Below are 144,179 nucleotides of genomic sequence, written 5' to 3' on the forward strand. Positions count from 1 at the left end.
TTTGGAGGGACACCTATGGTATTATTCACCCTCTGAATGGCACCCATACGCAATCCATGTCTCAAGGCTTAAAATTACTTTTTAACCTGTCTCCTTCCCTTCATCTATACTGATCGAAGTGGATTTAACAAGTGACATCAATAAGGGATCATAGCTTTCGCCTGAATTCACCTGGTCAATCTATGTCATGGAAAGAGAAGGTGTTCTTAATGTTTTGTATACTCAGTGTGAACAGAACAGGTGAAAGTTTAGGGTTGTTTTTCAGAAATTTTGGTTGGACAATTCTTGGAGCCAACCAGGGTTTTTGGAAAACCTGGGAATTTTCAGAAAGTTATTGGATATTCCTGATAGGCAGGAAAGTATTTTCTGATCACCTGATAGGCAGGAAAGTATTTTCTGATCACCTGATAGGCAGGAAAGTATTTTCTGATCACCTGATAGGCAGGAAAGTATTTTCTGATCACCTGATAGGCAGGAAAGTATTTTCTGATCACATGATAGGCAGGAAAGTATTTTCTGATCACCTGATAGGCAGGAAAGTATTTTCTGATCACCTGATAGGCAGGAAAGTATTTTCTGATCACCTGATAGGCAGGAAGGGATTTTCTGATCACCTGATAGGCAGGAAAGTATTTTCTGATCACCTGATAGGCAGGAAGGGATTTTCTGATCACCTGATAGGCAGGAAAGTATTTTCTGATCACCTGATAGGCAGGAAAGTATTTTCTGATCACCTGATAGGCAGGAAGGGATTTTCTGATCACCTGATCTGATCCAGATCAGCACATATGAAGAAAATCAGGTGAGTAGAGGAAGTCACCATTGAGATGCATCCATTGACCTCAGTCATATGTTCTGGAGAAATTATAGAATTTGTAGTTCAATCTTTTTTTGCTATTCTCAACTACGGTGATCTGTGATTATACAGTGTGTTGTAAAACGAGTTGTGAATTCATTATGTTTAATGATTGACCATCCCAAAGCAAGGGCAAACTGTATATATTTTGCTCTCTTAAGCTCTCTTATTTGACCCTCTTAGAGCTAAGCTACACAAGGTCAAGAAGACAGTCTGGCACCCTATTCCCTATGGTGATCTACTTATGTCTAGGGCCTGTAGGTCTCTTGTCAAAGTAGTGCACAATGGCTGCATTTACACAGGCAGAAGAATTCAGATATTTTTTTCTTCACTAATTGGTCTTTTGACCAATCAGAACATCTCTAAAAAAAGATCTGATGTTAAACAAGATCTGATGTGATTGGTCAAAAGACCAATTTGTGCAACAATAAAACATCTGAATTGGGCTGCAGTTGTAAACGCAGACAAAGTTGGAAATCAACATAGCCACAGTGATTGAAACTCTTTACCCGCTAATTCAATGGGTACTGGTAATTCCCTGAACATTGATAAATGTCACTGTTGCTAGAGAAACATTACCAGAAACCGTAGGACATGATCAGAGACCAGATAGGACATTTTAAAGGACTCTAGGGCTGCAAAAAAAGAGGAAGGGAAGCGCTGCTAAAGTACACAACAGTAGGTTTTGCATTCTGGGAAATGTAGTATTTTCCCCATATTGAACAACATTTTTATTTTCATATTAACTAAATATAATAACTTAGAATATTCACATACAAGTTTTGTTTTCCTTGATCATTTATTTTAAGAGTTTGTCCTCTAAATCAATTTCAACAATATTTTATATGCATGTATATAACGACATGTTTGATGTTTTATGTACAGGATGTATATTTGTATAGACCACACCTAATGTGGAACAGAAAAAGGCATCGAATTTAATTAAAATTCGAATTGCAATTCTGTATCCTTTTCACTACTTCAATTCAAATTAAATTCTAATGCAAGACCTGAATTGGAATTTATGAGGCATTCTCAATTCCATTCTGAATCGAGCCCAACCTTGGGTTAGAAGAAGAAGAAACCTTTATTGTCCATGATCTGTCAGAAAGTGTAAATATTATTTTCCTTTTTGACTCAACCCCCCAAAACACACACACACACACACACACCACTGAGGGGTTTGGAAGCTCATTGTCAGCAGCAGTGTGGCTCCCCGGCATAGAGTGCGTTTAGACAGGCAACCCACACCAGATCTGATTGGACAAAATACCAATTAGTGAAAAAAAATATCAGAACTAGGCTGCCTGCCTAACGCAGCCATGTAGAACAGTTAGGGGTGCCTTGCTCAAGGGCACAACGGCAAGGGCACAATAGCCCGGCTATTGTGAAACATTTGAGCGTTAGACAGTATATGGCATCTTCAATTCCTAGACAGTGGAATCAATACTTTCACCAAAGAAGTTCCTGTATACTCTGCTTCTTGTTTTCCAAGTTTGCTTCTACCCATACTTGTGTTTTTGAGGCTTTGGAGGAATTATGTCTCTTTTCCCGCCCCTTAGTGACGACATACAAATTACGTTTTTTGGTTATTGGGGTGTATTCATTACGACAATTGTGTTGCAAAACGTTTCTTAAACGGAAATACACTGAACGAAATGGGGGCGGGACCTACCTGAATTAGTCCAATAGAAACTCTCGTTTGCTCTGTTTGCTTACTTTTGGTTCTTAAACGGTAAACGGTTTCCGTATGAATTAGCCACCATGGAGTGGAGTTTAGTCCGCTAGTAATGAATACGCCCCTGGTATTTTGAGATTTTTAATGATAGCTGTGATAGCGCAAGATGCAAATCCCCATGCATAATTGGTAGAGTAAAACTGCAAAACACACTTGGAATAAGGTAGCTAAATCAGCATCCCTGCTAGTAACAGTGTCGGACAATGTTGGCTACAAACTAACAACAACCTTTTTCATTGCACACACATTCAGCAAGGTGTACTACTGTGTAGTTGGCAGGCTAGCTAGCTAAGCTGTCCGTGTTGTCAGAAGCCAAGCAGGACTAACTTACTTTGAAGGCATACAGACTCGACTAAGGGCGTTTCATATTAGATAAGGTAAGAGACATTTTTTACATTAAGTAAAAAAAAAAACATTTTACATTGAGTTCACTAAGCCTTACATAAGAAGGGGAGGCACGCGTGCCTGGCCAATGTTAACAAGTCGAAGCTAGACATTTGTCAGGAAGTAACGTTACAAGCTAACTGTGCTAGGTAGCTAACGCCGTTAGCCATGGACTAGGCTAACGTTAGCGAGGTGATGTTGCACCTGTCTGGATGGAGGAAGACCGATGAGTCATTCAATCATTTTATCTGATGAAAAGCTTTTTGAATTCCCCATTCAACTGAAAAATGCTAGCTAGCTAACCATAAGAAGATTTAGATAAGTATGTCATCCAACCCCAATGTTGATGTGATTTAGAACTATAAACGTCCTTTTCCGTTGCCCGAGTGAATGTTGATTGTAACGTCGTTAATATTATTTCACTGTCTGTGTCAGCTTGTCATCATTGCATGTTGTAGAAACTAGTTTACTAATGGGAAGTATCTATCCCAATGTTACTCTTATTATTCACAGACTAATAATCCTGAACAGAATACGTTTCCAGGACACAGTCAGAGAACTGGTTCACTATCAGAAGTCTATTCAATACATCTTCCTTGAACCCCATTGCAGTCTAGCCTAGTATATATGTGTGTGTGTGTGTGTGGTCCACACAGAAAGGAAAACAACATCAATCTGTAGCTACAATCCAACCTGGAGACCTTGCCCTTGCATTTCAAGGTTGCACTTGTTTTGGATTGGGCATCATCTGACTATCCTGGGCTGATTGTAGCATCCTGGTCGTGCTGTGACTGACAGTTTGTTCCCATGACAGATGTCCAGTCTGAGGGTGATGGAAGGTTGCATGGTGGTGTGTGTGTGCCCAGGCAGATAAACAGTGTGTCACAAATAGCCCTATACACTACTTCTGACCAAAGTCTGATGGCACTGTATAGGGAATAAGGTGCCATTTGGGACACAGCCAGTGTCATCCAGACCTGTTTGTCTGTTTATTGAACAGACTAGCAGGTGTGGGTGGAGCAACGACGAGATGAAGTAGTCACTGACATTTGAGTGGGATACTGTTATTTTATTGTTCCTCTTTTTAAATCTTTTTTTTCTTCTAAATTTTTAGTAAATACTTTATGAACACTTATTTTTCCTTTACTTGCATTGTTGGTTAAGGGCTTGTAAGTAAGTATTTCATATGTGACAAATACAATTTGATTTGATGTCAGCGAAACTGTGTGGTCTTATCTCTGTCAAAGCAAAGGAGTGAGAATGCTGCTCAATGCACATTTTCAGCAAAATGATCTATATTTGATCTTTCTAGCCTGTGTTCATTTGTGTTGAAAGTCACTGATAAAATGTAAGTCCTTTCTAGATGACAGTTCAGAGTAGACTACTTCCTAGTCAGGTGACAGGATGTCAGCTAGGCCTAATATCGATGTGGAAACATTCGGAAGAAAAACAGATATAATTGGTTGATGGTGCTAGAACAACATAATACACATTACTGTTATTGAACAAGGCTATTTTTGGCTAGTGTTTAACCTTTGGAAAGTGTATCCATACTCTCCTGTTATAAATCCTGCATGGACCCTTTCACTTCAGGTGAGTGGTGAGCCACTGCCGCATTAATCCTGGTTCACTTGTGTCCCAGTTCAGCTGTAGGCCTATGCAATTCACTATGTTGTCTTTCTATGCATTGTCTGTATTCAAATGAATTCAATTGTTATTGGTCACATACACATATTTAGCAGATGTTATTGTGGGCGTAGCGAAATGCTTGTGGTGCTAGCTCCAACAGTACAGTAATATCTAACAATACACACATCAAAAAAAAAATAATGGAATTAAGGAATATCTAAATATTAGGATGAGCAATGTCTGAGTGGCATTGAATAAAATACAGTAGAGTACAGTGTATAAATATGAAATGAGTAAAACAGATTGGAAACATTATTCAGGGTAAAATGAGCACGCTGTCTGTTGCACCCGTTCATAGTTAGCTACCTTTTAGTTCTTCAAAAGAGCAGATCTTGAAAGGGCATAGTTTTCCCAGAGCTGTCAACAGCCTGGAATATTTATGGTGGTTGAATTGGCTCAGTTCTTGTGGGCATTTGTAGAGCTACAACGACCCCAGGTGTATTTCACTCCAGAAATCCATTCGTTTTTTTTCATGAGGAATATAAAAGGCCTATGGCATGAATAGTGTATGATCATGTATTATACAGACAATTCTGCTGCTAACACGGATCTAGCTCCAGTGCCATTTAATTCGAGCTCCTTTTCCCTTGCCCTCCTCATCTCCCTCTCAATGTCTCTTCACTGAATTAGGTCTATTCATTTGTGCCATTCTGTCAGACAATGCCCTCCATTTTATTTTTTACATCAGTGGCATTCCTCCCTAGCCTTCCTCTCTGCTCGCTCAGACATGAGGATTACCCGGCTATAGCCGATAAGTACCCAGTGAAAAACTTCCAAAGTGTCTCTCATCCTGCACCGTTAAAGGGAGGTTCTTAGGACAGCACACGTAACGGTCTGACCTTCCCTGTAATCTGGGTTTCACGTTCAATGTCTCTGCAATGACGTGACCCCGTTTGATAGTCCGCTCTGCTTCTTAATCAGCGGGAACCGGGAGGACAGCCGTGTGCGTCATGTTTCATTGCCGTCTTCCACTGTGTGTGTGTGTGTGTGTGTGTGTGTGTGTGTTTGTGTGTGTGTGCGCGTGTGTGTGCTGTATTATGCTCACAATATGACTCATGTGGAGGATGGACAAGTTCAAATATCCTTATTGGCCTCCAAACATTTGGGGCCTTTGTGATAATTTATTTTGTGGTGGACAAATAAAGCACATAAATGTTTGTGTGTTTCAGGCAAGATAGTTAGAAGACAAAAACGACATGCTGGGCTGTAAGGAACAGGACGGAGGGAGCGTAGCACCAGCTCACTGGCTGTGACCCTCTAACGGAGTACGGTAACCCAGCACGCGGATAGTGCAAGTAGACATGCACCAGGGATAAACCCATTTCCTTCCCCATCAAGTTCTTTAAACTACCCCCACCTCTTTCTCAGGGGGTCTAGTGGACCAGTTTGGGTCCCAGACAGGCAGGCCCTGGCGTAGGGAAGAGAGGGTGAGGGATAAAGCCTAGTTCTTTGGGGGCTGGGAGGTGAGTAAGAGGTGTGGCATTTGGAGGAGGGAGTGCAGCAGGAGGCACAGGGCCAGCCACAGACAGGTCTGTGGTAGAGAGGGACAGGCTTCAGCCCCAGGACTCCCAGGGTCCCCAGCCACAAGACGGCCCAGCCATGTCTAAAGGAGGTGAGGCTCCAGACGGCGGGGAACACCCTCGCTTCTTCGTAGGCTGCGACGACAACGAGGGCGAGGAATTGCTGGACCCCGGGCGGGTCATGGGCTACGACTGCCTCTACGAGAATGAGGAGGACGAGGATGACGAGATGTATGATTCGGTGAGTTGATTTGCCCATAGAGATCGTCAGAGTGACTGAAGATAAAGCGTCCATCTTTATAAAGAGAAGATCCAATCATAACAAAATAGGCACAATTGAGACTGCAGTGGAGGCACTTGATTCTGCACTAAATGTAAATCTATGGCTTTTGATCGAAGTCCATTTTTAGGTGTAATATGCTCACGTATAAAGTTACTTTCCAGGTTCTGAATTGAGCAAAGTGTTCACACACAACAAAGTGAATCCTCAGTCTGTTCAAATCTTCACACAGACTGTTTCATAGTGTTTTTGGAGCATCTAATAGTGCAACATCATGGAAATTAGAGATTTATGTCACAGTACATGTTATAGGATTTGATCAGGATTTGTCTGAGATGTTGCAGTGGAAATTGGGAGTTGATCTCATATATTTGCATTGGGCATCTTTCTGAACATGCATATCATTTTTAATGAATATATGTGTGTAACTCCAAACACCTAAATGAATTGCCTTCCATTCTAAAGCTTATGATGGTTGAACGTTTGAATCCGCTTGAATCCGCTTTGCTGAATATTGTCAGTTGTTATATAACTGTCAATGCCGTTACATCTAATGTATGAAGAATTGATCGGCTTACATTCCCCCCCCCAAAAAAATATTCTGTAATGTTCCTTGAACAATCCTAAATAAAATGGTTGGTTTACATAACAAGTGTGTTGTACCATTGTCATGCACGGTAAAATACTGGTATGATGACATAGTTTTAAAAAAATGACCCAGCGTGGACAGTCAGTTGTCTAGAAAGAGGCTCATTAGGCAATCTACCAACTGACCTAAAGTAGACAGTCCGATAGCATCAAGTTCCTCTCCCCTCCCTAATCTGTAATGATCTCAAAACAAACCAAATGGTTGTCTCCTGTGAATTGGCTTTCACCTGTCCAGTTCTTGCCCACAAGTGGAAATTACTAAAAGAATACAAGGCGAGGAAAGCACTTGAGACTATTGAGATGCACCCATTGGTGCCTATTCCTCCATCTTCTCTCCCTAGCGAGGGAGGCACACAAGAGACTATTGCATTGCACCAAGGTTATAGGCTGTGTTCCAATACTCTATAGCATCCTGTCCTCATCTCCTTAACACCTATTCCTCCATCTCTTCTCCCCTAGCCTCCTGAGAGGCAGATCGTTGTGGGCATCTGTGCCATGTCCAAGAAGTCCAAGTCCAAGCCCATGAAGGAGATCCTGGAGCGCCTCTGTCTGTTCAAGTACATCACGGTGGTGACCATCGAGGAGGAGGTCATCCTCAACGAGCCTGTGGACAACTGGCCACTCTGTGACTGTCTCATCTCATTTCACTCCAAAGGTGAGCGCTGGGTTACCATGCACGTGCGCATGTGCGTATCAACAAACACACATGCGCATAAACACACGTACACATGAATAAACACACACATACACCCTGGGTTACCATGGACACGCTGGGTTACCATGGACATGTGCGGACACACAAACACAATTTATAAACAAACAAACACAGTAGGGATGTGACAAATGTACAATGTTTAAATGTTAATGGAAATTTTATTTTTTTTAAATGGCCATTTAAATTTTTTTTTTTTTCCATTAACACAGTAAGTAAAATTCCACGTGAATTCACAATGCAGATGGTCTACATCGTGCTGCCTGTGGAGAGAGAGAACATTTTATCATTTATGCTGCTCTTGCTTTTCACGAGAGTGGCGTGTGTAGGTTATTGTCGTCCAATCACAGGGCATCAAACCGGTTAGTTATCAGGAGGTATCTAGGCTAATAGGTTGGAAGGCTAGTAATCAGGAGATATCTAGGCTAATAGATTGGAAGGCTAGTAATCAGGAGATATCTAGGCTAATAGATTGGAAGGTTAGTTATCTGGAGATATCTAGGCTAGTAATCAGGAGATATCTAGGCTAATAGATTGGAAGGCTAGTTATCAGGAGATATCTAGGCTAATAGATTGGAAGGCTAGTAATCAGGAGATATCTAGGCTAATAGATTGGAAGGCTAGTAATCAGGAGATATCTAGGCTAATAGATTGGAAGGCTAGTTATCAGGAGATATCTAGGCTAATAGATTGGAAGGCTAGTTATCTGGAGATATCTAGGCTAGTAATCAGGAGATATCTAGGCTAATAGATTGGAAGGCTAGTAATCAGGAGATATCTAGGCTAATAGATTGGAAGGCTAGTAATCAGGAGATATCTAGGCTAGTAATCAGGAGATATCTAGGCTAATGGATGGAAAGCTAGTTATCAGGGATTTCATTTAACATTATCGATCCCAACTTTGTTGAAACGTTCACACCCCGAACACATGCACATACGTAAGCACATATTTGAACACACGCGCACACACACACACGCATATAAACAAACTCATACACACACATACTCACTTACCCACGCCCTCGCATACACAGCCCTCATTGTTTAGGTTGACACTGCTGTTCATTCATCACAAGACGGTTCAGTGTTTTGAAATGTGCAACGTTGCGTAACCGTGACTGGAAGAAGGCAAGGGGGTGTTTTTAAAGACAGAAGAAGCATGTGCTTCAGCACATACAGTATTTCCTTTAAGGGATACTTTACCCAAATTAGGATGATTTGCACACGAAGCGTGAAAAAGGATAAGGAAAACAATATGTAATTGAGTAAAGTATCTTACATTGAATGTGTAGCTCAATGTTACTTATAGATGATTTGGACATGAAGTGCAAAATACTAATATTGATAACATTGACTTGCATTGGATATGTGCCACAAATGCTAAAACGTTTGCATTTCGAAACAGTGGCCAGGTAAACAAAACAAAAGACTAGACAGCTTACAAGGTATGACAACAGGGTAAGGGAAACGACACACATTTATTTTATTTGGGTGAACTATCCCTTTTAAGGAGTTACAGCACTGGTGCTTCTGACTTCGTGTTGTAATTGACATGTAATGTGTACTCATTTTTTCCTGTGTCTGCACGTCCAAATTTACGTGGAGGGGTGGGGTGTCACCCTGCTTTTCTTAAACCATTGCTCCGTCCCAAATTAGGGCTGGGAATTGCCAGGGACCTCATGATATGATATTATCACGATATATCGTCAAAAATAATATCCTGATATATACCAATTAAACCCCCCCCCCCCCTTTTCCCTGCCTGCAATGCTTTGGACCAGGGCCCATATGTAAACAGACCTCTCTCCAGACAAGTGATTTATTTACTACGTAGTCCTCGTCTGGCTGGCGCACGACACCTATGTCAGCCAAGAAGCTGTGATGAGAATTGGTCAGCTGCCAAGCGGCCTGTAGTTAAGTTTGTTTACGGCTGGTGGTTTATTTCAGCTTGTTGTTTAGACTCGTCCCCTAGACCTCAACTCTAGCTGGTAACCTAAGAGGTTTAGTGTGTGTCCCAAAATACACCCTATTCCCTACATAGTGCACAACTTTAGACCAGCGCTCTATGGCACCCTATTCCCTACATAGTGCACTACTTTAGACCAGAGTTCTATGGCACCCTATTCCCTACATAGTGCACTACTTTAGACCAGAGCCCTGGTAGTGCACTGTGTAGGGAATATGATGCCATTTTGGACGCTCATTAGTCATTTTGTCATATTAGCTAAACAGTAAAGCAAACATGTTACCTCTCAATGTATTGTAGAGAGAGAGAGAGAGAAACGCATGCCTGTTTAGTTCACACAATCTCTGCTAGTAAGGCCTTTAAAGCAAGGGCTTTACAAGGAAATGCCTTCCTATGAAGTGGAAAAAGTTGCAAATGTTTTAGGAAATTAGCCGTTAGCAAATGTACTTTCCTCCGTCCTCCTGGCACAGAGGTCTTTTGAATGAGCTTGACTTCACATCTGTTCTCCTACAAACACATGTTGTTTTTATTGGTCTTATTTTTCAGGTTTTCCATTGGACAAAGCAGTAGCCTATGAGAAACTCAGAAACCCGTTTGTCATCAATGATCTGGATCTCCAGTACTACATCCAAGACAGGTAAGGTGATTGACAGTTGCTATGGGAATCATGACCATTTCTGGTCAACGGCATGTGTTGGACAATAGGTCCTGACATGCTGTTGCTCATTCTTCACATTATGGTTGCTAATAGTCATTGGTGGATAACTGAGCAATGCTGAAGTTTATTATCAAAGGGGGAATGATATGTGCCCCTCTGCTGATGTTTGATGCCTTGGCCTATGTCCCAATCAAGAGAATCTAGTGTTTTCATTTCTCATGAAACAAATACCACTGTTTCACTAAAGGCAAAGGTGTAGAACTCTTGTCAGAAGGCAGCAGTGTATGCTTCCTCAAATTAAACTTGGGTTGGGTAATTGATCATTAATTGATCAATCATGTTGAATGAAACACTAGAAAATACTCACTATAGACCATCCACAAAAATGTCCTTCGCCCGTTTCTAAACTTTTGCATTGTTCAATAATCCACTAGTCAAAAGGCATGTGTTGGACAATAGATCTTGACATGCTGTTGCCCATTCTTCACATTATGGTTGCTAATTAAAGGGTTCCTGAGTGGCGCAGTGGTCTAAAGCACTGCAGCTCAGTGCTAGAGGCGTCACTACAGACCCTGGTTCCATCCCGGGCTGTATCACAACTGGCTGTGATCGGGAGTGTCATAGAGCGGCGCACATTTGGCAGAGGCAGTGAAATTCCATATGACCGTTTAGTCACGGTAATTAGGATTCTCCAAGCTCTGATGCTGGTCATTAGTAGCCTACCAAACTTGCTAATAACTGCCTGGTACTCAGCACTCTCTTGTCCCTCTAATCACTTCGACATCAATGCAAATGTAATTGAAAATCGAATAAAACACTTCATGAGAGCCCATGAGCTCATGTTGCGCAACATTTCTATAGGCTATGTATTTGCATGAGAAAACAGAGCTGCTAATAGAAAGAGGAGGATCCCATCAGCTTTCTATAGGCTAGGCCTACTATATTTCTCAACTTTCCTAATATTAAGCACATTGCTTATATTTACAACAGGTGTATAGCCTACCTGGCTGGCATGAAAATAAACCACGGGGAAAAGCGTCCCCCATTCGCAATTTTTTTAAATGTAACCTTTATTTAACTAGGCAAGTCAGTTAAGAACAAATTCGTATTTACAATGACGGCCTACCCCGGCCAAACCCGGACAACGCTGGGCCAATTGTGCACTGCCCTATGGGACTCCCAATCACAGCCGGATGTGATGCAGCCTGGATTCGAACCACGTGCTGCAGTGACGTCTCTTGCACTGGGATGCAGTGTCTTATGTATAGATTACATATTTTTTTCCTGCTGCCCCTGTTTCGATACAGGTGCATGATAATTGTCCATTCTAAATATAAACAAATGTCACACATATATTGTTTAGTATATGTAAATACAAGTTTAAATCAAGAATAGTCTGATGGGTGACAATATTAGCCTATCACTTGTGAATGATATATTATCACTTGTGAATGATGCCCAACTTAAGAAACAATGCCTTTTTTGCGACTTGAGTCATAGTTGCACACCTCATGTAGCCTAGCCCATAGGCCTATATGTTTTAATAAGGTTTGTATCACAACTAAAGTGGCCCAAATAATAAAGCACATTAATCCGCTTCACAAGGGGTGTAGAGCCTAACTGGCATATATAAGCAGCGCGTGAGTTTCAAGTTTGGGAAAGATAATTTTCACCATAAAAAATACACCTTTTATAATAAAAGCATGACATGCATAATTGCATTTGCGGTCACTTTTGATAATGGTGTTTTCTGCTAATGGAACATTAGCACTTATAGCCTACTACCACGTGTGCATTGCTGCGCTTGTAATGTGAAGAAATAGCCTGATAGTTTCTAACATTTTAAGCTAAACGTTCTGATCTGTTGCGTCAGCCACATTGCATAAAAAAGGTTTTTTGATGCTAGTGGTTGTATTCATTTTGGGTCTATTGCATCCCACAACTGTCCCAGACTGTTTGGTATATTGAATGAATGTCTTGGAAGATAATGATTCATAACAGAAACGTGTGTATATATAATAGCGTATTATAAATTGGGTGGTTCGAGCCCTGAATGCTGATTGGCCTAAAGCCGTGGTATATCGGACCGTATACCACGGGTATGACAACATTCATTTTTACTGCTCTAATTACGTTGGTAACCAGTTTATAATAGCAATAAGGCACCTCGGGGGTTTGTGGTATATGGCCAATATACCACGGCTAAGGCCTGTATCCAGGCACTCTGCGTTGCGTCTTCTGTAAGAACTGCCCTTAGCCGTGGTATATTGGCCGTATACCACATCCCCTCGAGCGTTATTGTTACTGATACACCAAACACACCACCTAATTTCCGCTCGCGAATGTCAGTTACTAGACAGAATGAGCTTTTGATTGGAACAGCGTGTGAATGCAGGTTACTAGGTAGAATGGGCTTAGATTGAAACAGCGTGTGAATGCAGGTTACTAGGTAGAATGGGCTTAGATTGAAACAGTGTGTGAATGCAGGTTACTAGGCAGAATGAGCTTTGATTGAAACAAAATACAGGAAGGTTATATGAAAGTATTTCACTGTAAGGCCTACACCTGTTGTATTCGGCGCATGTGACAAATAAATTTTGATTTGAAAATTTGATTTATATAGTAAACACCATCTGCTCTAATTTGCTTACAAAACAGTTGCAAGAAGATCTACATGCATATTCCGGTCTAAATGCATGCATGTATGTAGGCTACGCTGGCCCATAAAACCATCCTGTTGTCCCGCATTTGGGTATTTTTAAATGTGGTCACCCTACCGGCATGAGTGAGAAAAAAGAACCTGCTGGAAAGTAGCCTCCATCTGCTATTGTAGTGTGTAGGATGACATGTCTTTATCCCCTGCCCCTGTTCCTGCCCATTTGCTAATGGTCCACTCTAAGTCAAAACTAATTTCACATATTAGTAAAGACGAGATTCAATTGAGAGTAGTCTGATGGGTGAAAATATGATCACTTGATGAGAGAACAGTTTGTGCAGCCTGAGGAGAGGAATAGAGCTCAAGCTTTTTTCCCCATGATTTTTCTCAAATCATCAATAGCTTATAGTCGCATCATACAGACCATATATCTTTTGATTTCTAAGACATTTTAAGGTTTGTATCATTCACAACTAAAGTTACCAAATAACTCTAAATCAAATGTATTTATATAGCCCTTCTTACATATATCAAAGTGCTGTACAGAAACCCAGCCTAGAACCCCAAACAGCAAGCAATGCAGGTGTAGAAGCACGGTGGCTAGGAAAAACTCCCTAGAAAGGCCAAAACCTAGGAAGAAACCTAGAGAGGAACCAGGCTATGAGGGGTGGCCAGTCCTCTTCTGGCTGTGCCGGGTGGAGATTATAACAGAACATGGCCAAGATGTTCAAATGTTCATAAATGACCAGCATGGTCAAATAATAGTAATCACAGCGAACAGGTCAGGGTTCCATAGCCGCAGGCAGAACAATTGAAACTGGAGCAGCAGCACGGCCAGGTGGACTGGGGACAACTAGTGATCATGCCAGGTAGTCCTGAGGCATGGTCCTAGGGCTCAGGTCCTCCGAGAGAAAGAAAGAGAGAATTAGAGAGCATACTTACATTCACACAGGACATCGGATAAGACAGGAGAAATACTCCAGATATAACAGACTGACCCTAGCCCCACTACACATAAACTACTGCAGCATAAATAGTGAAGGCTGAGACAGGAGGGGTCAGGAGACACTGTGGCCCCATCCGATGATACCCCCGGACCGGGCCAAACAGGCAGGATAGAACCCCACCCACTTTGCCAAAGCACAGCCCCCACACCACTAGAGGGATATCTTCAACCACCAACTTACCATCCTGAGATGAGGCTGAGTATAGCCCACAAAGATCTCCGCCACGGCACAACCCAAGGGGGGGTGCCAACCCGGACAGGAAGATCACGTCAGTGACTCAACCCACTCAAGTGATGCACCCCTCCTAGGGACGGCATGGAAGAGCATCAGTAAGCCAGTGACTCAGCCCCTGTAATAGGGTTAGAGGCAGAGAATCCCAGAATCTAAATCTAGCATATAGGACCTGTTTCAAATGATCACTTTTACACTCAACATCAACACTTTATATGCTTGCGCACTTGCTCTGGAATGGGAAAAATATCCTTTCCATTTTATTCAAGTAAATTTAGTAATATTATTCTTAATATAAGGGCATGGGACTTATAAGTGTTTATGTTAATTAACGGTCAATTACCGTGAGACCGGCAGTCTTCTGCATGACAATAACCGGCTGACAAAGTTCAATGACCACCGCAGCCCTAATAGAGTCAAAGACATTAACATGATGAACCATATTAAGTTTGGCATTGATATTGTAAAAAAATAAGGAAATTATTAACAATTAACTTTTTTGTCTAAAATGCTTAAAATAATCATTAAAAAAAACTTATTGTGGACTAAGTCAGATTCACTCCAAATGTACTCTTTGGACTCATCACAATAGTCCCTAAAGAGTTTGAGAAAGAAAAACGTTGAGGCATTCAAAGACGGACACACTATACCAGTAGATGCATATTAGCGAATACCCAGCTAAAAGCTGTGATTTATTGTTTTAATATAGTTAATACTGTGCTGATTTGGTCGCATCTCATTGCTGATTGGCTGTACAATGGGCATATCCTATATTTACAATATGATGAAACAAAACTTGACACCCACCACTTGATATAGTGTAAATGCAAAGTCAATAGATGCTAATGAAAGGCCAGTTCAATCAAGAAGCAGGGTGAAAAGGGATACTTCGGGATTTTGCCAATCTACTTCCAAAAAATAAATCAACTCGTGGATACTATTTTTATGTCTCTGTGTCCAGTATGAAAGAAGTTACAGGTAGTTTTGCGAGCCAATGCTAACTAGCGTTAGCACAATAACTGGAAGTCAGATACCCATAGACTTCGTCATTGCGCTAACGCTAGCTAGCAATTGCTCTGGCACTAGTTAGCAACTTCCATAAAACCACATGCAGAGACAGAAAATTGGAATCCATGAGTTCATGTAACTCCGGGGAAGTGGATAAAGGGTTAAAATCCTGAAGTATCCCTTTAAAAAAGTGGTCACATTCAGAAAGACTTGAAACGGCACACAGCTGTTTAAAGGTGAAGCCTTGCTGCAGGCTAATTGACTCCACACAGCTAATGAAAAGAGTGGTTTGATCCCTGTGTTGTTGATGCTCAGTCAGCTGATCTAGCATTTCTCTTCCTCCAGGAGGGAGGTGTATCGGATCCTGAAGAACCAGGGCATCCTGCTCCCACGTTACGCCGTTCTCAACAGAGACCCTGCGAGACCAGAGGGTTAGTACCCAGTACCTTAAAGGTCAAAGCACTGTTTCTCAATCCTGGTCCTGGCAGCCCAAAGTTGTTCACATTTTTCTTTGTTTTTCCCCTAGCACTAACACACCTGATTCCAATAATCAGAGGCTTGATGATGAGTTGATTGGTTGAATTAAGTTTTTGGATGCTAGGGAAAAATCTAAAATGTGCTTTCAGACTTCAAAAGTAATCTAATGTCAAGATGAGTACTTATCATGTACAGTGGGGAGAACAAGTATTTGATACACTGCCGATTTTGCAGGTTTTCCTACTTACAAAGCATGTAGAGGTCTGTAATTTTTATCATAGGTACACTTCAACTGTGAGAGACGGAATCTAAAACAAAAATCCAGAAAATCACATTGTATGATTTCTAAGTAATTCATTTGCATTTTATTGCATGACATAAGTATTTGATGCATCAGAAAAGCAGAACTTAATATTTGGTACAGAAACCTTTGTTTGCAATTACAGAGATCATACGTTTCCTGTAGTTCTTGACCAGGTTTGCACACACTGCAGCAGGGATTTTGGCCCACTCCTCCATACAGACCTTCTCCAGATCCTTCAGGTTTTGGGGCTGTCGCTGGGCAATAGGGACTTTCAGCTCCCTCCAAAGATTTTCTATTGGGTTCAGGTCTGGAGACTGGCTAGGCCACTCCAGGACCTTGAGATGATTCTTACGGAGCCACTCCTTAGTTGGCCTGGCTGTGTGTTTCGGGTCGTTGTCATGCTGGAAGACCCAACCACGACCCATCTTGAATGCTCTTACTGAGGGAAGGAGGTTGTTGGCCAAGATCTCGCGATACATGGCCCCATCCATCCTCCCCTTAATACGGTGCAGTCGTCCTGTCCCCTTTGCAGAAAAGCATCCCCAAAGAATGATGTTTCTACCTCCATGCTTCACGGTTGGGATGGTGTTCTACTCATCCTTCTTCTTCCTCCAAACACAGTGAGTGGAGTTTAGACCAAAAAGCTCTATTTTTGTCTCATCAGACCACACAACCTTCTCCCATTCCTCCTCTGGATCATCCAGATAGTCATTGGCAAACTTCAGACTGGCCTGGACATGCGCTGGTTTGAGCAGGGGGACCTTGCGTGCGCTGCAGGATTTTAATCCATGACGGCGTAGTGTGTTACTAATGGTTTTCTTTGAGACTGTGGTCCCAGCTCTCTTCAGGTCATTGACCAGGTCCTGCCGTGTAGTTCTGGGCTGATCCCTCACCTTCCTCATGATCATTGATGCCCCACGAGGTGAGATCTTGCATGGAGCCCCAGACCGAGGGTGATTGACCGTCATCTTGAACTTCTTACATTTTCTAATAATTGCGCCAACAGTTGTTGCCTTCTCACCAAGCTGCTTGCCTATTGTCCTGTAGCCCATCCCAGCCTTGTGCAGGTCTACAATTTTATCCCTGATGTCCTTACACAGCTCTCTGGTCTTGGCCATTGTGGAGAGGTTGTAGTCTGTTTGATTGAGTGTGTGGACAGGTGTCTTTTATACAGGTAATGAAAAAACTAACAGGTCTGTGAGAGCCGGAATTCTTACTTGTTGGTAGGTGATCAAATACTTATGTCATGCAATGAAATGCAAATTAATTACTTAAAAAATCATACAATGTGATTTTCTGGATTTTTGTTTTAGATTCCGTCTCTCACAGTTGAAGTGTACCTATGATAAAAATTACAGACCTCTACATGCTTTGTAAGTAGGAAAACCTGCAAAATCCGCAGTGTATCAAATACTTGTTCTCCCCCACTGTATATAGATCCAGCTATGCCTCAAACCCAAAGATTAATGGAAAAGATGAGCACAGCTAATCTTTACATCAAATGGTGCTTCTCTTTTCCATTCATCTTGGTATTGTGGCATATAGCTGGATCTACAAAAGGGATGGCCTGTAATGTGGACTTACCTCAACAGAAGAACAGGCTTGAGGTTTGCAAACATCAGACAAGCTTTGAAGTGTAATGTCCCTTTAAGTTTATTCATAGAATATGGGGCACGTTCTCAAATGCGCCTCTGTATACCTTAATGATGGTGACAAAAAAGTGTTTCAGTATAGGAATATAACATTATGAATCACTGTCAGATCAGTGTTTAGGCCATTGTGTTATTCTCCATTTGATTTCTGCCCAGCACCTCACGTTAGACTGTAAACATCTTGTTGCACTGCTTGTGCCATAGTTCTTTTGTTGTAGTTTATTCTTATGATAATCCAAACAGAAATTGTGTCCAAAGATTTCCTCACGAACCACGTTTCCATCCACAGTTGTTATGCAAGTAAAGTTCAACCGTGTGGAAAGGAAACTATGACAGCTGTGATAGAAAAAGGATGTTTCGGCACAATTCTATAAATGACAACAGATAAATTGTTTGTTCAAAATGGTTGGATCTTTTTGTGTCTGTAAATTGAATTATGTGAGAAATGGTGGCGGAAATGCCTTTATGCTCAAATATTGATAAAATAACCACTTATCCATAATAATCTCATCATGTAGACTAGCCTACCCACACATCCTACCGCACTATATCGGCAAGCTGTTGGCTAGAGTGCCAAGACCAGAGGAGGCACCTTTGCTATTCAACGCAACAGTTTTTTGTGACAAAACTATCAGTAGAGTTGAAAATGTGATGAAAACACATTGACCTATAGATTTTTATTCTGTATGTTAAAAGTTAAGCGAAAAAGTACATTTTCTGTGCACTACTTTCATCACGCACTAATTTCTATCCTCAACGAGTCCGTTTGGTGGAAACACCGCTGGTGGGGAAACGTGCATATTGTCTTTATGTAGAATTTAGAATATTTGCATGGAAAACCTAGCCAGTGATGTTATTTGTCTAGTCCAATATGTCCCCTTTTTTTCCTCCATGTCTACTGGCATGATTTTGACAGAGCTCAATATACAAACTAATTTTTTACATTTTCAAATCTGTTGTATCTGGAATGGAATCAATCAGGACTGCTTAAATTTCTCTCTCGTCCTTTAGATTGCTGCAAACACAAGATTACTGGCATGTAGAAAGGTTACAGGGATAAAACTCTTTTACATTTCAGTCTTAAAATGGCAACTAGCCATGACTGTGAAACAGATGGGGAAACAATACTGTTTTAGCGGAAACAATCCTGTTCTAAAGGACAATGCAGCCATTTGGCATCTGAAATGAACCCCCACCGTCATGTTCAAATCCAATAGGAATATGAGCTACGGCTGGGTAGACCTGTTCACACCACATCTGTTGCTGTTGGCAAATAAAGGCCATTCACCTACGGCTTAAATTTAGCTCATTCCTTTTGATGGTAGAGCCTTTCCAGAGTGTACGTCATCAACACAGACCATTGATCATTCAGGATGCCTCATTGTCTAGATTTGATGCCTCATTGTTGTTTGAATGGCTACCACACAATGTTTGAATGGGCATCAGGTCTAATCCAGTCCTGGTACACAGGGTTGTGTTCATTAAAATGAAAATGTTCAGATAGGCCTATAGGCTCAGCTGTGTAATGTAGCTGCAGTGAACCGTGTGTGTTAGCAGCTGTCTCGTTCCCATCCACCCCCTGCTCTAAGGAGTAAAACTGGAGCACCACTAGGCCTGGGAGACCTGCTTCCTGTCTCAGTCCTGTCTCAGCTCTGCACTGCTTAGTGATTATACACCCACTCACGCTGGTGTTTCAATCTCTCTCTGCCACGTTCCCTCTCTCCCACTTGCTCTCCCGCTCTCGCTCTCTCACACTCGCTCTTGCTCTCCCTTTTCCAGGATTATGTACTGTAGACTAGTCCTTCTGTCTCCTCTGTCTTTCTCGCTCTCCTCTCTTTCCCTGTTTTTCTCTACTGGTTCTCTAGTATGGGTGGCCAATATAAGGAGGCCATCTGTTGACATGACAGCTGTCTGCTTTGACCTCTCTGACTCTTGGCTTCCATTGTGATAAATGGGATATACTGTGGTGTTTCTTTTCCTTTCTATGGAATGGAATCTCTACTACAATTCCATGTTTCATCTCTACGTTCATATTTATTGAAATAAACTGTGTAGGATTCCATGTATTTACCAGAGGATGTTGAGAAGGCCTATTTAGAACGGCCAATGGGCATTCGTCAAGTGAACTTAAACACCCCGCCCATTGTGTCAGAACACTAAGGGGACTTTTCAGACCAGCATCCTGTTAATAGGCCTATTAGCCTGATACGAAACCTTACCATAACATCAACCAATTCGTAAATTAAATATCAGATTGCAAGTCTGCCACGTCCACTTAGTTTTTCCCGTTGGAACAGGCCTTTTCAGGCACGCAGCAGTAAAGTGGCTGTGAGTGACGACTGCTGTGGAATCTAGCAGATAAGCCTCTGTGCAAACGGAGAAACCTTCCCTCCCAAAGTCGGGTTGTGTCCTAGCCAGTGGGGTCACAGGTACTTTACTCATACATAGTCACTGCCATGGAGGATTTTATTAGGTGTATAGGTGAGAAACCATCTGGCCCCATTTTAATTTAGCAGTTAAGTGACTGTGCTGTTTTTGGGGGTTTTCAGTGAGGCACATGCAGATGGGCAACCCTATGCTTTAGCCGATGTATTTAAAGCCGCTATGCTGTGTCAGTTGGGCAACAGGTTATAATGCTTTTAAAGGGAGCATTATATTTCAGATGGTTGACAGCATAATTTAATTTTCATTCATTTTAAAGCAGAATGACCTTTTTAAAAAGTCACCAGAAGTGACCTTCTCAGTACCCCCCCCCCCCCCAACAAACACTTTGCCTCCGCTGCTAAACTAAAATCCTAATAGAAACACTGTCCTGGCATAAGAAGATTAGAGTTTCCCTTTTCTGTTGGATAAAGCCGGATTATATAGGGAGAAAAGCATCAATGTATGAAATTCTGCCGCACCGCAAGATGCCTATGAACTGTCAGGACATCCAAGAAAACTTCTGTTTTTGTCCATTTTCTATCTCTATCTGTTTCTCTCATCTCCGTTACTACGGTGTTTGCATCCCAGAATAGTGGTTACCATAGCCTGTTTTACCACCTGCCATTCAAATAACAATTGCATCATTCATCCACTCTCCGCTCAAATCGGGTGAAAGAATCCGTCTAAAATACTCTCATTGTCAGGGGTTATCAACCATTGTTTTAGATATTTACCGGATGTGCAGAATTTCTCGTCTCTTTCTGCTCTCTTCTGCTCTCTTTATTGTAATTCAATTTTTTTTAGACGGATTCTATCAAGTGATTTGAACAGAGAGTGGATGACAATGATACAATTGTTATTTGAATGACAGGTTGTAAAATTCTAATCAAATGTTATTTGTCACATGTGCCGAATACAGTGAAATGCTTACTTACAAGCGCCCTAAACCAACAATGCAGTTAAAAATATAAATACCTAAAAACTAAAAAATAAGAAGAAGAAATAAAAGTAACAAATAATTAAAGAGCAGCCGTAAAAGAGGCTATGGTAACAACTCTTCTGTGACGCAGACACCATAGAAACACTGTACTAACACCAGCACAAACAGATCTGGGACCAGGCTGCAGAATTGGTTGGTTTTGTGCTGGACTATTAAATGGCTGCACAGGGTATATCTCTTTGACCAGGGTTAGTGACCACTGTTGTATGTAAAGAGTTGCTGCTAAGGGTTCTGAATGAAGATCAAGACCTGCTCATCCCATAGATAACCAGCTGTATGTGCCGTCTCTGTCCAGAGTGTAACCTGGTGGAGGGGGAGGACCACGTGGAGGTGAACGGTGAAGTGTTCCAGAAGCCCTTTGTGGAGAAGCCTGTGAGCGCCGAGGACCACAATGTCTACATCTATTACCCCACGTCGGCAGGAGGGGGCAGCCAGAGGCTCTTCCGCAAGGTTAGGATGCACACAAAAGGTCATGACATCCATCCATACACTAATAGGCCCTATATATATATCGCACACACACACTATAAGTATGTGGACACCTCTTCAAATTAGTTGATTCGGCTATTTCAGCCACACCCGTTGCTGACAGGTGTATGAAATCGAGCACACAGCCATGCAATCTCCATAGACCACCATTGGCAGTAAAATGGCCTTACTGAAGAGCTCAGTGACTTTCAATGAGGCACAGTCAAAGGATGCCACCTTTCCAACAAGTCAGTTTGTCAAATTTCTGCCCTGCTAGAGCTGCCCCAGTCAACTGTAAGTGCTGCTATTGTGAAGTGAAAACGTCTAGGCGCAACAATGGCTCAGTCGCGAAGTGATAGGCCACACAAGCTTACAGAACGGGACCGAGTACTGAAGAATATATATATTTTTTTTTAAATCGTCTGTCTGTTGAATCAGTCATTACCAAGTTCCAAACTGCCTCTGGAAGCAACTTCAGCACAATAACTGTTCGTTGGGAGCTTCATGAAATGGGTTTCCATGGCCAAGCAGCCACACACAACCCTAAGATCACCATGCGCTAACTCAAGCGGAATGGTGTAAAGCTCAATGCTATTGGACTCTGGAGCAGTGAAAACTCGTTCTCTGGAGTGATGAATCACGCTTCACCATCTGGCAGTCTGACGGACGAATCTGCGTTTGGCAGATGCCAGGAGAACGCTACCTGCCCCAATGCATAGAGCCAACTAAAGTTTGGTGTTGGAGTAATAATGGTCTGGGGCTGTTTTTCGGGCTAAGCCCCTTAGCTCCAGGGAAGGGAAATCTTAACGCTACAGCATACAATGACATTCTAGATGATTCTGTGCTTCCAGCTTTGTGGCAACAGTTTGGGGAAGGCCCTTTCCTGTTTCAGCATGACAATGCCACCGTGCACAAAGCGAGGTCCATACAGAAATGGTTTGTCAAGATCAGTGTGGAAGAACTTGACTGCATTGACCTCAACCCCATCAAACACCTTTGGGATGAATTGGAACGCTGACTGCGAGCCAGGACTAATCGCCCAACAGCAGTGCCCGACCTCACTAATGCTCTTGTGGCTGAATGGAAGCAAGTCCCCACAGCAATGTTCAGACATCTAGTGGAAAGCCTTCCCAGAAGAGTGGAGGCTGTTATAGCAGCAAAGGGGGGACCAACTCCATATTAATGCCCATGATTTTGGAATGAGATGTTCGATGAGCAGGTGTCCACATACTCTTGGTCATGTAATACACACACACACACATACACACAATTAGCTGTCAACATTCCTAACTAAGGCCATAACTCAGTGCTCTAGCAACATTTCTACAGTGTTAACAAGCCCCTAATACCATGTAATACTAACTAGAGCCTGCTAGAGCCTGTACAAGCCACTAATACCATGCAAGGCTAGCTAGAGCCTCTAATACCATGCAAGGCTAGCTAGAGCCTCTAATACCATGCAAGGCTAGCTAGAGCCTCTAACACCATGCAAGGCTAGCTAGAGCCTCTAACACCATGCAAGGCTAGCTAGAGCCTCTAATACCATGCAATGCTAGCTAGAGCCTCTAATACCATGCAATGCTAGCTAGAGCCTCTAATACCATGCATGGCTAGCTAGAGCCTCTAATACCATGCAAGTCTAGCTGGAGACTGTATAAGCCACGGTACAGCATTCATGGCTTTCCATGTCATTTCTCTCCACCCGATCTTCCCTCTAGATTGGAAGCAGAAGTAGTGTTTATTCGCCCGAGAGCAATGTGCGAAAAACTGGATCCTACATTTATGAAGAGTTCATGCCAACGGATGGAACTGATGTGAAGGTACATCCCATTAGCCAACATCCGTTTGTGATAAACAAGTGTTAAACATGTTTACTTCAGTGTTTTCCATTCTGTCTAAAATGTATGGCATCCTCAGGGGTGAATTTAGAGTCAATATTTGCCTTAAAGAACAACATAATAGGATTTATGTGTTATGCCTCGTGGAAGACTGTCTCGGTTTCAAAAATGATGAGAGGAGAGTGACTGTGCAAGTCTAGACTGCGGAGTCCGCCGAAATAGGAGAGCTCCAATCCAGCAGTATATATATCATTCTGCTTATCTCATGGGCTCAGCTGAAAAGGGATCTAGCTAAAACCGCATATTATGTCTACGTTCCAAAAGGGCCCATAGGGTACCACTTGGGACAAGCTATATTTACTATCTGGGACCAGATGAAATAGGGCAGCTAAAAATGCTCATTTATATTTACTTTGCAGTATTTCAGTGTGTATGTCCATGGTCTTTGCTTTGAGCACCACAGTCAGGCTGTGTCCCGAATTGCACCCTATGCAGTGCACTACTTTTGACCAGAGCCCCTACTCTCAGAGAACAATGGAAGTGGAATAGAATTATTATTTTTTTAATGCTGGATAGGTAACCATAATTTTGTGGGTGTGTGTGGGGGGCGGTGTCTGTGTGTGGGGTGGGCTTGGTCCTTAGGTGTACACAGTGGGGCCGGACTATGCCCACGCGGAGGCTAGGAAGTCCCCGGCCCTGGACGGCAAGGTGGAGCGGGACAGTGAAGGCAAGGAGGTGCGCTACCCTGTCATCCTCAACGCCCGCGAGAAGCTCATCGCCTGGAAGGTCTGTCTGGCCTTCAAGGTAACCAGGGACAACACGCTAGCAACCGGTAACCAATGACAACACACTAGCAACCGGTAATCAGGGACAACACGCTAGCAACCATGACCTTAAGCTAGGCCAAGACTGTGGGTGTGTCCTAAATGGCACCTTATTCCCTACATAGTGCACTACTTTGGATCAGAGGGTCAGTGCTCTGGTACAAAGTGGTGTACTGTGTAAGGAATAAGGTACCATTTAGGACAAAGCCAGGGACTTGACTCATTATCCCTAGTCTGACTTGATTAAGTTGGACAGCCCTGTGGAATGGACCGAGCAAAGGTGATTGGGGTTGTCTAAAGAGAGACAAGTGGCCTAAATGCTAGGAAACACAAAGTAGAAGTGCCCTAAGTATCCAAGTTCTCTAGAGACTAAATAGAACGTAGTGCCCAAATTGTAACACATTATCAGAAATATCAAAGTATATCAAGACATTACGTCTGTTTTCAATTATGGCCCAATAATGTGCATTCCATCTGATTAATCAAATAATGTATTTTAATATTTTTTGATACTGTGTACAATAAACTGCTTTCAATGACGATAGGTTTCAGTTCCCGTATCTGCCTTACCAGTGAACCATAAAGGCATGCTTGCAACTTTAGATAGTGAGGTTTAAATGTCAGATCTCGGGAAGCTCGGATTCTCATTTTTCACTTCTCCTTTCTCTTGACAGCAAACTGTCTGTGGTTTCGACTTGCTACGTGCCAACGGCCAGTCGTACGTGTGCGACGTCAACGGCTTCAGCTTCGTGAAGAACTCCATGAAGTATTATGACGACTGTGCAAAAATACTGGGGTCAGAATCCACATTTTGGAGAAAGAAAATGACAAATTATTGTTGCTAAAATTGTTCATTTTACAGTTTGCAAATGATCATTTTGAAATGTGGTAAATAATTAGTTATGGGTATTCCTAAATGAATGAAATAGGTTATGTAATACTTTAGATGGAAAACGCTTCATATGTCATATGTTGCCTTATAAAAACACTGAAGTTGTTTTTTTTTTTAATGTTATTTTATATATATACACAGTTGAAGTCGGATGTTTACATACACCTTAGCCAAATACATTTAAACTCAGTTTTTCACAATTCCTGACATTTAATCGTAGTAAAAATTCCCTGTTTTAGGTCAGTTAGGATCACTACTTTATTTTAAGAATGTGAAATGTCAGAATAATAGTAGAGAGAATGATTTATTTCAGCTTTTATTTCTTTCATCACATTCCCAGTGGGTCAGAATTTTACAGTATTCGGTAGCATTGCTTTAAAAAGTGTTTAACTTTGGTCAAACATTTCGGGTAGCCTTCCACAAGCTTCCCACAATAAGTTGGGTGAATTTTGGCCCATTCCTCCTGACAGAGCTGGTGTAACCGAGTCAGGTTTGTAGGCCTCCTTGCTCGCACACGCTTTTTTAGTTCTGCCCACAAATGTTCTATAATTTGGAGGTCAGGACTTTGTGATGGCCACTCCAATACCTTGACTTTGCCATTTTGCCACAACTTTGGAAGTCTGCTTGGGGTCATTGTCCATTTGGAAGACCCATTTGCGACCAAGCTTAAACTTTCTGACTGATGTCTTGAGATGTTGCTTCAATATATCCACATAATAGTCCACCCTCATGATGCCATCTATTTTGTGAAGTGCACCAGTCCCTCCTGCAGCAAAGCACCCCCACAACATAATGCTGCCATCCCTGTGCTTCACGGTTGGGATGGTGTCCTTCGACTTGCAAGCCTCCCCTTTTTCCTCCAAACATAACGATGGTCATTATGGCCAAACGGTTCTATTTTTGTTTAATCAGACCAGAGGACATTTCTCCAAAAAGTACAATCTTTTTCCCCATGTGCAGTTGCAAACCGTAGTCTGGCTTTTTTTTGGCGGTTTTGGACCAGTGGTTTCTTCCTTGCTGAGCGGCCTTTCAGGTTGTGTCGATATAGGACTCGTTTTACTGTGGATATAGATACTTTTGCACCTGTTTCCTCCAATCAATCTGGGATTGATTTGCACTTTCGCACCAGAGTACATTCATCTCTAGGAGACAGAACGTGTCTCCTCAGAAGCTTCTAAAGCCATGACATAATTTCTTTGAATATTCCAAGCTGTTTAAAGGCACAGTCAACTTAGTGTATGTAAACTTCTGACCCACTGGAATTGTGATACATTGAATTATAAGTGAAATAATCTGTCTGTAAATAATTGTTGGGAAAATGACTTGTGTCATGCACAAAGTAGATGTCCTAACCGACTTGCCAAAACTATAGTTTGTTTACACAGACATTTGGGGAGTGGTTGAAAAATGAGTTTTAATGACTCCAACCTCAGTGTATGTAAACTTCAGACTTCAACTGTGTGTGTGTGTGTGTGTGTGTGTGTGTGTGTGTGTGTGTGTGTATGTATATATATATATATATATTGCCTAGTTATATACTTGCCTAGTTAAACAAAGATAAATATATATATATACTTTGTTTAACTAGGCAAGTCAGATAAAAACAAATTCTTATTTACAATGATAGCCTAGGAACAGTTGGGTTAAGTGTCTTGTTTAGGGGCAGAACAACAGATTTTTACCTTGTCAGCTCGGGGATTCGATCTAGCAACCTTTCGGTTACTGTCCCAAAGCTCTAACCACAAGGCTACCTGGACCGAACCGTTGGCTGTGAGATGCATTCAATAGTTTGTGGAGCATCTTAGATCACCAGTGTCATTGTTTTTATATTTATTTATTTATTTCACCTTTATTTAACCAGGTAGGCTAGTTGAGAACAAGTTCTCATTTACAACTGCAACCTGGCCAAGATAAAGCAAAGCAGTGCGACACAAACAACAACACAGAGTTACTCATGGAATAAACAAACATACAGTCAATAATACAATAGAAAAAGTCTATATACAGTGTGTGCAAATGAGGTAGGATAAGGGATGTAAGGCAATATATAGGCCATTGTGGTGAAATAATTACAATATAGCAATTAAACACTGGAGTGATAGATGAGTGCTTCTATTGCTTTATAGACAGGATGGAGAGAGAGTATTATGAAACTATGTAAGGAGAGATACTGTTCACTGTATATCACACACTCTTGTGCTTTATTATACAGCAGGATGTAACGATTCCCATCGGTTCCCGATTTCTAATGTTTCCGGGGACCCCAAACCGAACCAAATGTAGCATGCATCGGTCAGAAAAATCTAACGTTAATCAAACGTTACGAATCGCTGGTTTAATTATAAATATTTTTTGCTCATATTACTTAATTTCTACTGAAATTACCTAATATTTTGTAACAACTGATACACATCAGTGTCGAACTAAGCATGTAACTGTGTTGACAATCATTGATCTACAAGTCATTTTGTGTGCTGAAACCCAGGTAATATCAGTGGCCTAGTCAAACTGCTGCACTGTGCCCAGCTTCGTGCTGACCAGACTGAGGTAATATCAGTAGCCTAGTCAAACTGCTGCACTGTGTCCAGCTTCGTGCTGACCAGACTGAGGTAATATCAGTAGCCTAGTCAAACTGCTGCACTGTGCCCAGCTTCGTGCTGACCAGACTGAGGTAATATCAGTAGCCTAGTCAAACTGCTGCACTGTGCCCAGCTTCGTGCTGACCAGACTGAGGTAATATCAGTGGCCTAGTCAAACTGCTGCACTGTGCCCAGCTTCGTGCAGACCAGACTGAGGTAATATCAGTAGCCTAGTCAAACTGCTGCACTGTGCCCAGCTTCGTGCTGACCAGACTGAGGTAATATCAGTGGCCTAGTCAAACTGCTGCACTGTGCCCAGCTTCGTGCTGACCAGACTGAGGTAATATCAGTGGCCTAGTCAAACTGCTGCACTGTGCCCAGCTTCGTGCTGACCAGACTGAGGTAATATCAGTGGCCTAGTCAAACTGCTGCACTGTGCCCAGCTTTGTGCAGACCAGACTGAGGTAATATCAGTGGCCTAGTCAAACTGCTGCACTGTGCCCAGCTTCGTGCAGACCAGACTGAGGTAATATCAGTAGCCTAGTCAAACTGCTGCACTGTGCCCAGCTTCGTGCAGACCAGACTGAGGTAATATCAGTAGCCTAGTCAAACTGCTCCACTGTGCCCAGCTTCGTGCTGACCAGACTGAGGTAATATCAGTGGCGGCCTGTTCTGATCTTGAACTTCTGCACATTACCTTCAGCTTTCAAATGCTAAAATGGCTTGTTGGATATTAGGCTTTATTAGTTGAGTGACAACCTATGTAATTTGCTATAGGTTATTGTTATCTATGTGCTGTTAAATTGTTTTACCATAAAAGTACATTACCGGAGACCACTCATCTGGCTATTTCTGCTGAACGGGCTTACAGTAGATTTCATTTAGATTCTTCAGGTTCACCATCGGCAATAGTTTTGGTAGTTTTATTTTAAACAATCAGTGTATATAGTTATCTTTTGATATATAGTGTAAAGTTGATAATTTCATCACAATAACTGCATGGGCATATCAGGAGAAAATAAGCTATTTAAAAACTTCCAAACAGTCAATCCTTCCATTTTGCAGAATTTAATTTAGAATGGAATATGAATGTGTTTATGCAACAAATGTTAGTGCAACGATTCGTTCTCTAAACAAACCGGATTTCCCCCCCCTGAATCGTTTAAAACTAAAACGTATCAATCCTGTATCGTATCGGAGCCCATTCATCTGGATCCATGTACGTATTGAATCGTCTAGATAGGGAAATATGCCCATCGCTATTATACAGATTCATAATGGTCAGACATAGCACGTAATAAGAATGATCTTCAAGTAGTTACCAAAGTTTCTTTGTCCCTGAACATCATCTGTCCTCTCCTGTAGAAATATCATCATGAGAGAGCTGGCTCCCCAGTTTTCCATCCCGTGGTCCATTCCTCTGGAAGCTGAAGATATCCCCATTGTCCCCACCACCTCTGGAACCATGTGCGTATTTACACACATTTTGATGACGCGTTCGTAGTGAATATAGCTGTTAGGCCATAGCAAATGTAGCTTTAAATTGGTGCACTTTTAGGCCCCAACTTGACTTCCGTGTGCATAACTCAAATGTTCCTGCATATCCTCCATTGACATAATTGTATACATTTTAAATCAAGCAAAAAAGATTAGCGTATATCTCCAATAGGATTTAGCCAGCAATGAATAGAAAATGGCTAAACTCCACTCATATGGTAAGTTGATATTTTTAACTGTTGCTACTCTTAACTCAGGATGGAGCTACGGTGTGTTATCGCTGTGATTCGTCATGGCGACAGAACTCCCAAACAGAAAATGAAAATGGAGGTTCGGCACCAGAGGTACATGACACACTTGAACAACTGAAAACTTCCACACAGTCAATGTACAGGTCTACTGTCACACTACAGTACTGTTAACATGGTGATTCAGTATTGGTGAATGTTTTCACCACTGTAATGTATCGCCTCTTTATTTGTAATAATTTTCTTTTAGGTTTTTTGATCTATTTGAAAAATGTGGCGGGTATAAAAACAAAAAACTAAAGTTGAAAAAGCCAAAGCAATTACAGGTAAACAAAACCTATTTTTATTCTTTGCACGTTGTAGCTTCATCACATGTTGTACAGTACAACTTACCTGCATCTCATTTGTTTATTTCCAATCCAGGAAGTGCTAGATATCGCAAGACAACTCCTAGTCGAAATCGGACAGAACAACGATTCCGAAATCGAAGAATCCAAAGCAAAACTTGAACAACTGAAAACAGTCCTTGAAATGTATGTGTTACTGCACATTCCCAGATGTTTCTAACGATTGAATATTTGATTTAACAAACTGCTCTTACAACAAAATGTGTTTTGCTTCAGGTATGGTCATTTTTCTGGCATCAATCGCAAGGTTCAGATGACGTACCTTCCGCATGGGTGCCCCAAAACATCCAGTGAGGAGGAAGGTAGGATTTGTTCTGTCTTGTGGACTTTATATAACATTTTCTCTAGTCTGTGAACTGATTGTATGCGTTTGTGTGTGTGTCTGTGGTTCTCTGTGACTTACTGACTCATTATATGTGTGTTTCTCTGTGTTGTCTGTGCTTACTGTGCCCTTTAGATGTGCGTAGGGATGACCCCTCTCTGCTGCTGGTGTTGAAGTGGGGCGGGGAGCTGACCCCGGCAGGCAGGGTACAGGCTGAGGAGCTGGGGAGGGCCTTCCGCTGCATGTACCCTGGAGGACAAGGTAACAACCTCTATCCTCCACTCCCTCTTTATAGACGAGGTAACAACCTCTATCCTCCACTCCCTCTTTATAGACGAGGTAACAACCTCTGTCCTCCACTCCCTCTTTATAGACGAGGTAACAACCTCTATCCTCCACTCCCTCTTTATAGACGAGGTAACAACCTATCCACTCCCTCTTTATAGACGAGGTAACAACCTCTGTCCTCCACTCCCTCTTTATAGACGAGGTAACAACCTCTATCCTCCACTCCCTCTTTATAGACGAGGTAACAACCTCTGTCCTCCACTCCCTCTTTATAGACGAGGTAACAACCTCTGTCCTCCACTCCCTCTTTATAGACGAGGTAACAACCTCTGTCCTCCACTCCCTCTTTATAGACGAGGTAACAACCTCTGTCCTCCACTCCCTCTTTATAGACGAGGTAACAACCTCTGTCCTCCTCTCCCTCTTTATAGACGAGGTAACAACCTCTGTCCTCCACTCACTCTTTATAGACGAGGTAACAACCTCTGTCCTCCACTCACTCTTTATAGACGAGGTAACAACCTCTGTCCTCCACTCCCTCTTTATAGACGAGGTAACAACCTCTGTCCTCCACTCCCTCTTTATAGACGAGGTAACAACCTCTGTCCTCCACTCCCTCTTTATAGACGAGGTAACAACCTCTGTCCTCCACTCCCTCTTTATAGACGAGGTAACAACCTCTGTCCTCCACTCCCTCTTTATAGACGAGGTAACAACCTCTGTCCTCCACTCCCTCTTTATAGACGAGGTAACAACCTCTGTCCTCCACTCCCTCTTTATAGACGAGGTAACAACCTCTGTCCTCCACTCCCTCTTTATAGACGAGGTAACAACCTATCCACTCAGTCTTTTAAAGCGGCAATCAGCAGTTGAAACAATAACAAATCTTTTTCCCTGATACCCCAAATGACCCCAATCCTGACTTACAATCGATTTGTCAACCTAGATAAATACAATCCACTTCAATACCCATCTCATGTTCCATATTTAGGTTGCGATGGGAACCACCTTAATGTTAAATTAGTGGACGTCCTCACAGACTCTCACTGATGTGTAAAAGCTGATTTGGTATTTTCCAGGCGACTACGCAGGGTTCCCAGGGTGTGGCCTGCTGCGCCTCCACAGCACCTACAGACACGACCTGAAGATCTACGCCTCCGACGAGGGACGCGTTCAGATGACCGCCGCTGCCTTCGCTAAGGTCTGTCTGACAGTACAGGTTTTTAAAGAGACATTTCATGTTTTTAAACCCCCCCCCAAAAAACATTGTGTGAAGATAAATCCATGTCCCATGCCATTGGTTGAGACGATCCAGCTATTTGCCTCTTCCCAAATAAATGGAAAATACCATCTCACAATAACATCTGGAAATTGAATGGCGCTTACCTTTTTACCTTTTTTCCATTTAATTTTGGATTGAGGCGTATCTCGATCTACTCAACAGATCTGAAATGTGGATTTATCTCAATATTAGTCTACTTTTGACGTCTAAATAGAAACATCTGACACACTTTCTTTTTGGAGTGAAATGTACTTTTAAGAATGTTGTCTCGTTAGTCAGTCAAGTTATAATACATAGCCTAGTGGTTAAGAGCATTGGGCCAGTAACCAAAAGGTTGCTGGTTCGAATCCCAGAGCAGGCTATGTGAAACTGTCGTTGTGCCCTTGAGCAAGGCACTTTACCCTAATTGCTTCTGTAAGTCGCTCTGGATCATCTGCTGAATGACTAAAATGTAAATATATCTGGTGGCATCCATTCAGGGACTGCTGGCGCTGGAGGGTGAGCTGACACCAATCCTGGTGCAGATGGTGAAGAGTGCCAACATGAACGGGCTGCTGGACAGCGACAGCGACTCCCTCAGCAGCTGCCAGCAGCGCGTCAAGGCCCGTCTCCACGAGATCCTGCAGAGAGATAGGGACTTCACTGCCGAAGATTACGAGAAGGTTGGGACTAAAGGATGCAGTCTTAAGTTCTGTCCTGTCCGATCCATTTTGTCTGACAGTTGTGGCTCGTACGGGCTGTGGAGAAAGCCACTCGGAGATAAAATATACATTGCCGTTTGATTATTATAAGTACTACTGTTGTAAATAGGTTCTTGCTAAAATATTATTTTTGAAAATGTCCAATGACCCATTTTTTCTTGTCCTTATGAAATAGTCCAAGCAGGATACATAAGCTGACATGGCTCAGAGATGTATAAAACCCTGTCTCTGACTGTGGGCCGTTGTGACTTTTGTCTGCACCATCCCTAATATTTCCCCCCTTCCTAGTGCTCAAAGTATTTTGTCTTTCTGTTCCCAGCTGGCACCCACCACCAGCTCCTCCTTGATCAAGTCCATGCAGATGATCAAGAACCCGGTGAAGACGTGTGACAAGGTGTACGCTCTCATTCAGAGCCTCACTCTGCAGATCAGACAGAGGATGGAGGACCCCAAGTCAGCTGGTAAACACTCTGCTCATATCTCCAGCGAAGATCCCCATTTGAAACTAATGAACTCCAGGGATGGTTCCAAATGGTACCCTATTCCCTTCTTTAGTGCACTAGCTTTGACCAGGACACGTAAGGCACTGTCGGGAATAAGTTGCCATTTGGGATGCTCCCCAAAGTTTGCTCTGAAACCCCATTTTAAAATCCATAATTAAGTGGGATCATAGGTCCCTGTCATTATCGTGGGTCACTAAGTCAATGGCTTGAATTGAAAGTTAGAGCTCTGATTTGGAGCAACGGGCTTGAATGTGAGGTTAGTGAGGGATGAGGAAACGGAGACCTTGATTCTGGTTTGGATTCTATGACATATCCGACTTAATGAGTATGAATTAACCATAACACTCCCTCCATAGACAAATGGGTTGTTAGTCACTGTATTTTGACTAAATGTACAGTACCAGTCAAAAGTTCGCACACCTACTCATTATTGTGTTTTTCTTCATTTTTTTTATTTTCTACATTGTAGAATAATTGTGAAGACATCAAAACTATGAAATAACACATATGGAATCATGTAGTAACCAAAAAAGTGTTAAACAAATCAAAATATATTTTATATTTGAGAATCTTCAAAGTAGCCACCTTTTGCCTTGATGACAGCTTTGCACACTCTTGGCATTCTCTCAACCAGCATGGAGGTGTGTTGGGTCATTGTCCTGTTGAAAAACAAATGATAGTCCCCACTAAGCGCAAACCAGTTGAGATGGCGTATCGCTGCAGAATGCTGTGGTAGCCATGCTCGTTAAGTGTGCCTTGAATTCTAAATAAATCAGTGTCACTAGCAAAGCACCCCCAAACCATTTTATAAAGGAAAACCCTGGAATGAGTAGGTGTGTCCAAACTTTTAACTGGTACTGTATATGTCACTCGACCTTGATGAAATTAAAAGACAACAATGTATTGACCAACGATATGTATATTTTTGTTATTTTAAATTGAACCTTTATTTAAAACCTCTTAAGGATCTGCCCCTTTTTTTCAATTTTTGCCTGAAATGACATACCCAAATCTAACTGCCTGTAGCTCAGGCCCTGAAGCAAGGATATGCATATTCTTTGTACCATTTGAAAGGAAACACTTTGAAGTTTGTGGCAATGTGAAAGGAATGTAGGAGAATATAACACAATAGATCTGGTAAAAGATAATACAAAGAAAAAAACAACCGTTCAATTGTATTTTTTTCTGTACCATCATCTTTGAAATGCAAGAGAAAGGCCATAATGTATTATTCCAGCCCAGGTGCAATATATATTTTGGCCACTAGATGGCAGCAGTGTATGTGCAAAGTTTTAGACTGATCCAATGAACATTACATTTCTGTTCAAAATGTATCAAGACTGCACAAATATGCCTAATTTGTTTATTAATAACTTTTTATGTTCAAAATTGTGCGCTCTCCTCAAACAATAGCATGGTTTTCTTTCACTGTAATAGCTACTGTAAATTGGACAGTGCAGTTAGATTAACAAGAATTTAAGCTTTGCCAATATCAGATATTTCTTTGTCCTAGGAAATTTTCTTGTTACTTACAACCTCATGCTAATCACATTAGCTTACATTAGCTCAACTGTCCCGTGGAAGGGACACAGATCACGAAGAAGCTTTTAACTAGGCAAGTCAGTTAACAAATTCTTATTTACAGTGACGGCCTACCGAGGAACTGTGGATTAACTGCCTTGTTCAGGGGCAGAACGACAGATCTTGTCAGCTTGGGATTCGATCCAGCAACCTTTCGGTTACTAGTACAACACTACCTGTCGACCACAAATATATACATTAAATGACTGATGGGGCCTCTGTTTTGAAGCTACCGCGCCTCAACCTTGGTACTCCCCCATCATTGTTTTTAAAAAGTTAAAAGTTAAAGAAATTTAATTTAACAATGTCTACATTTGTTTTTGCCACTTAATTGAAATACTGTAGAATTTCATTCATTCCTATGGAGGCCTGCTCCTACTGGGGAGTGCAAAGATGGCCGACAGGAGGCTTCAACGCCTCTCATTGGCAAATACATCAGCAATAAGGGGGTTTGGTAATGATGACTCATGAATGTTAATGTAACATATACTCAGTGAAATATATGTACCAGTCCGAGTGGCAGAATGGTCTAAGGCACTGCATCGCGGTGTTGTGGCGTCACTACAACATGGGGTTCGATCCCATGCTGTGTCACAACCGGCCGTGACCGGGAGTCCTATAGGGCGGCGTACAAGGGGCCCAGCATCGTGTAGCTTAGAGGAAGGTTTGGTCGGGGAAGGCTTTACTTGGTTCATCGCACTCTAGCAACACCTTGTGGTGGGCCGGGCACCTGCAGGCTGACTCTGGTTGTCAGTTGAACGGTGTTTCCTCCGTCGCATTGGTCCAACTAGCTTCCTAGTTAAGCGAGCAGGTGTTAAGAAGCAGGGATTGGCGGGTCATGTTTCAGAGGACGCATGACTCGACCTTCGTCTCTCCCGAACCCATTGGGGAGTTGCAGCGATGAGACAAGATGGTAATCATGAAATTGGGGAGAAAAAGGGGGGTAAAAATTGCAACAAAAAATAAATGTATGTACCGGATGAAAGTGGATTACACTGATATTCACAGTTACTAAGTAAAGTAGTTTTGACTCAGTTCTTATTCATTATTTTACATGCCATATTTACCACAATATCTGAAAGTTATTGGGATATGAATGAAAGACACAATATAAACCATTGTTTAATTAATATTTTTTTAAACTACATTTTGAAATGTTTTGGTCAAACTGTCATCTAAATGTGGTAGTCGCAGTATTTGTGTGTATGCCTTTTAACAGTAAAAAATAAAAATCATAACTTGTCCTGCACCTATAGTGTAATGTTCATTTGGAAAAAATGTACTTTCTAGACATCCAATTGTACCATAGCGAGACTCTGGATCTGATGCTGCGGCGCTGGGCCAAGCTGGAGAAGGACTTCCGGATGAAGAACGGCCGCTACAACATCAGCAAGATCCCCGACATCTACGACTGCATCAAGTACGACGTGCAGCACAACAGCTCCCTCAACCTGTCCAACACTATGGAGATCTACCGCCTGTCCAAGGCCCTGGCCGACATCGTCATTCCACAGGTATGTTCCAGGTTTGGATCAAAGATTTTAGGATTAGCATTTATGTAGCTAGCGCTTTTCACCAAGACACTACAGTGATGCACAGCAGACGTACAGCACCAGTATACTCTCCATACATCGTGGTGAAGTTTGGAGTGATTGAAGCATTTAATAGTGGCAGCCCCTATTACATTCTGCTTATAGATATAGTTTATTTGGTAAATATTTTCTTAACTCTTCTTGAACTGCGCTGTTGGTTAAGGGCTTGTAAGTAAGCATTTCACGGTAAAGTCTACACTTGTTTTATTCGGCGAATGTAAATAAAATAAAGTTTGATTTGTATCTTGTAGTGTCACCAGATAGACTAGTAATAGGTGTTTGGTTAAAGGGATATTTGTTTTAGTGACCACTGTTATGCTCTTGTTGAAATGGCAATGTTCTAAAAAAACATTTTTTACACCCCTGTCCCGTCAGGAGTATGGTATCTCTCAGCCTGAGAAGCTGGACATAGCCAAGGGCTACTGCACCCCCCTCATTCGCAAGATCCGCTCCGACCTGCAGAGGACACAGGACGACGACACCGTCAACAAACTGCACCCTGTGTAAGACACACACCATCTCCATGTCTCTAACATGGGGCTCCAGTGGCGCAGCAGTCTAAGGCACTGCATCTCGGTGCTAGAGGCATCACTACATACACCCTGGTTCGAATCCAGGCTGTATCACAATCGGCCGTGATTGGTAGTCCCATAGGGCGGCGCACAATTGGCCCAGTGTCGTCCTGGTTTGGCCGGTGTAGACCGTCATTGTAAACAAGAATTTGTTCTTAACTGACTTGCCTAGTTAAATAAAGGTTAAAATAAAACAAAAAATACAGTCAGCATCCTCAGAGCTGTATCCATATTGGTCTCCCTATGAAATACAATTTCAGTTGTCCCATGTGTGTTGTCCAGTTATTCCCGTGGAGTCATGTCCCCGGAGCGTCATGTCAGGACCAGGCTGTACTTCACCAGTGAGAGCCACGTGCACTCCCTGCTCTCCATCCTCCGCTACGGAGCCTTCTGTGACGTGAGTCCTCTCTAACATTGGTCCTGAGCCTCCGTACTTTTACATTTCTGTATTGTATCAATTGAACCGGTTTTAAAGGCCATGAATCCACCAAAACCTTGTGTATGTATTAATATGATATGTCACGTTTTTTTTGGAGGGTTTATATAATTTTTTTCTACCAAATATAACCACATTTTAACCAGAAACATGCTCTTTAATATGGCTTAAATATGTCTGAATCCCATATTGAACTGTTGCTGATATCCCAGGAGACCAAAGATGACCAATGGAAGAGGGCCATGGAGTACCTCAAGGTGGTCAGCGAGCTGAACTACATGACACAGATTGTAATCATGCTTTACGAGGACCCTAACAAGGTACTGTAAGGTCCAAGTATATGCCTGTGGGTTATGTTAACTAGCAGCCGGAAGCTATAGCTGCTGACACCAGCTGAGTCATCACACAGCCACTGTAAGTGGGATTGTTGGAGTAGAACCAGATTTTATTTTCATAGCCGATATAGGATGGATCTCTTTCATGTCTATTTACTGAGGAAGTTGTCATAGTGAGTGGTCATAATAATGTTGCATGTATAGTATGGGTTGTTTTGGCGCTCAGTTTTATGGGTCATAGAGGTAGCAAGGCGCTTTCATCTCTAATTGTTTTGTGGTATGTTTTTGAGGGTAACACATCAAGGTTATTATAATATTAATATAATAATAGTTAGGTGGGTGCTTATTATTTGTCCTATTTCACACATGTACAAGTGTGTATTATACGCATGTGTGAATTGGAAATGTTTTTGTTTTTTTGCGCATCCCAACTTCTCCTCGGAGATTGGGGTCACAGCCAGAATCTACCCTGTAGCAAATTAGGGCTCAAGGGCACATCAACATATTTTTTTCACGTTGTCGGCTCTGGGATTCAAACTAGTAACCTTTTGGTTACTGGCCCAACACGCCTACCACCTTATTATTACCAGCACCATTGTATCATTACTCTAGGACCCTTCATCTGAGGAGCGCTTCCACGTGGAGCTGCATTTCAGCCCGGGAGCCAAAGGCTGTGAGGACGACAAAAACCTGCCCTCAGGGTTTGGCTACAGACCAGCTTCTCGAGAGGTAAGGGGTCCCAGTTTCTGAAGAAACCATGTGTTGTGTCATTAGATACAATGAAGGTCTTTGTAGAACTGTGAAACCACTTTTAGGGTGGCATATGGTGAATGCTGATGTACTTACTGGGGGAAAAGTTGATAGAAAAGCTGTTTTATGAGTGTGAGTTGTGTAGTTTAATATTAGTATTCGGCTTACTCACATCTTGACAGGAAGTAGTTATTCTTAGAGGAAACATGAATGGGCCTGTATCCAGTTTTTTTCAACTCCATTGTGTGCGTTTTTCTGATCAGGAATTCCAGATCTTTTTTTCCAAACCTCGGGGAAATCATCTTATTTGTTTTTCTCATGATTAAAGTGGACTATATTCTTCTTTTCCCTTTTACATGATGTTCTACCAATCGTATCCCTGTCATCTCCAGAACGAGGGATCAAAGAAGAAGTCTAAGGAAGACAACGACGAGGAGTCGGCCGCCGCCAACGCCAAGCGGGACGAGCCGGACCGAGCAGCCCTAATGATGTTCAGGCCCCTGGTGTCTGACCCCATCTACATCAACAGGAAGTGCCCTCTGCCCCGCTCCAAAAAGATTGGCTCTGTGGAAGTAAGTGCCACCTTCAGGTCCAGTTCAGAATACACAGGTGGTATACAGTATAGACTGTATACCCTAAGAGTTGTCACAAAAAACGTACACTATGGTAGTCACCTGCTAGCTACATGGGTGATAAAAATACCTGGTTAGTGGTACTGCTCTTGCATGTAATTGGCTTGAATTAGTTTTTGGGTTAGTACTGTGTAGTGTTGTATGTTTACAGCAGAGCTATGCAACAGAATAACAATGTGCACTGTAAAGGGTCACATGACTAGTCACCAGCCCCCTTTGGAACGTAAGCTTACTGTATTACTTGTTACAGTAATATACCATTACAATTAGAACAAGGAGTGATTTTTAAGGTCTCAAAACAATGCTGATGTGACTACCTTCTCTCAATAGCCCAGCCGCGCGCAAGTAACAGTTGTGAAAGTACACTACCGTTCAAAGGTTTGGGGTCACTTAGAAATGTTCTTGTTTTTGAAAGAAAAGCACATTTTTTGTCCATTAAAATAACATCAAATTGATCAGAAATACAGTGTAGACATGACTATTGTAGCTGGAAACAGATGATTTTTAATGGAATATCTACATAGGCGTACAGAGGCCCATTATCAGTAACCATCACTCCTGTGTTCCAATGGCACGTTGTGTTAGCTAATCCAAGTTTATCATTTTTTTCATTAACAATGTCTACACTGTATTTCTGATCAATTTGATGTTATTTTAATGGACAAAAAAAAAACAGTGCTTTTCTTTCAATAACAAGGACATTTCTAAGTGACCCCAAACTTTTGAACGGTAGTGTATCTTTGATGGTCCATCTTTGCATGAACACACAAAATTCCTCAATGGAAGCACTTTGCTATTCTGCAAGTGGCCTTGGTCGTTGACAGAGATGAAGTGCCACGTTAGCTATGAAGCTTTCATCAAACTCACCTCAAAGTTGTTACCTGTAATCTGAAACTTGATGTTTTTACCTGTATCTACAACTTCTTTGCTTGCAATATACAGATCTTTCCCTGCAGGACAACACGGAATGATTAGTATGTCTGTATATTCATGTTGATATATTTCATTTATTTTTAATGTAATATTGAAATATATTTCTCTGTACCCACCCACACACAAAACATTGCTGTATGTTGAGTGTGGTGAGTGCATGGTAACTTCTACTGGTCTTTGAAAATGTTGTAGAAACTAATCAATTTTCACTTTTTTATCTTAAGAAGTTATCCAACACATGTTTGTTTGTAGAAATTTGATATTTTTTACATCTGTTCTACACTTTACCTTTATAAAATTCAGCTTGATGCAGTCACTCAGGTTATAAGTAATAATATAAATTATTACAAAATATATATTCTTTGTCTGGGAGTCAATGTTATTTGCTATAATTCATATTTACTCTACCTTCTAATCGCCATTGCATATACTTCAGTACTGCACTAAGTCACAACCCCCACATTGCACCTTGCATGTGAATAAGAGTGCAACATATATATTTAAGTTTGTTTCCTTCAGATCACAAAGAAATGTTCTGCAAGCAGCGTGTACCATCACTTTTGCCAAACAACAACCCCTATGTTTCAAATTCACCAGTTACACAGCAAAATTACAAATGTTAAATCAACTCTCATAGCGTTAAAATTAACACTGTGTCCATGTTGTTCCACACTACACCGAGCTAATGTTAGACTTTCAAAAATGGTAGAAACTCTGAAAGTACAGTATTAAAAGCTAACTGTAAATAGTTGAAAGTGTATATTGACCAACACTGGTTATTGTGTTGCATTTACTTTACACTCGTAAGTGTTAAAATCAACTCAACAAGAGTATATTTGTAACTTTAACTGTTGATTACATTGTAATACCTGGCGGCTGGTAGCCTGGCGGTTTAGTGTTGGGCCAGTAACCGAAAGGTCGCTGGTTTGAATCCCTGAGCCGACTAGGTGAAATATCTGTCAATGTGCCCTTGAGCAAGGCACTTAACCCTAATTGCTCTGGATAAGAGCGTCTGCTAAATGACTAAAATGTAAATGTAATATTGCTGGCTTTTAAGGGTATATATTACAAAAGCAACTACCTCTGTACATCTTTTGACTAATAGTATTATAGTAAATATTGTGCCTTACCCACAGTATTATGTGCCATACCCACAGTATTATGTGCCATACCCACAGTATTATAGTGAATATTGTGCCATACCCACTGTATTGTAGTGCAGATTGTCCCTCGCCCACTGTATTACAGTGCAGATTGTCCCTCGCCCACTGGATTGTAGTGCAGATTGTCCCTCGCCCACTGTATTACAGTGCAGATTGTCCCTCGCCCACTGTATTGTAGTGCAGATTGTCCCTCGCCCACTGTATTGTAGTGCAGATTGTCCCTCGCCCACTGTATTGTAGTGCAGATTGTCCCTCGCCCACTGTATTGTAGTGCAGATTGTCCCTCGCCCACTGTATTGTAGTGCAGATTGTCCCTCGCCCACTGTATTGTAGTGCAGATTGTCCCTCGCCCACTGTATTACAGTGCAGATTGTCCCTCGCCCACTGTATTGTAGTGCAGATTGTCCCTCGCCCACTGTATTGTAGTGCAGATTGTCCCTCACCCACTGTATTGTAGTGCAGATTGTCCCTCACCCACTGTATTGTAGTGCAGATTGTCCCTCACCCACTGTATTACAGTGCAGATTGTCCCTCACCCACTGTATTACAGTGCAGATTGTCCCTCACCCACTGTATTACAGTGCAGATTGTCCCTCACCCACTGTATTACAGTGCAGATTGTCCCTCACCCACTGTATTGTAGTGCAGATTGTCCCTCACCCACTGTATTACAGTGCAGATTGTCCCTCACCCACTGTATTACAGTGCAGATTGTCCCTCACCCACTGTATTGTAGTGCAGATTGTTCCTCGCCCACTGTATTATAGTCACTGGTCTTTCACATTATCACATGGTGTTGGGACAATCTGCACTACAATACAGTGGGGTGAGGGACAATACATTACACCAGGTGTATGTTGACACTAATGCTGAGAGAATAGTCTATACACATCAGCTAAAGTTGCCCAGGGCTACATTTACTTTAAAATGTATGTATTGATTGTTAATTAGCTGATCAACCAACTTGTGCCAGGAGCACAGAATTGACCTGCAATGTCTATGTGACCCGTAAATGGACAGTCTAACAATTGCTAGTACATTGATTTGTTTCTCCTTTTTTTTTTTTTTACTTTCCTTGTAGTCCCCATTGCAGCCAGACTTTATCAAGACCGCAGCTGGCAAAGTATGACGATACATTATACCAAACCTAAACAAAAAAGTTCCTACTTGTGAATGTTGATGGGACACACATACATTAGCTGGAGACTGTTCTTTTTTTTGGTAATGTTGCATGACTGTGCTGTTTTTGCCCCCTCTCTCACTTCCAGGAAGAGAGCCCCCTGAGTGTGTCTAGCCCTGACTCTATTGGTACCTGGCTTCATTACACCTGTGGTGTTGGTACTGGGCGTCGAAGACGCAGATCAGGGGACCAAATCACTTCCTCCCCTGTCTCCCCCAAATCACTGGCTTTCACATCCAGTATTTTTGGCTCATGGCAACAGGTTTTTACCCATTTTAATTTATTATCCACACAAACAGATGACACCTACTCTTGTTCATGTGCACTTAAAAACACTGCTGCGGTCAGCAAGGACACCTAATCAGCAGATTGATGTAAAGATGCCATTTTTACATAATTTAAAAAAATGTTTGCCATTTTCATATTTTTTTAAAAAACCTAAATGGTCCGGTGAAGAATGATTCCTTTTTGTCTTTCATTTTTGGGGGTTCATTCGGCTCATTGGGTCCATACAGTGAAGATGATAACTCTTGAAACAAGAATGTTACATTTTAGTGTCTTCCATTGTAATAGCATTGCAATTCAAAGATTGCTGGCTATGTGATACTCATTTTGCACTGTATTTAAAAAAAAATATATATATATATTTTGCAACTGACGTTGTTGCTCTGCTGCCTTGGTGGAATTCACACTTTCCTCACAATGTGGCCACAATGTCTACTAGAGGTACACCTAAAGCACTTAGCACCAACCAGCTAATGAGACACTGTCTGTGGCTTTCTCCCTGGTTTCATCTTTGTTGAGGTTTCTCCCTGTTTTGTTGTTGTTCCCCGGGTAAATATATTTTGTTTTTGTTTTTTTAATCAAATACCTGCTCATGGACTCTCAATTATGGCTGTGTGAAATACAGTACCAGTCAAAAGTCTGGACACACCAACTCATTCAAGGGTTTTTCTTTATTTTTTACTATTTTCTACAATAATAGTGAAGACATCAAAACTATGAAATAACATATGGAATCATGTAGTAACCAAAAAAGTGTTCAACAAATCTAAATATATTTTATACTTGAGGTTCTTCAAAGTAGCCACCCTTTGCCTTGATGACAGCTTTGCACACTCTTGGCATTCTCTCAACCAACTTCACCTGGAATGCTTTTCCAACAGTCTTGAAGGAGTTCCCACACTGAGCCCTTGTTGGCTGCTTTTCCTTCACTCTGCGGTCCAACTCATCCCAAACCATCTGAATTGGTTTGAGGTCGGTTGATTGTGTAGGCCAGGTCATCTGATGCAGCACTCCATCACTCTCCTTCTTGGTCAAATAGCCCTTACACAGCCTGGAGGTGTGTTGGGTCATTGTCCTGTTGAAAAACAAATGATAGTCCCACTAAGCGCAAACCAGATGGGATGGCGTATCGCTGCAGAATGCTGTGGTAGCCATGCTGGTTAAGTGTGCCTTGAATTCTAAATAAATCACAGACAGTGTCACCAGCAAAGCACCCCCACACCACCACCTCCATGCTTCACGGTGGGAACTACACATGCAGAGATCATCCATTCACCAACTCTGCGTCTCACGAAGACACAGCGGCTGGAACCAGATTTGGACTCATTAGACCAAAGGACAGATTTCCACCGGTCTAATGTCCATTGGTCGTGTTTCTTGACCCAAGCAAATATCTTCTTATTGGTGTCCTTTAGTAGTGGTTTCTTTGCAGCAATTTGACCATGAAGGCCTGACTCATACAGTCTCCTCTGAACAGTTGATGTTGAAATGTCTGTTACTTGAACTCTGTGAAGCATTTATTTGGGCTGCAATTTCTGAGGCTGGTAACTGGTAACTCTGCTGCAGAGGAAACTCTGGGTCTTCCTTTCCTGTGGAGATCCTAATCAGTGCCAGTTTCATCAAAGCGCTTGATGGTTTTTGCGACTGTACTTGAAGATACTTTCAAAGTTCTTCACATTGACTGACCTTCATGTCAGTAATGATGGATTGTTGTTTCTCTTTGCTTATTTGAGCTGTTCTTGCCATAATATGGACTTGGTCTTTTACCAAATAGGCCTATCTTCTGTATACCCCGCTACCTTGTCACAACACAACTGATTGGCTCAAACGCATGAAGAAGGAAAGAAATTTCACAAATTAACTTTTAACAAGGCAAATCTGCTAATTGAAATGCATTCCAGGTGACTACCTCATGAAGCCGGTTGAGAGAATGCCAAGTGTGCAAAGCAGTCAAGGCAATGGGTGGCTACTTTGAAGAATCTCAAACACATTTTTGGTTACTACATGATTCCATGTGTGTTATTTCATAGTTCTGATGTCTTCACTATTATTCTACAATATAGAAAATAGTCAAAATAAAGGAGAACCCTGGGATGAGTAGGTGTCCAAACCTTTGACTGGTACTCTATATTCCACTATATTGATATCGCCAAGTACGATGTATAGTTAAAACTGGCTGTGACATGCAACCAAGTATTCATTCACTCATTCATAACTTGAACAACAGAATGTATGTCTTGCGTTTGTTATGCATTATCACCTTTTGCCAACATGAAAAGCCATAATCGAACCAGTCTGTCTGCAGAGTTTGGTGTCGTTCTTTTCATCCATCTAAGAGACGAGGTAAAGACCACTCTTTATATTAATCTGCTGAAACAGACATTAGCTGTCCTTCGCGACTCGCTCTGATTTTGCTGTTGAGTGAGAATTTGAACAATAATCTGGGCCACTATCGGAGTGGCTTGTGTGACTAACTAACATGCAGATTTTGGAGATCTGTTTGGGGTGGGATGTCCTAAGCTTGCCTGCCGCTTATGCCTCCAAGAAATTTGGCCCAACTCGGCTGCGATGGAACTTAACACACTCTTTTCTAATGGGTCACTGCTTTGCTCAAATCAAATGTAAAGCAGGCTATTTCAACTACATTTCTCGCTCCATTTGCCAAATGGACACAACCAGATTTTAATGTGAAATTGGCTGTATTTGATACTTTTCACCAGATTATATTAACGATACGGCCATTGAAGTCATCCTATAAAGGGGAAATGCAGTGTGAACATTTAAAGCAGGTTCGAAGGTTGACACTAAATCATATATCGAAAGGCAATAGCTTTTAATTATAGCAGTGATCAAAAATAGTATGTATTATAGAATAAATATATATGTGTGTATAATAGTATGTATTATAATATCATATATTATAGTAGTATGTATTATAGTATATTAAACAGTGCATTCGGAAAGTATTCAGACCCCTTCCCTTTCTCCACATTGTTACGTTACAGCCTCATTCTAAAAAGGATTTAAATAAATAAATCGTCAATCTACACACAATACCCCATAATGATGAAGCAAAAACTGATTATTTCTGTTGCAAATTTATTTAAAAAAAATATAAAACCGAACTTATTTACTGAAGTTTTCAGACCGTTTGTTATGAGATTTGAAATTGAGCTCCAGTGCATCCTGTTTCCACTGATCATCCTTGATGTTTCTACAACTTGATTGGAGTCCAACTGGTAAATTCAATTGATTGGACATGATTTGGAAAGGAAAACACACCTGATTTGTAAACACACCTGTCTGTATAAGGTCACACAGTTGACAGTGCATGTCAGAGCAAAAACCAAGCAATGAGATTGAAGGAATTGTTCGTAGAGCTCTGAGATATGATTGTCGAGGCACAGATCTGGGGAAGGGTACCAAAACATTTCTGCAGCATTGAAGGTCCCCAAGAACACAGTGGCCTCGTCATCCTTAAGTGGAAGAAGTTCAAGACTCTTCCTAGAGCTGGCTGTCTGGCCAAACTGATCGGGGGAGAAGGGCCTTTATGGTAGAGTGGCCAGACGGAAGCCACTACTCAGTAAAAAGCATATGACAGCCCGCTTGGAGTTTGCCAAAGGGAACTTTAAGGACTCTTAGAACATGAGAAACCAGATTCTCTGGTCTGATGAAACCAAGATGGAACTCATTGGCCTGAATGCCAAGCGTCATGTCTGGAGGAAACATTGCACCATCCCTATGGTGAAGCATGGTGGTGGCAGCATCATGCTGTGATGTTTTTCAGCGGTAGGGACTGGAAGACTAGTCAGGATTGATTGAAAGATGAATGGCGCAAAGTTCAGAGAGATCCTTGATAAAAACTGGGGTGAAGGTTCACCTTCCAACAGGACAATGACCCTAAGCGCACAGCCAAGACAACGCAGGAGTGGCTTTGGGACAAGTGTCTGAATGTCTTTGAGTGGCCCAGCCAGAGCCCGGACCCGATCGAACATCTCTGGAGAGAACTGAAAAGAGCCGTGCAGCGATGCTCCCCATCCAACTTGACAGAGCTTGAGAAAATCTGTAGAGAAGAATGGGAGACACTCCCCAAATAAAGGTGTGCCAAGCTTGTAGCGTCATACCCAAGAAGACTCGAGGCTGTAATCGTTGCCAAAGGTGATTCAACAAAGTACCGAGTAAAGGGTCTGAATACTTATGTAAATGTTATTTTATTTATTTTTTGTCATTATGGGGTGTTGTGTGTAGATTGAGAAAAAAACACACAATTTAATCAATTTCAGAATAAAGCTGTAACTTAACAAAATGTGTGAAGTCATGGGGGTCTGAACACTGTATTATAATAGTATGTATGTATGTATAATGTATTTGCTGTCAGAGGACATGTGACTGAGTTAAAGGTGCTTATATTATGGCTGTATGTGTGGCGGCACTTAAATGTCTTCATCACACCGTCTGTACAGTACCTAACCACCTACATTTACATCACATTGATGTCATTTACTACAACTGTAGCGAATAGGCTATACCCTACTGTACATAATTAGAAAAGGCATCATTGTAGGCGAACATACAATGATGGACAATGTATGTATATTTGCCTCTGACTACTTGCATTTGAGAGATTTTCCCAGAAACTCTTATCTCTCAGCCAAACTCACAGCAGGCTAGGCCAGTGCTAGAAGAAGCTTCCAATTGGCTCGTTCACTCTCCCCTGTAACTATTCCCCAGGTCGTTGCTGTAAATGAGAACGTGTTCTCCGTCATCTCACCTGGTAAAATAAGGGTTAAATAAATACAAAATAAACACACCACTTCCTGTAATGTGGGTTTTCTGTATGGAGCCTGGTTGGTTCTAGTCACTAAGATGGGTCTTCTGCCCTACTAGACAGGGGTTACCCTCCCTGGTCCTCCAGGTGAGCCATGTGAGGTGTGAGAATGGGCTCACAGTGTGCTCATTGTCTTCGCGCTCTCATGACCTTTCAATCCACTGGCACAGACCAGGATCCTGCTGTGAGGTCCGCCCCACTCCACCTCTACCTCCCTTCACCCCCCTAAAAAAAGGGCAGAGGATCCGCTCATTTCAAGTTTGTCTCGTTTTTTTTGGTCCGTGCACGAAACGGGGATATTAACATCTTGGATGGGAAAATGAGAACACCAAACTCAACTTCTTTCTTCATGTTTTGTCTTCACTTTGACTTTTGTTTTGTTTTGACACAGGTGTAATGTGTATCTTGGTTAAAGTTGTGCAGTCTTGATTGTTTGAAACCTGATTTTCTGCAAATTGTTGCCATGTCCATCCTCGTCCATCCTCGTCCCTCAACTTCTGCATCTCTTCTCACCCGCTGTGTCCTCCGTAATGTCCAACCTCTCACGTGGCATGGACTTCGTGTGGCCATAGGGATGTTGCATGTTCATCTTTCTTTTCTTCTGCTGATTTAGTCTTTGTTGGCGTCTGCACTACCATTTCCCACTGCTGCTTATTAACATGTCTTTCCAGAAAAAGGCATCCGTTTGAGTGAGGTTGTGGACGAGTTTCAGTGAAATGTGGTAATATAGTTATTTTTTTTCTCCTCTAGGTTCTGTCAGAGAACAATGCCCATGCACAGCGACCTGGTAGACTATACTCTGAACACAAACTCACCCCAGGAGTAGGTAAGCATAATCACTGCTTTTAGGACGTTTGAAACAAATTTGCTCCAATTTATCACATATTATTAAGAAATGTAAAAATATGAAAATTCTCTTCTTCTTTTTTAAGAATGTGAGTTAGATGTTTCATTATATCCCTAGTTTTCAAATGTTTTAGTGTCTTCACATTACTTTAGCACAACTTCAATGTGAGGGCAAATATTGGAAGTAACTTTTTTAGGATGTCAGATTTGTTCTGTGCTGTGTGTTTTCTGCCGCATCTCAAATCTTTGCTTTGTGTTGACGGAGCCTCAAGCACCTGAAGTATCATACACTGGCTGCTCTCTTCACAATTAATGATCAATTACTACATCTGTGATGTGGAGCTTGTTTGACCAAGTAATACTGTGAACAAGCTGTTAAGCATACTTTAGACAAAGATTTTTGCCACACAACTAATACAGTGCTGACTCAATTTCTCATACATGCTGGTAATGTCCTTAGTGACCTAAAATGTTGTAGCCACAGCAAATTCTAAGCCAAATATTAGGGATTTGTTGCTGGCTACCATTTTAGATATGGCTGTCCTACACCTTCATTCTTTTCTTTCACTTTTTTCTTCAGTTTTTATCTTTTTGTATCACTAAGTAACGCTTTGATATTACAAACTATCATGTTTGAATTGTGTTATTATTTATCTTAATTTGATCGTATTATTTGTGATGGTATCTAGTAGTTAGTAGTTTATGCCTGTGTATCGTACCAGGTTCTTGGCTCATAATTAGCTGTGCAATGAAGATGACAGTTATCAAGATACGTAGCAACTGTATAATAGCCTAGTGGTTAGAGGACAGCACATAGTTATTAACTTGCAGTGACCTGGATCAGGTTTCCCGATATCGTTGGAAATTAGGCTTTTACCAATGTTCTAACGATGCATCGTTCATAACGACCAAAGAAGCTGTAACATGCGTTACCCAAAACACCACATGAATAACACTCGCTAAGTGCATCTTTACATTAGTTTCCCATAACACCAGGTAGATAACACTCGCTAAGTGCATCTTTACGTTAGTTTCCCATAACACTCGCTAAGTGCATCTTTACGTTAGTTTCCCATAACACCACGTAGATAACACTCGCTAAGTGCATCTTTACATTAGTTTCCCATAACACCATGTAGGTAACACTCGCTAAGTGCGTCGTCGAGAGCATGTGTCAATACCGAAAGGATTGAAAGAAGGCAGCGCTGATCTCTGATCAGTTTTCTCCATTTAAATTCTTACCCTCCCATTTTAGAATGAATGCGCAATAATCACGCCGGACCAGCTCATGGAGAAACTATCACATATGGCTGCAATGATTTGAGTCATTTTATTCTAATGGTTTACCCCATGATAATGCACTAAATCTCAGATTTGGCACATCATTGCGCCCGTTTACGCATCATTTAAATATATTGAGGCACAATTACATTGGCAAACTATAACTCAATATGATTTAAATATTTAGGCCTGATAAGTAGTTTAAAAAATGTTTAATCCTTGCTTGGCTAGTTTGTAACAATTGCAAACTTTGTATTTGTACTGTATATTGATATTTTAAGATATTGGCGGTCAAAGATAGAATGTGTTTCTGTCTATGTTTAGCAGAGATATTTGTTGTGTAGGGGAGGGCAATAAATAATCGAACAACGCACTTAAATGTTATACAAGTGGTTTGAGGCAGTCGTTAAATTACAAACATTTTCAAGTGCAAGTTTAGTAACAAAGGTTTTGGTCAACAGCTCGGAGATATAACATTGCTCCTAGGAAGGTTTTTTACAATTAACCCAGGTCTATAATGTCGGCCCAAAAGTTAGGAATTACACCACCCCTCCTCCCCCTCCCACAAGGCCATCCTCATGCCAAGTGACATTACTGTCATTATGTGAAGGCTCTTATGAGGCTGCACAAGGTCTTTTTGTGGCAAGAATCTCCTAGAAATGCATGCTGCATGCATTCCAATGGTGTGGACCAAATGGTTGTTGTATGTATCTTCTCTTAACTCCCACCAGGGTCTCATTGCGCTGGTCTCTTTAGCACCATGGTGCTCGGGGCTTCCTCCAGTGCACCTAACCTACAAGATTATGCTCGCGCGCACCGTAAAAAGCTGACCTCTTCTGGCTTCTTAGATGGTATGTGCAAACACGCACACACATCTTTAAAAAAAAAAGATAAAAAAAAAAAAAGATGAACCCTTGCTCATTTTTCTAAAGGAATCCTGTAATTTCCTCCTGTGTATTTCAATAGGAAATATATGAATGTATTCTGACACTTTGTGTCGGTCCCTATAATTTACCATATTGTGTTTTTGGACAGAAGCATAATTCATGTTATTGGGAGAAATTGTAATCATCCATCTTTTTAGCTAATATGGTGAAGTCCATTGTTTTGGTAGTGAATTTAAGGTTTATTCATACAAAATAAGATGGCATTTTCCAGAGTTGTGCACAACGTTGCACACAGTACTGATCCCCCTCATAACTTCTTTTGATAATCAAGATCATATTAAAGTATCTTACTTTCAATTAAAATTAATTGCAGGTCAAATATTCCGGTCTCAGAAATCTTGTACTATATCGATTTAGCTAGACAATGAGGTGTGAAAATCCATTATTTCATTCATTACTTAAAAAAAAAAAATTATATAAAAAATTACTCATGCAAACAATTTCTTATGGCTAGAATACGAACCGGACATCTGCACACGTAACTAAGATGTAACTAAGCATACATTTTGCTTTGATTTCAAAGAGTTGCGTGTGCGGATCTCAAGTAAGGACTTGGCCCTCAATCACAGTTTACCTTCAATCAATTTAAATCATCAGTGATTATTTTTTGGGGAAATTTACTCTCTTTGAATTTATATTACAAATAAAAAAATTAAATGTAAAACTTTGTTCCTGGAGTTACTGTAGCTAGCTGTAAAGCGCATATATGGTAATATGCTTGGAAAGTAGACCACAGCTGGAGACACCTCGTTATTTTTGGGGATATGTTTTTGACACGACAGGTAGCAAGTAAAAATGTGTGAACGGTTGCTAACTATCTGTAGATATCTTAAGCTAACTGGCTCATTAACTTAGCTAGCTGGCTAACTTTGGGGCGAAACAATTAACGTATTTACAGTTGGTTAGCTACCGCACCGCTCTTTGCTAGCAATCTTAATGCTCCCTTCAAAACTAGTAAAGTGTCTCCACTTAACAACCATATTATTTAGTGTTGTGGTCCATTTCAATTCAGTCAATTATAAATTGGAATTGGAATTTCAATTTACTTCCGGAATTGACTTAATTGAAATGGAATTGACCACATCCCTGGTTTTGCCATATTACACTCTTCAAACAGTTGTCTACAAATACTTTATTGTAATTTTGTTATGAATATTGTCGTTGAATACGTTTTTTTGTAGTTTTCTTACGCTAGTCTTTGTAGCTTTTCCGTATTTTTATGCATTTTAGATAATCCTTTTGGATCTTTACAGATATTTTTGATAGAGCTTTTATTAAAACAGATAGCCCTATTCCACAAAGTTTAGAAAGTTATTTTTGTATTATGCTGGCAGACTGTGGAATAAGGTGTAGATGATAATATTTTTGTTTTTATTTGATTGCTCACCCAGTTTTAGAACGCTACGAAGTACTACATGTTATAGCACTTTTTCACAGACTATTTCTCTGTTGTCATTTACATGGGCATTTGATTTCAAGCCGGAGTCATTCCACCTCAAAAAGCACAAGAAATAGGATTTCGCCACCCACCATCTCAGATTGTTCTGAAATCATTTGTATAGTTCGAAACGGATAAGATTTGCATTCCTGAAACATTATTTTGTTGAAATACACTACGTTACCAAAAATATTTGGACATCTGCTCGTTGAACATCTCATTCCAAAAAAATGGGTATTAATATGGAGTTGGTCCTCCTTTTGCTGCTGTAACAGCCTCCACTCTTCTGGGAAGGCTTTCCCCTAGATGTTGGAGTATTGCTGCAGGGTCTTGCTTCCATTCAGCCACAAGAGCATTAGTGAGGTAGGGCACTGATGTTGGGCGATTAGTCCTGGCTCGCAGTTGGCGTTCCAATTCATCCCAAAGGTGTTTGATGGAGTTGAGGTCAGGGCTCTGTGCTGGCCAATCAAGTTTTTCCACACTGATCTCGACAAACCATTTCTGTATGGACCTCACTTTGTGCACGGGGGCATTGTCATGCTGAAACAGGAAAGGGCCTTCCCAAAACTGTTGCCCGAACCATGAAAAACAGCCCCAGACCATTATTCCTCCTCCACCTAACTTTACAGTTGGCACTATGCAGTGGGGCAGGTAGCGTTCTGCTGGCATCCGCCAATCGCAGATTCGTCCGTCAGACTGCCAGATGGTGAAGCGTAATTCATCACTCCAGAGAAAGCGTTTCCACTGCTCCAGAGTCCAATGGGGGTGGGCTTTACACCACTCCAGCCGACGCTTGGCATTGCGCATGGTGATCTTAGGCTTGTGAGCCTTTTTATGGCTGCTCGGCCATAAAAACCCATTTCATGAAGCTCCCGACGAACAGTTATTTGGCTGGTGTTACTTCGAGGCAGTTTGGAACTCGGTAGTGAGTGTTGCACCTCAGGGCGGACGATTTTTACGCCATGCGCTCTTCAGCACTAGGCGGTCCCGTTCTGTGAGCTTGTGTGCAGCTCTAGCAGGGCAAACATTTTAGGAAGTGATTGTTGGAAAGGTGGCATCCTATGATGGTGCCACGTTGAAAGTCACTGAGCTTGGCCTCCCGAGTGGCGCAGGCGTCACTACTGCCTGTAGTTCGATCCCAGGCTGTGTCACAGCCGGCCGTAACCAGGAGTCCCATAGGGCGGTGCACAATTGGCCAAGCATCGTCCGGGTTTGGGGAGGGTTTCGCCCGGGGGCTTTCCTTGACTCATCGCGCTCTAGTGACTCCTTGTGGCGGGCTATGCACCTGCAAGCTGACTTCAGTTGAACAGTGTTTCTTCCCACAGATTGGTGCGGCTGGCTTCCGGGTTAAGCGACCAGGTTAGGGAGTTGCAGCAATGAGACAAGATCGTAACTACCAAGGGGATAATATTACAACAAACAAACAAAATGGCAATGTTTGTCTATGGAGATTGCATGGCTATGTGCTCGATTTTATACACCTGTCAGCAATAAGTGTGGCTGAAATAGCCGAATCCACTCATTTGAAAGGGTATCTACATACTTGTGTAATTTGATATCTGCGCAATTAGCTAATTGATTGTACCCAAGTTGTCCATTTTTTTTATTTATAGGATTCATATAATCTTCAATAAATATAGTACCTAATATCCGATTTAGACCATAATTCTTCCTAACAATGAGTAAGACATGAGGAATCCAATAAAATGGTAAAAAGCTACCCACGGACAACCCACGCCGATCCCACCCCAACAACCACGCCGATCCCACCCCAACAACCACGCCGATCCCACCCCAACAACCACGCCAATCCCACCCCAACAACCTGTATACAGTATCAGGTCTCTGTTTGACAAGTAGTATGGATCTGCTGCTTGGACTATTGCTTATTCATCATTTGTAATGTATTCCCTATGAATCGGGTGAATTTTGTTCTGAGAAATTGGCCATTGAAGTCGCTTGCATTGTTTACAATAAATACGTTTTGCCAACTAGATGCCGTTGTTCCTGATGCTTTTATCCGTTTTGCTGGTCTCTTGTGTTTGTTAAATGGATCACAACATTTTTTCTTTGCAACTTTGGGTAGAAAACCAATAGCTTTTGCTCATGATGAAAATACAGTGTGATCATCCTCACAATAGAAACCAGTCCTCCATGACAGTGATTCAGTTTGTCCTTCTCTTAGGCTTAACTTGTGTCCAGGAAACGGCCCCTTTGTGTGTTTTATTCCCTTAAAAAAAAAAGGTATGGATTAGTTAGACCATCCCTTTAGAACAAGCAAACCATTAGTCTACATCAATTCTAATGGTTTCAATTGTAAAAGTCCCAAACACACACTATAGTGTTTTGCAAGTGTAATGGTATTGGCCTTGGTTGGGTTTAATGGTAAATGTCACTAATCACACTAAATATTAGGGATGCAACAGTACACAGTATGTTGTCGAACCGTTCGGTACGCCCCCTACGGGGTTCAATATGCACACGTGAACCGCGGAATTATGATATGCCTGTCATTTTCCTATAATTTCCTAAACTTGCTTATACAGACTACAAGCACGTTGTACATTCAGATCCAAAGAACCAGACGCGCAGCTTGTGAACAGGCAAGGCGGGCAACTGCTTGGGGCCCCAGGCTGTTAGAGGGCTCCTGAAGGCTGACAGACTTTACTCCACAGTAATGTCTCAAAAGGTGGCAACCGCAGTGACCGCAACCCCCTCCCCCTTAAACAACCAATGGACGATTTTACAATGACATCTCAGTAGGAAACTGCCCTAAAGGGGCCCCATGAAGAGAGGGGAAACTAAAAAAAAAAAATTCTCTCAGCTCCAACGTGACGATGGCTAGCGAGACAGCGAGAAGCAAATTTGAAGAGGTACCGCTGTGTGGGAAAGCATGCAATACGATGACGAGGGTAAGAAGACCATAAACAAACAAAGTCTGTAAGCATTGCTTTGCCACTGTCAGCTACTCGAGTGGAAACACTTCAAACATGATGTGTCATTTACGTGGCCATCACCCGGCCGTATCCCTTGCAGGTGGAGCTGGAGCAAGGAGAGTCCACTCGTTTGCGAAAATACAACAATCTCTCACTGCTGCCTCCAACAACAATTTGCGACAAATTCAGAAAAACATAAAGAAATAACAAAAGCAGTGGGGGTATTCATAGCCAAAGATTTGCAGCCCCATTCGGTGGTTACTGACTCGGGATTTCGTCATTTTTTTTTTTACCGCGTTACAATGTCCCCTCCCGCACACATTTCAGTAGCAAAGTAATTCCCAAACTCTATGAAACATCACGGAGAGAAATTGAAAACAAATTGATACAGACAACACGGAGAGAAATTGAAAACAAATTGATACAGACACCCTATCTAGCTCTCTCCACTGATAGTTGGACCTCCAGAGGAACTCAAAGCTACCTCACTGTGACGGTTCACTATGTACTAGATTGGGAGATGAAGAGCTACGTGTTGCAAACTCATCCCTTGTATTAGAGTCATACAAACGCACACTTTACTTAAATACAAAGATACCGAAACCGTACCATTGTCCACAAACTGTGGTACATACCAAACCGTGGGTCTACTCTACCTCGCATCCCTACTAAATATGGAGATGTGTTTTTCAATACAATTATTAGAAAACAACTGCCATGCAATGGTTTATAATTTCATTAGGGTTGTCACATTTTAGTCACAAACTCATTTCTCCATCAAAGTTTTGGGCTTGTAGGAAAAGTCTTCATATGAGAATTGCATCGGGATAGCCCTCTCAGAGAGAGGCCACTTGTTGGACTGTGCAAGGAGAGTTGGATTGAAGCTTTAGGTTTATAAGAGAAGGACAAACTGAATGGCTTTCATGGAGAACTGGCTTGAATTGTGAGGATGATCACACACTGTATTTTCATCAAGAGCCAAATCTATTGATTTTCTACCCAAAGTTGCAAAGAAAATGTTGTGTTCCATTTAATAAACGCAACCGACCACCAAAGTGGATAAAAGGGTGCAGTAGCATCTAGTGGTAAAAACCTGGTACTTTCACACTAATTTATGATAAATAATACAAGCGATTTCAATTAATAACAGGGGGAATAAAAACATAGCCAGATTTGCAGGAAATGCATTACAAAGGATGAAGACGCAATACAACAAACCGCAGCTTCATACTACAATTCAAACGTAAGAGAAATTATACTATATACAGGTTGTTGGGGTGGGATTGGCGCCGGGGTCCATGGGTGGCTTTTTGACCATTTTATTGGATTCCTCATGTCTTACTCAGTGATGGGAAAAGTACCCAATTGTCATACTTGAGTATAAGTAACGATACCTTAACAGAAAATGACTCGAGTAAAAGTCACCCAGTAATATACTACTTGAGTAAAAGTCTAAAGGTATTTGGTTTGAAATATACTAAAGTATTGAAATTAAATGTAATTGCTAAAATATACTTAACTATCAAAAGTTAAAGTATACATAATTTCAAATTCCTTATATTAGGCAAACCAGATGGTACGATTTTTATTTTGGGATAGCCAGAGACACGCTCCAACACACATCATTTACAAACTATTAATTTGTGTTTAGTGAGTCCGCCAGATCAGAGACAGTAAGGATGACCAGGGATGTGAATTGGACCATTTTCCTGTCCTGCTAAGCATTCAAAATGTAACGAGTACGTTTGCATGTTAGGGAAAAAGTACATTATTTTCTTTAGGTATGTAGTGAAGTAAAAGTAGTCAAAAATATAAATAGTGAAGTTAAAGTACAGATTCTTCCAAAAACGACTTAAGTAAAAAATACTTTAAAGAACTACTTAAGTACTTTACACCACTGGTCTTACTCAGTGGTAGGAAGTTTGGTCCAAGTTGAATGTTGGGTACTATACTGTATTTGTTGAATATTATGTGAATCCCACAAATCAAAAGGGCAAATTTGGGTGCACTCAAATTATGAGATTAGTTTAAAACAAAATAATATTTCAGGAATGCTATTCTTATCTGTTTATAACTACAGAAATGATTTCAGAACTATCTGAGATGGATGTCATGGCTTTCTGAAATAAAGTAAACCATCTATTTGAGTCATGAAGAAAATCCAAATTTCTAAAATTATGGCTGTCAAAAATGAACAGCTTTTCCTTTTAGTTTGAAGCAAATTGTTCAGGATCATCAAACTTTTAATTGATTAACCCAAAAAATCCAGGATTCTTTGCACAGTGACATAGAATGTATCCTATTTGTAGTCATTTATAGCAGTGGAAAGATGCTGAAGCACCAGCAAGGTGAATGTAGGAAAGCTAGTTGGTGGAAGGCAGGTGGTGAACATACAGAGGCTACAGTAGATGTGATTTGGGTTGGATTCTGCCATATGCAAGGTCCAATGAAGCGTGGGACCAACAGGTGTCCATTGGCCTTTTTAGAAATGTTTCCTTCCTAACACCGACACCCCCCCCCCCCACCGACTTTTCATTTCTTCAGCAGATAACCATAACAATTGTTAATCTTCACAAACTTTGCTCTGGCTGAGAGAATCCCAACAGTTAACTCACTACTAAAACAAACGCTCCGTATCCCACCCTTCTCACCTGCATGCCTTCTAATACTTGATTTATTTTGCCTTTTCCTAACCTCTATTTCTGTTAGCTGTTGTACATTTCAGGTACCTGTTTTTCTCTTTCTCAGAGGCCACGCGTGCGTCTGCTGTAAAACGATTTTCTATCTCATTTGCGCGACACCCAACCAATGGTATGTTTGCTTTTGTTAATTAAGATGCATCCTTACCTCATCCCTGTTGTCATTTTGGTCTGGATTGAATCTTCCCTCATGAGATCCTCTGCTAGCGTCAAAGCAGTGCACATGGAATGTGATCCTAAACATTGAGACTTCTGAATGCTCATGCAGCCCTCCAAGACCATGTGCTTCTTTTGTTCGCCTGAAAATTCCTCCTGTTTGTCACCCTATAGTTTAGGATTACATGGAGCTATTTTGTGACTAGCTAGACCTGTCCCCTGCTTATCTGTTCATTTTAATAGTCGCAGTGCTGTAGTTTGTTTGGTTTGAATATGGCCTTCAATTTTTTTCTTGATGACTTTTGTTGTGTCGGAGTTGGGTGACTGTATCACAACAATGTTGCCAATCTAAATGTTCCTTTAGACGTATGGCAAATAGCTATACCGTTGATCTAGTCAAATACGGTAATGCTGCTAATCTAGTCAAATACGGTAATGCTGCTAATCTAGTCAAATACAGTAATGCTGCTAATCTAGTCAAAGGTAGTAATCCTGCTAGTCTATGGCAAGTATAGCAATGCTTTTAGTCTATGGCAAATATAGCAATGCTGCTAATCTAGTCAAATGTAGTAATGCTGTTAATCTAGGCCACTATAGTAATGCTGTTAATCTAGGCCACTATAGTAATGCTGCTAATCTAGTCAAATTTAGCTATAGTATCTATTGCACTTTTATATTTTTTTATGTAAAGGCAACTTTTTAAATCAATGTGATATCTGGGATTAATATTTTCTTACATTTGTGCCGCATAAACCTGTCAGTCACCTCAGCTTGTGGTTAACGCAGTGATTTTGATGCAACAAAATATGATTTTGTATTTAAAGTACGTTCTTTGTACATTAAACCAATTTGCACTAATTTGATCATTTTGGATTATCGTTTTTTTTCTGCTTTTCTAAATGGGTCAGTCTTTTCCGGTATGTTCTGTGGTAAGTGTTTATTATGTTTAATTTACCCATTTATATCTTGTCTGAACGTTGTTTGGTGTTTTTAGTTCATATAGATTTCTGTTGTGTATAGTTCAGCTTCCTTTCTCAGTTTTCAGTCTTGACCTCCACAGTCTCTTAAACGTAGTCCTCCCTGTTTTCTCCTTTCCTCATACCCTTGACTATGGAAATACCTTGAGTAGCTGTGTGCTTTAGTCCTGCCCCTCAGAACACTTTTGCTCATTAAAATTATATTTCTATTTGGTGCTGTTGACAGGTGCTATCTATGATAAATAATCTAAGCCACAGCCATACAGTACATGTCCTACAGTCCAAAAAGGTTTCGTATATTTATTGATAAAATATTAAGATTTGGTATCATTGTAACTGTGAATTTCAAGCATCTACAGTACCAGGCAAAAGTTTGGACACACCTACTCAAGAATTTTTCTTTATTTTTACTATTTTCTACATTGTAGAATAATAGTGAAGACATCAAAACTATGAAATAACACATTAGGAATCATGTAGTAACCAAAAAAGTGTTAAACAAATCAAAATATATTTTAGGTTCTTCAAAGTAGCCACCCTCTGCCTTGCTGACAGCATTGCTCAATCTTGGCATTCTCTCAACCAGCTTTGCCTGGAATGCTTTGAGTAGGTGTGTCCAAACTTTTGACTGGTACTTTATATATTTACTTAATATACAGTTGAAGTCGGAAGTTTACATACACTTAGGTTGGAGTCATTAAAACTCGTTTTTCAACCACTCCACAAATTTATTGTTAACAAACTATAGTTTTGGCAAGTCGGTTAGGACATCTACTTTGTGCGTAACACAAGTCATTTTTCCAACAATTGTTTACTGACAGATTATTTCACTTATAATTCACTGTATCACAATTCCAGTGGGTCAGAAGTTTACATACAATAAGTTGACTGTGCCTTTTAACAGCTTGGAAAATTCCAGAAAATTATGTCATGGCTTTAGAAGCTTCTGATAGGCTAATTGACATCATTTGAGTCAATTGGAGGTGTACCTGTGGATGCATTTCAAGGCCTACCTTCAAACTCAGTGCCTCTTCGCTTGACATCATGGGAAAATCGTAAGAAATCAGCCAAGACCTCAGAAAAAAAATTGTAGACCTCCACAAATCTGGTTCATCCTTGGGAGCAATTTCCAAATGCCTGAAGGTACCACGTTCATCTGTACAAACAATAGTACGCAAGTATAAACACCATGGGATCACGCAGCCGTCATACCACTCAGGAAGGAGACGCGTTCTGTCTCCTAGAGATGAACGTACTTTGGTGCGAAAAGTGCTAATCAATCCCAGAACAACAGCAAAGGACCTTGGGAAGATGCTGGAGGAAACGGGTACAAAAGTATCTATATCTACAGTCAAACGAGTCCTATATCGACAACCTGAAAGGCCGCTCAGCAAGGAAGAAGCCACTGCTCCAAAATCGCTATAAAAAAGCCAGACTACGGTTTGTAACTGCACATGGGGACAAAGATCGTACTTTTTGGAGAAATGTTCTCTGGTCTGATGAAACAAAAATAAAACTGTTTGGCCATAATGACCATCGTTATGTTTTGAGGAAAAAGGGGAAGGCTTGCAAGCCGTAGAACACCATCCCAACCATGAAGCACGGGGGTGGCAGCGTAATGTTGTGGGGGTGCTTTGCTGCAGGAGGGACTGGTGCACTTCACAAAATAGATGGCATCATGAGGGAGGACTATTATGTGGATATATTGAAGCAACATCTCAAGACATGAGTCAGGAAGTTAAAACTTGGTCGCAAATGGACAATGACCCCAAACATACTTCCAAAGTTGTGGCAAAATGACTGAAGGACCACAAAGTCAAGGTATTGGAGTGGCCATCACAAAGCACTGACCTCAATCCTATAGAAAATGTGTGGGCAGAACTGAAAAAGCGTGTGCGAGCAAGGTCGTCTACAAACCTGACTCAGTTACAGCAGCTCTATCAGGAAGAATGGGCCAAAATTCACCCAACTTATTGTGGGAAGCTTGTGGAAGGCTACCCGAAACGTTTGACCCAAGTTAAACAATTTAAAGGCAATGCTACCAAATACTAATTGAGTGTATGTAAACTTCTGACCCACTGGGAATGTGATGAAATAAATAAAATAAATAATTCTCTCTACTATTATTCTAACATTTCACATTTTTAAAATAAAGTGGTGATCCTAACTGACCTAAAACAGAGAATGTTAACTAGGATTAAATGTCAGGAATTGTGAAAAACTGAGTTTAAATGTATTTGGCTAAAGTGTATGTAAACTTCCGACTTCAACTGTATATTTCTTGTTATAGGGAAAATTAGAAGTTTAATAAGAAAGGGGGATGAGCCCATCTATACCTTTTCCTGAGGGATCATATAGTGTAACTACTGTGTTATACATCCCTGCAAATAATATTTTCACATTTGGCCAACAAATAAGGTTTTATTGCTAAAGGAACTTTGTTCAAATCTAATATTTTTTATATTAATTTACATCGTATCTCAAAATGTGTCTTTCTACAGAGTACTGAGGTTTTTCATCCATGGTGAGTTAGACTCATTGGGGAGGGGGGGGGGGGTATTCATACAAATAAATATGTGGTTATTAATTCATTAAATGATAAGCTCAATTGATTTTAGTTATATATTTAGCAAACATATTTTGTTCTATGAATTGCCTCAATGACATGCAAATGGGGAAGATTTTGATGCTGTTATTAGTGATCATAAAAATGTCCCCTTTTGTCCTCCGTTGTATTAACCAGAGAAGCCATGCTCATTGTAACATACTAACCAGTGTCTCAGACACACTTATTTGTGCTTTGGTGTTACTGTAATGTCTAAATATTATTTTCTCAGTTACTTGTTACCTTCTCAGCTGTCAAAATCGACATACTTTGGAAACTGAATCTACCACAGCTCTTTGTCGTTAAAATACACACTAATGTTAAAAACCTGAAGTATTATTTATATATTAATGCAATAATTTAGAAAATAAGTATATCTAACCAATTGTATACAGTGCATTCGGGGAAGTATTCAGACCCCTTGACTTTTTACACATATTGTTACGTTACAGCCTTATTCTAAAATTGATTTAAATGTTTTCCCCTTCATCAATCTACACAATACCCCATGACGACAAAGCAAAAACAGGTTTTTAGACATTTTTGCAAATATATTAAAAAGAAAAAACTGAAATATCACATTTACATAAGTATTCAGACCCTTTACTCAGTACTTTGTTGAAGCACCTTTGACAGTGATTACAGCCTAGTCTTCTTGGGTATGACGCTACAAGCTTGGTACACCTGTATTTGGGGAGTTTCTCCCATTCTTCTCTGCAGATCCTCTCAAGCTCTGTGAGGTTGGAAGGGGAGCGTCGCTGCTCAGCTATTTTCAGGTCTCTCCAAAGATGTTCAATCGGGTTAAAGTACAGGCTTGGCCTAGGCCGCTCAAGGACTCCTGCATTGTCTTGGCTGTGTGCTTAGGGGGGTTGTCCTTTTGGAAGGTGAACCTTAGCCCCAGTCTGAGGTCATGAGCGCTTTGGAGCAGGTTTTCGTAAAGAATCTCTCTCTTTCATCAAGGATCTCTCTCTTTCATCAAGGATCTCTTCATCAAGGATCTCTCTGTACTCCGTTCATCCTTCCCTCAATCTTGACTAGGCTCCCAGTCCCTGCTGCTGAAAAACAGATGCTTCACCGTAGAGATGGTCCCAGGTTTCCTCCAGATGTGACGCTTGGCATTCAGGCCAAAGAGTTCAATCTTGGTTTCATCAGACCAGAGAATCTTGTTTCTCATGGTCGGAGAGTCTTTGCGTGCCTTTTGGCAAACTCCAAGCCGACTATCATGTGCCTTTTACTGAGGAGTGGCTTCCGTCTGGCCACTCTACCATAAAGGCCTGATTGGTGGAGTGCTGCAGAGATGGTTGTCCTTCTGGAAGGTTCTCCCATCTCCACAGAGGAACTCTGGAGCGCTGCCTGAGTGACCATCGGGTTCTCGGTCACCTCCCTGACCAAAGCCCTTTGCTCAGTTTGGCCGCGCGACCAGCTCTTGGAAGAGTATTAGTGGTTCCAAACTTCATCCATTTAAGAATGATGGCGGCCACTGGGGGACCTTCTATGCTGCAGAAATGTTTTGGTACCCTTCCCCAGATCTGTTCTTTGACACAATCCTGTCTAAGAGCTCTACGGACAATTCCTTTGACCTCATGCCTTGGTTTTTGCTCTGACATGCACTGTCAACTGTGGGACCTTATATAGACAGGTGTGTGCCTTTCCAAATGTTTTCCAATCAATTGAATTTACCGCTGGTGGACTCCAATCAAGTTGTAGACACTTCTCAAGGGTGATAAATGGAAACAGGATGCACCTGAGCTCAATTTTGAGTCACACTTATGTAAATAAGGTATTTCTGTTTTTTTATTTTGAATACATTTTTTTTTTAAATCTAGCAACCTTTTTTTGCTTTGTCATTATGAGGTATTGTGTGTAGATTGAGGACTTTATAAAAAATGTAATACATTTTTGGTTTAAGGCTGTAATGTAACAAAATGTGGGAATAGTCAAGGGGTCTGAATTCACTGTATTACCCACAGTCACTAATCGATTACCACTTAAGAATAATGCTAGAGCCGCCAAAGAGCAAGCCAAGTGGACAAAGAGATGAAACCAGAAAAAAGAAAGTAGCCCCATATTATTTTGTATGTATTGTCATTTCTAAAATGTCTTAAATAGTTGCCATGTACATTAATGCCATTTTCTTACATTATGGTATTTTATTAAATGTGCATTATGCAGATATCGCTCCACCATTTCCTGGTTGCTAAAATTTGAATAGTTCTCCTAATTTCAGTTTATGGCAAAACAAGCAATGTATAGAGAATCATTGTACCATCTAAACCGCTGTGAAAATATTTTCAATAACCACATATTGTATTTTCAGCTTGTTTGAAGCTGGTGTACAAAACGGAAAGTTAAAACATGCAAAAATTAAACTTAAGAACAGGAATCATAGAAATGGCACACAGAACAGATCTACCGCTTCTTGCTTCCAATGAGTGATAGATCTATAACTCATATTTTTATGCAAATTTCATCAGGTTGCCCAAAAAGTTACAACTTGTAGCTTTTAAATCAAATGTATATTTTTTTTAAAGACAATTTTCTCCTGAACGATATTGTGGTGTTTGTTAGACCACTTTGTTCAATCTCGCCACAATGTCCATCAAAGGCTTTAGGGCTATATAAACCAAACTGTAATCCCAACTAGGTTAAGTTAACATTCACTCTTGTGTTTCTTCTCATCCTGGCTGTAACAGTCGTGATGGGTATTGCTTTCAGTGGGATATACTTTGTGTCATACATCTGCCTGCATCCTACAGTATTCACCTCAATCAGATCTGATTTTTGTCGGTAGTGTTTTATTTTGTTTGCTGTCACTTGGAGATAATGGAAGCATTGTGATTTTTGTCTGCCGATTTTCAAATAATACAATGTTCTCTGTCATGAGTCTCCAGAGGGCTTGTAGTGTTCTCCGTATTGTCGGCTTATCATCTGGAGGCGTTTCCACCCTCTAGGTTTTGAGCTGTACTCCATGGTTCCGTCCATATGCCCCCTGGAGACCCTGCACAACTCGCTCTCGCTGAAACAGATAGACGACTTCCTGGCTTCCATCGCTGCATCCCATGAGTCACTCCTGGACATCTCTGCCTCCTCCCCAGGTACGTATCGCTGCTCATCGTACAGTACAAATGATCAGCGGTAATTTGTTGCCGCTGGCATCTCAATGTCTTTTTTTTTTGTGTTCGACAGCTGCGAAGAAAACTCCTTTGAACACTTACACTCCTGCAAAGATATTGCCCTGCCCTTTCACGCAAGGCAAGAAGAATGTGGACAAGGCTGTAACTGGTAAACGATTTAGTGTTGATTACCCATCACTTGCTATAGTAGTACTGTAACTAATAGGTTTGCTCCGTTTATGTACTCTTTATTTGACCATTCTTTGGGCTATTCCAGCATTATAGATGTGACATAAGTAATAAAGCAAATACGCTTTTTGCTCCTGAGTTGCGCAGCGGTCTGCGGCACTGCTTCTCAGTGCTAGAGGCGTCACTACAGACCCTGGTTTGATTTCAGGCTGTATCACAACCGGCCGTGATTGGGAGTCCCATAGTGCGGGGCGCAATTGGCACAGCGTCGTCCGGGTTTGGCCAGGGTAGGCCGTCACTGTAAATAAGAATTTGTTCTTAACTGACTTGCCTAGTTAAATAAATAAAAAATGGATGTGACATGAAATGTACAAGATTTCAGGGGAGACTGAACTTATTAGAAAAAAGTCTGAGTTTGTACATCTTTTAGAATGAAAGGCTTGACTGAACACAAAAACAAAATTTTTGAAAAGATTGTCTTGCATTATGACTTTGGAGAGGAGAAGTGATGATTATGGATGTGACACTCTCCGTTATGGATGTGACACTCTGAAACAGTCAGATTTCTTGATCAAAATCTATCGGACTGTAACACACAAGTGTTGTCATCTGGAATGTTTTTTAGAATGTCAACAGAAGTGGAACTACATAATTATGGTCCAGAATACTGAATAGTATTCTGCATCATAGGCTAATAATGCAAGGCAACACTCCGAACAGAGTATTTATTAAAAAATAAAAATAAAAAAAAATAAAAAAAATAATAATTCTAATCAATAACCATTACTAGTTGAATGTAGACATGAGATTATTTTTTATTCTATTAAAAAAAAAAAAACTTAAAAGGGTGGATCAGCTTTAATATTGCGGATAGATTGCTTCCATCAAAGTAATTGTCTGCATCATTTCCAATCTCCCATATATTTTCGGGGTGAATATATTTATATATACACTACCGTTCGAAAGTTTGGGGTCACTTAGAAATGTCCTTGTTTTTGAAAGAAAAGCACATTTTTTTTGTCCATTTAAAATAACATCAAATTGAACAGAAATACAGTGTAGACATCGTTAATGTTGTAAATGACTATTGTAGCTGGAAACGGCAGATTTTTTTAGGGAATATCTACATAGGGGTTACAGAGGCCCATTATCAGCAACCATCACTCCTGTGTTCTAATGGCACGTTGTGTTAGCTAATCCAAGTTTATCATTTTAAAAGGCTAATTGCTCATTAGAAAACCCTTTTGCAATTATGTTAGCACAGCTGAAAACTGTTGTTCTGATTTAAAGAAGCAATAAAACTGGCCTTCTTTAGACTATCTGGAGCATCTGTGGGTTCGATTACAGGCTCAAAATGGCCAGAAACAAATAACTTTCTTCTGAAACTCGTCAGTCTATTCTTGTTCTGAGAAATGAAGGCTATTCCATGCGAGAAATTGCCAGGAAACTGAAGAACTCGTACAACGCTGTGTACTACTCCCTTCACAGAACAGAGCAAACTGTCTCTAACCAGAATTGACAGAGGAGTGGCAGGCCCCGGTGCACAACTGAGCAAGAGGACAAGTACATTAGCGTGTCTAGTTTGAGAAACGGACGCCTCCACAAGTCCTTAACTGGCAACTTCATTAAATAGTACCCGCAAAACACCAGTCTCAATGTCAACAGTGAAGAGGTGACTCAGGGATGCTGGCCTTCTAGGCAGAGTTGCAAAGAAAATCTCAGACTGGCCAATAAAAAGAAAAGATTAAGATGGGCAAAAGAACAGACACTGGACGGAAGTTCTGGAGGAACTCTGCCAGCATCCCGGATTTCTATTTGCCATATATTTTTCAACTGTGATGTTTCACAAAAGTTCTGAACCTTTCTATTCTCATAGTTTCTACAGATTTGTAAATTAAAGATAAACATTTTGGCTAAAATAATTATTATATTATTGATCGATTGACTGACTATTCAAATCACCCTGTATTGCTATCTGCAGCGTTAGCTCTAGGTAAATGTTGCATTTCTTCAGCCATTCCTGGACCTGTGACCAAAAACGAGCTACATATGGACAATACCAAAATAAATTATCTAATGACTCTGCCTCCTTGCAGCAAAATCTGCAGAGCTGGGAAGGTTGTATCCCCTATATAAACTCTGCAAAAAAAGAAACGTCCTCTCACTGTTAACCGTGTTTATTTTCAGCAAATTTAACATGTGTAAAGATTTGTATGAACATAACAAGATTCAACAACTGAGACATAAACTGAACAAGTTCCACAGACATGTGACTAACAGAAATGGAATAATGTGTCCCTGAACAAAGAGGGGGTCAAAATCAAAAGTAACAGTCAGTATCTGGTGTGGCCACCAGCTGCATTAAGTACTGCAGTGCATCTCCTCCTCATGGACTCCGCTAGATTTGCCAGTTCTTGCTGTGAGATGTTACCCCACTCTTCCACCAAGGCACCTGCAAGTTCCTGGACATTTCTGGGGGGAATGGCCCTAGCCCTCACCCTCCGATCTAACAGGTCCCAGACGTGCTCAATGGGATTGAGATCCGGGCTCTTCGCTGGCCATGGCAGAACACTGACATTCCTGTCCTGCAGGAAATCACGCACAGAACGAGGAGTATGGCTGGTGGCATTGTCATGCTGGAGGGTCATGTCAGGATGAGCCTGCAGGAAGGGTACCACATGAGGGAGGAGGATGTCTTCCTTGTAACGCACAGTGTTGAGATTGCCTGCAATGACAAGCTCAGTCTGATGATGCTGTGACACACCGCCCCAGACCATGACGGACCCTCCACCTCCAAGTCGATCCCGCTCCAGAGTACAGGCCTCGGTGTAACGCTCATTCCTTCGACTATAAACGCGAATCCGAACAACACCCCTGGTGAGACAAAACTGCGACTCGTCAGTGAAGAGCACTTTTTGCCAGTCCTGTCTGGTCCAGCGACGGTGGGTTTGTGCCCATTTGGTGACGTTGTTGCCGGAGATGTCTGGTGAGGACCTGCCTTAGAATAGGCCTACAACCCCTCAGTCCAGCCTCTCTCAGCCTATTGCGGACAGTCTGAGCACTGATGGCGGAATTGTGCGTTCCTGGTGTAACTCGGGCAGTTGTTGTTGCCATCCTCTACCTGTCCCGCAGGTGTGATGTTCGGATGTACCGATCCTGTGCAGGTGTTGTTACACGTAGTCTGCCACTGCGAGGACGATCAGCCGGCCCTCCTGTCTCCCTGTAGCGCCGTCTTAGGCGTCTCACAGTTCGGACATTGCAATTTATTGCCCTGGCTACATCTGCAGTCATCATGCCTCCTTGCAGCATGCCTAAAACACGTTCACGCAGATGAGCAGGGATCCTGGGCATCTTTCTTTTGGTGTTTTTCAGAGTCAGTAGAAAGGCCTCTTTAGTGTCCTAAGTTTTCATAACTGTGACCTTAATTGCCTACCGTCTGTGAGCTGTTAGTGTCTTAACGACCGTTCCACAGGCGTATGTTCATTACTTGTTTATGGTTCATTGAACAAGCATGGGAACAGTGTTTAAACCCTTTACAATGAAGATCTGTGAAGTTATTTGGATTTTTACTAATTATCTTTGAAAGACAGAAAGGCACCTTTATTTTTTTTGCTGAGTTTATATAACATTCTATTAGTTGCAATAATTTGGTATAATTTAAATTGAAAGAAATTCAAAGTTTTGAATCCGGCGTCGTTTTGCATGTCTATTCATAAACCATGTGCCATGGAATTGGTACATCGAATCTCTTCCCAACTATTTAGCTATTTAAATTGCACAGCTGTCAGAGTTCCTTACTTTTTTCCCCTTTCACTTGCCTCTTCCATTTTTTTGCAGTAATGCTGCAAATAGTTGGTTGTAATAGACATTAGATTGTTTGTATTACACCTTTTCTGAAATATTGTGTTAAAATATTAATGAATATGCAAATGAGCAATATGCAAATTAGTCTATTTGGTATTTTGGGGGGATCCCCACTAGCTATTGCAAAAGCAGCAGCTATTCTTCCTGGGGTCCACACAAAACATGAAATAATACAGAACATTAATAGACAAGAACAGCTCAAGGACAGAACTATATCAATTTTAAAAAGGCACACGTAGCCTACATATCAATACATACACAAACTATATAGGTCAAATGGGGGAGAGGCGATGTGAGGTTTTGCTTTATCTGTTTTTTGACATGGGCCTACTGTTAGTCTGCACTCCAAAATATTTTCTTTAAACAGGATAATTAGGAACGTGGTTTCATTCTGAAATGATTGACAATTTTTTTCTCAGGTTGACCTTCCGCTGGAACTTTTTTCCTTATTATTCAGTCACAATGTTCTTGTGAATGGAGAATGCCAAGTTGAAACATCTGAAAGCTCAGTAACAGCTGGAGATTAACTCTACAATTTGAGATGAACTGAAGTCCATTTCACCAGCGGGGTGAGCTATGCTCATTGCGCTTCCTTTTCTCCTTCACAGGGATCAGCTCATCGCCCACCAAAGATCCCCGGTCTGGCCCTGCCGACCTTACTCCAAACGCTGCAGCCGGGGATAAAGCATCCCAGCCATCCCCTTCTCAGCCCACCACAGAAAGCAAAGCAGCCCTGAAATCCTCCTCTGAGGACCTGGAACCTCCTGCTGGACTCTCAGCCACCCAGAACCCAGCAACTCAACACGCCTACAAAGACAAACTGGAAGCCTCAACCCCTGACAAATGGGTCAAGCAGACTCTGCAACATGATGCCCAAAGTTGCAAAGTGCCACCACAAACCCAGAGTGGTGACGTGTCACCACAATCCCCTGCCCAAGGTGCACCAAGTGGCAAAGTCCCTTCAAAGAACCCTACCCAAGATAACGTGACTTGTAAAATGTCCCCACACTCACCTTCCAAAGAAATCCAGAGTGGTAAAGTGTTAACACAAACGTTAACCCAGGATGCACCAAGTGGTAAAGTAACACCACAAGCCCCTTCCCTAGACCCCACAGAAAAGGGTTCCAAGACTTCATCCCATGACAAAGTTCACCAGGGACTGAATTTTAAAGATACTCTTGGAGAAGGTGCCATGTCTTTGACCACCAGCAAGGAAAGGGAGGCAAAGCTGGACTCCAAATAAACACATGTTCTGTTCAAGGTCAAAACAGTGTTGCAATTGTTACATAATTAGAATTAGATTAACCAGAAATCACAATCTCGTCTAGACTAGGGTTATTTGTTACAAAATGTTACTCTTTTAGCTGAGTTTACAACATGGTAATTTCATGAAGTTTCAATGTTTCTGGGGAGGGTGTCACTGTTGCACAGTGTGTGTAAAAGGCACACTTACCTAAGACATGCAATGTGTTTTTGATTGTCTCTGCTACTGTATGACTGCTTCCTATTTGATTCACCTGTTGCTAGCGTCTTGTATATTTTAATGTAATGCCGATGTATAGAATTTAAATGTTGAATATTCTGCTGCCTACATCTCGCTGGATTCCAGAACTGAGACTAATGGAATGGATGTTCTGGCTCATCTTGAGCCTGCAAGGTCCAAGCTATGTTTTTAAAGGGTCAGATAAAATATACCTGTTTCCTGTACAGGGTACATGTGTTTTTCACCTATATTTTCAGACCTACTCTGAGCTTGCACTTCATTTCCCATTCATGAAACTGGAATCGGAAGTGTCTGCCTTGTGCACACTGTAATGACCATCGGTTTCACTCTTTATTACATTGTAATCAAACATAATTGTTGTGTATATATATATATTCAGAATAAAAATTCAGGGAAAATCCTAATCTTTGGTTTTAACTGTCACTTTATTAGTTCTTTACTACAAGCTGTGCTTGTTGTTGTGCAACAACTGTCATTAATGGGTCTATTTGTCTGTGAAAAGCATTCTATTTTTTTGGTATGAGAGGTACAATTATGGAAATATTCCTCTAGATAATGTTATTCCCACAGTATATATGTGTTAGTAGGGGAAACAAGATTACACTGTATTACACAAAACATTTAGCAGGCCTATACATTGGAGTAATGATGACAGTTAAGGTGTGACAGGTAAAGGATATGGGAGATGATCAGACCTGGGCTCAATCTGTATTTGATTATTTGTTATTTAAATACTCACACCAAAATAATGTGGCCTGAATCAAGTACTTCTATTGGAAGTATTTTCTAATTTCCTATAAATATCCTACTGCTTAAAAGTATTTTCCAATACTTATTTAAAATACCTGGGTTAAATGCATCGGAGTGTATTTAAGTCAGCGTATTTGAGTATTTCCAAATACATTCCAATATTAATACATTACATTTAACAGACACTTTTAGCCAAAGCGACTTCGTCATGCGTGCATACATTTTACGTATGGGTGGTCCCGGGAATATTCAACTATTTGTCTTTTCAAAATAAATCTAAATATCAAAGTACTTAACCCCAAATGTCTTTGAAAGTAATTGATACCCTAAATCAGGAATCATCAACTAGATTCAGCCACGGGCCAATTTTGATGTTGAGCGGATGGTCGGGGGTCCGGAACTTAATAATAAAATAAAAAGTTTGAACTGACCGCAAAGAAGCCTAAACAGATAATACATAATCATTTCAAACCTTGATTACATTTGGGAACATTGTTCTGCGCAAACATTGTCCTGCCATCTTTCACATGGGACGTTAAAACGGGTGTCCTGACTCTGTGGTCATTCAAAATCCCATGGAGCTTATTGTAAGAGTAAGGGTGTTCACACCGGTGGCATGGCTAAATTCCCAACCTGGCCACATTCCATCATGGCCACCTAATCATCGCCCTCATTCCTAATTGGCATATATCACTCCTCACCTCTCCACCTGAGAGCTGATGTGTGGTGAACGTTCTGGCACAAAAATGGTCGTCGTGCATCACTGAGGTGGGTGCTACACATTGATGGTGGATGAGGTGAGTATGCAAAGTGCTTTGAGTACCTCAGTTAGTAGAAAAGTGCTATATAAACCCAATCAATTATTATTTGTATACGATCGCAGCATTCGGAAAGTATTTAGACCCCTTCTTCCACATTTTGTTACGTTACAGCCTTATTCTAAAAAGGATTGAATCGTTTTTTTCCTCCTCAATCTACATACGATACCCCATAATGTCTAAGCAAAAACAGTTTTTTAGAAATGTAGCAAATTTATTTTTAAAAATATGTAAAATTATTCAGACCCTTTACGCAGTACTTTGTTGAAGCATCTTTGGCAACGTCAAGTCAGCAAAGGAACTAAGGTTACTCATAGTGTTGACACAAGTGCGTCTCATGTAATACCCTTGGGGTACAGATACCGTGAGGACAAGGTTCTAGGAAGATGAGACCATTGAGTCCAGCTGACATTAGTTAGCTAGTGAGTAAGAGACCACAGCATAGCTATTTGCCAGCTTTAGGTAGCTAGCTCCAAAGAAACTCAGATTGCATGGAAAGTATTCAGACCCCTTCCCTTTTTCCACATTTTGTTACATTACAGCCTTATTCTAAAGTGGATTTTTTTTAAATGAAAAAAATCCCATCAATCTACACACAATACTCCATAATGGAAGAAGTTTGGAACCACCAATACTCTTCCTAGAGCTGGCCGCCCGGCAAAACGGCGCAATCGGGGGAGAAGGGCCTTGGTCAGGGAGGTGACCAAGAACCCGATGGTCACTCTGACAGAGCTCCAGAGTTCCTCTGTGGAGATGAGAGAACCTTCCAGAATGACAACCATCTCTGCAGCACTCCACCAATCAGGCCTTTATGGTAGAGTGGCCAGACAGAAGCCACTCCTCAGTAAAAGGCACATGACAGCCCGCTTGGAGTTTGCCAAAAAGGCACCTAAAGGACTCTTAGACCATGAGAAACCAGATTATCTGGTCTGATGAAAACAAGATTGAACTATTTGGCCTGAATGCCAAGCGTTACGACTGCAGGAAACCTGGCACCATCCCTACGGTGAAGCATAGTGGTTGTGAGCATCATGCTGTGGGGATGTTTTTCAGCGGTAGGGACTGGGAGACTAGTCAGGGTTGAGGGAAAGATGAATGGAGCAAAGTACAGAGAGATCCTTGATGAAAACCTGCTCCAGAGTGCTAAGGACCTCAGACTGGGGTGAAGGTTCACCTTCCAACAGGACAATGCAGGAGTGGCTTCTCTTTCTGCTGTGCTCATATTTCTGACCAGTTTCATCTTTTCCATGAAAGAGTCAAGGAATCCGGGCTTCAAAATAAAATAATCCCATATTTTAGATAATTTTTGAAAACATGCAGTCCAATAAATGAATCCTCTTGTAAGAGCAAAATGCAATATTTATTCTATATTTATTCTTACTTAGATGGTAGGATACATTTTTTCCGCAGAAATCTGAAAGTGGAAGGACTGTTGTGGTACATCTGTATTCCAAGTTGTTTTATCTCCACGGAGAACCTCCGCCCTCTCTTATTTCTCTGCACACTACTCTGTAGTTTGAAGAAGTCCTTCAGATGTGAAGGTAGTGTCTCCATGGCCTCCAACCCTGTAGTTTGAAGAAGTCCTTTAGATGTGGAGGTAGAGACTCCATGGCCTCCAACATTGGATCTTGTTTTGGTCTACAAATTATAAAGAGGATAGATGGATGATGATGAAATCCACATATAATTGTATAATCAATCCTAATGTTGTCTATTAGAATTCAACATATGCTTTTTTGCACTCTATAGGAATCTTTTTTGGTGTGAATTTGACAGCTTCTTTTCCAGGAACTGTGTTCTATGAAAAATCTATATGAGATTAACTTTGATGTTTTTGTTTCAATGTGTGTGCAATCAATTACTGTGAGTGTATTATTATTATACTATATACCTCCTTCAAATGGATGATGGCCTCCTGCATGACACCTGTGCTACATGATGCTTCCTTTGACACCTAAGCTTCCCGTTTGCTTGTGAGGACGCCTCCTTCTGCCACCTCTGTCATCTGACAGCCACCTCCTGCAGACCATCTGCTGGAGCTGGGTCTACACTCTCCTTCACCCTCTTGTTCTCGCTGTCTTTCTCACCTAAAACTCCTACATCTGCTGCTTCCTCTGCTGGAGCTGGGTCTACACTCTCCTTCACCCTCTTGTTATCTCTGTCTTTCTCACCTAAAACTTCGACATCTGCTGCTTCCTCTGCTGGAGCTGGGTCTACACTCTCCTTCACGCTCTTGTTCTCTCTGTCTTTCTCACCTAAAACTCCATCTGCTTCCCGGTCTTCTCCTTCAAAAATAGACAATTCAAGACTTTAAACCTGTTGTATTGATATAAAACAATAATGATGCATCTTTAATTGCTACGAACTTTGTAGTTGGCTTACTTATTTTTCTACTATGCCGTGCATCTGTTGCAGATTGAGAGGGTGGATTCCTGCTATTTATTCTGGTAGGTACTGCCTCGGAGGACAGTGTTCTTTCGTGTATCATACGACTTGAAATGTATTTTGGTTGACAAAGATAGTAGCTGTACCAGAATCAGAATAAAACACTCTTCAAAGTGCTCCTCGCACACAGCATAACCCCCTTTTCTTTAGGTCCTCAAAGGACTTCTGCAGACTGATGTCTCTATGCCTGATGTTTCTCAGCCATATCTTCCTCCGGAGTAATTTATTTATTGAAGTCACTAAATAATTACAGGCTTTTCCCCCTTCATTTTATGGAAATATGACTGACTCTCTCTACACTTTCCAGGAGCAGAAGAGACCTCTGCAGTTTCTGGGAATCTACAACACCAGTTGTTTTTTTAACCTCTTCTCTGGGACCCCCAGCCATTGTCTATACATTGTCTATATTTTCCATGGAGGGCCACATTAGAATATATTTTTGCCATCGCGGGCCAGAATTATATTACAGGATTATACATCATGTGTATGACTGTGTTGAGAGATACAGTGGGGCAAAAAAGTATTTAGTCAGCCACCAATTGTGCAAGTTCTCCCACTTAAAAAGATGAGAGAGGCCTGTAATTTTCATCATAGGTACACAGATTTACAGATTTTGAGTGAAAACCTCCTTCCATCAGCAAGGGCATTGAAGATGAAACGTGGCTGGGTCTTTCAGCATGACAATGATCCCAAACACACCGCCCGGGCAACGAAGGAGTGGCTTCGTAAGAAGCATTTCAAGGTCCTGGAGTGGCCTAGCCAGTCTCCAGATCTCAACCCCATAGAAAATCTTTGGAGGGAGTTGAAAGTCCGTGTTGCCCAGCAACAGCCCCAAAACATCACTGCTCTAGAGGAGATCTGCATGGAGGAATGGGCCAAAATACCAGCAACAGTGTGTGAAAACCTTGTGAAGACTTACAGAAAACATTTGACCTCTGTCATTGCCAACAAAGGGTATATAACAAAGTATTGAGAAACTTTTGTTATTGACCAAATACTTATTTTCCACCATAATTTGCAAATAAATTCATTAAAAATCCTACAATGTGATTTTCTGGATTTTTTTTCTCATTTTGTCTGTCATAGTTGAAGTGTACCTATGATGAAAATTACAGGCCTCTCTCATCTTTTTAAGTGGGAGAACTTGCACAATTGGTGGCTGACTAAATACTTTTTTGCCCCACTGTACATATCACCCTTGCATATTACATCATTTATGCAGCGGCATAATGTTACAAGACATTTTTGGACTCATCTTGTGCTGTGCTCACTTAAACAGGAAGGTGGCACGGCAGTCCTTTGTGGGCAAATGTTGTGTCATCAAAGTCTGGCATTCTCTGGATTTATAGTGGGAACTTGGAAAAATCCACACAGCCACTCCACTGAATAGCAGGCTAGTGGTTGCTTTGCAATGCTTACAGTTAGCCACTGATTCCTTGAATTTGCGATTTCCAACTTGTGTAATGTTTATGGCCGATGAGCACCGATACGTTTTATCTATAATTTCTCTTCATTATTTCTCTTCATATGACAAAGATTATAAAGGGTTTGCTAGCAGATTGTTGACTTGATTCCTGATGACTGCTAGCTAATATTTTTCACATGATCAGTCCAATCAATGCTAATGTACATATACCAGGATTTGATGTCATTTTATCTGTGGCCAATGACCTTGAGCCTTCCTCTATGGCAGGACCCAAAGGGCTTAAATGTTTGATGTCTACCCTTACAAAGGATTTAGACTTGACCTGTGAGGTAGTGTCCCCATGAGTGACAGAACACTGAGCCAATCACAGCTCAATGCTCCTATTTTCTGCTGGCTTGCCCCACCACCACAGAATGCTCTGAGCTAGGCTGAAACACCTGTTTGCATGTGGCTTTATTAACTCAATTATATCTTTTTTTTTTACATTGTTTGAAAACTGATATGTGACACGTATTAATGCCAAAGTAACATGTAAAATAGGCAAGCCCCAAAAAATATATTGATTTTATTTTTGCTGAAAATGTGCAGCTCTGCCCCAACCTGCCCCGAATGACGTGTCACCACTGGTCACGTGCATCACTCTCAGTACACTCATAACAGCCTAAGCATTACGAAACTTCTAATAGATCAAATAAGCCTCACGTATCAAAATAGAAATGCATTTTTTAATATTGAATAAATTCGACACTAAATGTCTCCCATACAAAAACTCTTCACTTGCTTAATAATTAATTATTTGCTGAACGTGGAGAGATTTTGGGCGGAGTAAACCCTCTCGTGTTGCCTCTTCCTCTCCGATTTGGCTCAAATAAGAAGAGGCGTGAACGTCGGGTGGCTTTGCTGTTGAACAGGTTTGTTTCCCTTGTTATATCGTTCTAGCATGTTTGGAGATGTATTATTCGAATTAAACACCTACATTTAAAATTTTTGTTTCAATAGACTACATTTAATCAACCGAATAGTCAAATATAATGGCACCATATTGTAATGGTGGACAACAGAATGCTCTCTACCCGGAAAGAATAACACCAGTTGTATTACTATTCATGTTACGATTGCTTTTGCAGATTGCTTTTTTTTGTCCATGCATACGGTTGAAAACGAACTCGATGTTATCGCTCCATGTTGATTTTGTTCCATGGTGGTCTTTCTTGCCTAATATTTTCCTCCCAGCCTGCCAGCAGGGGAAAAACAGGATAAAACCGGCCTGTCGAATGGTTTTGTTGTGGGAAATCTGTTTTAATATATCTGTATAATTATATTAAAGCTTAAATTAACGTATTTTATTCATAATACTGCGTCAAATGATCATTAAAAAAATGTATTAGTCCGAATCCCTTTCGTAGCCTATGTTCTATGAGAGCGTGTATGGATTTCAGATGAAGGATTTCAGATGACAGGTGTGTGAGACGGGATGCGCAGACGGACATCTATTTATGACTTGGAAACATTTACGTTGCAATAATGTCTATATAATTTGCGACGCCAACATAAATTACAGTTTGCTATCCGCTAACATTTAAACGGCCTTGAACGTAGAATTCCATAATTCATACAGGGATGGGCATGGGCCTCATTTGAAAGCAAAATGAAGATGCCAAGCATGACGCAATAGTATTATTTGGCTAGTTTTTTTTTAGGATGGGCCTCCTTTCAACTGATTGAATGAGGCGCATCAACCACCACAAGCTGTGCATTAGTGATATTATAAATAGCCTGTCATTACCATTAAAAAAATCTACTGTGTGTAAACAGACGAGCCTAAAGGCCTATCAAATGCTTATCTTTTTTCCCTAGACATAAATGTCACAATGGTGTTAAGGGGATGAGAAATTAACTTAGTTCACAATTATGTTAAATTTATTTTGGAATAGGCCTGGAGTGTGAACACCCACAGTTGCATGCATGGTTCTATATATTGTGATATATACCTCAGCTGGAAGCCGGTGTTTGGATGATATATTGGCACGGTTTGCCGGCCCTCGTGCTACCTTGACTTTGTCTCGGGCCTAACAACACCGTGCCAATATATCCTCCAAACACCGGCTTCTCGGGCCTAACAACACCGTGCCAATATATTCTCCAAACACCGGCTTCTCGGGCATTATCACTTAATATAAACTGGTGTTCCTAGAAACATGTATGTACATGGTTATTACATTGGGAGGTACAGTGACATTAATGACTAGGTCACTTACTGTTATCTGGATGTTGCTTGCACACCTTGAGAGATGTGTCAACTAAACTGTGGTGTTAGTGTGATGGTTCTACTATGTGGGAAGCTGCATGTCATTTCAATGTGCAAGCAAGCACCTAAACACAATGTGCAATCACACCAATGCATTGTAAACGCGTGTACCTGTCCTGCACTGTAATTATATTGTAGTTCTGCCTGCCTTCCAAATGATCAATATCAAGCACATACTCTTCCCAATGATATCTAATATGCATAAGTGAAATTACACATGCAAGAAAATGAATATTACAAATGATGTAAGGGACGATATATACCATTGCAGATTTTCACTGCAAGTGTTTGTACATATTCGTTTTAGAACATTAAGCTACATTAAGCATTGTTTTCCTCACCAAGTAGTTTGTTAAATATGTTTGTCGTGCCCTTCCCACATTCCTGGACAGAACTCAACACAAGCTATTGAAGTCTAATGCTTTCCAGACGTTTGTTATCTGTTTCTGTTTTTGATGTCTGGATACTACTGTTGCTCCAGATATTTAGCTCACTAGGACCCATATCTGGATACTAATGTTGCTCCAGGTTTTGTTTTCATCTCATGGACTGAAAAGTATATTTTTTTCATTCGCTCTGCTGCTGATTTCAATCTCCTGTTCTCTCAACCAATATCACATGACCATATGTTAATTTTAAGCTAGTAGGGTTGGGCTGCTACACATTGGTTTAGTGCTAGCTTTAGGTGATGGCCTCCGTCATCACCTTTTAAAGGTATGAGGGTTAAGAGATGTGGATGGGATCTCCTCTAAATGTTAATGAATGGAAAGACCTACAGTATGTGATTTGTCAGACTAATTCACATCTGGGAGAATTCCACAAGGTCAAAGGAAGGTCAAAGTGTTATTACAGTGTTCTGAAGGATGAAACTATTGCCACCATGGCCAATGACTAACAATTAATTCCTTGAATACATTTTGATTTAAAAAATCAGTTACAAAGTGTCACTGTGTGGACCATGTCTCTGAGAATGGTTTGAAATATTTGAATGGTGAATTATATATTTTACAAAAGAGGATGACTTTTGTAGTTATTATTTTGTTTTTGCTCTCTTCATCCACGTCTCTGTCTCTGTCTGTCTCTCTCTCTCATATTTATTTATTTATTTATTTCTCTCGTCAGGTCATGTCGGTAAAGATGGAAATGGATGTCAGTGGCGTGTCCAGGACACCCATCTCTGTTCTACCTGCTGCTGCAGAGGTCAAAGCCATGCTGAAACCCGATACGGGGGACAGGCCCCGCTGTGCCAGCACCCCCTGCTCCCCCATCAAAAGTACTGTTTCAGGCTTCCAGATCCTCCACATGGACTCCAACTACCTAGTCGGCTTCACCACCGGCGAGGAGCTGCTAAAACTAGCCCACAAGTGGTCTCCCAACCCAGAGAAGACCCTTATCACCACACCGACCACCACAACGTCAACAGCATCAGAGGCCTTGCCCAGTTCTGTCCCCAAACCCATGGACCTGGGCACCCACCGGGCGTCGCGCATCTACAAAGCCAAAAACCGCTACTACCAGCCATACGACATCCCCGTGGTCAACGGGCGCCGGCGGAGGCGCATGCCCAGCTCAGGTGACCCCTACCTCAGGCCCCTGTCCCAGGGGGAGGGTGGCCCAGGGAGGGCCCTGCACCACGGCCCCCTGCCCCTCTGCCTTCTTAAGGGGAAGAGGGCCCAGTCCAAGTCCCTGGACTACCTCAACCTGGACAAAATGAGTGTCAAGCAGCCTCCGGCCGACACAGAGGTGCTGCAGTTCCAGCTCCAGCACCTGACGCTGCGGAGCGAGCGCATGTTCACCAGGAACAAGACATGAAGCAACACCAGTCACCACCCGCCTGTTCTCTCATCCACTCCCGTGGGATTTGGGTGCTATTTCCGGCTGTGCGTTTCTCTCCCTACTCAGATCATAGGATAGTCCTTTAAGGGGACACTTGTGGAGACCACTAATCTTGTTATTATTATGAAGCGAGGGTGACAAACTAAGCGGGTCTCTTGACGAAATGAGACGCATGCTAACGTATACGTAAAAATCCAGTGAACACAAATTGGTAAGTTAGTACACTGAAAACGGGGGTCTTTTAGATACAAAAATGTGAAGTTCGTCAGGATTAGCAATAACTGGTAAACTTATTTATTGACTGTGTGTGTGTGTGTGTGTGTGTGTGTGTGTGTGTGTGTGTGTGTGTGTGTGTGTGTGTGTGTGTGTGTGTGTGTGTGTGTGTGTGTGTGTGTGTGTGTGTGTGTGCGCGCGCACCTTTTTAAAAATGGTAAGGGATGTGTAACCAATGCCTCTCAAACTGGCCCCATTTTCCGGATTTGGACTGCACTGTTAGACATATTATGTTTTTACAGACCTTGCATCCTCAACTACAGCACACCTTTACTTTTTAACCACTATACATCCATAGCAATTAGCATTAGCCGCAGCACTACTGCACTATACATCCATAGCAATTAGCATTAGCCGCAGCAGTACTGCACTCTACATCCATAGCAATTAGCATTAGCCCCAGCAGTACTGCACTATACATCCATAGCAATTAGCATTAGCCCCAGCAGTACTGCACTATACATCCATAGCAATTAGCATTAGCCCCAGCAGTACTGCACTTTACATCCATACCAATTAGCATTAGCCCCAGCAGTATACTGCACTTTACATCCATACCAATTAGCATTAGCCCCAGCAGTACTGCACTATACGTCCATAGCAATTAGCATAAGCCAAAACAGTACTGCGCTATACATCCGTAGCAATTAGCATTAGCCCCAGCAGTACTGTATGTAAGCTACTGTATGTCTGTATGTGTGTGGATGTATAGGGACGGCAGGTAGCCTAGTGGTTAGAGTGTTGGACCAGTAACCGAAAGGTTGCTAGATCGAATCCCCGAGCTGACAAGGTAAAAATCTGTTATTCTGCCCCTGAACAAGACAGTTAACCCAACTGTTCCTAGGCCATCATTGTAAATATGAAATTGTTTCTTAACTGACTTGCCTAGTTAAATAAAGGTTAAAAAAATGTGAAAGCTCTCTCAGCTACACTACTACTTTGCTCTTGCCAAGCACCAGGGAAATGTGGGTTTAATGTAAACCACTGACTGTTACACAATCAAAAGGTTATTTAAAACAGAATCCTGTAAAGGGGCAATCTGCAGTTACTACATCCATTTTTGGACCCATTGATTCGTGAAGAATATAACTTTTAAATGCCTCGAGCTTAGTTCAACTGTCGTAGCACATCAGAACTCAAAATATATGCTTGTTTTACTCCACTGTTTGTAAACAGTAAATATAAACAAACACTATTATATATATCCTCAACATGGTTAAAACTATCATTTTCCTATCATTGGTCCTTGCATCCATATCTTTGAATTTGAGTGTGGTTACATTTCTGCAGCCCCATCCCTCAGCTTTTTACCGAAACGGGGGCGGGGAAAAGGCTTTGTTATTGTTTCAACTGCTGATTGCTGCTCTAAGAGGATTTGTGGGGGAGAGGCTTACCGTCAGAGTGCCTGAGGGGAGATTAGCTCCTTGTATACAGAATTAATCCCCTCACTCCATTTCTCCCAGTCAGACTGAATCCTCAGCAGGGGTGAGGGGTTGAATTAGGAGATTCCAGATTTTCTGCATCTAGACGTTGTGTCCATCATTCTGAATCCCAGTTATTCTTTTCATTTCCTGAATAGGAGGGATGGATGTTTTAGCCTAGGTAAAAGGTTATCAATTTAGTTTTGTTTTTTTTGCCACCCCTTCATAAAGGTGTGTAGAGCACCTGAAACACGTACCATAGCTATGGAAACCAAAGGAGGATTATTTTGGGGTGCCCTGGGAAAACTTGACCACATTGTTTCTGTAATAAGATCTATTTGGGGTTTCGTAGGACATGTGACAATCATTTTGAGGAGTAATCTTGGAGAACACCTTACTTGAAGTAGCCCTGACCTAATGCCCTCATAACAAAATCATTTGCATGATATAAATTCTCTGATAGTCTCTTACCAATGGCAATTTACCTATTATAAGCCATATGACATGTAATGGTAACTATACACTGAGTGAACGAAACATTAAGGACACTTTACTAATATTGAGTTGTCAACACATGACAGACAGTAAAGAGCACCGTCTCATGACTATACACTTCTTGTCTTTCTCAATACTGTAATTCACCAAGCAACCAAAATTGTGACATTTTTGGAAAGATCACCTTTTTTTCTTCCAGACATGCAAAACTACAGCTAGGCAGGGTATTGGTCCAGACAGTACATTTACACTGAGTGTACAAAATATTAAGAACACCTTTCTAATATTGAGTTGCACCCCCTCTTGCCCTCAGAACAGTCTCAATTCGTCGAGGGTGTGGACTCCTAGAAGGTGTCAAAAGCATTCCACAGGGATGCTGGCCCATGTTGACTCCAATGCTTCTCACAGTTGTGTCAAGTTGGCTGGATGTCCTTTGGGTGGTGGACCATTCTTGATACACACGTGAAACTGTTGAGCGTGGAAAAACCCAGCAGCGTTGCAGTTCCTGACACAAACCGGTACACCTGGCACCTACTACCATACCCCGTTCAAAGGCACTTAAATCTTTTGTCTTGCCCATTCACCCTTTCAATGGCACACATACACAATCCATTCCTCAATTGTCTCAAGGCTTATAAATCCTTCTTTAACCTGTCCCCTCCCCTTCATCTACACTGATTTGAAGTGGATTTAACAAGTGACCTCAATAAGGGATCATAGCTTTCACCTGGGTTCACCTGGTCAGTCTATGTAATGAAAGACCAGGTGTTCTTAATGTTTTGTACACTCAGTGTATAAAGATATGCCTTTTCATGCTTTATATGGTTTGGTGTGACTTTCAAATTCTACTATTATGGGTTTAAGCTCTTTTTCATCATGCTTCTCTTTTCCACACTAACCTCTTTGTGTCATAGGACAAGAAAAATAACCTCCAAAAAACATACAAGGAAATATTTTCAAAGTTAAGAACTAAATCCATCTCCTCTGTGTGTTCTCCATTGTGTTTGTGTCTGTGTAGTTTGAGTAAAAGGTTATTGGACCACACATTCCCTTCTAGATGGTTCATGGGTTAGGGTTAGTCACCTGTCTGTCTTCACTCTAAATGGGTTTTTCAGAAATAGCTTAATCTGTATTTACATATACAAAAAATGGTGTTTAATGTAACTATATTGCATTATTATTTATTTATTTTTTTATATCATTTTTTATTTATAGTTGTAATTTATCTGAAGTCATGGAAGACATCGATATTGGTTGAATATAAAAATGGCAGTATGTTGCATATAGGCTATGTTTACCTGGAGTTAGACACTTAAAGGCACCTTAACCCGACGTATGAACGGTGATGTGTAGTTATTTAAGGGTGCAGATCACAACAGCAGCTAAAGATGACAACTCATTCATTTGAACAAACTGTCCCTGAGTAACGGTGATATGTTTTCACCAAACACTTGGAAATGTTCTCTGGTGAAATATATTCGGTATTATCAATAACCGTCAACGATTTGCTCACATATGTGACTGTGTTTGCAGTGAAATTTTTGGTGGCTTTTTAGTTGTGATGTTTAGAATGTGTTGATTTAACAGTTTAACCTTAACAGTGTTCGTACCGCATCATATTAATAGTATACAGTAGAAATTTTACAGTAACAATTTTACTTTGGCCATCATGAAGGAAAAATGCTACTTGTAACAACACACGTTTTAATATGCCATACAATTCAAGAAAAAACGTAATATTGTAAGACTGTGGCAGTTCTAAACAGGAATACCCAATGCATTATGGGAATTAATAATAGACTACAATTCTGGCCTGAGATGCCCGTTTAATAGAGAATCTCCATTGAACATGGTTTTTAGACCAGGACTGTTCTTAATCTGTGACCAGGAAACCAGCCCTCAATGTTCACAGTAAAGCATTTTCTTCGTAATTACAATGTGGGTTGAAATGTGCTATTTTCCTGCATGACCATTAACCACAACAATGGAACAAGGAAGTTGCATCGCAGGTCACAGTGCTTTTCAGTGACTCATTTTGACTTAGTGTTCATAGGCTTGTGTGAAACTTTGTCATTTTATTCCTACAAAAGGTTTATTGTCATTTGGACTTTCTGGTCAAATCTTTCACGCAGCTTGTATACTGTAGTTTAGCTACCTAAAAGCATTTGTTTTGTTTTCTACTGTGTCTATTTATGCCATGCAATGCGACTGATTTAAGTTTTATTATCTTTCACTTGACATTGTTATTAAAACACTACTACGCTAAGACGTGTGTGTCTCAATTTTTTATGAAAAAATAAAGAGTTCTCAAATGTCATCGAGACGGGATCCGTAAGATTGTTTCAAAGTGCTGTCATTTTTCTTTCCTTTGCGTACGGGATGTGACAGATGAAACGTTTGTTCCCTAGAATGTTTTATAAAGATGCTTTCCCCAGCATGATGTTTTCTGTAATGCCTTTTTCTTAAATCCTACAAGCTTTGTGTCTGCCAGTGAAAAGCACTATTTGCTAAATTCAACTCTGACTGTATTTGTAGATAAATCAGTTGTAATAATTTAAACCCTAATGGAACATGACGGAGAAGGTACTTATAGAGCACGTCTTGAAAGACATTAGTAGTGTCAAACCACGTGATGTCAAATTTGGTCTCTGACGAGAGGTCAAATTAAATGACAGACAGATTGCTGATACAGTAGGTGGCTTGTGTTACAGACTGCTGATAGGTGGCTTGTGTTACAGACTGCTGATAGGTGGCTTGTGTTACAGACTGCTGATAGGTGGCTTATGTTACAGACTGCTGATAGGTGGCTTGTGTTACAGACTGCTGATAGGTGGCTTTTGTTACAGACTGCTGATAGGTGGCTTGTGTTACAGACTGCTGATAGGTGGCTTGTGTTACAGACTGCTGATAGGTGGCTTGTGTTACAGACTGCTGATAGGTGGCTTGTGTTACAGACTGCTGATAGGTGGCTTGTGTTACAGACTGCTGATAGGTGGCTTGTGTTACAGACTGCTGATAGGTGGCTTGTGTTACAGCATCTGCTCTTTGTGTTCTGAGCTTCTCCATATTTCCACAAGAGGCAGAAAGGTTTCAGCTCTCGGGGAAGTTCACTCTAGGTGAGAATCTAGCATCAGCTTCCCCTCCCCTAATCCTAACCTTAATCATTAGTGAGGGAAATGCCAAACTGACTCAAGATCAGTGTCTAGGTGCAACTTCACCCTACACCATCTTGTTTCTTTACTATGTATACAAAACCATGTGGACAGCCCTTCAAATTAGTGGATTCAGCTATTTCAGCCACACCCGTTGCTGACAAGTGTATAAAATCGAGCACACAGCCATGCAACTGTAAAGTTTGGTGGAGGAGGAATAATGGTCTGGGGCAGTTTTTTATGGTTCGGGCTAGGCCCCTTAGTTCCAGTGAAGGGAAACTTTACCGCTACAGCTTACAATGACATTTTAGACGATTCTATGCTTCCAACTTTGTGGCAACAGTTTGGGGAAGGCCCTTTCCTGTTTCAGCATGACAATGCCCCCATGTACATAGTGAGGTCCATACAGAAATGGTTTGTTGAGATCGGTGTGGAAGAACTTGACTGGCCTGCACAGAGCCCTGACCTCAGTCCCATCGAACACCTTTGGGATTAATTGGAACGCCAACTGCGTAATCGTCCAACGTCAGTGAGCGACCTCAGCAATGCTCATGGCTGAATGGAAGCAAGTCCCAGCAGTAATGTTCAGACATCTAGTGGAAAGCCTTCCCAGAAGAGTGGAGGCTGTTATAGCAGCAAAGGGGAGACCAACTCCATATTAATGCCCATGATTTTGGAATGAGATGTTCGACGAGCAGGTGCACACATACTTTTGGTCATGTAGTGTGTATGTTAAGATCTCTCAGTTTCCTTATAATGCTCATTGCTGTTCAACATAGACTTTAACCCCCTAAAGTCGTTGGCCGTGCCCCACTGAAATCGAATTAGCATAATAATTTCAAAAATCTGTCTGTTTAAGCTAGAGATATCAGTTTTATTTGCATGGGCTGTGTCTCAATCCATTACATCCGCCGATGTTCTACTAAGTTAACAAAGGGACTTGTTTTAAGATGGTCATATCAAGGATCATTTAGCTTTTTGATTTAGATTTTTAGGACCCCTTTAGGTATACAAAAAACAATGGGGGGATGAAACATTGAATTTGGCCTTACTGCTATTAGCCCATAGAAATACATTGAATAACAGATTTATACATTGAATAACAGATAAATACATTTAATAACAGATAGTATTTTTTTTTTACAGAACTTTGTTTTGAAGTGTCTGTCCTATATCTGAGAGATATGAGACAGATCAGGATAAAAAAATTTAGGCACTATATGATGTTTGCACCATTTCCGCTCAATTTAACATTCTATTACGTTTTTCTGTACTGAACGCAGCCTAGGTGTTTTCTGGGGTAAAGTACCACTGGCTAGAAATCAGTGATTTCAAATAGTATTTGAACCCAGGTCTGCCGGACACATAGTTCTCCATTCAACACATGACAGACAGTAAAGAGCACCGTCTCATGACTATACACTTCTTGTCTTTCTCAATACTGTAATTCACCAAGCGACCAAAATTGTGACATTTTTGGAAAGATCACCTTCCTCTTTGCTTCCAGACAAGGTGTTCCTCCTCAAAGACAAACTTGTGCCTCAATCTGCATCCCACATGGCACCCTATTCCCTAAATATTGCACACTTTTGTCAAGGGCCCATAGGCCTCTGGTCAAAAGTAGTGCACTACGTATGGAAAAGGGTGCCGTTTGGTACGCAACCCCTGTATTAGTGAAAAAGTGTTCTCTGTCTCTTACTTTATCACTTTTCACTGTTGTTCCTTTTTAATCCGATGAAGAAGGGTCCACTAAAGTAAGATTGAAGGGGTGCCCCAATCCTAAACTTAATCATTAGTAGGGAAAATGCAGAACTGGTCCGTCTTGGTGGCATGGACAATTCGTTTTTTTTCACTGAATTAATCTGCATTAGAAAGCTGCACCGGGGTCAGCTTGTCACTACACTTTCCAAAATCAAATCATATTCTATTCGTCACATGCTTGCTAATAACAGGTACTAATAAAAATAATAATAAACATACACAACCAGTAACGATAACTTGGCTATATAGACGGGGTATGAGTTCACCTGGAGAGGATTGACCCAAGAGACACATGTAAGAAGGGGTGTGTTATGTTGGCTGTCATGGACAAAGTGGAATTTTTATTGGTAAAAACAATAGGATAAATACACAGTGCATTCGGAAAGTATTCAGACCCCTTGACTTTTTCCACATTTTGTTACGTTGCAGCCTTATTCTGGGCTCCCGAGTGGCGCAGCGGTCTAAGGCACTGTGTCTCAGTGCTAGCGCCGTAACTACAGACACCCTAGTTCGAATAACTGACTCGCCTAGTTAAATAAAAGTTACATTTAATATATATATTTTTTCATTCTAAAATGGAGTCAATTGTTTTTTCCCCCTCATCAATCTACACACAATACCCCTTAATGACAAAGCAAAAACGTAGTTTTGTGTGCAAATCTATAAAAAAAAATACAAAACTCAAATATCACATTTGCATAAGTATTCAGACCCGTTACTCAATACTTTGTTGAAGCACCTTTGGCAGCGATTACAGCCTCAAGTCTTCTTGGGTATGACGCTGCAAGCGTGGCACACCTGTATTTGGGGAGTTTTTCCCCATTATTCTCTGCAGATCCTTTCAAGCTCTGTCAGGTTGGATGGGGAGTGTCGCTGCACAGCTATTTTCAGGTCTCTACAGAGATGGTCGATCAGGTTCAAGTCCGGGCTCTGGCTGGGCCACTCAAGGACATTCAGAGACTTGTCCCGAAGCCACTCCTGCATTGTCTTGGCTGTGTGCTTAGGGTCGTTGTCCTGTTGGAAGGTGAACCTTCCCCCCAGTCTGAGCTCCTGAGCGCTATGGAGCAGGTTTTCATCAAGGATCTCTCTGTACTTTGCTCCGTTCATCTTTCCCTCTATCCTGGCTAGTCTCCCTGTCCCTGCCGCCGAAAAACATCCCCACAGCATGATGATGCCACCACCATGCTTCACCATAGGAATGGTGCCAGGTTTCCTCCAGACGTGACGCTTGGCATTCAGGCCAGAGAGTTCAGTCTTGGTTTCATCAGACCAGAGAATCTTGTTTCTCATGGTCTGAGTCTTTAGGTGGCTTTTGTCAAACTCCAAGCGTGTTGTCATGTGCCTTTTACTGAGGAGTGGCTTCCGTCTGGCCAATCTACCATAAAGGCCTGATTGGTGGAGTGCTGCAGAGATGGTTGTCCTTCTGGAAGATTCTCCCATCTCCACAGAGGAACTCTAAATCATATCCAATCAATTGAATTTACCACAGGTGGACTCCAATCAAGTTGTGGGAACATCTCAAGGATGATAAATGGAAACAGGATGCACCTGAGCTCAATTTCGAGTGTCATAGAAAAGGGTCTGAATACTTATGTAAATAATTATTTCAGTTTTTTATTTTTAATACATTTGCAAACATTTCTAAAAACCTGTATTTGCTTTGTCATTATAAGGTATTATGTGTGTAGATTTATGAGGGAAAAAATGTATTTAATCAATTTTAGAACAAAGCTGTAATGTAGCAACATTTTGAGAAGGTCAAGGGGTCTGAATACTTTCCGAATGCACGGTAGGTAAAGTCCATTCTCTGTTTTTTTTCTCATTTTCATCATTTCACTTTGTCGAACGAAAGTAACACAGGGTGAAAGTAACATGCCCATTTTCTCAGATAACACAGAAGCTAGACTGTCATAGTGAAGTCAGCATGTTCCAAATGTGGAGGATAACCCCCCTGCCAAAAAACAGCCCAGTCTGACCATGTTTCTCAGAGTTATCAACAAAAAGTGGTTTTGAACGATGTAAGTTAAAAAAAAACATACCCGGAAGTGTTTTTTGGTTGTAGAGTTGTGTTTAGTTGTTTAAGGTTCCAAACATATGTTATTGTTTGAACACATCTAGTGACTTTATTACAAAATAGGTTTCAAGTATCATGCTAACTAGTCTTGGGTGTGTCCCTAGAAGAAGTTACAGGAGAGACGGGTGGGTCACACAATATAAAATAGTGACCTGGGCCAGTAACCGAAAGGTTGCTGGATTGAGTCCCCGAGCTGACAGGGTAAAAATATGTCGCTCTGCCCCTGAACAAGGCAGTTATCCCACAGTTCCCCGGTAGGCCATCATTGTAAATAAGAATTTGTTCTTAACTGACTTGCCTAGTTAAATAAGGTTAAAAAAATAAAATAATAATTTACAACCTCATTATTCAAATCGACACACAAATGAAATTATGTCTGATTATGTGAAATTATGTCTGATTTGTTGAAAGTAACGAGCATTACAAACCAGAAACGTAGAGATAAGACAGATATTGCGCACTTCTCGCCATATGTTACTCCCGCCCCACCGTTTGATACAAAAGTAAGGTTGCGGTAGGTCTGTTCTCTGTCTATTTAATTTAAACTCATTTACCCTAGGAAGGTAATTACAGTTGCTAATGGTAGAGGACATATTGTTTGTCATAATATATGGTGTCTCTAGCTCTATCGAGTAATTAGGAATTTTCGTCCCGGTTTTTCGTCCTTCTCTACATATAATGCTTCAGTCTGGTTTTAGACCCCATCATAGCACTGAGACTGCACTTGTGAAGGTGGTAAATGACCTTTTAATGGCGTCAGACCGAGCCTCTGCATCTGTCCTCGTGCTCCTAGACCTTAGTGCTGCTTTTGATACCATCGATCACCACATTCTTTTGGAGAGATTGGAAACCCAAATTGGTCTACACGGACAAGTTCTGGCCTGGTTTAGATCTTATCTGTCAGAACGATATCAGTTTGTCTCTGTGGATGGTTTGTCCTCTGACAAATCAACTGTAAATTTCGGTGTTCCTCAAGGTTCCGTTTTTGGACCACTATTGTTTTCACTATATATTTTACCTCTTGGGGATGTCATTCGAAAACATAATGTTAACTTTCACTGCTATGCGGATGACACACAGCTGTACATTTCGATGAAACATGGTGAAGCCCCAAAATTGCCCTCACTGGAAGTCTGTGTTTCAGACATAAGGAAGTGGATGGCTGCAAACGTTCTACTTTTAAACTCTTGACAAAACAGATATGCTTGTTCTAGGTCCCAAGAAACAAAGAGATCTTCTGTTGAATCTGACAATTCATCTTGATGGTTGTACAGTCGTCTCAAATGTGAAGGACCCTGATCTCTCTTTGATGAACATATCAAGACTGTTTCAAGGACAGCTTTTTTCCATCTACGTAACATTGCAATTGCAAAAATCTGAAGTTTTCTGTCCAAAAATGATGCAGAAAAATGAATCAATGCTTTTGTCACTTCTAGGTTAGACTAATGCAATGCTCTACTTTCCGGCTACCCGGATAAAGCACTAAATAAACTTCAGTTAGTGCTAAATACAGCTGCTAGAATCCTGACTAGAACCAACATTTTTTATCATATTACTCCAGTGCTAGCCTCCCTACACTGGCTTCCTGTTAAGGCAAGGGCTGATTTCAAGGTTTTACTGCTAACCTACAAAGCATTACATGGGCTTGCTCCTACCTATCTTTCCGATTTGGTCCTGCCATACATACCTACACGTACGCTACAATCACAAGACGCAGGCCTCCTAATTGTCCCTAGAATTTCTAAGCAAACAACTGGAGGCAGGGCTTTCTCCTATAGAGCTCAATTTTTTATTTAATGGTCTGCCTACCCATGTGAGAAACGCAGACTCGGTCTCAACCTTTAAGTCTTTATTGAAGACTCATCTCTTCAGTGGGTCCTATGATTGAGTGTAGTTTGGCCCAGGAGTGTGAAGGTGAACGGAAAGGCACCGGAGCAACAAACCGCCCTTGCTGTCTCTGCCTGGCCGGTTCCCCTCACTCCACTGCGATTCTCTGCCTCTAACCCTATTACAACAGTCTTGAAGGAGTTCCCATATATGCTGAGCACTTGTTGGGTGCTTTTGCTTTACTCTGCAGTCCAACTCATCCCAAACAATCTCAATTGGGTTGAGGTTGGGTGATTGTGTAAGCCAGGTCACCTGATGCAGCACTCCATCACTCTCCTTGGTCAAATAGCCCTTACATAGCCCTTAGAGGTGTGTTTTGAGTCATTGTCCTGTAGAAAAACAAATGATAGTCCCACTAAGCGCAAACCAAATGGGATGGAGTATCGCTGCAGAATGCTGTGGTAGCCATGCTGTTTAAGTGTCACCAGTAAAGCACCCCCACACCATCACACCTCCTCCTCCATGCTTCACGGTGGGAACCACACATGCGGAGATCATCCGTTCACCTACTCTGCGTCACACAAAGACACAGCGGCTGGAACAAAAAAAAAGACATTAAATAATTATGCTTTCGTCTCTGTGTTGTCATAATTGTCTTTCAATTCGCAAGAGACTGAATGTGTCTGTCACGAGAATTTTCAATCCCAATGATAATAACTGACAATCAATAGCTCTGACCAATCCCCGAGATCTGTAAGACCATGGGTTTAATAATAATTAGTCAAAGACTCAGCTTATGCAAAAAGATAGAACAGTTTATTCACGAGAATGCTCTGAAGTCCATTATACAAAGACATCCATTTTATAGCTGCGCACATACTTCCACACAAACAGTAGGTATCCTACGCACATACATACACACAAACAGTAGGTGAGTTTTATCCTTCTCCATAGTTCTCACCACTGCGTATCACTACCCAGCCGACAGTTCCATTCCCCCGAGATTAGGGAAACCTTGAGAAGTACTCCCTGTCCTCATAAGTCTCTCAGAGGGCTAGCCAGGTCGGTCCAAACACAGTTTAATTGTTCTCAGTTTTTTTCTTCGGCACACACATACAAGTTCAAATCCTAAACTACACCTTTCTCAGACAGTCTGTTTTTCCACTATACAGATACATTGTTTAATCTAATTCTGACTAAAACTACACACATCATCAGATTCTAATTTTATGATTCTAATCAATTCCATACAATTATAAGGTTTCAGAGTGGAATTATTTAATCATTATCTTTAAACATATAAATTATTTGATCAGTGTCTCACCAGCGAAAGCATCGAAGTGAGCGAAACAGCGCCCCTCTATCTCTCTACATGCAGGCCACTTTATCTGGTCATGAAGAATTGCCGCCCGTAGCATTGAATGCATGGGAAGCCAGCGAGAATTTGGCCTAACCTTGATTAAAAGTATAAAATAATAGCCAATCAGCGTAGAGCTAAACTGAGCGAGCTCAACTGTGAATGGTCCTAGTGCGCCAAAAACAAGTGTCAAGGGAAGCCAGTTTCGATTTGGCTTCACTCCTATCACAGAGATTTAAATGTCATCGACAGAAACAATTTGAATTGTTGCATCTTGTTGTGTTGTTGTCCTCTGGTAGCAAGCTAGATAGCAAAAAGTCCCCTTCCTAAATTAGCCATAGTTGGAGATAGGGATTTGGACTTGTGATTTTACTTTATTCTCCGTGCTGGAGATGATAAAGGCGATTCTGATCCAACCATAAAATACATTGTGCCTCTGGAATGAGAGGATGGAAGTTCAAAATGTAACTAGATGTAGAAGGCTAATGTTAACTAGCTAACGTTGCCCATGAAAGGAAGTTAGGCTAGCGAGCAAGCATTTTACCCAGGTAGCCTAGGGCAACAAAAAATAAAAGCGTGTACTGTATGACAGTGTCATTGACCGTTTCGTTAACATGAAAGAAAGGAGGATGGCATTTTTTTTTCTACTTCCACAAACACACACACAAAAACAGAAATCAGAACCATGAATAGCCACATCATGTTTAGCATACGTTGATTGGACTAAATTGCTTTTGGTATTTTTTTGTTGTCACTGTATTATACTAAGCAGAGGTGATTTGATGATGTTGAGATGGTGCTGGAATAGTGGAGGAAGCTCCTGTTTTCTTTGTGACGTGCAGTAAATCTCTGTGGTTCTAAATCAATAGTTGTTTACTAGTCTGCAAAGCATATGAACTAACAGGTTATAGAGCAAAATAATCTATGAACACTGGTTACTTCAATAATATTTACATTCTGTGTAGCCTAGTGGTTAGAGTGTTGAGCTAGTTACCGTTAAAGGTTGCAAGTTCGAATCCCCGAGCTGACAAGGTACAAATCTGTCGTTCTGCCCCTGAACAAGATTGTTCCTAGGCCGTAATTGAAAATAAGAATTTGTTCTTAACTGACTTGCCTAGTTAAATAAAGGTAAATATTTTTTTTTTTACCAACTTTGTGTATACGTATACTGTATTCTAATCATTGCTTTTCCTATATAACTACTGCTGTACACACCTTTTCATATACTGTATATAACAGATGCTCTTATCCAGAGCAATTAGGGTTAAGTGCCTTGCTCAAGGGCACCTCGATAGATGTTTTACCAAGTTGGCTCAGGGATTTGAACCAGCGACCTTTCAGTTACTGGCCCAACACTCATAACCGCTAGACTACCTGCCATTATGTGTACATGTATTTCTGTTCCGGTCTCTGACATTGCTCATTCTGATATTTCAGGATGTATGATTTTTATGGATTATGTGTGTATTGTTTTTTTTAAATATTTTGTATTGCTCGGTATTACTGCACTGTTGGAGCTAGAAACACAAGCATTTCACTGAACCTGCGATAACATCTGCAAATCGGTGTATGCTACCAATAAAAGTTTATTTTATTTGATCTATTGGGCATAATGATGATACTGAAAAATACAGTACCTTAAATCTAATCTACTGGGCATAATCATGATACTGAATATACACTTTTTAAACACTGAATTAAGTCTTTGTCTTAAAAAATACCCACTATGCGTTTAATACTGTATCTAAATCATATGTTATGACATTTTGGGACTGTCATATCTTTGTGTCCTTTAAGTAAACAAGCAACCACCAAGAAAAAAAAGTCTGCCTAACAAAAGGTTAAATGGGAAAACCCTCAGTTTCACAATCACTACTTTTTGCAGAAGCTGTTGGCACATATCTATTGTGTAAATAGTGTGATATCAATGTCTCTTTCATCCTGAGCCTTTATAAGGAAGCTGCAGTTTACTTGTTCACACTTTTAGAGACACAGGCCTTCTTTTCATCCAATCCATTAGACCTTGCTGTCTGTCTGTTCAGAATGAGAGCTCTTGTTGTTCTCCTGCTTGTGGCTGTGGCCAGTGCTAAGGTGTATGACAGATGTGAGCTGGCCAGAGCGCTGAAGGCATCCGGAATGGATGGCTACGCTGGAAACAGCCTCCCCAACTGTGAGTGATAATATACTTGATCGTGGTCTTTGAGGATATGTGTGTGTGTGTGTGTGTGTGTGTGTGTGTGTGTGTGTGTGTGTGTGTGTGTGTGTGTGTGTGTGTGTGTGTGTGTGTGTGTGTGTGTGTGTGTGTGTGTGTGTGTGTGTGTGTGTGTGTGTGTGTGTGTGTGTGTTGTGTGTGTGTGTGTGCGCATATGGTTGTATGTTTATGAGCTCCGAAAATATCTTACCATAGCTAACCTTACACTGAGGATAATGTTGACATCCACCGCGTGACTATATGTCCTCTAAGGGGTGTGCCTGTCTAAATGGGAGTCGAGCTACAATACCCAGGCCACCAACCGCAACACCGACGGCTCCACCGACTATGGCATCTTCCAGATCAACAGCCGCTACTGGTGTGACGACGGACGTACCCCGGGGGCTAAGAACGTCTGTGGTATCCGCTGCAACCGTGAGTAGCCTGCATACCGAATGGCATCGCATACATAGAGCATTACTTTTGACAAGAAATGTGCCGGGTTGAGGGCTATTGGCAGTGTACCCCTTGACTTATTCCACTTATTTTGTTGTGTTACAGCCTGAATTTAAAATGGATTAAATAGAGATTTAGTGTCATTGGCCTACACACACACAATACCCCTTCATGTCAAAGTAGAGTTATGTTTTAAGACATTTTTACAAATTCTGGAGTGCAAATTTGCTTAACAAGTCACATAAGTTGTGTGCAATAATAGTGTTTAACATGATTTTTGAATAACTACCTCATCTCTGTACCCCCACACATACAATTATCTGTAAGGTCCTTCAGTTGACCAGCGAATTTCAAAACACAGATTCAACCACGAACACCAGGAAGGTTTTCCAATGCCTCGCAAAGAAGGGCACCTATTGGTAGATGGTTAAAAATTTAAAAAAGCAGACATGGAATATCCCTTTGAACATGGGGAAGTTATTAATTATACGTTGGATTGTGTATCAATACACCCATTCACTACAAGGATACAGGCGTCCTTCCTAACTCAGTTGCCAGAGAGGAAGGAAACCACTCAATGAGTCCAATGGTGATTTTAAAAAGTTACAGAGTTTAATGGCTGTGAAAACTGAGGATGAATCAACAACATTGTAGTTACTCCACAATACTAACCTAAATGACAGAATGAAAAGAAGGAAGTCTGTACAGAATACAAATATTCTAAAACATGCATCCTGTTTGCAATAAGGCACTAAAGTAATACTACAATGTGGAAAATAATTAACTTTATGCCCTGAATACAAAGCGTTATGTTTGGGGCAAATCCAACACAACACATCACTGAGTACCACTCTTCATATTTTCAAGCATGGTGATGGCAGCATCATGTTATGGGTATGCTTGTCATTGGCAAGGACTAGGGAGTTTTTTTTAGGATAAAAAGAAACAGAATAGAGCTAAGCACAGGAAAAAGCCCAAAGGAAAATCCTAATCACAAACCTGATTACTTCCCCTTTATTTAGCCCTCTGTGTTCATCAGTCCTGAGGTGTTATTGATTGTCTCTCAGGTTCAGTACGCTTCCCATGTTTGTTCTTTTGTATCTGTTCCGTATTAAACTCACCTTCTGCACCTGCTTTCCGACTCCCAGTGTATACGTAACACTGGGAGACAATTATATCTTTCAGCAGGACAATAACCTAAAACACAAGGCCAAATATACACCGGAGTTGCTTACCAAGAAGACAGTGAATTTTCCTGAGTGACATAGTTACAGTTTAACTTAAATCGGCATGAAAATTCATGACAAGACTTGAAAATGACTTCAAAAATCTCGCAATGATCAACATCCAACTTAATAAACAAAGAATAATGTGCAAATGGTGTACAATCAAGGTTAATAATACTTATGTAAATTAGATATGTCTGTATTTAATTTTCAATAAATTTGCACAAATTTCTAAAAACATGTTTTCGCTATTGTCTGTAGATGGGTGATAAATTCAATTTTGAATTTAGGCTGTGACACAACAAAATGTGTAATAGGTCAAGGGGTATTAATACTTTCTGAAGGCACTATAATGTTGATCTTACATAATTCTGATGTTACATTTGAATACAGTCAAAATGAGAATAAACAGACACTGGGGCTCCCGGCAGGCCTACTTCTCTATCGTAAAACCCTGACCCAACTTACCTGCATTGTTTCATTGTACAGTAATCTGCTGCTATTGTTGTTGTTTTTTAAGCTTTCGGGTCCTCCTGTTTCCCGGACGGTACTATGACTAAAGGTTTCCTCTTTCTTCTGACAGAGCTGCTAACTGATGACATCACAGTGGCGATCCGTTGTGCCAAGCGTGTGGTGTTGGACCCGAACGGAATCGGGGCATGGTAAGGTGGCAGGTTTCCCTGAAAGTACTATGTTACAAAAACATTTAAGTTACAAAAGAATTTGCCATACTTTATGTTACCTGTAGCCCAATATCACTCTACAAGGCTATGTATAAATGGGATTAGCTCTCACCTTTAGAAGAACTTAAATGGTAAGAACTGCCTGTACATGGTAATTATCTAACTGATATACTCCCTTAAAATTACCCTAAAATTAATGCCTACGTAATGTAAACCGTTTCCAAGTCTTCTATCATCCTTCAATTCCACATTATGTTCTGTTGTCTTATAGCTGATATTTAATGTCTATATATCAAATATCAACATGATGGTGTGTGTACATTTTAGGGTGGCTTGGCGCCTTCACTGTCAGAATCAGGACCTGAGGTCCTACGTGGCTGGCTGCGGGGTCTAAGACCATACTGGAGCAGCTGAACACTTCTCAACCCATTCTGAAGCAGACTTAACTCATAGGATGAATCCATTCTGTACTATCCATCAGCATCTGCAGCTTTAACTAGTAAACTTTCACATATTGATACATTTTAGATTTAAGCAATAAGGGCCTAGGGGGTGTGGTATATGGCCAATATACCACGGCTAAGGGCTGTTCTTAGGCACGACGCAACGCTGAGTGCCTGGATACAGCCCTTAGCCGTGGTATATTGACAATGTACCACAACCCCCCCGAGGTGCCTTATTGCTGTTATAAACTGGTTACCAACGTAATTCGAGCAGTACAAATAAATGTTTTGTCATACCTGTGGTATACAGTCTGATATACCACGGCTTTCAGCCAATCACCATTCAGGGCTCGAACCACCCAGTTTATAATACAGAGTAAATCACTAATAATCCGTTTTTCTGTATCAAATGTATCATCATATATACTGTATAATATTCCTTCATGTCAAATCAGTAAACAGCTCAACATGCTTACCCATAAAAATCAAACAAGAATATGTTTTATTTGTTGTTGGTGTTGTGTAGCAATGATAGATGATAGAGTTGTCTTATTATAGTCAAACTGTCATGTAATTTATTATGTATTTATTATTCAGCCAACATCATCATCTCTGAAATGGTGTAGTGCAGTATTGCTAAGGAAGCTAACAAGTATCAAAACATACAACAAGCCCATAGCAACAATTCAAAATCCTCCAGACAACTCCATCCATATCCATAACTCCATCCATATCCACAACTCCATCCATATCCACAACTCCATCCATATCATATGTTTACAAATGCGTATGAAATGCATAATGCCAGAAACTCCTTCAATTACCAATTACTTGCAGACTGTTCAGTGAGAATCTGGAGAAATTGTTGTAAAAGCATAGCAGCAGATGAATTCTAAAATTTAATTACTTCAAAATGTGAATGGATCTGTGAAAAACATTCTATCTTCTTTTACAACATACTCTACAATACTCCAAGGTCTATTTAAAAGAAAAAATATTTCCCCCCCCCAAAATTACAAAATAAAGACTATGGACATCTTCAAAGTACACTGTTAGTTAAAGAGTAGTTTTCCCAAAGTGCCGGTAATCATTTTTCTGAAGTGAACACACTGTAAATGCCTTGAACCGCTGGTCGTCCAACAAGGGTAAGACTGGTCCCAGGTCTGTGTGTTTGTACTCTTGCATGATAACGTAAACTGACTGACACTCAGGGTAGAGTAAAGCGACCTGAAGTTAAACTGCATTGAAATACTCAAAGTCCCATTCAATTTCCAGCTTTACATGGAATCCTTCAAGGGAACGTCAAACATAACCAATTTTAAAGGGATAGGTCACTCAAAAACGATATACTTTAGTATTTTGATCATAAGTTCACTGCTAATACAATCCCCCCGAAATCCCATTGTGCATGTCAGTAGTCAAGTTTTTCAGTACAGAGTAAAAACTGTGATGATGATGATATGTTTTGCATCATTACAGGTTTTTGAGTAAAGTGATCCTTTAACATGCTTTTGGTTAAACCAAACCAGAAGCTAGGACAGTAAAGGTTGGTTGCGATGCGAGGAGTATCCATCGAGCTCACATTCTGGTCTCCTCTGGTGGTCGATTCATGTAGTCCTGAACGGCCTGATGGTATGGTAGCCATTTTTTTGCGGATGCTTTTATAGACAAGATCCATCTGTGAACATGAACTTCAGAATTGATTAATTATCGCGAAGGTATTTCCAAGCATACAGTATTATGTCATGTTAAAAAGCTGTGCCTTTATTCCTTCCTAAATCAATGCAATAAGAGTTTACTTTGTGTAAAAAGTGTCAAAAGTTTATTTATAAACGTGCACAGGATACAACCCACTGGGCAAAAACGGGTTAAATCAACATTGTTTCCAAGCAATTTCAACAACAAAAAAACGTTGAATCAAAGTGGAAAATTGTTTGGATTTGCAAAAAGTCCTCAACTTAAGTAAGTTTTTTCTTTTTTTCAACCAACTTTTAACCTAAATCCAATGACATGGTGAACTTTTTTGTTGAATTCACATTAGTTGACAAATCAACCAAATGTAAATCAAAACTGGACATTGAAATGTTGTCTGTGCCCAGTGGGAACAGGTGTAAACAGTACAGTGAAATGCTTACTTAAAATGTGCCAACGTGTAAAATGTGTGAACATCTCACCGTTTGTTTTCCATGGGGTTTTCAGCACAGAGATAGAACGTTTTGAACTCTTCCGAAGGGGGTTTCAGTTCAATGGTGGATTTCTTGGATCCCAAGGACTGTTCCCTCACAGTGTACCCATGTAAGTAGATCCCCCCTGGAGGGAGTCAGATATATATATTACAGTAGTTAGCAGAGGAGGCTTCTAGAGGCAGTCAGATACTGTATATTACAGTAGTTAGCAGAGGAGGCTTCTAGAGGCAGTCAGATACTGTATATTACAGTAGTTAGCAGAGGAGGCTTCTAGAGGCAGTCAGATACTGTATATTACAGTAGTTAGCAGAGGAGGCTTCTAGAGGCAGTCAGATACTGTATATTACAGTAGTTAGCAGAGGAGGCTTCTAGAGGCAGTCAGATACTGTATATTACAGTAGTTAGCAGAGGAGGCTTCTAGAGGCAGTCAGATACTGTATATTACAGTATTTAGCAGAGGAGGCTTCTCCAAGGAGTGCAAATAATGTCATTTAATGGGTTAAAAAACAAAACCTCGCTAATAAGTTATTGACAACGAAAAACACCACACTAATAATGTCTCAGACATTGATTCCCATTCATTGACATATGGGTTAAACAGAATATGGTTTCTCATCTAAATATCATATCATCATGCATTTATAATTTATCTTTATCATCAATAACTCCTAATCAATCAATCAGTTTTTTATTTTTAATACATTTGCAAACATTTCTAAAAACCTGTATTTGCTTTGTCATTATAAGGTATTATGTGTGTAGATTTATGAGGGAAAAAATGTATTTAATCAATTTTAGAACAAAGCTGTAATGTAGCAACATTTTGAGAAGGTCAAGGGGTCTGAATACTTTCCGAATGCACGGTAGGTAAAGTCCATTCTCTGTTTTTTTTCTCATTTTCATCATTTCACTTTGTCGAACGAAAGTAACACAGGGTGAAAGTAACATGCCCATTTTCTCAGATAACACAGAAGCTAGACTGTCGTAGTGAAGTCAGCATGTTCCAAATGTGGAGGATAACCCCCCTGCCAAAAAACAGCCCAGTCTGACCATGTTTCTCAGAGTTATCAACAAAAAGTGGTTTTGAACGATGTAAGTTAAAAAAAAACATACCCGGAAGTGTTTTTTGGTTGTAGAGTTGTGTTTAGTTGTTTAAGGTTCCAAACATATGTTATTGTTTGAACACATCTAGTGACTTTATTACAAAATAGGTTTCAAGTATCATGCTAACTAGTCTTGGGTGTGTCCCTAGAAGAAGTTACAGGAGAGACGGGTGGGTCACACAATATAAAATAGTGACCTGGGCCAGTAACCGAAAGGTTGCTGGATTGAGTCCCCGAGCTGACAGGGTAAAAATATGTCGCTCTGCCCCTGAACAAGGCAGTTATCCCACAGTTCCCCGGTAGGCCATCATTGTAAATAAGAATTTGTTCTTAACTGACTTGCCTAGTTAAATAAGGTTAAAAAAATAAAATAATAATTTACAACCTCATTATTCAAATCGACACACAAATGAAATTATGTCTGATTATGTGAAATTATGTCTGATTTGTTGAAAGTAACGAGCATTACAAACCAGAAACGTAGAGATAAGACAGATATTGCGCACTTCTCGCCATATGTTACTCCCGCCCCACCGTTTGATACAAAAGTAAGGTTGCGGTAGGTCTGTTCTCTGTCTATTTAATTTAAACTCATTTACCCTAGGAAGGTAATTACAGTTGCTAATGGTAGAGGACATATTGTTTGTCATAATATATGGTGTCTCTAGCTCTATCGAGTAATTAGGAATTTTCGTCCCGGTTTTTCGTCCTTCTCTACATATAATGCTTCAGTCTGGTTTTAGACCCCATCATAGCACTGAGACTGCACTTGTGAAGGTGGTAAATGACCTTTTAATGGCGTCAGACCGAGCCTCTGCATCTGTCCTCGTGCTCCTAGACCTTAGTGCTGCTTTTGATACCATCGATCACCACATTCTTTTGGAGAGATTGGAAACCCAAATTGGTCTACACGGACAAGTTCTGGCCTGGTTTAGATCTTATCTGTCAGAACGATATCAGTTTGTCTCTGTGGATGGTTTGTCCTCTGACAAATCAACTGTAAATTTCGGTGTTCCTCAAGGTTCCGTTTTTGGACCACTATTGTTTTCACTATATATTTTACCTCTTGGGGATGTCATTCGAAAACATAATGTTAACTTTCACTGCTATGCGGATGACACACAGCTGTACATTTCGATGAAACATGGTGAAGCCCCAAAATTGCCCTCACTGGAAGTCTGTGTTTCAGACATAAGGAAGTGGATGGCTGCAAACGTTCTACTTTTAAACTCTTGACAAAACAGATATGCTTGTTCTAGGTCCCAAGAAACAAAGAGATCTTCTGTTGAATCTGACAATTCATCTTGATGGTTGTACAGTCGTCTCAAATGTGAAGGACCCTGATCTCTCTTTGATGAACATATCAAGACTGTTTCAAGGACAGCTTTTTTCCATCTACGTAACATTGCAATTGCAAAAATCTGAAGTTTTCTGTCCAAAAATGATGCAGAAAAATGAATCCATGCTTTTGTCACTTCTAGGTTAGACTAATGCAATGCTCTACTTTCCGGCTACCCGGATAAAGCACTAAATAAACTTCAGTTAGTGCTAAATACAGCTGCTAGAATCCTGACTAGAACCAACATTTTTTATCATATTACTCCAGTGCTAGCCTCCCTACACTGGCTTCCTGTTAAGGCAAGGGCTGATTTCAAGGTTTTACTGCTAACCTACAAAGCATTACATGGGCTTGCTCCTACCTATCTTTCCGATTTGGTCCTGCCATACATACCTACACGTACGCTACAATCACAAGACGCAGGCCTCCTAATTGTCCCTAGAATTTCTAAGCAAACAACTGGAGGCAGGGCTTTCTCCTATAGAGCTCAATTTTTTATTTAATGGTCTGCCTACCCATGTGAGAAACGCAGACTCGGTCTCAACCTTTAAGTCTTTATTGAAGACTCATCTCTTCAGTGGGTCCTATGATTGAGTGTAGTTTGGCCCAGGAGTGTGAAGGTGAACGGAAAGGCACCGGAGCAACAAACCACCCTTGCTGTCTCTGCCTGGCCGGTTCCCCTCACTCCACTGCGATTCTCTGCCTCTAACCCTATTACAACAGTCTTGAAGGAGTTCCCATATATGCTGAGCACTTGTTGGGTGCTTTTGCTTTACTCTGCAGTCCAACTCATCCCAAACAATCTCAATTGGGTTGAGGTTGGGTGATTGTGTAAGCCAGGTCACCTGATGCAGCACTCCATCACTCTCCTTGGTCAAATAGCCCTTACATAGCCCTTAGAGGTGTGTTTTGAGTCATTGTCCTGTAGAAAAACAAATGATAGTCCCACTAAGCGCAAACCAAATGGGATGGAGTATCGCTGCAGAATGCTGTGGTAGCCATGCTGTTTAAGTGTCACCAGTAAAGCACCCCCACACCATCACACCTCCTCCTCCATGCTTCACGGTGGGAACCACACATGCGGAGATCATCCGTTCACCTACTCTGCGTCACACAAAGACACAGCGGCTGGAACAAAAAAAAAGACATTAAATAATTATGCTTTCGTCTCTGTGTTGTCATAATTGTCTTTCAATTCGCAAGAGACTGAATGTGTCTGTCACGAGAATTTTCAATCCCAATGATAATAACTGACAATCAATAGCTCTGACCAATCCCCGAGATCTGTAAGACCATGGGTTTAATAATAATTAGTCAAAGACTCAGCTTATGCAAAAAGATAGAACAGTTTATTCACGAGAATGCTCTGAAGTCCATTATACAAAGACATCCATTTTATAGCTGCGCACATACTTCCACACAAACAGTAGGTATCCTACGCAAATACATACACACAAACAGTAGGTGAGTTTTATCCTTCTCCATAGTTCTCACCACTGCGTATCACTACCCAGCCGACAGTTCCATTCCCCCGAGATTAGGGAAACCTTGAGAAGTACTCCCTGTCCTCATAAGTCTCTCAGAGGGCTAGCCAGGTCGGTCCAAACACAGTTTAATTGTTCTCAGTTTTTTTCTTCGGCACACACATACAAGTTCAAATCCTAAACTACACCTTTCTCAGACAGTCTGTTTTTCCACTATACAGATACATTGTTTAATCTAATTCTGACTAAAACTACACACATCATCAGATTCTAATTTTATGATTCTAATCAATTCCATACAATTATAAGGTTTCAGAGTGGAATTATTTAATCATTATCTTTAAACATATAAATTATTTGATCAGTGTCTCACCAGCGAAAGCATCGAAGTGAGCGAAACAGCGCCCCTCTATCTCTCTACATGCAGGCCACTTTATCTGATGAGGTCTGGTCATGAAGAATTGCCGCCCGTAGCATTGAATGCATGGGAAGCCAGCGAGAATTTGGCCTAACCTTGATTAAAAGTATAAAATAATAGCCAATCAGCGTAGAGCTAAACTGAGCGAGCTCAACTGTGAATGGTCCTAGTGCGCCAAAAACAAGTGTCAAGGGAAGCCAGTTTCGATTTGGCTTCACTCCTATCACAGAGATTAATATGTCATCGACAGAAACAATTTGAATTGTTGCATCTTGTTGTGTTGTTGTCCTCTGGTAGCAAGCTAGATAGCAAAAAGTCCCCTTCCTAAATTAGCCATAGTTGGAGATAGGGATTTGGACTTGTGATTTTACTTTATTCTCCGTGCTGGAGATGATAAAGGCGATTCTGATCCAACCATAAAATACATTGTGCCTCTGGAATGAGAGGATGGAAGTTCAAAATGTAACTAGATGTAGAAGGCTAATGTTAACTAGCTAACGTTGCCCATGAAAGGAAGTTAGGCTAGCGAGCAAGCATTTTACCCAGGTAGCCTAGGGCAACAAAAAATAAAAGCGTGTACTGTATGACAGTGTCATTGACCGTTTCGTTAACATGAAAGAAAGGAGGATGGCATTTTTTTTTCTACTTCCACAAACACACACACAAAAACAGAAATCAGAACCATGAATAGCCACATCATGTTTAGCATACGTTGATTGGACTAAATTGCTTTTGGTATTTTTTTGTTGTCACTGTATTATACTAAGCAGAGGTGATTTGATGATGTTGAGATGGTGCTGGAATAGTGGAGGAAGCTCCTGTTTTCTTTGTGACGTGCAGTAAATCTCTGTGGTTCTAAATCAATAGTTGTTTACTAGTCTGCAAAGCATATGAACTAACAGGTTATAGAGCAAAATAATCTATGAACACTGGTTACTTCAATAATATTTACATTCTGTGTAGCCTAGTGGTTAGAGTGTTGAGCTAGTTACCGTTAAAGGTTGCAAGTTCGAATCCCCGAGCTGACAAGGTACAAATCTGTCGTTCTGCCCCTGAACAAGATTGTTCCTAGGCCGTAATTGAAAATAAGAATTTGTTCTTAACTGACTTGCCTAGTTAAATAAAGGTAAATATTATTTTTTTTACCAACTTTGTGTATATACTGTATTCTAATCATTGCTTTTCCTATATAACTACTGCTGTACACACCTTTTCATATACTGTATATAACAGATGCTCTTATCCAGAGCAATTAGGGTTAAGTGCCTTGCTCAAGGGCACCTCGATAGATGTTTTACCAAGTTGGCTCAGGGATTTGAACCAGCGACCTTTCAGTTACTGGCCCAACACTCATAACCGCTAGACTACCTGCCATTATGTGTACATGTATTTCTGTTCCGGTCTCTGACATTGCTCATTCTGATATTTCAGGATGTATGATTTTTATGGATTATGTGTGTATTGTTTTTTTTAAATATTTTGTATTGCTCGGTATTACTGCACTGTTGGAGCTAGAAACACAAGCATTTCACTGAACCTGCGATAACATCTGCAAATCGGTGTATGCTACCAATAAAAGTTTATTTTATTTGATCTATTGGGCATAATGATGATACTGAAAAATACAGTACCTTAAATCTAATCTACTGGGCATAATCATGATACTGAATATACACTTTTTAAACACTGAATTAAGTCTTTGTCTTAAAAAATACCCACTATGCGTTTAATACTGTATCTAAATCATATGTTATGACATTTTGGGACTGTCATATCTTTGTGTCCTTTAAGTAAACAAGCAACCACCAAGAAAAAAAAGTCTGCCTAACAAAAGGTTAAATGGGAAAACCCTCAGTTTCACAATCACTACTTTTTGCAGAAGCTGTTGGCACATATCTATTGTGTAAATAGTGTGATATCAATGTCTCTTTCATCCTGAGCCTTTATAAGGAAGCTGCAGTTTACTTGTTCACACTTTTAGAGACACAGGCCTTCTTTTCATCCAATCCATTAGACCTTGCTGTCTGTCTGTTCAGAATGAGAGCTCTTGTTGTTCTCCTGCTTGTGGCTGTGGCCAGTGCTAAGGTGTATGACAGATGTGAGCTGGCCAGAGCGCTGAAGGCATCCGGAATGGATGGCTACGCTGGAAACAGCCTCCCCAACTGTGAGTGATAATATACTTGATCGTGGTCTTTGAGGATGTGTGTGTGTGTGTGTGTGTGTGTGTGTGTGTGTGTGTGTGTGTGTGTGTGTGTGTGTGTGTGTGTGTGTGTGTGTGTGTGTGTGTGTGTGTGTGTGTGTGTGTGTGTGTGTGTGTGTGTGTGTTTGTGTGTGTGTGTGCGCATATGGTTGTATGTTTATGAGCTCCGAAAATATCTTACCATAGCTAACCTTACACTGAGGATAATGTTGACATCCACCGCGTGACTATATGTCCTCTAAGGGGTGTGCCTGTCTAAATGGGAGTCGAGCTACAATACCCAGGCCACCAACCGCAACACCGACGGCTCCACCGACTATGGCATCTTCCAGATCAACAGCCGCTACTGGTGTGACGACGGACGTACCCCGGGGGCTAAGAACGTCTGTGGTATCCGCTGCAACCGTGAGTAGCCTGCATACCGAATGGCATCGCATACATAGAGCATTACTTTTGACAAGAAATGTGCCGGGTTGAGGGCTATTGGCAGTGTACCCCTTGACTTATTCCACTTATTTTGTTGTGTTACAGCCTGAATTTAAAATGGATTAAATAGAGATTTAGTGTCATTGGCCTACACACACACAATACCCCTTCATGTCAAAGTAGAGTTATGTTTTAAGACATTTTTACAAATTCTGGAGTGCAAATTTGCTTAACAAGTCACATAAGTTGTGTGCAATAATAGTGTTTAACATGATTTTTGAATAACTACCTCATCTCTGTACCCCCACACATACAATTATCTGTAAGGTCCTTCAGTTGACCAGCGAATTTCAAAACACAGATTCAACCACGAACACCAGGAAGGTTTTCCAATGCCTCGCAAAGAAGGGCACCTATTGGTAGATGGTTAAAAATTTAAAAAAGCAGACATGGAATATCCCTTTGAACATGGGGAAGTTATTAATTATACGTTGGATTGTGTATCAATACACCCATTCACTACAAGGATACAGGCGTCCTTCCTAACTCAGTTGCCAGAGAGGAAGGAAACCACTCAATGAGTCCAATGGTGATTTTAAAAAGTTACAGAGTTTAATGGCTGTGAAAACTGAGGATGAATCAACAACATTGTAGTTACTCCACAATACTAACCTAAATGACAGAATGAAAAGAAGGAAGTCTGTACAGAATACAAATATTCTAAAACATGCATCCTGTTTGCAATAAGGCACTAAAGTAATACTACAATGTGGAAAATAATTAACTTTATGCCCTGAATACAAAGCGTTATGTTTGGGGCAAATCCAACACAACACATCACTGAGTACCACTCTTCATATTTTCAAGCATGGTGATGGCAGCATCATGTTATGGGTATGCTTGTCATTGGCAAGGACTAGGGAGTTTTTTTTAGGATAAAAAGAAACAGAATAGAGCTAAGCACAGGAAAAAGCCCAAAGGAAAATCCTAATCACAAACCTGATTACTTCCCCTTTATTTAGCCCTCTGTGTTCATCAGTCCTGAGGTGTTATTGATTGTCTCTCAGGTTCAGTACGCTTCCCATGTTTGTTCTTTTGTATCTGTTCCGTATTAAACTCACCTTCTGCACCTGCTTTCCGACTCCCAGTGTATACGTAACACTGGGAGACAATTATATCTTTCAGCAGGACAATAACCTAAAACACAAGGCCAAATATACACCGGAGTTGCTTACCAAGAAGACAGTGAATTTTCCTGAGTGACATAGTTACAGTTTAACTTAAATCGGCATGAAAATTCATGACAAGACTTGAAAATGACTTCAAAAATCTCGCAATGATCAACATCCAACTTAATAAACAAAGAATAATGTGCAAATGGTGTACAATCAAGGTTAATAATACTTATGTAAATTAGATATGTCTGTATTTAATTTTCAATAAATTTGCACAAATTTCTAAAAACATGTTTTCGCTATTGTCTGTAGATGGGTGATAAATTCAATTTTGAATTTAGGCTGTGACACAACAAAATGTGTAATAGGTCAAGGGGTATTAATACTTTCTGAAGGCACTATAATGTTGATCTTACATAATTCTGATGTTACATTTGAATACAGTCAAAATGAGAATAAACAGACACTGGGGCTCCCGGCAGGCCTACTTCTCTATCGTAAAACCCTGACCCAACTTACCTGCATTGTTTCATTGTACAGTAATCTGCTGCTATTGTTGTTGTTTTTTAAGCTTTCGGGTCCTCCTGTTTCCCGGACGGTACTATGACTAAAGGTTTCCTCTTTCTTCTGACAGAGCTGCTAACTGATGACATCACAGTGGCGATCCGTTGTGCCAAGCGTGTGGTGTTGGACCCGAACGGAATCGGGGCATGGTAAGGTGGCAGGTTTCCCTGAAAGTACTATGTTACAAAAACATTTAAGTTACAAAAGAATTTGCCATACTTTATGTTACCTGTAGCCCAATATCACTCTACAAGGCTATGTATAAATGGGATTAGCTCTCACCTTTAGAAGAACTTAAATGGTAAGAACTGCCTGTACATGGTAATTATCTAACTGATATACTCCCTTAAAATTACCCTAAAATTAATGCCTACGTAATGTAAACCGTTTCCAAGTCTTCTATCATCCTTCAATTCCACATTATGTTCTGTTGTCTTATAGCTGATATTTAATGTCTATATATCAAATATCAACATGATGGTGTGTGTACATTTTAGGGTGGCTTGGCGCCTTCACTGTCAGAATCAGGACCTGAGGTCCTACGTGGCTGGCTGCGGGGTCTAAGACCATACTGGAGCAGCTGAACACTTCTCAACCCATTCTGAAGCAGACTTAACTCATAGGATGAATCCATTCTGTACTATCCATCAGCATCTGCAGCTTTAACTAGTAAACTTTCACATATTGATACATTTTAGATTTAAGCAATAAGGGCCTAGGGGGTGTGGTATATGGCCAATATACCACGGCTAAGGGCTGTTCTTAGGCACGACGCAACGCTGAGTGCCTGGATACAGCCCTTAGCCGTGGTATATTGACAATGTACCACAACCCCCCCGAGGTGCCTTATTGCTGTTATAAACTGGTTACCAACGTAATTCGAGCAGTACAAATAAATGTTTTGTCATACCTGTGGTATACAGTCTGATATACCACGGCTTTCAGCCAATCACCATTCAGGGCTCGAACCACCCAGTTTATAATACAGAGTAAATCACTAATAATCCGTTTTTCTGTATCAAATGTATCATCATATATACTGTATAATATTCCTTCATGTCAAATCAGTAAACAGCTCAACATGCTTACCCATAAAAATCAAACAAGAATATGTTTTATTTGTTGTTGGTGTTGTGTAGCAATGATAGATGATAGAGTTGTCTTATTATAGTCAAACTGTCATGTAATTTATTATGTATTTATTATTCAGCCAACATCATCATCTCTGAAATGGTGTAGTGCAGTATTGCTAAGGAAGCTAACAAGTATCAAAACATACAACAAGCCCATAGCAACAATTCAAAATCCTCCAGACAACTCCATCCATATCCATAACTCCATCCATATCCACAACTCCATCCATATCCACAACTCCATCCATATCATATGTTTACAAATGCGTATGAAATGCATAATGCCAGAAACTCCTTCAATTACCAATTACTTGCAGACTGTTCAGTGAGAATCTGGAGAAATTGTTGTAAAAGCATAGCAGCAGATGAATTCTAAAATTTAATTACTTCAAAATGTGAATGGATCTGTGAAAAACATTCTATCTTCTTTTACAACATACTCTACAATACTCCAAGGTCTATTTAAAATAAAAAATATTTCCCCCCCCCAAAATTACAAAATAAAGACTATGGACATCTTCAAAGTACACTGTTAGTTAAAGAGTAGTTTTCCCAAAGTGCCGGTAATCATTTTTCTGAAGTGAACACACTGTAAATGCCTTGAACCGCTGGTCGTCCAACAAGGGTAAGACTGGTCCCAGGTCTGTGTGTTTGTACTCTTGCATGATAACGTAAACTGACTGACACTCAGGGTAGAGTAAAGCGACCTGAAGTTAAACTGCATTGAAATACTCAAAGTCCCATTCAATTTCCAGCTTTACATGGAATCCTTCAAGGGAACGTCAAACATAACCAATTTTAAAGGGATAGGTCACTCAAAAACGATATACTTTAGTATTTTGATCATAAGTTCACTGCTAATACAATCCCCCCGAAATCCCATTGTGCATGTCAGTAGTCAAGTTTTTCAGTACAGAGTAAAAACTGCGATGATGATGATATGTTTTGCATCATTACAGGTTTTTGAGTAAAGTGATCCTTTAACATGCTTTTGGTTAAACCAAACCAGAAGCTAGGACAGTAAAGGTTGGTTGCGATGCGAGGAGTATCCATCGAGCTCACATTCTGGTCTCCTCTGGTGGTCGATTCATGTAGTCCTGAACGGCCTGATGGTATGGTAGCCATTTTTTTGCGGATGCTTTTATAGACAAGATCCATCTGTGAACATGAACTTCAGAATTGATTAATTATCGCGAAGGTATTTCCAAGCATACAGTATTATGTCATGTTAAAAAGCTGTGCCTTTATTCCTTCCTAAATCAATGCAATAAGAGTTTACTTTGTGTAAAAAGTGTCAAAAGTTTATTTATAAACGTGCACAGGATACAACCCACTGGGCAAAAACGGGTTAAATCAACATTGTTTCCAAGCAATTTCAACAACAAAAAAACGTTGAATCAAAGTGGAAAATTGTTTGGATTTGCAAAAAGTCCTCAACTTAAGTAAGTTTTTTCTTTTTTTCAACCAACTTTTAACCTAAATCCAATGACATGGTGAACTTTTTTGTTGAATTCACATTAGTTGACAAATCAACCAAATGTAAATCAAAACTGGACATTGAAATGTTGTCTGTGCCCAGTGGGAACAGGTGTAAACAGTACAGTGAAATGCTTACTTAAAATGTGCCAACGTGTAAAATGTGTGAACATCTCACCGTTTGTTTTCCATGGGGTTTTCAGCACAGAGATAGAACGTTTTGAACTCTTCCGAAGGGGGTTTCAGTTCAATGGTGGATTTCTTGGATCCCAAGGACTGTTCCCTCACAGTGTACCCATGTAAGTAGATCCCCCCTGGAGGGAGTCAGATATATATATTACAGTAGTTAGCAGAGGAGGCTTCTAGAGGCAGTCAGATACTGTATATTACAGTAGTTAGCAGAGGAGGCTTCTAGAGGCAGTCAGATACTGTATATTACAGTAGTTAGCAGAGGAGGCTTCTAGAGGCAGTCAGATACTGTATATTACAGTAGTTAGCAGAGGAGGCTTCTAGAGGCAGTCAGATACTGTATATTACAGTAGTTAGCAGAGGAGGCTTCTAGAGGCAGTCAGATACTGTATATTACAGTAGTTAGCAGAGGAGGCTTCTAGAGGCAGTCAGATACTGTATATTACAGTAGTTAGCAGAGGAGGCTTCTAGAGGCAGTCAGATACTGTATATTACAGTAGTTAGCAGAGGAGGCTTCTAGAGGCAGTCAGATACTGTATATTACAGTAGTTAGCAGAGGAGGCTTCTAGAGGCAGTCAGATACTGTATATTACAGTAGTTAGCAGAGGAGGCTTCTAGAGGCAGTCAGATACTGTATATTACAGTAGTTAGCAGAGGAGGCTTCTAGAGGCAGTCAGATACTGTATATTACAGTATTTAGCAGAGGAGGCTTCTCCAAGGAGTGCAAATAATGTCATTTAATGGGTTAAAAAACAAAACCTCGCTAATAAGTTATTGACAACGAAAAACACCACACTAATAATGTCTCAGACATTGATTCCCATTCATTGACATATGGGTTAAACAGAATATGGTTTCTCATCTAAATATCATATCATCATGCATTTATAATTTATCTTTATCATCAATAACTCCTAATCAATTTTCCTAAATGGACAACACAGATAGTCTCCTCAGTGTCAACATTATGGCGGCAGGTAGCCTAGTGGTTAGAGCGTTGGACTAGTAACTGAAAGGTTGCAAGATCGAATCCCCGAGCTGACAAGTTAAAAAGCTGTTGTTCTACCCCTGAACAAGGCAGTATAACCCACTGTTCCTATGCGTCATTGAAAATAAGATTTTGTTCATAACTGCCTTGCCTAGTTAAATACCTTTTTTTTTTAATGATCAAGGTGAGGCATGCCATCACAACATACCCAGAGCGTGAGTTGAGCGGATGCCTGCGTAGAAGTAGAGACAGCCGTCCTTCAGTGTACAGTAGTGTTGCACCCACGTGTCCTTGTTATTTCTGTCTATCTGGTGAAGCAGGCCCAGGCACTCTGGGTTCTTCACGGCCAGTGGGGGGAGGCTGGCGTTGTGGCGAGTCACATCCACCCACACGTGATTCTGCCACATGAGAGGTCAGGGCAGGGATTAGTTCTATAGGCTATAGTCTCAGCATGGACAACAACATGCCTCATTTATTTGAATCGTTCCCCCCAAAAACCAACTTTGATTATATCCTCCACAGTTAAAAATATGCATGATGGAATGCAATACAGAATTTCAAGAAAGATTGTATATTTTATTTTAGATTAGCTTGTAAGAATAACTGGATATAAATTCTACATGTTTTCAGTGTTTGACAACAATCCTTACCTGTGTTACAGGATGAACAGCTCTGTCCATGGCATCCAACCACCTAAAACATGAAAAACAGCAGGTGAGCAATATCACAGATATTTATTTCAATAAATAACTTGTTATTAGCGTTGTATGTACAATTTAGTGCTCTGCTATTTCCTGGTTTCTAAAATTCTAAAATGTTTCAAATCTAATTTCAGTTTGTGACTACAAGCAATGTATAGCATAGCCATAGAGAATCATGGTACCATCTAAACCACTGTGGAAAATATTTTCAATAACCCCAAATATTGTATTTTCAGCTGATGTACAAAACCGAAAGTAAAAATAAACCAAAAATGGAATGGAGAAGAAGCGTAGAAATACGGCACATAGAATAGATCTAGTACCTTATCATACTTTCTTTTAATGAGAATGAATGATAGATCTATAACGTGCATTTCTATCTGAAATTAGTCTGGTCATACACAAAACGACATAAAAACGCAATAAACACTATGCAAGGACTACTACTCTATCGATACCTTTTCATCTCCAGGTTGGATGTAGCGGAGAAGTAGTACACTCGGTTGGCAGACAGGGGGCAGCACTTGAACACAAAGGGTTTCCCCAGGGAGGGGTCCCCTCCAACATCTGCTCCCTCTAGCTTAAAAGATGACAGAGCTCGCTTCCTCCCCTCATCCTGCAACAGAATACACTGGCTGTCAGTGGAGATTGTAAGTGAATAGTTGGTGTCTTGAGGATGACTATTAAAGTGAAGGAGAGGTGCCTTGAGGATGACTATTAGAGTGAAGGAGTGGTGTCTTGAGGATGACTATTAGAGTGAAGGAGTGGTGCCATATGGATGACTGTTAGAGTGAAGGAGTGGTGCCATGTGGATGACTGTTAAGCCATGTTTATCTGGACACTCTTTCATCCACTTAAAGAGAATACCACAAACCACACACGTCATAGTTACTGTAAGCCCTTCAAAGAAAACTAATATCATACGTGACTTCCTGTTAATCGATTTCCAGGCCCAATTCACCTTTTCTAAACTTCTGGGAGAATATTGTTGTGTAAGAAAGTAGGGATAGTTCACCTCATATGTAATGTTGTCCTACAGGGGCATTTACACAACACATAGTGTGGAATATAATACAGCTTGACTGAAGAGCAATTATGAGGTATGCAAAACGTCTGACAAACTTTGAATTTGAAATGTCCCTTTTGGATCCAAAACACAGTAGGGTAGTTTCTCTAAAGGCACGTGACGAGTTACCAGGATGCTGTGCTCACCTTTTTATGTCTGTAGTAGTACAGGCAGCAGTCATGTCTGAGCACGAACCACCTCCTTCTCCAACCCTTGATCAGGCCAGACTGGGTGCGTTTATGGAGGTAGCCCCGGCAGGTAGGTCTGGGGGTGTTGGGGCCTCGACCGATGTCTGAGCCAATGGTCATAGTCAGGAGGTCTGGGCCTATCAAAAACCAAATAATAGGGGATTCCATTCTCAATCACATACTAAAAAAACTAAACATGATAGCAAAGTGTTTGTCAGGACATGCTGTCCTTTAAGTCAGTTTTGGCTTGTGAATAGGTACCTGATGAGCACTCCACAGGAGGCTGCTGAGGGGAGGACGGCTCATAATAATGGCTGGAACGGAGTGAATGGAATGGAATAAAACACATGGAAACCATGGAAACCATGTGTTTGATGTATTTCATACCATTCCAGAGATTCCGCTCCAGCCATTACCACGAGCCTGTCCTCCAAAATGAAGGTACCACCAACCTCTTGTGGTGCATTATCCTTTATAGCAAATTCTAACCACATACTTGTGCAGTACCATGACCTAACAATTAACATGTTGGCCTATATTATTCTTACCTTGTCTTGCCAGGTCAGCTGCCTCAGAGTGGGGGATACTGGTGACATCGATCCCATTGACGGCCATGACAAAATCTCCCACCAATAGCCCCGCCTCCTCGGCTGCTCCATCTGAAACCAGAAGGGAGGAGCTTGGCTTACAGCTGAGCTAGCAGTGTGGTTTGCTAGATACTGCCAACGGACACTTGCAGCAGCGATAATATCTGTCAAAAACATCAAACTGCTTGGCAATTGGTGCTGTGACACAAAATGTCCGCCTAAAAATTAAAAATATACTAAATCGGTCTCTTTTAAAAGGAAGCAAATTCTTTGTTGAGCAAACTGCATCTTTATCAAGCAAACAATACAATTGAAAATATTGTCTGAGTAACCTTTGCTGTGCATTTATTAGCATGATAAGTTGCACATAGTACAAATACGGTACATTTTACATTTACATTTAAGTCATTTAGCAGACGCTCTTATCCAGAGCGACTTACAAATTGGTGCATTCACCTTATGATATCCAGTGGAACAACCACTTTACAATAGTGCATCTAACTCTTTTAAGGGGGGGGGGTTAGAAGGATTACTTTATCCTATCCTAGGTATTCCTTAAAGAGGTGGGGTTTCAGGTGTCTCCGGAAGGTGGTGATTGACTCCGCTGACCTGGCGTCGTGAGGGAGTTTGTTCCACCATTGGGGTGCCAGAGCAGCGAACAGTTTTGACTGGGCTGAGCGGGAACTGTACTTCCTCAGAGGTAGGGAGGCGAGCAGGCCAGAGGTGGATGAACGCAGTGCCCTTGTTTGGGTGTAGGGCCTGATCAGAGCCTGAAGGTACGGAGGTGCCGTTCCCCTCACAGCTCCGTAGGCAAGCACCATGGTCTTGTAGCGGATGCGAGCTTCAACTGGAAGCCAGTGGAGAGAGCGGAGGAGCGGGGTGACGTGAGAGAACTTGGGAAAGTTGAACACCAGACGGGCTGCGGCGTTCTGGATGAGTTGTAGGGGTTTAATGGCACAGGCAGGGAGCCCAGCCAACAGCGAGTTGCAGTAATCCAGACGGGAGATGACAAGTGCCTGGATTAGGACCTGCGCCGCTTCCTGCGTGAGGCAGGGTCGTACTCTGCGAATGTTGTAGAGCATGAACCTACAGGAACGGGTCACCGCCTTGATGTTAGTTGAGAACGACAGGGTGTTGTCCAGGATCACGCCAAGGTTCTTAGCACTCTGGGAGGAGGACACAATGGAGTTGTCAACCGTGATGGCGAGATCATGGAACGGGCAGTCCTTCCCCGGGAGGAAGAGCAGCTCCGTCTTGCCGAGGTTCAGCTTGAGGTGGTGATCCGTCATCCACACTGATATGTCTGCCAGACATGCAGAGATGCGATTCACCACCTGGTTATCAGAGGGGGGAAAGGAGAAGATTAATTGTGTGTCGTCTGCATAGCAATGATAGGAGAGACCATGTGAGGATATGACAGAGCCAAGTGACTTGGTGTATAGCGAGAATAGGAGAGGGCCTAGAACAGAGCCCTGGGGGACACCAGTGGTGAGAGCACGTGGTGCGGAGACAGATTCTCGCCACGCCACCTGGTAGGAGCGACCTGTCAGGTAGGACGCAATCCAAGCGTGGGCCGCGCCGGAGATGCCCAGCTCGGAGAGGGTGGAGAGGAGGATCTGATGGTTCACAGTATCAAAGGCAGCCGATAGGTCTAGAAGGATGAGAGCAGAGGAGAGAGAGTTAGCTTTAGCAGTGCGGAGCGCCTCCGTGACACAGAGAAGAGCAGTCTCAGTTGAATGACTAGTCTTGAAACCTGACTGATTTGGATCAAGAAGGTCATTCTGAGAGAGATAGCAGGAGAGCTGGCCAAGGACGGCACGTTCAAGAGTTTTGGAGAGAAAAGAAAGAAGGGATACTGGTCTGTAGTTGTTGACATCGGAGGGATCGAGTGTAGGTTTTTTCAGAAGGGGTGCAACTCTCGCTCTCTTGAAGACGGAAGGGACGTAGCCAGCGGTCAAGGATGAGTTGATGAGCGAGGTGAGGTAAGGGAGAAGGTCTCCGGAAATGGTCTGGAGAAGAGAGGAGGGGATAGGGTCAAGCGGGCAGGTTGTTGGGCGGCCGGCCGTCACAAGACGCGAGATTTCATCTGGAGAGAGAGGGGAGAAAGAGGTCAAAGCACAGGGTAGGGCAGTGTGAGCAGAACCAGCGGTGTCGTTTGACTTAGCAAACGAGGATCGGATGTCGTCGACCTTCTTTTCAAAATGGTTGACGAAGTCATCAGCAGAGAGGGAGGAGGGGGGAGGAGGGGGAGGAGGATTCAGGAGGGAGGAGAAGGTGGCAAAGAGCTTCCTAGGGTTAGAGGCAGATGCTTGGAATTTAGAGTGGTAGAAATTGGCTTTAGCAGCAGAGACAGAAGAGGAGAATGTAGAGAGGAGGGAGTGAAAGGATGCCAGGTCCGCAGGGAGGCGAGTTTTCCTCCATTTCCGCTCGGCTGCCCGGAGCCCTGTTCTGTGAGCTCGCAATGAGTCGTCGAGCCACGGAGCAGGAGGGGAGGACCGAGCCGGCCTGGAGGATAGGGGACATAGAGAGTCAAAGGATGCAGAAAGGGAGGAGAGGAGGGTTGAGGAGGCAGAATCAGGAGATAGGTTGGAGAAGGTTTGAGCAGAGGGAAGAGATGATAGGATGGAAGAGGAGAGAGTAGCGGGGGAGAGAGAGCGAAGGTTGGGACGGCGCGATACCATCCGAGTAGGGGCAGTGTGGGAAGTGTTGGATGAGAGCGAGAGGGAAAAGGATACAAGGTAGTGGTCGGAGACTTGGAGGGGAGTTGCAATGAGATTAGTGGAAGAACAGCATCTAGTAAAGATGAGGTCAAGCGTATTGCCTGCCTTGTGAGTAGGGGGGGAAGGTGAGAGGGTGAGGTCAAAAGAGGAGAGGAGTGGAAAGAAGGAGGCAGAGAGGAATGAGTCAAAGGTAGACGTGGGGAGGTTAAAGTCACCCAGAACTGTGAGAGGTGAGCCATCCTCAGGAAAGGAACTTATCAGGGCGTCAAGCTCATTGATGAACTCTCCAAGGGAACCTGGAGGGCGATAAAATATCTAATATAATATAACCTGGATATATATATATATAATATATATATATATATATATAATATATATAATATATATATATATATAATATATAGAACCTGGAGGGTACACAAATGGACTTACTTGTGTCGACCTCTGTGACCACAATAGGTTTGGAAAACTGTATTCTGAACCCCCAGGGATACTCTCCCATTCCTTTCCAAATCTTGACCGTCCTCTCACGAACTGCAGAGAGAAGAACCAATTAAGTAAGAATGGTCCATCTATGTTTTCACCTTCATGAGTTCTATTAAATTGTTGATAACATAAAGAACATTGGTGGTGGTAGGAGTAGTAATAAAATATGAATATGTATGCACTCACTATTGCAAGTCGCTCTGGATAAGAGCTTCTGCTAAATGACTAGCATGTACATGTAGAAGTAACATCAGTAGTGGTAGAAGTAGTATTTGTTTTACAGGACCTCCTTAGATATTTTAGTAACATTTTCTTGACAGTACAGAGGGAAAGGTAGTATGGCCATAGACATAGGGTGGCCGACACAGGGCTCAAACCTCTGTCGCCAGGTGGTATACATCAGCCAGAGTTGGGAGCTTAGAACGCTACGCCAAACTCTGGCACGTTGATTATTTTCTTAAAGTAGATTTTAATTTGTTAACTGATTTTCAATCTCTGAATTGACTGACTTTATTGGAGAAGGCCCCAATACCGTGATGTAAGGAATGTAGAAAGGTGTCCTACTTGTGACAGTTCGAGGTTGGAGACCAGGAGGAACTGTCCCAGCAGCCGGACTGACTTCGTCTCCACTGTAAATCCATGACGCACAGTGGAAGGTTTCTGTGTAGAAACCCTTATCTCCAAGGTCCCTTGCCATGTCAACAGAACGACTGTCTTCTGAAATTCCTACACAGTGGCATAAGCACACATAGAATGACATGACATGACATTCCATTACTAGTTTTCAGAAACAAGTTTTCTGTTAATGACTTATACATCATTGGTTCCGGTATTCCAGAAAAGTCAAAGTGATAGCATCTGCCTTAAATAACCACAACAACAACATGTTTAGTTCACGGAGTTCTGTTTTATTTTTAAAAAGTGGGCGCATTTCGACTTTCGACTTCGTCAAAGCTTGCTTTTTGGGGGGGGAGGGATGTTGGGCACCTTTCTTTGTGGGAACGTAGGCCTTCCCGTCAGCAGGTGCAATCTGAAAAACAACAAATAGTAAAGTAGGTGGAATTGTTGTTGTGTTTTTTTTCACCAGATTGCACCTGCTGACGAAAGTCAAAACACATAAGCTTTTTTTAAATAAAAAAAGAGCATGAAGTGAAAGCGTTGTTGTGCTTATTTATGGGAGATGCCATTTCCTTCCCTTTTCTGCAATACCTACAATAGATTTACAATGACTACAACCCAATCAACCCAATTGTGGAAACCTATGGTATCGCTGACACGCCTAAAATACGACTTATATCATATTCTACCTCCTGTTCATACAGTTCTGATTGCCTTGTTATGTCTGGTCATAGCAATAAAGGCATACCACTCAATATCTGTGTTGCGGCTGGTTCTAGATTAGGGGACATTAGGGTGCCTACCTGACTCCTCATTGACGCTGCTGGTTATGGAGCTTCCTCCTATAGAGCTCCATTGCTTGCTGTCCTTGAAGAGATTCCGTCTCTTAGCCCAGTGCTCGGGGCCGTTGTCCTTGACCTCTAAGGAGGCTTCAGAAAATAAATAAAGGATACCCATATGAGAACACTTTCTGACCCCCCCTATATCATCTAAACCATATGATTGAAACTGGTGGTCCCTCTGGGACAAGTGGGGATTTGGAATCAATGTCTTAGGCTTTGATTAGTGAAAAACGTGAGATTGGTACAACTCACATTTGGACACACTTTGTTTTTCCGCTGTAGAATCTGTCTGATATAGCTTGGGCTTCCACTTGCTTTCTGTCTCTTGGTCTTGAGATTCATGATCTGGACTGGGTGCCTCTGTAATTTCCATGCCTGAATCCTCTACAATCTTGTATTTTGGAGGAGGTTCTTTCCCCTCCTCGATCTGTGAAAGAGTAGGGCTGGAGATGTTAGCTCTTACAGTAAGAGACCTTTTCGGGGTTAGTCTAACTTCCTCTGTAGCTTTACTTGTGATTCCTGAGTCCATCTCCATGTCCAGTATGGGGAACACAGACCGTGCCTCTGGGATTACATTGAAGGCGTCCCAGTGGGGACTATTCAGAGCTGCGCTCTCTGCTAGTTTGGAGACACTCTGCAATAACCTTTGCTCAGTGCCCCCTGTTGTTATGGCCATGACTGATCCTCTTCGCCGCATGGATTGAAGATCGGAAACTGAATTCTCTTGGGATGACAGTTTGGAAGGGGAGGGAGGGAAGACCTGAATGAGCAGGTCCCTCTGTGTGAGCTCCTCCATCGTGGGATCTAGGCTGTGGTCCTCCACTTCCCCCATGTCTTCATCAAAGCCGCTCTCTGCCACCTCGATCTGCTCCACTCCGAAAGCCATGTCCGCCAATGCATTCCCTCCAAAGTCCATGTCGGGTCCTCTGGGTTCTTCACATGGTAGGTGCCTCGGCTCTGGTAACTGGAAGACCTCTTCTACAGCCTCCTCGGACGTAGATGCGTAGGACGGATGGATCAGTTGTTGCTGTGTCTCGAGCTGGCTGTTTGCATTGCTGGAGCTGGGTCTGTAACTGTAGCTGCTTCGGGAGGATTTACGACTCAATGCACTAAAGGGACAAAGCCTCTCATCTTCCTGGTGGTCTGCTGTCAGTCTGCTTAGTCTCTCTGCTTGGAGCGGCAGGGACTCCATCATGTAAGAGGAGATGGTGCCAGACGAAAAGGACTCCCTTCCCTCCCACGAAGGTAGGCCCTCCTGCATTTGACTTGGTTCTTCTTTCACTCCAGGGAAAGTCCGCCGCCTCTTCGTCGGCTTTTGTAGATAACTGGACGCCGAGCAGGTTTTGCATTCTACGGTAGCTATGCTATTGTTACGCATCTGGGTCTTCATCTCGTGGTTTTGGATGAAGTCTTTGGTGTAACTGGACCTGCTCACTGACAATGGTGGTCTCATGAACATGGGTTCATAGTTGTCTGATTCCGATACGCTGTCGAAGAAAGATGCCAAATGGGCACTGTCTTCACCATCAAGTGAGTAGGGGCAACCAGAGTCTTTATGGTGCCTCATGGAGGGTGGTGGACTGAATAACCATTGCTGTTTGTCCATAGTACAACAAGCTCCAATCTGACAGGAAGCTATGTCTTCGGTAAGGTCTGCCAGGGGTTCATATTTACAGTCGGAAAACTCACATGGTGGGGGAATGTCACATAGTGCATCTGTGCTTTTCCAGAAGTCAGGCAAAGGGGATGGGCTGGAGGACCCACCTGCCAATGTGAAGTCGGTGTCATTGTTGCTGGGCGGACGGTGAAAAGCAAATTGATCATCACAGCAGCTTTTGCGGCAGGCCAATTCCCCACAACACCTTGAGGCAGTGCTATGTCCTGCTGTGACCCCTGTATCCTTGCTGCTTTCTGGAAAGTTAAATTCGTAGTTGTGCTTCTTGTTTTGACTGTGCACTGTGATGTTTACATTTGGGTTTAGAGTCCATGACTGCTGAATTAAATCATTATTTGGACTGAGTCTCTTCTCACGTTGACTCTGGACACAAGGCTCTCCGGTAGCCCCCTGTTGACTTTCGAATACATATACTGTCTTGATCCCTGAGTTATCGGACTGTAGAATTTCTTGAATTTCAAACTTCATATTCGAGCCAATACGAGAGTGCTGAAAGATGATTTTTGAAGATGACGGTTGCAAATCGTCAATGGTTACCAAAGTTGTGAATTTCACCCCCCTGTCTATGTTCTCTTGCTTTGCGATGCTAGGTGGCCTTTTGTTTCGAGAGGACTCCCCTTGACTGTCTCGCCTGACTTTTTTCTCTTTGCTTGGAATCTCACTGTATTTTCCCTCTTCATCAGAGTCTGACAAAATATTTTCTTTGCGTAATGATTCAATTTCTCCTTTCTCAGTGATATCATCCTGGCAAACCACACTGTTACTTTTGTTTTGTTTTTGAAAAACGCATTGAGAGGTACTCTCTGTAAGGAAGACAAAAATGAATACACCTTAACATTTTAGGAATGCGGAGATAGAAATACAAGATAGCCTACTTCAAAAACTACAACAACAACTACTAAGACCACTGTACGGCCAAAATGCCATAGCATGGATATCACTGCACAAGACAAGCTATGAGACTGAGGAACTAAATCTCTCAAAAGGTATCTAAAAGGTTGATCCCTGAGGATGAATTGATTAATACATTGTAGTGTGGATTGTGGTTGAATATTTTCCAACTCTTGCATTTGGTATAAACCTTATAGGCCTCGTGGCTGCTGAGCCATCCTCATATACACTACTGACCCTTTTCTGTGAAGCATTTCTCTCAAGCTCAATTTGACAAAATGGCACCTTATCACAATGTGTGTGATTCATTCCAAGATGGAGCCTCTTGGCTCTTGTCCATTAGCTGTGGTTACATAGAGACCACAGTAATCCTCACCTGCTCCGATTGGCCAAACATTGGCAGGCTTAATAGTGTGGGTGCATGGGCCGGGCGTGACTCAGCCAGCCATGACAGGATTAACCCCATTTCTCTGAAGGATCCGCCCCAATAACCTCCACTCACGTTTACTGCTGGTGGGGCTCTTCCTCCTCCGACTGTTCCTCCTCCTGCTCCCGCGACGACTCATTCTTCCCTAGGCCTCAGCTTCCAATCTCCCATACACTGCAACAGACGATTACAAAATCATGAACAACTTTATTGTTCATTAGCTGTTTAACCCAATTAGTCCCACCGTGATGCCGGCGTGATTTGGACTTTGTGTGTTTGACTTCTGAGTTGTACCTTTTGGATTCGTCTATTTCTTCTGCATCCGTTGGTACCGACCATTAGTCTGTGTGATTAAAGAGGGTTGAGCTGGAGCGGTGTTTGTGAGACAAGGGCAGTTCCCGAAAGGGCCCGGGATCAGGTATTTTTTTTTTACAAAATCGTCCGTGGAGTCCGAATGGCACATGTAATATGTTTTGCTCTATGAAGCTCACAAGCGACACTACACTCGTTAGAAAGTATTGGGTTTTTCTACACATAGAAGATCATAGAATGACATATGACGTAATGTCTATAATACTGTAATAAGCTCACATAGTTGCTGTCACAAACATCCAAACTCCACACAGTTGTTACTGACTAGTTGGTTATTAATTTCCCACTGAGCAAACAACTTCAGTATAAATGCATTTCTATCACGTTTTTGCTTTGGCTGACCTTATTTTTTTAATTGACATTTGTTTATGTCAAATAGTTTTTGTGTTCTAGTCCTGGTTGTTCTGAAAATAAAATGGTAAAAGCACTTCATCGTAAGGCTAAATATAAGCGCTATATAAAATATACATTTATGTAAAATAAATGAAAAGGTCAATTTTTGCTGGGCTCTCAGGACTGATAGGGTTAAAAGTAATAACGGAATGAACAGTGTTTATATACTGTAGTGAATTCTGGGGGTAGCCCTGACCGGGAGTCCAACCTAGTTCCAGTGGCTGTCAACCCACACCTTAGCCATTAATTAAGCAACCAAAACAAATCTGAGCAGATTGACAAGCTCGCTAGGTGTTGGGTTAAGTTGGCCAAAATATTGATTATGATGCTTGCAACATACCAATATCTGAGTGTTTGATTAGAATTGGCTCTCAAAAAACAGTGGCACATCTACAGCAACTGTACCGTTGGTACGGTTCTTGATGAAATGGTAGGCCGACAATTTCCACACCAATAGATCATTATAAAGCAGTAGGAAACGGACAGAAAACAGTTTTCTGATGTGATCATGTTGCATATGTAACAGTATAACTTTAAAACGTTACCTCGCCCCGACACGGGCGCGAACCAGGGACCTTCTGCACACATCAACAACAGTCACCCACGAAGCATTGTTACCCATCGCTCCACAAAAGCCGCGGCCCTTGCAGGGCAAGGGGAACCACTACTTCTAGGTTTCAGAGCAAGTGACGTAACCGATTGAAACGCTATTAGCGCGTACCCGCTAACTAGCTAGCCATTTCACATCCGTTACACATATAGATATGTGATAGTTGGTGTGAAATCCTACTGTTAAATACTCTTAAATTGAGGCTTAATGTCCACTCTCTCGTGCTGGCATAGGAAATAGGTATCTATTTCCCTGATTATGCTCAGGTCCAAAATGACAGATTTATTCAACCACTGAATGAGCCCAGAATTTTAAAAAGCATCACAATTGATGCAAAGAGTTGATGTACCATACATTTATAAAAAATGTTTTTAAGATAAATTGGCTTAAATTTAGGCCAAACTGCTTGACATGAATGTAATGTCTTGTCATCTCACCACATGTAATGTCAGCATTAGATAAGGATATAATGTCCATAGTGATACAGCCAAAAATGCATATAAAATGTTGACTCATTTTAAGATTAAACAAGAATTTAATTAAACGTAATCCATTGAGTAGAATTAGCCAACACCAGGAAAGAACAGATAGCCTTTGCCACCCATATGCACATTTCATACTTACCTGAAAATATATATTATCACTATTTCCAAATTACCTGGCATACACAGCATGGTTGGGGTCAATTCCACAAATTCAATTCTAATTCAATTCTCTCTCCCTGTAAATTCCATTGAATTCAATTCCAGGTCAGTCTTTGAATTCAGATATAAGTTAATTCTTCTGAATTCCAATGTTAGGTCAATTCCAAATATTTAAATGATCTCCAACAATTCCACACATTCAAATTCACTTCCTTCAGCCTTTCAGGCTGATCGTGTCACTTCAGACAGCCTAGCTATACTGAAAATATAGTGATACGGGTTAATATGATTAAAAACACATCCTACAATACATTTTTGATACTATGTGCATTAACTCCATTAACTGTGAAATGTAAAAATATTAAATTACAATTAAATTCCAAAGATTTTATGTTTTTACAATTCCAATAACTTGAAGATTTGTGAAATTCAAATTGAATTCAACATACATTTTCCAACTAAATAAGTGAATTCAAGAATTTAATTGGAATTTCAAATTAAATTGCAATTGACCCCAACCCTTATACACGGTAATATTTTGCATGCTTTACTGAATCAGTTATTCATTTTAATGGTAAGAAACACATTTCCTCTAGAATCCCAGATTCTCAATACACTCCAGTTTATTCTCCGTGACCATTTTCTACGCCTTCCGTTACATTCTCAGGTGAGCTATATGCATTCCTGGCATACACAACCTATATCTCAGAGACTCCGATGCCATGAACATACCAAGTAAATGCACTAACTTACCCCTGAATGAATATGTCCAGAAAGGGGTTATTTTTTTCCCCTTATAGAATAGTCTGTCAAGTTGAAGAGCGTTAGTCATACAGGGCATATCTTTCACAAAGACGCCACATGACCCGTGCACCTAAGACGGCTCCACTTCTTAATGTTTCTATTCCTGCAGCTAAAGCAGCTTAATGCATGTAATCTCATGAAGCACTTGTGATGTCAGTGTGAAGCTGAAGTCTATTCAGGAGCCTTTGTCTACGGAATCACATCGTTAATAAAAGAGGACTATCACACGTAGAAGCTGAAACTTTTCATTTAAACTGGACAGATCAGGACTAATCAGATTTATGGTGGTTAATGAATGTGGGAAACATCAACTTTGCGGTCAGATTCACGACTAGGGCTAGTTGAGGGTAAGGTCGTTGATTGGCTCGGGTCCAGTCTCGACAAGTCAACAGACATAAATAGGAAGTTATTGTAGCCTTGTGACCATTGCAGAGCTCACCAGTGTATAACTGAGTTCTAAACATACACTACCGTTCAAAAGTTTGGGGTCACTTAGAATTTTCCTTGTTTTTTAAAGAAAAGCACATTTTTTGTCCATTGTGACGGCAGCCATTATATCACAAGTGTAGTGTCAGTGTAATGTGTGTGAGTGTGTATGTGGTGTGTATACAGTATAGAGTCTTGTGAGTGTGCATAGGGTCAGTGCAGAGCAGTGTAACCATTTAATTAACCATTTAGCAGTCTTATGGCTTGGGGGTAGAAGATTTCTCTGAGCATTTTGGACGGAGAGCCGATGCTCTGGTACCATTTGCCCGACTGTAGCAAAATGAACAGTCCATGGCTTGGGTGGTGAGTCTTTGGTAATTTTTCGGGCCTTCCTCGCCGCCTGATATAGAAGTCCTGAATGGCAGGGAGCTCGACTCCAGTGATGTACTGGGCTGTCCTCACTACACTCTGTAGCATTTTGTGATTGAGGGCGGTGCATTTTCCATACCAAGCAGTCATGCAGCCAGTCAAGACATCACGATGATGAGATTATGTAGTAACTTGAAGCTCTCAAATGGCTCCACTACAGTCCCATCGATGTGGATGGGTACTTGATCTCCCCTCTTTCTCCTGTAGTCCACGATCAGCTCCTTGATCTAACTGATGTTGAGGGAGAGGTTGTTGTCCTGGCACCACACTGGCAAGTCTTTGACCTCCTCCCTGTAGGCTGTCATCGGCATCGGCGATCAAGCCTACCACTGTCGTGTCGTCAGCAGACCTGATGATGGTGTTGGAATCGCGTGTGGCCATGCAGTCGTGGGTGGACAGGGAGTACAGGGACTACAAGAGGGCACTAAGCACGCACCCCTGAGAGGCCCACGTGTTGAGGGTCAGTGTGGTGGAGGTGTTGTTGCCTACCCTCACCACCTGGGGCCGGCCCATCAGGAAGTCCAGGATCCAGTTGCAGAGGGAGGTGTTCAGTCCAAGGGTCCCCAACTTGGTGATAAGTTTGGAGGGTACTATGGTGCTGAAGGCTGAACTTTATTCTATGGAATAAGCATTCTGACAGTTACTTCCCCTCTTGTCCAGGTGGGAGAGGGCAGTGGGATGAGTCATCTGTGGTTCTGTTGGGGCGGTATGCGAATTGGAGTGGGTCCATGTTGTCTGGGATGATAGTATTGATGTGTGTCATGACCAGCCTTTCAAATTCATAATTACAGATGTGAGTGCTACAGGGTGATAGTCATTTAGGCAGGTTACCTTGGGAGTTCTTGGGAACAGGGACAATGGTGGTCAGATTGAAAAATGTTGGGATTACCGACTGGGAAAAGGAGAGATTGAAAATGTCAGTGGAGTCACTTTCCATCTGGTCTGTAGATTTTTGTAAATAAACTTTTCAAATATAAATGAGTTGATTGACTAAAAAAGGAATTCCACCCAGAACCTACATATAACCCAAAGCCCTTTTCTATACAAGAACATTTTCAATACAGGTATATTCTATATTTGTCTTCCTGCTAACAATATCTCTTTATAAGAAATAATGGGTTTTAAATACTGGTGAGTGGGGAAAGAAAACCTGCTTCAAACATTTATCTGTTGAATATATTTGGGTCATAAACAATCAGGAACATGGTCATTCAAGCCTCTGGCTGATCCACTTCAGTTATGATATGATCAGTAGACACCTTTATGTAAACCAACTTACAAAATGACCAATTTTGACAGTGATAATCCATCCAGTGGCTGAACCCCAGTTAATACAGTTGTTCCGGTAAATTCATTTAGTGTTTTTCAAAGTCTGGAGTTTGAATGAACCACTGTCATTCAAACTGGAACACAATTACATATGATACAAAACTGGGGGCCACATTGTCAGGCCCTCATTTTACAAAACGAAATTACATACTAAATCAAACTTTATATACTGTGCATTTAAAGGGGCCATCCTGGATTGGACTTTTAAAAGAATGGTAAAAGCCCTTGATTCTTGAAGAATATAACTGTTAAATGCATTATGATATTAGATCAACTGTATATCTTCAAAACAACATATCACTGCAAACACATCCATCCCTCTGCTGTTTTTTACCAAAACAAGTGGTGGGTTGACACAATAAAAACAATTAAAAAAAAAAAACATTAGTATAAGTATAGCCTCATTCCACCATCCTATACACGGTAGCTTACATTCTGTTTCGCAAAAAAAGAGCGCAGTGATTAAGATGGTGGATCAGGCAAGTAAAAGTTGACCTACAAAAGCAATAACAACAATGGCTGTATGCCTGTTGTCCAAGGCTGTAGTTCTTTCTTCAGTCCAGCAGATGGCGACATGAATCAAGGCATTCTGAGAACTACCCGTCCGACAAAATCGCCCCATCCCATCCCATTCAACACACATGCGGCATTGCCTGATTTCCCCCGTCATCTCTCTTTACAGTGGAATGGAAACACAAACACACTGTGTGTTCTAGCCTGACTGGACTAATCTAAGAATGAGACATGTGGGGAGCTTTCTGATAACTACACCAACCAGGTGCTTAGACCATTCTCTGTTGTTAATGGCTACAACAACCAGGTGCTTAGACCATTCTCTGTTGTTAATGACTACAACAACCAGGTGCTTAGACCAATCTCTGTTGCTAATGACTACAACAACCAGGTGCTTAGACCATTCTCTGTTGCTAATGACTACAACAACCAGGTGCTTAGACCATTCTCTGTTGCTAATGACTACAACAACCAGGTGCTTAGACCATTCTCTTTTGGATTTGACTGTATGACTAGTTAGTATGTTAGGTGTTAACTAGTGGTAGTTAGTATGCAAGGTGTTAACTATCGGTAGTTAGTATGTTAGGTGTTAACTAGTGATAGTTACTATGTTAGGTGTTAACTCATCTGCTCATCTATCACTCCAGTGTTAATCTGCTAAATTGTAATTACTTTTCTACTATGGCCTATTTATTACCATACCCCCTCTTGCCATTTGCACACACTGTATATAGACTTTCTTTTTTTCTATTGTGTTATTGACTGTACGCTTGTTTATTTCATGTGTAACTCTGTGTTGTTGTTTGTGTCGCACTGCTTTGCTTTATCTTGGCCAGGTCGCAGTTGTAAATGAGAACTTGTTCTCAACTTGCCTACCTGGTTAAATAAAGGTGAAATATATTTTTTTTAAATGGTAGTTGGTATGCTAGGTGTAAACTCATGGTAATTAGTATGTTAGGTGTTAACTAGTGGTAGTTAGTATGTTAGGTGTTAACTAGTGATAGTATGTTAGGTGTTAACTAGCGGTAGTTAGTATGTTAGGTGTTAACTAGTGGCAGTTAGCATGCTAGGTGTTAACTAGTGGCAGTCCGTATGTTATGTGTTAACTAGCGGTAGTTAGTATGTTAAGTGTTAACTAGTGGTAGTTAGTATGCTAGGTGTTAACTAGCGGTAGTTAGTATGTTAGGTGTTAACTAGTGGTAGTTAGCATACTATGTGTTAACTAGTGGCAGTTAGTATGTTAGGTGTTAACCAGTGGCAGTTAGTATGTTAGGTGTTAACTAGTGGTAGTTAGTTAGTATGTTAGGTGTTAACTAGTGGTAGTTAGTATGCTAGGTGTTAACTAGTGGCAGTTAGTATGCTAGGTGTTAACTAGTGGTAGTTAGTATGCTAGGTGTTAACTAGTGGTAGTAGTATGTTAGGTGTTAACTAGTGGTACTTAGTATGTTAGATGTTAACTAGTGGTAGTTAGTATGTTAGGTGTTAACTAGCGGTAGTTAGTATGTTAGGTATTAACTAGTGGTAGTTAGTATGTTAGGTGTTAACTAGTGGCAGTTAGTATGTTAGGTATTAACTAGTGGTAGTTAGTATGTTAGGTGTTAACTAGCGGCAGTTAGTATGTTAGGTGTTAACTAGTGGCAGTTAGTATGTTAGGTGTTAACTAGTGGTAGTTAGTATGTTAGGTGTTAACTAGTGGCAGTTAGTATGTTAGGTGTTAACTAGTGGTAGTTAGTATGTTAGGTGTTAACTAGTGGTAATTAGTATGTTAGGTGTTAACTAGCGGTTGTTAGTATGTTAGGTGTTAACTAGCGGTTGTTAGTATGTTAGGTGTTAACTGGTGGTAGTTAGTATGTTAAGTGTTAACTAGTGGTAGTTAGTATGCTAGTTGCTAACTGGTGGTAGTTAGTATGCTAGTTGCTAACTGGTGGTAGTTAGTATGCTAGTTGCTAACTGGTGGTAGTTAGTATGTTAGGTTTTTGGTGTGTTCATTTGTTTCTCATGCAGAAAAAGCAAAGAATATTCTTTCAAGACAAGACATTATAATGTACGTCATATTAGTAGGTGACATTATACATATCTCTAATCACTGAGAGTGGAGTAGGAGAGGATGCATAGAGACATACCAACGTCTTTGTCAAGGCTACACATGCCCTACTCTATGTCTGTATGTTTGTGTCTACTGGCATGCAGATGTGCATGTGAGTGTGTGTGTGTATGTGTGTGTGCGCGTGTGTGTGCGCATGTGTCCATTGTATAAATAGGAAAGGCCTGTTTGCTTAGCGTACAGGCTGGACTAGAAATAATTCATCATCCAGGCCATCCACGTGTGTTTTCTTAATCTAGACCCCTGGTAAATGGCCGTGGGCTCCCAGCTCCTAATGGAACTGGCCTACATTAGTGGGGAGGGACGGCAACCAGCCAGTCTGAGTGGGGGGCACCGCGGCTAAAAACCCACACACCTGCCCCATCTGGAGCACTGCCTGGCATAGCTGCATCACCTGGGACTGCCAACAAAAGAGAGATGGGGAGGGAGGGGCAAGTTAGCGTTTTTTTTGTCCTGAATGTTGTTCTGGAGGCAGCTCTGCAGAGTGGTCACCAGCTGGCACAGCCACACAGTCATGAAATTGGATTTTAACCCACACTGCTAACCTTAATGCCTAACCCTAATCTTAAATTAAGATCAAAAAGCAAATTTTTGCTTTCATGACTTTTTACAATATAGTCAATGTTGACTTTGCAGCTGGCCTACCGAAAGGGGAAATCACTCAGTTCTGCTTCCAGGACAAGACTCATGACAATAAATGTCAACATGCGAGAGAGAGTGACAGAGGGAGTGAGCGAGAGAAAGAGAGAGAGAGAGAGAGAAAAAAAGACAGACAGACAGACAGACAGACAGACAGACAGTGAGAGAGACAGACAGAAGACAGATAGACAGACAGATGACAGACAGGAGACAGATAGACAGACAGATACAGACAGAAGACAGTGAGATTGACAGACAGATGACAGACAGGCAGACAGACAGACAGACAGACAGACAGACAGACAGACAGACAGACAGACAGACAGACAGACAGACAGACACAGACTGACAGACACAGACTGACAGACACAGACTGACAGACACAGACTGACAGACACAGACTGACAGATACAGACTGACAGATACAGACTGACAGATACAGACTGACAGATACAGACTGACAGATAGACAGTGAGAGAGAGACAGATAGACAGACAGAAGACAGTGAGAGAGACAGACAGAAGACAGTGAGAGAGACAGACAGAAGACAGATAGACAGACAGATGACAGACAGGAGACAGATAGACAGACAGATACAGACAGAAGACAGTGAGATAGACAGACAGATGACAGACAGGAGACAGATAGACAGACAGACAGACAGACAGATACAGACTGACAGACACAGACTGACAGATACAGACTGACAGATACAGACTGACAGATACAGAATGACAGATACAGACTGACAGATACAGACTGACAGATACAGACTGACAGATACAGACTGACAGATAGACAGTGAGAGAGAGACAGATAGACAGACAGAAGACAGTGAGAGAGACAGACAGAAGACAGTGAGAGAGACAGACAGAAGACAGATAGACAGACAGATGACAGACAGGAGACAGATAGACAGACAGATACAGACAGAAGACAGTGAGATAGACAAACAGATGACAGACAGGAGACAGACAGACAGACAGACAGACAGACAGGCAGACAGACAGACAGACAGACAGACAGACAGACAGACAGACAGACAGACAGACAGACAGACAGACAGACAGACAGACAGACAGACAGACAGACAGACAGACAGAGAGGTTGTGCATCTGTCTGGATCAGGCTTATACTGGGGTTTCCTGATAAATAGAAATAAATTGAGGAAGGTTCCACATGGCTGCTTCTGAAATCATGTCTTGTGTCTCCGAAAGCCTTGCATCTGGTCACACGCACGCACGCACGCACTCACACGCACACACGCGTGCCCTATAAGCTAACAGTCTGGGGCTCAGCTCAGAGCTGCCAGGATCAGGAGATAATTATTAAGTCCTTTCTGACCTGTTTATATAGGACTACAGTAAATCTTAGACCCCAAGTAAGAAAACCTATACACTGCACTTTCTCCCAGCCTATTGTGCAGTCAGACCCCTCTCTCCCATTGCTGGAGCATTGTGTCACATATATCCTAGGAGAACAATTAGCATGCCTGTCATTCATAGGCTGACATATCACTTTTGGGGACTCATTTTGTTAATCTGAAAAGAACCACACAAAATGTATTTCTTCTGTGAGGGAGAGGCCGTTCACCGGCAGGCACTCTGCATCATTTCCCCTAGCCATCAGAGCAGGGGCAGCTAGATAAAAGCAGAGAAATGGCAAAAGACAGACGTCACACTTCCTGCACACGGGTCATGTGACCTCTTATCACTGCGGGATTTGCAGTAAATTCCCATCTGTCTACATCAAGAGGAGGACTGGGCAAAGACATACTGGAGAGAGAAAGAGAGAGGGGAGGGAGAGGGAAGAGAGAGGAGAGAAAGGAAGAGAGAGAGAGAGAGAGAGGGAGAGAAAGGGGATAGAAAGAGGAGAGAAGGGAAGAGAGAGGGGAGAGAGAGGGAGGATAGAGGGGAGAGAAATAGAAAAGGGAGAGAGGGAAGAGATGGGAGAGAAAGTGGAGAGAGAGATGGAAGAGAGAGGGTAGGGGAGGGAGAGATAGAAGATAAAGAAATGGGAAAGAGAGGAGAGAAAGGGGAGAGAGAAGGGCGAGAAAGAGAGAAGGGAGAGAGAAGGAAGAGAGAGGGGAGAGAAAGACAGAGGGGAGAGCGAGGGAAGAGAGAGAAAAGAGAAAGGGAGAGAGAACGGAGATAAAGAGAAAGGGGAGAGAGGAGACAAAGAGAGAGGGGAGAGAGAGAGGGGAGAGAAAGGGGAGGGGAGAGAAAGAGAAAGGGGAGAGCGAGGGGAGAGCAAGGGGAGAGAGAGGGGAGAGATGGAGAGAGAGGGGAGAGAGGGGAGAGAAAGGGCAGAGAGGGAAGAGAGAGAGAGGAGAGAAAGAGGAGAGAAAGGGAGGGGAGAGATAGTGAGGGGAGGGAGGGAGAGGGGAGAGATAGGAGATGGAGAAATGGGATATAGAGGAGAGAGAGGGAGGAGAATGGGGAGAGTGGGGAGAGAGGAGAGAAAGGGAGAGAGAGGGGAGAGAGGGGGGAGAGAGAAAGCGAGGAGAGAGGGGAGAGAAAGGATGAGAGAGGGTAACTGCTGCTAAGCTTCAGTAAAGATTGGGAGAGGGCTGGAAGTACAGTACAGTTCACTGCACAATCAAGTACATGTACATTTAAATATGTACTGTACATGTAAATGTACACTGAACAAAAATATAAACGTGACATGTAAAGTGTTGGTCCCATGTTTCTTGAGCTGAAATAAAAAATTCCAGAAATGTTCCATATGCACAAAAAGCTTATTTCTCTCAAATGTTGTGCACAAATGTGTTTACATCCCTGTTGGTGAGCATTTCTCCATTGCCAAGATAATCCATCCACCTGACAGGTGTGGCATATCAAGAAGCTGATTAAACAGCATGATCATTACACAGGGGCACCTTGTGCTGGGGACAATATAATCCACTTTAAAACTGTTCAATTTTGTCACACATCACAATGCCACAGATTTCTCAAGTTTTGAGGGAGCGTGCAATTGGCATGCTGACTGCAGGAATGTCCACCAGAGCTGGCAGAGAACTGAATGTTCATATCTCTAGCATAAACTGCCTCCAACATCGTTTTAGAGAATTTGGCAGACCACGCCAGCCCAGGACCTCCACATCCGGCTTCTTCACATTCGGGATCATCTGCAGGTGAACTGGGTGGGCCTGGCTGCTAAGTGGGTGGGCCTTGGAGGGAATAGGCCCACCCACCCAGTCATGTGCCCAGTCACATGACCCCTGCCCAGTCATGTGAAATCCATAGATTAGGGCCTAATTCATTTATTTCAATTGACTGATTTCCTTATATGAAATGTATCTCAATTAAAATCTTTGAAATTGTTGCATGTTGCATTTATATTTTTTGTTCAGTATATTTACTGTATATGTGCATATAGGTGAATATACAATATATTATATATTATATTATATTGTTATATTGGATGATTATTGCATATTGGATTATTTACATATAGATGTGTACCATATTAATATTATGCATGCATGAATACAGTCATCTAGATGACATTGAATACTGAGTGTCAAATTGAATTTACTGAATACTGAGTGAACATTAATGGGGCAATTTACAAAACAATCAATAACGAAGCGGAGACCCCTCCCCACTGTTTGGGCTGGAGTGCACTCTCAAATTCATAGACAGAGCTATGTATTTAAGGACTGACCACCAGCAATGTTCAGGGCGTTACTGTAAAAGAAAACGTGTTCTCAGTGACTTACCTGGTCAAAAAAAAAAAATCCATAAAAAATCCATGAGAACAAGATAATAGTGGTAACCATGTTTTGAAGCTATACCTCTCCCTCATCGTCAGCAAGACATAGGAACTGATCGTGGACTACAGGAAACGGAGGGCCGAGTACGCCACCATTCACATTGACAGGGCTGTAGAGGAGTGGGTCGAGAGCTTCAAGTGCCTTGGTGTCCACATCACTAAGGATCTATCGTGGTCCACACAGACCAACATTGTCGTTAAGAGGGCACGACAACATCGATTCCCACTCAGGAGGCTGAAAAGATTTGGCATGGTATCCTCATAAACTTCTACAGCTGCATCATTGAAAGCATCTTGAATGGTTGCATCACCGCTTGGTATGGCAACTGCTTGGCATCCGACCGAAAGGCGCTACAGTGAGTAGTGCGTACAGCCCAGTACATCACTGGGGCGGAGCTCTCTGCCATCCAGGACTTCTATACCAGGCGGTGTCAGTGGAATACCCTAAAAATTGTCAAAGACTCCAGCCACCCAAGTCATAGACTACTCACTCTGCAACCACAGGACAAGCAGAGAGAGAACAGTCCAATGTGTTGATAAAAAAATCTGATGCTGTTTATGTGAGCCAATCAGTACACTATTAATAGACCATTTCATCTCAACGCTGACCATCTGATTCCACGGATCTAAGTATTAGGCTACTTCAGAATATCAATCGGACCATTACTAATGTGACCCCTACAAGGTTAGTGCTCCTACATTGCGTCCCAAATGGTATCCTTATTCCCTACACAGTTTTACCAGAGACCCATAGAGCACTGGTCAAAAGAAGTCCACTATATAGGGAATAGGGTGCCATTTGGGACGAACCCAAAATGTCCACCATCAGGATAACAGACAAGCAAAATGTTATGAGGGGGTTAGTACCACAATAACAAACATTATGAGATGTTATGTGGGGGTTAGTACCATAATAAATAATAACTAACATTATAATATGTTATGGGGGGTTAGTACCATAATAAATAATAACTAACATTATAATATGTTATGGGGGGTTAGTACCATAATAACTAATAACTAACATTATAATATGTTATGGGGGGTTAGTACCATAATAACTAATAACTAACATTATAATATGTTATGGGGGGGTTAGTACCATAATAACTAACACTATGAGATGTTATGGGGGTTTGTACCATAATAAATAATAACTAACATTATAATATGTTATGGGGGGGTTAGTACCATAATAAATAATAACTAACACTATGAGATGTTATGGGGGGGTTAGTACCATAATAACTAACATTATAATATGTTATGGGGGGGGGTTAGTACCATAATAACTAACACTATGAGATGTTATGGGGGGGGGGTTAGTACCATAATAACTAACACTATGAGATGTTATGGGGGGTTAGTACCATAATAACTAACACTATGAGATGTTATGGGGGGTTAGTACCATAATAACTAACATTATAATATGTTATGGGGGGATTAGTACCATAATAACTAACATTATGAGATGTTATGGGGGGGTAGTACCATAATAACTAACACTATGAGATGTTATGGGGGGTTAGTACCATAATAACTAACACTATGAGATGTTATGGGGGGGTAGTACCATAATAACTAACATTATAATATGTTATGGGGGGTTAGTACCATAATAACTAACACTATGAGATGTTATGGGGGGTTAGTACCATAATAACTAACACTATGAGATGTTATGGGGGGTTAGTACCATAATAACTAACACTATGAGATGTTTTGGGGGGGTTAGTACCATAATAACTAACATTATGAGATGTTATGGGGGGTTAGTACCATAATAACTAACACTATGAGATGTTATGTGGGGGTTAGTACCATAATAACTAACATTATGAGATGTTATGTGGGGGTTAGTACCATAATAACTAACACTATGAGATGTTATGGGGGGTTAGTACCATAATAACTAACATTATGAGATGTTATGGGGGGGATTAGTACCATAATAACTAACACTATGAGATGTTATGGGGGGTTAGTACCATAATAACTAACATTATGAGATGTTATGGGGGGTTAGTACCATAATAACTAACATTATGAGATGTTATGGGGGGGATTAGTACCATAATAACTAACACTATGAGATGTTATGGGGGATTAGTACCATAATAACTAACATTATGAGATGTTATGGGGGGTTAGTACCATAATAACTAACATTATGAGATGTTATGGGGGGGATTAGTACCATAATAACTAACACTATGAGATGTTATGGGGGGTTAGTACCATAATAACTAACATTATGAGATGTTATGTGGGGGTTAGTACCATAATAACTAACATTATGAGATGTTATGTGGGGGTTAGTACCATAATAACTAACATTATGAGATGTTATGTGGGGGTTAGTACCATAATAACTAACACTATGAGATGTTATGGGGGGTTAGTACCATAATAACTAACATTATGAGATGTTATGTGGGGGTTAGTACCATAATAACTAACATTATGAGATGTTATGGGGGGTTAGTACCATAATAACTAACATTATGAGATGTTATGGGGGGGATTAGTACCATAATAACTAACATTATGAGATGTTATGTGGGGGTTAGTACCATAATAACTAACATTATGAGATGTTATGGGGGGTTAGTACCATAATAACTAACATTATGAGATGTTATGGGGGGGATTAGTACCATAATAACTAACATTATGAGATGTTATGGGGGGATTAGTAGCATAATAACTAACATTATGAGATGTTAGTACCATAATAACTAACATTATGAGATGTTTTGGGGGGGATTAGTACCATAATAACTAACATTATGAGATGTTATGGGGGATTAGTACCATAATAACTAACACTATGAGATGTTATGTGGGGGTTAGTACCATAATAACTAACATTATGAGATGTTATGGGGGGTTAGTACCATAATAACTAACACTATGAGATGTTTTGGGGGATTAGTACCATAATAACTAACATTATGAGATGTTATGGGGGGTTAGTACCATAATAACTAACATTATGAGATGTTATGGGGGGTTAGTACCATAATAACTAACATTATGAGATGTTATGGGGGGTTAGTACCATAATAACTAACACTATGAGATGTTATGGGGGGATTAGTACCATAATAACTAACATTATGAGATGTTATGGGGGATTAGTACCATAATAACTAACATTATGAGATGTTATGGGGGGATTAGTACCATAATAACTAACATTATGAGATGTTATGGGGGGGATTAGTACCATAATAACTAACACTATGAGATGTTATGGCGGGGATTAGTACCATAATAACTAACATTATGAGATGTTTTGGGGGGGATTAGTACCATAATAACTAACACTATGAGATGTTTTGGGGGGATTAGTACCATAATAACTAACATTATGAGATGTTTTGGGGGGGGGTTAGTACCATAATAACTAACATTATGAGATGATAGTACCATAATAACTAACATTATGAGATGTTTTGGGGGGGATTAGTACCATAATAACTAACATTATGAGATGTTATGGGGGATTAGTACCATAATAACTAACACTATGAGATGTTATGGGGGATTAGTACCATAATAACTAACATTACGAGATGTTATGGGGGGTTAGTACCATAATAACTAACATTATGAGATGTTTTGGGGGGGATTAGTACCATAATAACTAACATTATGAGATGTTTAGGGGGGGATTAGTACCATAATAACTAACATTATGAGATGTTTTGGGGGGGATTAGTACCATAATAACTAACATTATGAGATGTTTTGGGGGGGATTAGTACCATAATTACTAACACTATGAGATGTTATGGGGGGGATTAGTACCATAATAACTAACATTATGAGATGTTTTGGGGGGGATTAGTACCATAATAACTAACATTATGAGATGTTATGGGGGGTTAGTACCATAATAACTAACATTATGAGATGTTTTGGGGGATTAGTACCATAATAACTAACATTATGAGATGTTATGGGGGGGGATTAGTACCATAATAACTAACATTATGAGATGTTAGTACCATAATAACTAACATTATGAGATGTTATGGGGGGTTAGTACCATAATAACTAACATTATGAGATGTTATGGGGGATTAGTACCATAATAACTAACATTATGAGATGTTATGGGGGGGATTAGTACCATAATAACTAACACTATGAGATGTTATGGGGGGGATTAGTACCATAATAACTAACACTATGAGATGTTATGGGGGGGATTAGTACCATAATAACTAACATTATGAGATGTTTTGGGGGGATTAGTACCATAATAACTAACATTATGAGATGTTATGGGGGGGGTTAGTACCATAATAACTAACATTATGAGATGTTATGGGGGGTTAGTACCATAATAACTAACATTATGAGATGTTATGGGGGGTTAGTACCATAATAACTAACATTATGAGATGTTATGGGGGGTTAGTACCATAATAACTAACATTATGAGATGTTTTGGGGGGGCTAGTACCATAATAACTAACATTATGAGATGTTATGGGGGGGATTAGTACCATAATAACTAACATTATGAGATGTTATGGGGGGGATTAGTACCATAATAACTAACACTATGAGATGTTATGGGGGGGGGGGGGGGTAGTACCATAATAACTAACATTATGAGATGTTATGGGGGGTTAGTACCATAATAACTAACATTATGAGATGTTATGGGGGGTTAGTACCATAATAACTAACATTATGAGATGTTATGGGGGGTTAGTACCATAATAACTAACATTATGAGATGTTATGGGGGGTTAGTACCATAATAACTAACACTATGAGATGTTATGGGGGGATTAGTACCATAATAACTAACATTATGAGATGTTATGGGGGATTAGTACCATAATAACTAACATTATGAGATGTTATGGGGGGATTAGTACCATAATAACTAACATTATGAGATGTTATGGGGGGGATTAGTACCATAATAACTAACACTATGAGATGTTATGGCGGGGATTAGTACCATAATAACTAACATTATGAGATGTTTTGGGGGGGATTAGTACCATAATAACTAACACTATGAGATGTTTTGGGGGGATTAGTACCATAATAACTAACATTATGAGATGTTATGGGGGATTAGTACCATAATAACTAACATTATGAGATGTTTTGGGGGGGGGTTAGTACCATAATAACTAACATTATGAGATGATAGTACCATAATAACTAACATTATGAGATGTTTTGGGGGGGATTAGTACCATAATAACTAACATTATGAGATGTTATGGGGGATTAGTACCATAATAACTAACACTATGAGATGTTATGGGGGATTAGTACCATAATAACTAACATTACGAGATGTTATGGGGGGTTAGTACCATAATAACTAACATTATGAGATGTTTTGGGGGGGATTAGTACCATAATAACTAACATTATGAGATGTTTAGGGGGGGATTAGTACCATAATAACTAACATTATGAGATGTTTTGGGGGGGATTAGTACCATAATAACTAACATTATGAGATGTTTTGGGGGGGATTAGTACCATAATTACTAACACTATGAGATGTTATGGGGGGGATTAGTACCATAATAACTAACATTATGAGATGTTTTGGGGGGGATTAGTACCATAATAACTAACATTATGAGATGTTATGGGGGGTTAGTACCATAATAACTAACATTATGAGATGTTTTGGGGGATTAGTACCATAATAACTAACATTATGAGATGTTATGGGGGGGGATTAGTACCATAATAACTAACATTATGAGATGTTAGTACCATAATAACTAACATTATGAGATGTTATGGGGGGTTAGTACCATAATAACTAACATTATGAGATGTTATGGGGGATTAGTACCATAATAACTAACATTATGAGATGTTATGGGGGGGATTAGTACCATAATAACTAACACTATGAGATGTTATGGGGGGGATTAGTACCATAATAACTAACACTATGAGATGTTATGGGGGGGATTAGTACCATAATAACTAACATTATGAGATGTTTTGGGGGGATTAGTACCATAATAACTAACATTATGAGATGTTATGGGGGGGGTTAGTACCATAATAACTAACATTATGAGATGTTATGGGGGGTTAGTACCATAATAACTAACATTATGAGATGTTATGGGGGGTTAGTACCATAATAACTAACATTATGAGATGTTATGGGGGGTTAGTACCATAATAACTAACATTATGAGATGTTTTGGGGGGGCTAGTACCATAATAACTAACATTATGAGATGTTATGGGGGGGATTAGTACCATAATAACTAACATTATGAGATGTTATGGGGGGGATTAGTACCATAATAACTAACACTATGAGATGTTATGGGGGGGGGGGGGGGTAGTACCATAATAACTAACATTATGAGATGTTATGGGGGGTTAGTACCATAATAACTAACATTATGAGATGTTATGGGGGGGATTAGTACCATAATAACTAACATTATGAGATGTTATGGGGAGATTAGTACCATAATAACTAACATTATGAGATGTTAGTACCATAATAACTAACATTATGAGATGTTTTGGGGGGGATTAGTACCATAATAACTAACATTATGAGATGTTATGGGGGATTAGTACCATAATAACTAACACTATGAGATGTTATGTGGGGGTTAGTACCATAATAACTAACATTATGAGATGTTATGGGGGGTTAGTACCATAATAACTAACATTATGAGATGTTTTGGGGGGGATTAGTACCATAATAACTAACATTATGAGATGTTTAGGGGGGGATTAGTACCATAATAACTAACATTATGAGATGTTAGTACCATAATAACTAACATTATGAGATGTTTTGGGGGGGATTAGTACCATAATAACTAACATTATGAGATGTTTTGGGGGGGATTAGTACCATAATAACTAACATTATGAGATGTTTTGGGGGGGATTAGTACCATAATAACTAACATTATGAGATGTTTTGGGGGGGATTAGTACCATAATAACTAACACTATGAGATGTTATGGGGGGGATTAGTACCATAATAACTAACATTATGAGATGTTAGTACCATAATAACTAACATTATGAGATGTTATGGGGGGTTAGTACCATAATAACTAACACTATGAGATGTTTTGGGGGATTAGTACCATAATAACTAACATTATGAGATGTTATGGGGGGTTAGTACCATAATAACTAACATTATGAGATGTTATGGGGGGTTAGTACCATAATAACTAACATTATGAGATGTTATGGGGGGTTAGTACCATAATAACTAACACTATGAGATGTTATGGGGGGATTAGTACCATAATAACTAACATTATGAGATGTTATGGGGGATTAGTACCATAATAACTAACATTATGAGATGTTATGGGGGGATTAGTACCATAATAACTAACATTATGAGATGTTATGGGGGGGATTAGTACCATAATAACTAACACTATGAGATGTTATGGGGGGGATTAGTACCATAATAACTAACATTATGAGATGTTAGTACCATAATAACTAACATTATGAGATGTTTTGGGGGGGATTAGTACCATAATAACTAACATTATGAGATGTTTTGGGGGGGATTAGTACCATAATAACTAACATTATGAGATGTTATGGGGGATTAGTACCATAATAACTAACACTATGAGATGTTATGGGGGATTAGTACCATAATAACTAACATTACGAGATGTTATGGGGGGTTAGTACCATAATAACTAACATTATGAGATGTTTTGGGGGGGATTAGTACCATAATAACTAACATTATGAGATGTTTTGGGGGGGATTAGTACCATAATAACTAACATTATGAGATGTTTTGGGGGGGATTAGTACCATAATAACTAACATTATGAGATGTTTTGGGGGGGATTAGTACCATAATTACTAACACTATGAGATGTTATGGGGGGGATTAGTACCATAATAACTAACATTATGAGATGTTTTGGGGGGGATTAGTACCATAATAACTAACATTATGAGATGTTATGGGGGGTTAGTACCATAATAACTAACATTATGAGATGTTTTGGGGGATTAGTACCATAATAACTAACATTATGAGATGTTATGGGGGGGGATTAGTACCATAATAACTAACATTATGAGATGTTAGTACCATAATAACTAACATTATGAGATGTTATGGGGGGTTAGTACCATAATAACTAACACTATGAGATGTTTTGGGGGATTAGTACCATAATAACTAACATTATGAGATGTTATGGGGGGTTAGTACCATAATAACTAACATTATGAGATGTTATGGGGGGTTAGTACCATAATAACTAACATTATGAGATGTTATGGGGGGTTAGTACCATAATAACTAACACTATGAGATGTTATGGGGGGATTAGTACCATAATAACTAACATTATGAGATGTTATGGGGGATTAGTACCATAATAACTAACATTATGAGATGTTATGGGGGATTAGTACCATAATAACTAACATTATGAGATGTTATGGGGGGGATTAGTACCATAATAACTAACACTATGAGATGTTATGGGGGGGATTAGTACCATAATAACTAACACTATGAGATGTTATGGGGGGGATTAGTACCATAATAACTAACATTATGAGATGTTTTGGGGGGATTAGTACCATAATAACTAACATTATGAGGTGTTATGGGGGGGATTAGTACCATAATAACTAACATTATGAGATGTTTTGGGGGATTAGTACCATAATAACTAACATTATGAGATGTTATGGGGGGTTAGTACCATAATAACTAACATTATGAGATGTTATGGGGGGTTAGTACCATAATAACTAACATTATGAGATGTTATGGGGGGTTAGTACCATAATAACTAACATTATGAGATGTTTTGGGGGGGCTAGTACCATAATAACTAACATTATGAGATGTTATGGGGGGGATTAGTACCATAATAACTAACATTATGAGATGTTATGGGGGGGATTAGTACCATAATAACTAACACTATGAGATGTTATGGGGGGGGGGGGGTAGTACCATAATAACTAACATTATGAGATGTTTTGGAGGGGATTAGTACCATAATAACTAACACTATGAGATGTTTTGGGGGGTTTAGTACCATAATAACTAACACTATGAGATGTTTTGGGGGGGTTAGTACCATAATAACTAACACTATGAGATGTTTTGGGGGGTTAGTACCATAATAACTAACATTATGAGATGTTATGTGGGGGTTAGTACCATAATAACTAACACTATGAGATGTTTTGGGGGGGATTAGTACCATAATAACTAACACTATGAGATGTTTTGGGGGGGATTAGTACCATAATAACTAACACTATGAGATGTTTTGGGGGGGATTAGTACCATAATAACTAACATTATGAGATGTTTTGGGGGGTTAGTACCATAATAACTAACACTATGAGATGTTATGGGGGGGATTAGTACCATAATAACTAACATTATGAGATGTTTTGGGGGGGATTAGTACCATAATAACTAACACTATGAGATGTTTTGGGGGGGATTAGTACCATAATAACTAACATTATGAGATGTTTTGGGGGGGATTAGTACCATAATTACTAACACTATGAGATGTTATGGGGGGGATTAGTACCATAATAACTAACATTATGAGATGTTTTGGGGGGGATTAGTACCATAATAACTAACATTATGAGATGTTATGGGGGGTTAGTACCATAATAACTAACATTATGAGATGTTTTGGGGGATTAGTACCATAATAACTAACATTATGAGATGTTATGGGGGGGGATTAGTACCATAATAACTAACATTATGAGATGTTAGTACCATAATAACTAACATTATGAGATGTTATGGGGGGTTAGTACCATAATAACTAACACTATGAGATGTTTTGGGGGATTAGTACCATAATAACTAACATTATGAGATGTTATGGGGGGTTAGTACCATAATAACTAACATTATGAGATGTTATGGGGGGTTAGTACCATAATAACTAACATTATGAGATGTTATGGGGGGTTAGTACAATAATAACTAACACTATGAGATGTTATGGGGGGATTAGTACCATAATAACTAACATTATGAGATGTTATGGGGGATTAGTACCATAATAACTAACATTATGAGATGTTATGGGGGATTAGTACCATAATAACTAACATTATGAGATGTTATGGGGGGGATTAGTACCATAATAACTAACACTATGAGATGTTATGGGGGGGATTAGTACCATAATAACTAACACTATGAGATGTTATGGGGGGGATTAGTACCATAATAACTAACATTATGAGATGTTTTGGGGGGATTAGTACCATAATAACTAACATTATGAGGTGTTATGGGGGGGATTAGTACCATAATAACTAACATTATGAGATGTTTTGGGGGATTAGTACCATAATAACTAACATTATGAGATGTTATGG

General features: G+C 40.9%; 5 protein-coding genes and 2 long non-coding RNA genes across 10 annotated transcripts; 5 read left to right on the forward strand and 2 right to left on the reverse strand.

Annotated features, from left to right (window-relative positions):
• Positions 1-2,615: 2,615 nt before the first annotated feature.
• On the forward strand, positions 2,616-70,305 carry ppip5k2 (diphosphoinositol pentakisphosphate kinase 2). 4 transcript variants are annotated; one of them, XM_071351382.1, is made up of 33 exons: positions 2,616-2,971; positions 5,837-6,428; positions 7,575-7,770; positions 10,340-10,430; positions 15,699-15,784; positions 21,506-21,660; positions 23,397-23,498; positions 24,159-24,320; positions 25,015-25,136; positions 29,177-29,278; positions 29,566-29,652; positions 29,807-29,882; positions 29,980-30,089; positions 30,180-30,265; positions 30,421-30,546; positions 31,653-31,774; positions 32,335-32,517; positions 32,876-33,017; positions 35,931-36,154; positions 36,608-36,735; positions 37,087-37,201; positions 37,453-37,560; positions 38,188-38,304; positions 38,718-38,897; positions 42,135-42,176; positions 42,322-42,495; positions 48,097-48,172; positions 50,205-50,324; positions 57,543-57,605; positions 58,558-58,578; positions 64,183-64,326; positions 64,418-64,513; positions 69,006-70,305. In XM_071351382.1, exons 2-33 carry the CDS (start codon positions 6,267-6,269, stop codon positions 69,638-69,640), a joined length of 4,353 nt encoding a protein of 1,450 aa, XP_071207483.1. In that variant the 5' UTR covers positions 2,616-2,971; positions 5,837-6,266; the 3' UTR covers positions 69,641-70,305. The 4 variants fall into 4 exon arrangements, with proteins under 4 accessions (XP_071207483.1, XP_071207484.1, XP_071207485.1 ...); XM_071351383.1 differs by lacking the exon at positions 42,135-42,176; XM_071351384.1 differs by lacking the exons at positions 42,135-42,176; positions 58,558-58,578.
• A 5,828-nt stretch (positions 70,306-76,133) lies between these two features.
• On the forward strand, positions 76,134-79,605 carry macir (macrophage immunometabolism regulator). The gene is made up of 2 exons (XM_071351386.1): positions 76,134-76,251; positions 78,771-79,605. The coding sequence occupies exon 2, from the start codon at positions 78,774-78,776 to the stop codon at positions 79,458-79,460; it is 687 nt and encodes a 228-aa protein (XP_071207487.1). The 5' UTR covers positions 76,134-76,251; positions 78,771-78,773; the 3' UTR covers positions 79,461-79,605.
• Positions 79,606-93,767: 14,162 nt separating this feature from the next.
• On the forward strand, positions 93,768-97,339 carry LOC139544362 (lysozyme C II). The gene is made up of 4 exons (XM_071351387.1): positions 93,768-94,014; positions 94,309-94,470; positions 96,301-96,379; positions 96,728-97,339. Exons 1-4 carry the CDS (start codon positions 93,888-93,890, stop codon positions 96,792-96,794), a joined length of 435 nt encoding a protein of 144 aa, XP_071207488.1. The 5' UTR covers positions 93,768-93,887; the 3' UTR covers positions 96,795-97,339.
• LOC139544363 (uncharacterized) lies at positions 97,017-99,429 on the reverse strand. Its single transcript, XR_011668856.1, has 2 exons — positions 99,018-99,429; positions 97,017-98,521 (listed from the first exon to the last, which is right to left on the reverse strand). It is a non-coding gene; the product is annotated as an uncharacterized lncRNA (long non-coding RNA).
• Positions 99,430-105,290: 5,861 nt separating this feature from the next.
• On the forward strand, positions 105,291-108,847 carry LOC139544366 (lysozyme C II). The gene is made up of 4 exons (XM_071351389.1): positions 105,291-105,537; positions 105,817-105,978; positions 107,809-107,887; positions 108,236-108,847. Exons 1-4 carry the CDS (start codon positions 105,411-105,413, stop codon positions 108,300-108,302), a joined length of 435 nt encoding a protein of 144 aa, XP_071207490.1. The 5' UTR covers positions 105,291-105,410; the 3' UTR covers positions 108,303-108,847.
• Positions 108,525-121,899, reverse strand: pdzph1 (PDZ and pleckstrin homology domains 1). Its single transcript, XM_071351388.1, has 12 exons — positions 121,801-121,899; positions 118,985-121,210; positions 118,694-118,819; positions 117,837-117,998; positions 117,219-117,320; positions 114,028-114,138; positions 113,438-113,616; positions 112,684-112,841; positions 112,175-112,217; positions 111,733-111,922; positions 110,526-110,661; positions 108,525-110,029 (listed from the first exon to the last, which is right to left on the reverse strand). Exons 1-12 carry the CDS (start codon positions 121,862-121,864, stop codon positions 109,930-109,932), a joined length of 3,597 nt encoding a protein of 1,198 aa, XP_071207489.1. The 5' UTR covers positions 121,865-121,899; the 3' UTR covers positions 108,525-109,929.
• LOC139544367 (uncharacterized) lies at positions 110,513-114,345 on the forward strand. The gene is made up of 4 exons (XR_011668857.1): positions 110,513-110,646; positions 112,186-112,238; positions 112,698-112,875; positions 114,041-114,345. It is a non-coding gene; the product is annotated as an uncharacterized lncRNA (long non-coding RNA).
• Positions 121,900-144,179: the final 22,280 nt, after the last annotated feature.

Source organism: Salvelinus alpinus, chromosome 18 (genome assembly GCF_045679555.1).
Source record: "Salvelinus alpinus chromosome 18, SLU_Salpinus.1, whole genome shotgun sequence".
Lineage (NCBI taxonomy): Eukaryota > Metazoa > Chordata > Actinopteri > Salmoniformes > Salmonidae > Salvelinus > Salvelinus alpinus.

Coding starts and splice junctions, on each gene's coding strand:
- macir (XM_071351386.1), top strand. CDS start 78,774: ATGTCGGTAAAGATGGAAATGGATGTCAGTGGCGTGTCCAGGACACCC.
- pdzph1 (XM_071351388.1), bottom strand. CDS start 121,864: ATGAGTCGTCGCGGGAGCAGGAGGAGGAACAGTCGGAGGAGGAAGAGC. Junction 117,321..117,836: donor CCAACCTCGAACTGTCACAA/GTAGGACACCTT, acceptor TTCTCTCTGCAG/TTCGTGAGAGGACGGTCAAG. Junction 113,617..114,027: donor AGCTGACCTGGCAAGACAAG/GTAAGAATAATA, acceptor GGTTTTTGATAG/GCCCAGACCTCCTGACTATG.
- ppip5k2 (XM_071351382.1), top strand. CDS start 6,267: ATGTCTAAAGGAGGTGAGGCTCCAGACGGCGGGGAACACCCTCGCTTC. Junction 37,561..38,187: donor TTTACGAGGACCCTAACAAG/GTACTGTAAGGT, acceptor TCATTACTCTAG/GACCCTTCATCTGAGGAGCG. Junction 57,606..58,557: donor TGCGCGACACCCAACCAATG/GTATGTTTGCTT, acceptor TAAATGGGTCAG/TCTTTTCCGGTATGTTCTGT.
- LOC139544362 (XM_071351387.1), top strand. CDS start 93,888: ATGAGAGCTCTTGTTGTTCTCCTGCTTGTGGCTGTGGCCAGTGCTAAG. Junction 94,015..94,308: donor TGGAAACAGCCTCCCCAACT/GTGAGTGATAAT, acceptor ATGTCCTCTAAG/GGGTGTGCCTGTCTAAATGG. Junction 96,380..96,727: donor CCGAACGGAATCGGGGCATG/GTAAGGTGGCAG, acceptor TGTACATTTTAG/GGTGGCTTGGCGCCTTCACT.
- LOC139544366 (XM_071351389.1), top strand. CDS start 105,411: ATGAGAGCTCTTGTTGTTCTCCTGCTTGTGGCTGTGGCCAGTGCTAAG. Junction 105,979..107,808: donor CTGTGGTATCCGCTGCAACC/GTGAGTAGCCTG, acceptor TTCTTCTGACAG/AGCTGCTAACTGATGACATC. Junction 107,888..108,235: donor CCGAACGGAATCGGGGCATG/GTAAGGTGGCAG, acceptor TGTACATTTTAG/GGTGGCTTGGCGCCTTCACT.